We start from the raw sequence: 144,179 nt of genomic DNA on the forward strand, positions 1-144,179 counted from the left end.
GCTTCTCTGGCTGAGAAAGTGCTTTTTTGCTCCTGTTTTTGGTGTTGTGCCAAGGGAACTGTCAGACCACGAGTAATCATTGCTAACTTGCAATGGAAACCAGAGCTATTAAGAAAAATATTAAAAGCCTGTTCCAGGATCATAACATTTTAGAGGGCAAAGAAATAAGATACCTGGCTAACCTGTTTTACTAGGTCATAGATGGCAGATGTGCTGACCAGCTGAATTTTAAGCAAGAATGACAATTTTTCCATATGATTTGTTATAGGTTTTAAAAAGACAATGTGCTTAGAAAAACAAATTTGCTCTAACTTGGGTAATGGGGGAAACAAAGGAGGAAAGCTTGGATAGCTTGGATTCATGATGCAGCAGAATAATTTTGTTATCTGGCTGGGATTCCTTGGGCCTGATGTGTTTAAATTCCAGAGAGTTGCCTAGGTTGTCTTTGCAGAAAACAACCCACACTTGCGCAGGATGCAAACTGAATTCTTTTGAACTTCACTGTAAAAATCTTTATTTCTCAACATGTATTTTAGAAGATTTTGGTGAAAGATTGGCAAAAGGTACAGATACCAAAAGGTTATTTTCATCAAAATTTACAGCTAAATATTCTGAGTAACAGATGAGGATGAGTGACGGTCTCACAGAGAAAAATGATAAATATGTGAGGTGATGGATATGTTAAATAGGTTGATTTAACCATTTCACAATGCATACATAAACCAAAGCATCACATTGTACACCACAAATATAAACAATTTTTGTTTTTTGGCTATACCTTAATTTAAAAAAAAAAAAGGATGTGCAGAGGGACTTTCTCCAACAATTGAGAACATTCTCTTTCTTCCATTTTTGTTTCCCAATTAAAATATTTGAAATCCTATCTCAATGCAGGCCAAGAGGTGGGAATTTGAATTGTGAATTGGGTTGGCTGAGTTAGTTTGGTTGACTTCTGTTTGTCCCTCCAGGTTCACTGACCACCCTTTGTCCCGCACTCCCACCTGGAGGCTGACCTGACTGCACCACAGCAGATGTTCCAAGGCCTCTGGCTTCTGATTGGGGTTGGCCAATGGGGATCCCAGGCAGCTGATGGATTAGTGGGAGGAACATGAGTCAGGAAGAATTTTTACCCCCCTGGTCCTTCCCTGTGAGCCACTGGACCAAACATTACAGCTTCTTTCCAGGTGACCTTCTCCATATGACTGTTTCCTTCTGGGTTCTGGTAGCTGCTCCCTCCCCTTATCACTTCTAGCTGGGGCCTAGGGTTAGCCTTTGTGGTTCCCCTACAGCTGCCCACATCTTTATAAGCAACCCTTTGTAAATAAACCTTCTTAGGATTATTCTAAGTTAAGTGTGCCATCTGTTTCCTGCTAGTCATTCTGCAAATCTCATCACGGTCCCCTAAAGATATTCTAAGACACTGTAGGATAAGAAGCCTGAGACCAACCCAGTACTCCTTTGAATCTAGTACAATGCCCCAGCCCATTGCCAAACCCCATCTGCCAATGCCTATTGTGCAGTGCCCAGTCTCAGAGCCTTCCCCTTACCACGGTGCCCCTAGCCTGCTGGTCACCATGTCATCCATCCCACTGTGTTCCTGTGGCCACCTCTGTTCTTTTTCTTTTTTTCTTTTTTTGAAGGAAGAAAACAGATTTTTACATGAGGATTGGGAATTGCAATATTATATTATTTCTGTTAAAGGTAAGATGATTTGCTTGCCTTGTGACACTGCAATATCAATATTAAAGAAATTCAATGCTCATCAGCATTTTTTTTTAATTTCAGAATATTACAGGGGTACAAATGTTTTGATTATATGAATTGCTTTTGTACTGCTTGAGTCAAAGTTATAACTGTGCCTAATACCCAGATAGTGTACATTGTACCTGTTAGGTCTGATTTCACCCATCCCCTCGTCTCCCACCACCTGCATGATTTCTGTTGGGTTTTACTTCCATCTTATCACATGAGTGCTGTTTGGTTAGTTCCAATTTAATAATGAGTACATGTGGTGTTTGTTTTTCCATCCTAGAGATATTTCCCTTAGGAGGGTGGTCTCCAGTTCCATCCAGATTGTTGCAAAAGGTATTAATTCATTTTTTATGGCTGAGTAGTACCCCACAGTGTACATATACCACATTTCGTTACTCCACCCATGAATTGATGGGCCACTTCTATGTTGTAAACCACCACCGCCCCCCTTCTACTTCAGAAGCTGCCCGCAGTCCTGTGCACTCGCTGCTGCTCCCTCTTAGCCGCTCCCCAGACTGCAATCAAAGTACTCTTTCTAAACCACGAATCTGACCTTGTCAGGTAGATGTTGCTTAGTAAACACATGTTCAGCGAGGGAACAAACGATGTTCCTCTCAGGCTTAAAACCCCTCCGTGGCTTCCCAGTGCTCTTAGGCTAAAGCCCAACAGTCTTAAAAGGCTTTTAAGGCTTAGAAGACCCTGGAAGATCTGGCAGCTGCTAACTCACCAGCCTCCTGTCACATAACTGCGCCTCTTGCTCTCTGCTGCAGGCACACTGGCTTCCTTTTAGTTCCTAGAGTGAGCTGTGCTCTTACTGGCCTCAAATCTTCTCACCTGCATTGCTTGTGCTAGAAATTTTTCTTCTCCTCTCCCCTTCACTCAACCTTCAGGTCCCAGCTTAAATGTCATTGGCTCAGAAAAACCTCAACTGACTCCTCTCCCATCCCAGAGACCAAGCCAAGTTGCCTTATTTGTCTCTTTTGCAGCACGTATCCCAATTACAATTAATTATTTATGTATTAATAATTGTCACCTGATGATTGACTGATCTAACATGTCTTGCTGCCTGGCCTAGCGCTGGCTGTCGGCATCACTTGCCTGGATGGCTGAAATAACTTCCTAACTGGTTTCCAGGCTTCCACTCTTGCCACCTCCCCAAGTTTGGTTTTCCACATGGCTGCCAGAATGATCTTTTAAAAACATAAATGGATAGTAGACCCTCTGCCGTGCCTGCTGATCTGCTGTTTGGCCCCCTCTCTGCTTCATCCCTGAGTGCTCACCACCTCATTCATTCTGGCTTCTCTTCTGTTCCTCCAACCTCTGCCCCTCGCCATAATACCTACCATTTCCGCCTCCTTCTCTTTTTAAGTTTTGTTTCTGAAATGTCTAATGTGGTTGAAGAGTTTACGATGTGTTCGCGGGTACCATGTACACAGCTGTGGGTTTCATTTCCCTATCTCCTATTCTTTTGGTAACTGCACTCCCCTTCCTCAGCAGATCCTCTCCTGCTCCAATCATTTTTAAAAAAATTGAGATATGATTGACATACAAAAAGCTGTACATATTTAATGTATACGTCTTGATGAGTTTGAAGATAAGTCTACACCTGTCATACTGTCAGCATAACGATGCCATAAACATAACCATCACCTCTAAGTTTCCTCCTCTCTCTTCTTTTTGGGATAAGACCATTTAACCTAAGATCTACCCTCTCAGCAAATTTTTAAGTACACAACAACTGTATATTCTATACTATCTATACTATATACCCATATATACTATATATATATTTTTAACTGTATATACTATACAGTAGATCTCTAGGACCTACTCATCTTGCATATTGAAACTTTGTACCTTTTGACCAATACCTCCCTGTTTCTGTTTTCATTCCCCTCAGCCCCTGTTAACCACTATTTTACTCTTTGCCTCTGTGAGTTTGACTTTTTTATTTCCTGATATAAGTGGGTTCCACCTCCAATTTTAAGACTCTCTCCCACTCCTGCAGCAGGCACGTGACCCAAGCCTGATCAGTCTCCTCTCCCAGTCCCTGGTGCTTTATTATGTATATTGTGAGAGACTCTCACCCAGAGAGAAAGTAAACCAAGTCCTAAATTAAGTAATACATAAGTAAGGATTTCCTAAATGCTTCAGATCCACTTATTTATTCAACAGACATTATTGGGCACTTCTTATGCTACCTACTTATTGTGCCAGGAACTGGAGAAACATATAGCAATGGACAAAACAGACGAAAAATCCCTGCTCTGGCCAATTCTGTAGCTCAGTTGATATCAGCTATGTGATCACTAAAAATCTGGGTTCTAAAAAGGGATGCAGAGCATTGACTGGACCCATCAAAGATTTTTGCAAGCAATTAAGTTTTACCATAGATTTTGTGGATTCTAAGACTAATCTACTCGACAAAGCATATTAAAATTCAGGATATTAATAGAAAGAGACATTAAAATTCTATTCTTTCAAAGAGCTGAATCACTGTGCTGGTTGGAGATAATATGTAATCAGTTCTGAATCTAAAATGACTCTGGAAAGTCAAGACATGCCACAAGGTCATGCTCACATCTTTTCTCTCTCCAGAGATTTTTCAGAACATATATTAAAAAGAAAATGGTTAAAAAAGAGAAAGAGAGAGAAATTCTAGGCCTAGGAACTGAAAGTGCAGGAATGTGAGCTCGGCGTTGCAGCAGAAGGGTTAAGCTATTCCGTCAGTTTAGTGCAGTGAAAGCCTTCTCAGCAATGGTTTAATTCTTCTACCTTTACGATTAATTTGTTTTTATATTTTATTTAGTGAGGAGTAGTTAAAAATAAATAAAAGAATAAAGAGGAAAATAATCAGCCATGTTCCTACCGCTCAAAATTAATTCTTGTTAATACTTTTGCTTATTTGCTTCCAGTCCTTTTTGATGTTCATATTATATTTAAAAATATTTCTCTCTGTCTCACTGTCTCTATCTCTGTCTCTCTCTGTCTCTGTCTCTCTGTCTCTATATTTTCACACACATACATGCTTCTTTTAAAAATATTAGGACACTTAACAAATGCTAAAGTCCCTTGTAAATATCATCTGCCTTGGTTCCCGGAAGTAACCATTATTTTGAATTTGATGAGTATCAATCTATTCATGTTCTATACTTTTATGTACATATGAAATGAAATGAATCATTAGGCCACTTACCCAATGCCACTCTGGGATTTCAGTGGAGTGGCCATAGGATCCACATGCCCAGATGGATGTCTGAATTACAGTTTAGGCCAAGCTGAGAGCCCCACCAAAAAGTATATGCATACAACAATGTTTGTGCAAGAAAGTTGTTCCTATCCCATAAGATAAAATTTAAAACATTATTGGCCCACAAAGAACATCATGATTCCCCAGTATTTCACTCTGGATAAGTGTGAGGACCACGGCTCTATTAGAAGGATTGGCAAATGTTTATTAAGTATCTATCACATGACAGGTGCTGCTCCAATGTGGGGGCTCGACAGTGAACAAAGTCCTTGCCCTCATGAAGCGTGTGTCCTAATGGGAGCAAGACCATAAATATAGAAACCCATAGACATTAGGTAGTGAGAAATGTGATAAAGTAAAACAAACTCAGACATGAGAATAGAGGTGAGGATGTTTGAGTGGATGAGAGGGGTCTCTTTGAAGAGGTGACTTTCTATGTGAGTACGGTGAATACAGCGCAGGAAGGAGCCAGAAAATATCACAAGAGCAGAGCAAATTGGTGCAATATGATATTTGATAGGAGATGTCACTTAAAGGCACCATGGTTCATGTTATAATCTAATCCTCTCAGGAAGAAATACTAATGGACAAAATTGGGTACATTTCCTCTCCCAACTGCCTCAACAGCAGAAGATAAGAGGCCTCCAAGGAATCCAGCTTAGCGAGTATGTAGTTTGTCGGGTTATCAGAAGCATAAACCAGGGATGACTTGCGGGGCTATATAGGGCTGTTAGGATTTCTGGGGCCTGGAAAAATTTTGCCAGCATTAGGAGTTTGTCTTTTGTGTTGTTATTTTTTTAAGGGACAGGATTTCACTGTGTCACCCAGGCTGGAATCCAGTGGTATGATCATAGCTCACTGTAACCTTGAACTCCCAGGCGCAAGCGATCCTCCCACCTCAGCCTCCTGAGTTGCTAGGACTACAGGTACAGAGCACCACACCTGACCAACTTTTTTTTTTTTAGCTTCTTGTAGAGACAGGGGTCTCTGTGTGTTGCCCAGGCTGGTCTCAAACTCTTGGCCTCAGGCAATCCTCCTGCCTCAGCCTTCCAAAGTGCTGTGATTACAAGCATAAGCCTATCTCCAGGATTTTTTGACTTGGAATTTAGGAAAAAACTCAGTCTCCGCCTAGTGGCAAAGCGGTGAGAGTGCGGCAGGGGAGCTGCTGACAGTCCTGCGCTTGGCTGTGAAGGAAGTGAGGCTGAGAGAACAAAGACTTGTGCTGACAGGAGCAGAGAGATGAGAAAGAGCTAGTGGTATTGGAGCTCCTGCTTCTAGATACCCTGGAGTTCCAGCTATTAATACAGCTCTTTTGCAATTATGAGAGGCTGCCAAAAATTTTGCCTAATCTAGTTGCGGTTGGTTTCTGTCAGGATAAGAAGAGTCCTAATATAAATATCTTTCTCCATTTTGCCCCAAGTTCTAAATCTTTCCTCTGCTTCTTAAATAAAATTCCTCCCCAAGATGCTGGGACAAAGTAATCTGATCGGCTACCTGAAGCAATCCACACAGAGATACGAACAATGCCAAAGCTTCCCTATGTTGATAATGAGAGAGGCTATGCATGTGTGGGGGCGATGGGTATATAGGAAATCTCTGTACATTCCAAATTTTGCTGTGAATTTAAAACTGCTCTAAAAAATAAAGTCTATTTAAAAAAAAGAAAATAAAAATGTCCCTGGAACTTTGACCTCAAGATTGAACCATTTTATGACCAAGCAATTCTACTCCTGGTTATATAACCAAGAGAACTGAAAAAAAAATGTCCACACCGAAACGCGTACACAAATGTTTACAGTAGCATTATTCATAATAGCCAAAAAGTATAAACGACCCAAATGTCCATCAAATAATGAATGCATTTACAAATACAATATATCTATACAAGAAAATATGATTTGGTTATAAAAAGGAATAAAGTATGATACATGCAACAATGTGGATGACCGTTAAAAACATCATGCTCATTGAAATAAGTCAATCACAGATAACCATATATTGTATGGCTGTATTTATATGAAATGTCCAGAATAGGCAAATTCATAGAGACCTAAAGTAGATTGGGCAGGGTTGGGAAGGGAAGATGGAAAGGGACCGCCAGTGGATGCCAGGTTTCTTTTGGGGGTGATGATGTTCTGGAATTAGATAGTAGTGATGGCTGTACAGCCTTGTGAATATACTAAAAAACCACTGCACATTACATTTTTAAATGGTGAATTTTATGCTATGTGAATTATATCTAAATTTTTAAAAAAGGAAAAATGATTGAGCTGTTTGTTGACCCTCCCAGCAGGATTTAAGGGGAGGGTGTTTTTGAGCAGGGGTAGCTTCCCTGTGCTTCTAAGCTCGGTGCTCACACCTTCACTGTGCCCTTCCGCAAACCAGAACCAGAGTGACAGGACCTGGACAAGGGTTCTGACACTTGCATCAAACCCAGGGTTCTCAAAGAACTTACCTTCAAGAGCTGAAATTAAATAGAGTCCAGTTTTTCAATCACAGGTAAAAGGTTAATGGATATATTTTTTTCCCTAGTAGCTGGGACTACAGATGTGGCTTACCACACCCAGCTCATCCCATAGTATATCTTAGAAGTGACAAAGTGCCACTTCCACTTGTCTGCTAGTAAGTGCTAGCATAATGCTCAGCACACTCAGATAGAGATGAGTCTCATTAAGGCAGAACACTAGAAGGGGTACAGACATATTTGTCAAACCCCAGTTTTGAGGTTATGGGCAGACCTGCCATTAGACAAAATTAGGAGGCAGGTGAAGTTTGTCTTCAGAGCCTTCCATCTTCTCTTCTGCCTTTTCCCCTTAGGGGCTCAGTGCTGTCTCACACATCCTTCATCTCCCTAGGAATCTGAGATCCCTATCCATTGGTGAGTCATCCTTCAAATTGGTTTATTATTACCCCATTTAAAAACTTTAGTCTGTAGTAAATATTCATGTAAGTACACAAAGACCCATGTATAAGGATGTTCATGGTATCATTTTAATACTTTCTAATCAGAAACAACCTCAAGAATTGATAATAGGAGAAATATTGTGCATCCATTTAAAAAACAGATGCACTTTCCCATGGAGTATTTGCATTCAGAGTGCACTCAGGGAGAAGCCCCCTTCCAAATCAGTGTCTAATGGGTGTGGGTGGGGATTGGGATTTGGGTAGTGGTGGGGAACCCCACGTGGGGGCTGATGAAATGCAAGCTGGTTTGGTGCCCTGAGCTTTTGCTTATGCTTTTCCTGTGCCTGGAATACCACCCCCCACCACTTGCTTCCATTCTGACATTTGAAAGGATTATGCACAACTTTCAACATTATGTTGCTCAAATGCCACTTCTCCATATACTTTTCTTTTCTCTGCTCAGATAAGGGCTCTTTGGTCTCATTCATATTTGAATCTTCATCATTTAGCACACAGCCTGGCATATAGCAGAGGTGCAATAAATATTTTTTGAGCAAAATAATCAATGACTGAATCCACCCCTTCCAACAATGTTAATCATTCCATTCCCTGTGAACCCAGAACATTTTGTTTATGTCTGTCTTATGGCATTACGACTTCCTACCTTTCACTGTGATTTATTCGTGTGCATGTCTGCTTCCCCGCTGGAATGCAAGCCTTTTGTGGGAAGGAACCAGTAACACCAAGCATAGTGCTTTGTGTATAATAAGCATGCAATTAATATTTAATTCAGTTGGGCAAACAATTTTCTTGAAAAATAAAAATATTTATTATGATCTAATAAATAGGAGAAATAAATGTATGTGTGCTAACACAGATGCAGGAATATAAAAAGGACTTTATTTCCACAGTATTGTCATCCTAGAACCAACAGGGATATTCTGAGGTTTAGGCTTGCTGATTTATGCATACAGGCCTCACAGGCAGAGCAGCTCAATCAGCTTGCTTTTCCTCTCTTGTTCCCTCAGGCCTCCCCTCCAGCTAATGAGAACTTTGACTTTCACACTATAAGAAAAACTGGTACCTGGAAAAGTCAGAGGGTTATTCCAGTTCAAACAGCAAGTCAACTGCAGAATCAAGAATAGATCTGCCCTCTCAGCTGCCTCTGGCGTGGACCTTTTCCTGCACGAGCCCAAGCCTTGGGAATGATTCCCACATTTAGGGCTCAGGTGACACACATCAAGAGAGAAGATGCTGCCAATTCCCCTCCCCTCCCCACCCTCAGCATGGGAGGGAGCTTCTCTCTAAGACCTTAGAACCTCAGTGTATACCTGTTTTATACCCCAGACTCTCCTTAATGGCCATGAGCACGTCTCAGTATCTGTTAGCCTGGGGTAGGGCACAGTTACCTTTGTGCTGTGAGAGGAACTCTGAGGTATAGGCTACTTAATATTCAGACAGCAATTTGCAGGTACTCAGCTTAGTCACAAGGTCTGCTTAATGATGCAGAACACAAAAGTCTGGATTGTCTATTTCCAAGCTGTTATCCAGGCTGGCTAAACGATCCATTGTGCCTCCGGCCTGAACTCCGAGAGTAGCTGGAGTTTGGGGTCCAAACTGTATAACCACAGTCAGCTGGACTGCAGAGTCTTCACCTCAGCACTACCAACATTCTAGGCAGATAATTCTTTGTTACAGGGGCTGTCCTGTGCAAGGTAGGAGTTTTAGCAGCATCCTCTGGCCTCTCTACACACTGGATGCCCATAGCGCCCCTCTCCCAACCAGTGGTGAGAACCAAAAATGTCTCCAGATATTGCCTATGTCCCCTGAGGAGCAAAATCACCCTCAGTTGAGAATGACTGACAAAGACAAGACTCTGAACTCCTGGCTCCTTACCCTGCAGACCAGAGACGGATGTGTGAGTGGTGTCTTCCTTCTTTGAGCCTTAGCTTTGACTGTTTCTTCCTTATTCGCCTGACAATTGCTGGTCTCCTGGTTGCTTGAGCAGCTTGATCTCATTTCTTTTTGGCCTTGGATGACCTCAGTGTTATCCATTTCAGACCATGAACTTCTGGACTAATAAAAATCATGTATATCCCCCAAGCCCAAATTTGCAGCACTTATTCAATAAATATTTATTACTATATATTTGACTCTGGTGATATGCTTGGATATGCTCCAGATCGTGGGGTTTATTGGTTAGAATTATGTTCCATTGCAAGTGGCAGTGGCTTGAACAAGATAGAAGTTCATCTATGTAAAAGCCCAGAGTGAGACAGGCCAGACCTGGTGTGGTGATTTTGGTCCGTGAAGCTGCCAGGCCTGGCGTCTCTCCTAAGATCACTTCATGATCCAAGACAGCTGCCTACTCCCAGACTTCAGATCCACCGCCAAGCCAGCAGGAAGAAGGAAGGAATGCAGAAGAAAGCTAAATTAGGGAAGGTTCCTGAAGACTGCTATAAAACATGCTTACATTTCATTTGCCTGAACTTAGTGACCAGGCCACACCTATCTGTACGTCAGGGTGAGGAAATGTGGTCTCTATTCTGAGTGGCCAGGTGACCCATTAGAAACTGGGAGGTCTAGTACGGTGATCAGAGGACAATCAGAAGCCTCTGCTGCATGGAGGTGGGGCACTTGAAACACAGGCCTGGCCTCAGGGTGCTTCTGTCTAGTGGCAGGATTGGTTGTATAGTATACACAACTACCTCTAGTTTAACTTGACTAAAGTAACTTTTTTTCCTAAAACAAAAGGTATAATTACAATAATAATAAAATTATAAGGACTATAAACTCAACACTAACTAACCACATGAGGATAAGGATATATGTTTGTATTTGTGCAATTGTGGCTTTCTATAATTTCTCAGATCCTAAAATCTTATTCTACAATAAATTTGAGTTTAATTTTTCGAAGAGTTTGCATCTTAGCAAATGAATATGGGAGACTCAATTACCAGTATTTGAAATGTTGGAAATAATAATTATGAATCATTTGGTGGTTCTATTTTTGTCATCCAGTAGTAGGTGTCAAATTAACCAATGCTTTATTTTTAGCTATGTGATGTGTCACTCAGTACACGTTCCCTGGTGGAATGCATGCGCTGAAATATGAAAAAGACCTGCAGAGGCAGTACGGTTGCCAAGTCTTCATCGTACCAAACCAGTAATTTGGTTTTGAGACAAATTGACATGTCATCTTCCAGTGTCAAAATTCATAATGACTGAACAGAGTTGGAACTGAGGCAGATCTTACTTTTCCAGTTTCCATATTCTTATAGCTCTTCCCCTTAGAGAATTTATTCCATAACAGTATTGTTCTGATGGCCTCCATGCAGTGTTGGCCCCATCCCAAGGCCTCACCACATATTACAGAGTCAACATGAGGGAGAAAAGCTCAGTTTCAAACTCTCTGAGTAGGAAGTAGGCAGCCTAAATGCAGGTGAACAGAATTGCTTTGACTTTCTTTAGGAAACTTACTTTGGTCGAAGTCAAGAGAAAGTTGACCTCATGTTATTACTATCATAAAAGAAAAGCTTCGTGTCCACCCATTCTGATCCCAGTTCCTATTATTGCTCATTTCTGGAATTGTGTAGGTAAATGTGGAGTCTTAGAGGCAAGGAAGAAAATGAGGTGAGCTGGAGGCCTGATCTCTGGATAGGACAGAGGAGGCGGCCACTCCAGAAATGCAGAACTGGTAATGCTACAAAGCTTTGGGGCCTTGAGAAGAGGCATTGCAGTGAGAAAGAGCTGCAAGAGGCAGCTGCGGCCACAGTCAAAGGGCAGTCCTCCTTTACCCACGTGAGACAGTGTCTTGTCGGTCACCCCCTCACACCTGAATAGCAATCCTATCCCTTCTGTCAGCTTCCAACAGGAAGAATGGTGGAGTCCTTTTACATCTTTGCATGTATGTGTGCTACACATGCACAAGTCCAGTTCGATGAGGAAAAAATGTGTGTAAAGTGCCCAGCACTATATTTGACACATGGTAGTAGATGCTCTATAAGTGAGAGTTACTACTATTATTGGAATGAAGGGGCACCACAAATCCCCTTCCTCCTGGCCTGCAAGTCCAGCTCTGAGGTCGTGTATGCAGATCAAGAAAATGCACTTGTTATCTGGGACCTATGGCAATCTCTCTCACCTTGTAATATTTGTCGGCAGGTTCATTTCCCCCATCGCCTTTGTCCTCCTTTCCCACCTCACCCCTAAATGACTACTTTTTCTTCTAGACCCAAGGTCAAATTGTTCTAGAAAAGTAAAATCTATTTTTAAAAACTTTCAGATACATAATTATTTATTATTAAGTGACCTAAGGCAAGGAGAATTTCATTGATTTTTCCAAGTTCACAAAAATGTAAATTATTGTCAGTATAGCCTAAATATAAGGATGATCTTTATTGTGATTTGTGCTAATTTATTTAGCAAACATTTATATTATGCTTACTATCTGATAAACACTATTCTAAGTGTTTACAAGTATTAGCTCAGTTGATCCTTATCATAATGTCATGAAGAGGGTACTATCATTATTGCCATTTTACAGACAGGAAACAGGCTCAAACCGCTAGTGAGTGGCAAAGCTGGTGTTTGGATTGAGGCAGTCTAGCTCCAGAGATCATGCACTTAACCACCACATCACGCAGTCTCTTTTATTTAAAAAAATTTTGAAAAATAGGTTTTTTTTTTGTTTTGTTTTGTTTTGTTTTTACCACTTTCCTTATATGTAGAATGAAGATAAGTAGTTTCAAATTAAACTCTTCCCCACTGTTTTTGGCATCAAAAATTAGAACAGTTGAAGTGCAGACAGATAGTATTACTACAATTTGCCACTAGGGGGCGTAAAAACTCTTACAAACTCGCCTAATTACTGTATTTAAAAAGGAGTTAAGGACAGTTTCTCATCTGCATTGCTTTTAATCTGTTTCCATTTTCTAGCCCATGAAGAAACTGAAAAATACACAAATAAAATTAGTTTACATGAATGGACTGGAGGACATTATGTTAAGTGAAATAAGCCAAAGCACAGACAGACAAGTCTCACATGTTCTCACTCATATATGGGTGCTAAATATTAAAAACAATTGATCTCATGGAGACAGAGAGTAGAATGATGGTTACCAGGGGCTGGGAAGGGTAGTAAGGAGAACAGGACAAAGTGGGGATGGTTAACGGGTGCAAAAATATAGATAGATAGGATGAACAATATTTGATAACGTAACAAGTGACTATAATCAGGTAAGTTAGGGTATAGTTTAAAATAACTAGAAGAGTGGAATTGGGCTATTCCTAACAAAGAGAAATAAGTGCCTGAAGTGATGCATACCCCAGCTACCCTGATTTGGTTAGTTCACATTGTACGCCTGTATCAAAACATCACATGTACCCCATAAATATACACATTATGTATCCATAAAAATTAAAAATTTTAAAAAAGGATAAAATTAGTTCAGAGTTGTTTAAATTTCACAAAGTTATTCACTTTTCTTCTTTATTATTCATGGCCTACAAATTTTTCATGTTGTATAATTTAAAGCTTCATTATATAGTGTTTTGTTTTCAAGTTGTTTCATTTGTTTGTCTTGTGCCCACACTAAGATGCAAGCTGTCAGCAGGGAAGACAGCTTATATTGCACTTATTATTTTTAAAAATTGTACAGCACCTGGTATAGTGTTAGGTACTTCATGAACACTTGCTAATCAGTTTAAATGCATAAATATCTTAATTTACATAATAAATGTGTTCTTGTGGCTGGCATAAGCCAACTTAAAAATTCACTAGAGGTGCTAGATATTTAAGGGAATCCAATGATAAATTATTTTTAATTAAGTCAAAAAGCACTCTGTAATTTAGCCTAGTATAAATCTCTATTTTCATATGTGCTTTGACTTAAAGCAGAAAGCACCTGGGTATATATCATTGGTTGAATAAAAATCCATTTCTGCATCTTGTGCAAGGTTTAAGAAAGGCTTGCTTGTATTCAGCTTCTTCTCCTTTCTAAAGCGACAGCAACAAACTGGGGGACAAGAGAGGCTGGGTGGTCAAGTGGTCAAGATACTGCCCAAGGAGGAGGCAAGGACCTGAGATTCCAGTCCTGCCACTATCACTCACTGGCTGGGCAAACCACTGAACTTTGTGGGCTCAGGGTCCTCATCCATAAAAAGATGGAGTTTTTTGGACAATGAGATGAGTGCTTTCAAAATCAATATTCGATTTCCCAGATAATGGGGCAGGTAGGCAGTAGAAGAGCTCTTACAGACTCTCACCAGACTATGACAATTATAGTATCTGTATTCAATCTCTTTTTTTGGAGGGTGGCAGTCTCTGTTGTCCCACCTAGAGTGCAGTGGCATCATCATAGCTCACAGCAACCTCAAACTCCTGACCTCGTGCGCCCAGCCAGTACCTGTATTCATTATCTCAGATGCCATTGACATTGGGATAGTTTGTAATGATACAGTCATTGTCCACAAACTATTTAATATTTCTTTTATCTTTCCTGGTCATCCTGGACACTATATAAATATAAAGGCAGGTACCATCTTTATGTTTCAATTTCAAAGAGCAAGTAATATACATTAAGGGACTAGTAGAAGATATAACAGTTGTTGAACATTTGATCTCTCCAAAGCTAACTTAAATAAAACCCTCAGATGTTATTTTTTTCTAACAAAAAATAATAAACATTCAAAGAATATAAGATTATTCAGATATTTCATTTTCTACCAAGGGACACTAAGGTTCATTTAACTTTAGACTCTATCATAGGCAAAGAGGTTTAGGGGCCATCTGGGAGGGGTTTATGAGCTGTAAATTGAGTGCACTGAAAGCAATTAAGCATTTAAATTAGAGCGATGTGTAAATTTAACAGCTGGTAAGTGTTGTCAATTGCAAGCTACAGACCACCTGCTTGGCAAAATCTGCATACAAACTGAAGAAAATAGATGAACCGGTAGAGAGTAGAATTTGGATTTGGTAATTTGGAACATAAATTCAGATTGCACATACAGCTGAGAACCTTTAAGATTAATCTAGACATAGAGCATTTCCTCTAGGAATGCTTCACTGAATAAAGATTTGTTAAGCTATTTAAAATGTGCTTAAATTGCAATTTAATTACTCTTGCAGTCAATAGCTTGGGATTGTTACACAAGAATCTGACCTTGAAGACTGATACGTATTCGGTGCTAAAAAGAATAGCTGTAATGAAGACCTAGAAGCTTCTACTTATATACATAGTATTTATAGAAATTAGTAAAGCAGTGTTTTTTAACACGTTCCCAGGGTCCACCTAGGAGTTGACACAAGGGGGAAAGACAGGGGGCTTTTGACACATTGATCTTCCAGCCTTCTATCATTGACCAACTTTTCAGTTAAATATATATTTTAAATTCTCTGTAAAAAAAAGTATTGATAATTGTTGAAGGGAAACAGATCAAGAGATTTGGATTTATATTTGGTCTGACCTACACTCGTTGTTTCTCTTTTTCATATCAAAATTGACCCATTCTGGATCTAAGTTTTTAACAGGTTTGGTAATTTCTGGTAAACCAGGAGAAATAAATCATGGAAGGATTCTACTAATTGAAAAAGGGAATGTTTTTATTGACTGAAGCTGGGCAAAAAGAAAAAAGAAAAAAAAGGGAATGCTTTGAGAAGTTTGAAGGGTTTGTTCATTTGTTTGTTTGAAACAGAGTCTCACTCTGTTGCCCTGGGTAGTAGAGTGCAGTGGCATCATCATAGCTCACTGCAACCTCAAACTCCTGGGCTCAAGCGATCCCCCTATCTCAGCCTCTGGACCAGCTGGGACTATAGGCATGTGCCACTACACCCAGCTAATTTTTTTATTTTTTTTTTTTTGTAGAGATGGGGGTCTCGCTCTTGCTCAGGCTGGTCTTGAACTCATGAGCTCAAGCAATCCTCCCACCTCGGCCTCCCAGAGCACTAAGATCACAGGTATGAACCACCGCACCCAGCCTCAAGAGTTTTTTTTAGGGCAGCTGTTGTTTTCTTGGTCTCTTTCCTAACCTTGGCTTTAGAATTGACAAGAATTACTTTGGTCTTAGAATTGACAAGACCCTGAAACATATCCTCAGTTCCCCATGCATTTGTGATCTTATTCAACAAACATTAATGAAACAAAGATAAATAAGACTGTTCCTGCTCTTTAGGGAGCTCTCATGATCAAGTAAGAGAGATAGAAACATAGAAAAAACCACAATATAACAATAATAGCCCCAATATTTTGAGTATTAATGTCAGGCACCTTACTAGATGATTTACATATGATGTCTCATTGAATCCTACCACCAACCCTAGGGGGCAGGAAGACATCTCCCATGTGCAGATGAGGAGACAAGACGTGGGGAGTAACCTTGCCTTTCTCTTGTTCTCCTTTGTGCAGTGCATTTGTCTCTCTAAATTTTAACTTACTGTTAGTCTGAGTCCTCGGATTCAAATGCAAATCTTCTAGATTGCATTAGGATTGTAATTTTTCAGGGTGAGGACAACTTTGTCATCTTTGTATCCCTGGAACATGGCTCAGTGCCTTTCACATAATCTGTGCTCAGTAAAAGCTATTTGATTAAATAAAACATAGCAGAGTCTGGATTCGACCCTACCTGTGCCTGGCTCCAAAGCCCTGGCCCTTTCCAGTCTGTTAATTTGCTTTCCAACCTCATGAGATAAGTGCAATTGTAGGAATGTATACAAAATATGGGAGCATAGAGGAGAGACAGCCACGATATGGTTTCCAGGGAAGGGTATATTTGAGCTGGATCTTGCAGAATGCCTACTATGCCTAGTAATTTGTCAAGCTGAGAAAGCAGTGAAGGCATCTCAGCTGCAGAAACAGCTCACACAATGGCATGCGAGACAAGGCGCATTTGATTCATGAAGAGTGGTGAGTAATTCCATATTGATAAAGCACAAGATGAAAGGGGGTGAATGATAGTAGATGAAACTAGAAAGCTAGAGCACACCAGAATGTGAGGGACCTACCATTTGAAGTAGACAGTTTGGGCAGTGGAAAGCTACCGATGGTTTTCTACAGAGGAGGCCCCACTGGTGGAGAGGGGCTAGAGTCAGAATACTTGGGTTCAAGACCTAATTTTGTCACTTACTACATGATCTTAGGACAGGATTCCCATGTCCTCAATTTTCTAAATGAAAATGACAATATCCTACCAACCACCTCAGAGGGTTGTTAAAAGATTCAAATACAATGTGTGACTTAAAGTGGTTCGTAAACTGTAAAGCCAACTATAAATGCTAATTATTATTAAGTTAGCATATGTATTATATTAGTTGACTAGGGCTGCCATAAAAAAGGCTGCAGACTGGGTGGCTTAAACAACAGAAATTAATTTTCTCTGGAGGCTGGAAGTCTGAGATCAAGGTGTGGGCAGGGGATGTGAGGGTGATCTGGCTGTGACATCTGTCACCCCAGTGATTGCCAGGGTTGATTTGGCTGATCTGGCTGGCTAGGTGGGTGTTCCCTTCCTTTATCTCCATGTGCGTCCCTCCTGAAGCTGCATGCTCGGCTGAAAGAAGATGACCTCTCTTGGAGGACTGTTCTTCAGGCAAGGATAAAAGAGTGGCTGTGCTCCCCTTCTAGAACCCCCAAACAAGTTCTCAAGGTCTATGTGTAAGAGAACATTGGGTAGTCAAACTTCTAGGCCTCCAGACAGATCCAAATGAAGTGCTGCATGTGGCAGTCTGCCTTTCTTGAAAGAAGGGGGGAGGGCAGGCTGGGCATGGTGGCTTATGCCTGTAGTCCCAGCACTATGGGAGGCCCAGGTGGGAGAATCCCTTGAGGCCAGGAGTTCCAGACCATCCTGGGCAGCATAGGGACACCTTATCTGTATAAAAAATGTTTTTAAATAATGCAGCATGGTGTTATGTGTTTGTAGTCCCAGCTATTCAAGAGGCAGAGGTAGGACGAGCACTTGAGCCCAGGAGTTTGAGGTTACAGTGAACTATATTATGCTCCAGCTATTATTAATATGCTCATGCTATTATACTCCAGCCTCCAGAGTATAGAAAGGGGTTAAGGGGAACAACAGGGTTGATTTCATTCTGCAATCTTGCTCATTGGCTTGTAGATGGCCATTTGTCTTTTTGTGGTCTTTCCTGTGTATGTGTATCCCAGTCTCTCTTTTTTTTTTTTTTTTTTTTTGAGACAGAATCTCACTCTGTTGCCTGGACTAGAGTGCCATGGCATCAGTGTAGCTTACACCAACCTCAAACTCCTGGGCTCAAGCAATCCTTCTGCCTCAGCCTCCCAAGTAGCTGGGACTACAGGCATGTGCCACCATGCCCGGCTAATTTTTTCTGTATATTTTTAGTTGTCTGACTAATTTCTTTCTATTTTTCAGTAGAGATGGGGTTCTTGCTCTTGCTCAGGCTGGTCTCAACCTCCTGACCTCGAGTGATCCTCCCACCTCGGCCTCCCAGAGTGTTAGGATTACAGGCGTGAGCCACCATGCCCGGCCCAGTCTCCACTTATTATAAGGACACCAGCCTCTTGGGCACAGTGGCTCATGGCCACTTAGGAGGCTGAGGCAGAAGGATCACTTGAGGCCAAGAGTTCAAGACCAGGAGACTAGCCTGAGCAGCATAGCAACACACCATCTCAAAAAAAAAAAAAAAAAAAGACATCAATCGTATTGAATTAGGGCCCACACATATTATCTCATTTTACCTTAATTACCTCATTTTACCTTAATTACCTCTTTATAGATCCTATCTCCAAATATAGTCACATTCTGAGGTACTGGAGGTTAGGACTTCAACATTGTATTTTGGGGAGTACACAATTCAGTCTATAACAGCATATAGGAAAAACAAAATATAATAACTCCACAATGTCTACTTCGGTAATGCCAAACGAAAAATGGAAAACCTGTGTTATTTTCTGACATTCAAACAGGAAATGGAGTTATAGGCCCACTCCCACATCTCCTTTATGAAGTAGATCCCTGATCAGAGACCATGTTGGGTGGAATTCCATGTCTGTGGATCAGCCTTTCCAAAAGCCTGCAGAAAATGGTGCCAGCTGAGGCTTTGTGGACAAGAAAGGCAAACCCATATCTGGAATAAGTATCTACTGCTATGACGATGAACCACTGGCCCTCCTAGGATGGAAGGGCCCTCAAGCTGCCCTCCCGAAGGACTCCAGTGTTGGTCTACATAGCCAACAATTTGAACATTGAGAGGCAGTAATAGCTAAACTGGCTCTGGGACATGGGAGTCTGTGCTTTTGGGTCAATACGTAGCCTCTGTTTCTTCCACCATACCAATCTGCTCATGCACCCATAATGCCTGTTCCAAGGTTGACAATGGCAAAGGCTGGCTGACATCAACTAGCTGAGGAACTTTGTCTACTTTATTCATCCCTTCTTCTGTGGCAGATGCTTCTGGCAGGCATTAACACATCACAAAAATCCTCACACTTGGTGTCTACCTCTTATGTTCTTCCACATGCCTCTGCTCCTTGTCTTCAATATCTATCTATCTATCTATCTATATATATATATCTTTTGAGACAGAGTCTCATTCTGTTGCCTGGGCTTGAGTGCCGTGGTGTCAGCCTAGCTCACAAGAACCTCAAACTCCTGGGCTCAAGTGATCCTCCTGCCTCAGCCTCCAGAGTAGCTGGGACTACAGGCATGCACCAACACTCCCGGCTAATTTTTCTGTTTTTAGTAGAGAGGGGGTCTTGCTCTTGCTCAGGCTGGTCTTAAACTCCTGAGCTCAAGCAATCCTCCTGCCTGTGCCTCCCAGAATGCTAGGATTACAGGTGTGAGCCACCGTGCCCGGCCTCCTTGTCCTCAATATTCCAGTCCTTTTTTTCTCAAGCCCCTGGCCAGATGGTCAAGCCATTGGCTATTGCCAGAGTCTATATATATTCTCACCTCAGACCATTTCTCCTTCAATGGCTGATTGGTAAATTTTGAAGAAGATGAGCACATGCCTTCCTTGTTTCTCTTTGGTATCTACCCTCTTGCAAAGAATATGTACATTCTAGGCTGTCCCTTTACACTGTGAATTTTAAAGGGATGTCTCAAGGATTGCCTGGTGCTGCCTGTGAGTGGGTGGGTCAGTCTGCACAGTTCTGCTGCTAAACTACATTCTCAAACTAGCCTTTATCATAGGTAAGACGATATTTTGATCTCCAGTTGATCCTTGCATTTTTGTTTTTTTAGACAGGGTCTTGCTGATCATAGCTCACTGCAACCTCACACTCCTGGGCTCAAGTGATTCTCCTGCCTCAGCCTCCCGAGTAGCTGGGACTACAGGCGTGCACCTTGACGCATGGCTAATTTTTTCTATTTTTCTAGAGATGGTGGCGGGGGCGGGGGTCACTCTTACTCAGGCTGGCCTCGAACTCCTGAGCTGAAGCAATCCTGATCTTCTGGCCTCAGCCTCCCAGAGTGCTAGGATTATAGGCATAAGCCACTGGCACCTGGCTAATTCTCTTAATTAGTTCCATCCTCTGGAAACTTTATTGATTGTGCTAACTGAAACTCCAACAGAAAGTATCAAAGCTGGGGCTTTGGCAAGCAAATGGGCAGTGCTTCACCACTTTAGAATTTCTCCGGAGAAGCAGGCACTTCCCTGTGCCTAGAGAATTAGAGGAGTATTTGATCCCTTGGCAGACACAGGAGCATGAAGAGGCTTGAAAAAACACTCTCTCTTGACAGAAAGTTGTGAGTGACAAGCTGGAGCTAAGCGCAGTCTGGTTGCCTCATCCCCTGGGCCTCTGCAGGGCTCCTTTCTGGGAAGCTGATGGGATGACAGCCAAGATCAGCCTCCTGCAGCAACCCAGATGCTTTGAACTCTGAGTTCATTTGGACCAGATCATGGAGAGAACTTTGGAAGGGTCAGAGTGAAAATATTTTTCTAATACTCTTTGAAAGACCAAATTTTTTATATGCATTTTTGTTGAATGTTACAGAAAAAAGTTTTCTATAAACTTAATTTTACACAAATATTTAATGTGTATTGTATTTGAGGTGTTCACTATATATAGTCATTTATCTACATACATATATCTATATGCTGTGAGGGGAAGAAATAAGCAGTTAAGTTTCTCACATTTCTTACAAGTATTTTTTTATGACTACATGTCAGTATAGAATGACCAACTTTTTCTTTCAAAGCAATGTTGAAATACTTTCACTCAAGTTGGTGAATTATTAGGAAGAAAGCAGTTCACATGTAAGTGTGGGAACTAGGTGTTTTTGTTTTAAGTAAAAGAAACAGAATCCATTTGATGTTCATTCTGAATTTTCACAGTAGCAACTGTTGCCACATCTGGCATTTTGGTGGCCACACCTGGGGCATTGCAATACTGAAAACAGATGTGTAGGTTCTTTGAGAAGCAGAAGCAAGTGTCAGATCCAATCAGAGAAGCAATGGGAACATCCCAGGGTGAAACCTGTGTTTAACCACAGGTGCCAAATTTGATCAAAGGGTGCCACAGACCAATAGAAGCCACAGATCAGTAGCTGAGGAAGGGGTACTTTATATGTTTTTCCTTTGTGACAATTTTGCTTAAGAGTTATACTTAAAAAAAAAAATCTTCAAGCCTGGGCAACATAGCAAGACCCTGTCTCTGCAAAATAATCATAATAATAATAATAATAATTAGCCAGATGTGGTGCTGCACTCCTTTAGTCCTAGCTACTCGGGAGGCTGAGGCAGGAGGATCACTTGAGCCCAGGAGTTTGAGGCTGTAGTGAGCTATGATTTTGCCACTGCACTCCAGACTGTGTGACAGAGTGAGACCCTGTCTCAGAAGAAAAAAAGACAAAAAAACCAAAAACAAACAAACAAAAAACCCCCTCAAAACTATGATCTAAATCACAGATATAAATCTTAAACTGGGTAATTCCAAGTACTTGTTCAGGACTCTTTACTAGAAAATCCCGTCTAGATTGCAGATAACCTTCAGGTAGGTACACTGTCCCATCAACTATGAAGCCACTTGTGATAACATCACCCAACTTACACTTTAGTATCTTATCTGCAAGGAGGCAATGGAAATTTTTGTCCACTGCTCTGCTCTAATTGGGAAACATTGTATGCTTAGCATTTCCTATCTATCAGTTTGGTTGATAAAAAAGAAGCAATATTGTTTCTTTTTGGCTTCTTTGTTTCCAATGCAGCTTCCCAGTTCACAGATGATCAATTTATAGGTTCTTAGATTACTAACATATACTTACTTCTTTCAAATAAAGCTTGGATTAATGGCATTCATGGTAAAGCTGTTCCCTAAATACAAAGCCCAACACCATGGGAATTCAATACAATTCAAATAAAAGAAATGGGGGAATGGGTGTAGGAAAAGCTTTGATTTCTATAATTTTATGCCCAAGAAGTTTAATCAAAAAAAAAAAAGAAAGAAAGAAAGAAAGAAGTTAATGGCTCACGCCTATAATCCTAGCACTCTGGGAGGCTGAGGGGGGAGGACTGCTTGAGGCCAGGAGTTTGAGACCAACCTGAGCAAGAGACCAGCCTGAGCAAGAGCAAGACCTTGTCTACAAGAAAAAAAAAAAAAAAATTGACAAAATTAGCCAGCTGTGGTGGCACGCACCTGTAGTCCCAGGTACTTGGGAGGCTGCGGCAGGAGAATAGCCTGAGCCCAGGAGTTTGAGGTTGCAGTGGGTTATGCTGCCACCACTGCATTCTAACCAGGGTGACAGTGAGACTCTGTCTCAAAAAAAAAAAAAAAAAAAAAAAAGAAAGAAAGAAAGAAAGAGAAGTTAAAAATATTTCTTTCTGGCATTAAATAGTTAAATAGTTTTCTTAAGAAAGCAACCAAGCTGGATGAGCTATCATTTTAAAAGATTAGGTTGACGCATCTTTTCTTGCACTGAGTATTCTTAATGGAGAAGAAGATCCCATGTGGGCTCTCTGCCTGTTCTATGCTTGAACAATGCTGTGAAAATTGGTCTGGGACTGTATTTCTCATGCTTCCACCTCTCTTTGCCAGTTGGTAGTATTTATCTACCATCTGCACAGGGATAAAATTTACACTTGCATCACGCAGTTTTTAAAAGAGTACATTGTTTTGATAGCAGGGCTTGTGACACAAGAAGGCAACAAAAATGAATTTTATAATTATAAAAGGGTAGCAGTGTGGGAAAGTATTAATAAACAAAGGCATTACATTTATTTGATAATAATGAAAACAAGTTTTTTAAAAAGCAGAAATTTTTTTTGCTATATAGAAAAATTTGGAAATCTTAACTTAGAAACTAAGTAAATAAAATCTTTACTTATTAAAGTCTTTATGTTTGGTCAGAGAATATGGTATGTTGATAATCAAATAACATGTGAATACTATAAATAAACTATTCTGGAAATTAAGTCTTCAAAGCACTGAAATATAATATTAAAATAAAATTGAATATAATGTCACCATTTAAAAATTTTGAATTACTACATGGGTCCCAGGGTCATATATGAAACCCTATAATCGTGATATAGCATTGGGTTATGAAGGCAAGTGTTCAGGTAACAGGCATTTCTTACTAACAGAATGATGGACAGTCCAATTTACTTCATTCAATAGCATCTTGTGGCTCATCACCCCTGCTTAAACCGCTTTTCTTCAAAATTAGATTCTTTAATCTAATTCCACGTTCAGTAAATATTTTTGAGCTTCTATAATAGTTATAGTTTTATAATGGTTTGTAATAATTGTAAAATAACTTAGAAGTGTTCTGTGCTTTAACTACATGAACCTGATTAAAGTATTTTTCTGGTTAAATAGTATTATAAATAACTTATTTAAATATTTCTTTTAGGCGATCTGTATAGATGGCTTTTATTAAGGCCATTAAGTTAGATGTAGATAAAAAGAAAATATTATCACTTAGCATCTGCAATTTTAATTTACAAACTACCTTTCTACTCATTCATTCTGATGCTCTGCTGTGCTTCTGAGAGAGGGTTGGGAGGTTTAAGATCTTTGTATCAGACCTCTCCTGGTTTACCTGATGCACATCCAGACGAGATGCATGCCCCATTGAACCACTGCCCTGCTCCCAGCGACATCCAACTGCTCAGCCTATTCCCTCAGTCAACCACAGCCCCGCTTGGGGGTTAAAACCTTTTGAACAGGGCCATCTGTTCCCCACTTAGACGAACTGAGCAAAATGACTAAGCAATTCACTCTTCTAGGTTTTTTAGGTCAGGGCAGGGTAAGGGGGAGATGAAGATGCCCAGTTCAATTCTGAGAGCTGCTGAACAGCATATCATTTGCTCAAAGTCACTCAAGTTGGAAAAATGATTAGAATTCAAGAAATGTTATGCCTTTAGATGTGCTGCTTGTCCAAAGACATATCTAAAATGACTTAAAAACTGAGTATTTCAATCAGAGTTGGCTTCATAGGCAGGGGGGCAACCTGTGCAGTCACACAGAGTCCATGACCAGAAGAGCACGTTGTTGAATGCTCTTTTGCCTCCATCTTGAAATTCTTAATAATTCTATCTTTGAACTTGTATTTTGTGATGTCCAATGGAACGATGGAATGAGCAGAGGAGATACATGAGTGTCCTCCAGTCTTTGCTGCCAAATTTGCATACAGCTTTCTAGATTTGCTCCATGAACACAGAATCCCACTGTGGACCCACAATGCCAGGGAATTTAGCAAGACACAAAGCACAGGCCGAGCGGGTGTGGTGGCTCATGCCTATAATCCTAGCACTCTGGGAGGCTGACAGGGGAGGATTACTTGAGCTCAGGAGTTTGAGACCAGCCTGAGCAAGAGAGCAAGACCCCCATCTCTATGAAAAATAGAAAAATTAGCTGGGCGTGGTGGCACACGCCTGTAGTCCCAGTTACTCAGGAGGCTGAGGCAATAGGATCGCTGGAGCCCAGGAATTTGAGGTTACAGTAAGGTATGATGATGCTGCTGCACTCTACCCAGGGTGACAGAGCGAGACTCTGTCTCAAAAAAAAAAAAAAAAAAAAAAAAGAAGACACAAAGCACGTATAAGATTAGCATGTTATGTCCACAACTGAGTGCTGACAGCCCTGAGAGGCCATGTTTTCCATTCAAACCAGAACCTGCTTTGAATACAGAAAGAAAGCAATGATATTCTAAAAAAATGACCAAAGGAATTTTGTCATATTCTTTACTTGTGTTGCTTCCCTGAAGTAGCCAACCATGTATGCTGAAAATGATGTCATATAAGGAAAGGGAAAGATAACCACTCATAGTTCCTTTCCCTTTCTGTTCTTCCTTACTCATCAGTAAGCTAAAGATAGTGCTGGTAGAATGTATGCATATCAAGAAGTGAAATAAAAATAATTGAGTTACCTTTGTGCAGTGTTTCTACTTTTCTACTGTAGCATGTAACAGTACTTCTTTCCCTTTTATAACTAAATAATATGCCATCGTATGGATATACTGTATTTTATTTATCCATTTGTCAATTGATAGACATTTGGATTGTTTCCATATTTTGGATATTGTGAATAATGCTATAAAGATTATATTTTAATATAGTACTTTTTTTTTTTTTTAGAGATGAGGTCTTGCTGTGTTGCCCAGCCTGGAGTGCAGTGGCTAATCACAGGCATGATCATGGCACATTACAGCCTCAAACTTCTAGCTTTAAGCAATCCTCCTCCCTCAGCCCCCCAGTAGGTGGGCCTATAGGTGTGAGTCACCACACCCAGATATTACTATACTTTTAACAGCACTTTCCCCCTGTGTTTTGAACAAGGGGCCCTGTATTTCATTTTTTCCCATTATGTAGTAAGTCCTAATTTCAATTCATTTAATTCAAGAAATATTTGTTATCAATAGATGTCTACTCTGCCCAAGGTATTATAGTAGACACAAAGATTCTGGAGACACTGAGGCAGGAGGACCACTTGAGGTCAGGAGTTCAAGACCAGAGTGAGCAAGAGCAAGACCCCATCTCAACAAAAAGCCAGAAAAATTAGCCAGGCATGGTGGCACGCACCTGTAGTCCCAGCTACTCGGGAGACTGAGGCAGAAAAATCACTTCAGCCCAGGAGTTTGAGGTTGCAGTGAATTATGATGACATCACTACACTCTAGCCTGGGCAACAAAGCAAGACCCTATCTCTCTCTCTCTCTCTCTCACACACACACACGCGCACACACACACACACACACACACACACACAAACATTATGGAGACAGTGCCTGCCCTTAAGTGGTCTACAGTGTGGTAAGTAAGTATATGTCAAATACATATCATACTTGAATGGCTAATTTTTTAAAAATTTTGTTTTTAGAGACGAGGTCTCACTATGTTGCCCAGGCTGGCCTTGAACTCCTGAGCTCAAGTGATCCTTCTGCCTCAGCCTCCAAGTAGCTGGGACTATAGATGTACACCACCATGCCTGGTACTTGGATTGTTAAATTTGAAGAAATCAGAATATTAAAAATCATACTTAGCACTAAAGCACTTCAATACATAGAGTACAGTTAAACCTGGACAGGGAGTTGCCCAGGGAAGAATATGATCCAACTTCTGGGATCAGCACTGGTCAATTTCACTGAAATACTGACTCCTGAGGGCTGATGAAATAAGTGCCTTTTCCCTGAAGTAAGCAGAAAACAGCAGACATGCTGATAAGGACCAGGGAAAATCAGATTCTGAAGCTGGCAGGTGCCTCAGCTCATTGAAGATAGGGGAGAAAGGATTTCATTTTTGGTAAAATGCATTATAGTGACTATTTGATTTTGTCTTTCTGTTATGACTAATGTTTGCCATTAAAATAAATCATAGTTGACTAGTGAATGGTCAAAATGAAAAGAAAACTAGGACATCAGTCTGCATAAAAAGTACCTCTATGACTTAGAAGTGAGGACAAGCCTGAAGGACCCTTTAATATTTCAGAATTGGATAGAGAGGGGACTGAGGAAGTATGGTCTCCAGGACAAATGCAAGCTGAAATGAGTATAATTCCTGGGTTCCCTGGCCAGGGAACTTATAGAAGTGAGAAATAAAAAAAAAAACTTATGAGAAAGAAACACATAACAAATAATGCATGTTGGGGTTTTTTAAAAACTCTTTTATGAGTACATGTAGATTAACTCTAATGAAAAAAACATAGACAAAAAGAAATGCTATTAAAAAAATGAAATGTTCATCTAATTGTTGATTCATCACCTATTTATGTTGTGAAGCTGCTCTATGACAGCATATACAGGAAGAAGACATAGTCCTTTGTTTTCAAGGAGCTCAGACTAAAAGGAAAAAACAGATAAGTCAGTATCTAAATAAATCACGGTGTGAACAAGTGAAACATGGAAATAGGAACAAAGTGAAGCACAGAGGAAGGAACTTCTAATTTGGGCACTAATGGGACTTAAGTCTAGAACATTTGAATTGGTCTTTGATGGATGAGGATGGGGTCAGGGTCACCACATGAACAAGGAAAGGAAGTTCATTTAGACAGAGGGACTATCGTGGCAGAAGATCCAGGGCTATGAAAGAGCAAGTTTTTGTGGGGAATGTGACCGGACTAGTGGGCTGGAGAGTGAGGTGTATGGCAGACAGGTGCAGGAGAGAGTAGCCCAGGAGAGGTGGGTTCCAACCTCAGGCTTTGTCCTGTGGAATTGGGGATGTTTAAGAGAGGAATGATATGATAAGATACATATTTTAGAATGACAACTCTGGGATGAAGAGAGGAAGAATCTCTGAAGGGAGAAGAAGAGAACTGAGGCTCCGAGACCAGTTAGGAGACAGACAAGAAATGATGTGAGCTGTGTTAGGGTACTGACAATGGGAAGGGAAAAGAAGAAAGTGATCTGAGAGATATTTCAAGGTAGAATAAGAAAGATTTAGGAATCAGCTGAATATAAGTCAAATGGAAGCTGAAAGCTCTACTGTAAGACCTTACCTAAAAGAAATTCTTACCTGTAAGAGAAGTTTACAATCAAGTTGAGAAGGTAAAACAATTATACACACACACCTCACATGCCTGATGAATGAATGAATGAGTAGTACAGTTGACAAATGCTGTAAGAGTTCAGAGTATCACAATGGCAAACCATTAGGTACAGTGCCTATGTGTAAGCTTTGGAATCAGGCCTTTTTTCAAATTTTAGTACAATCACTTAGCAATAGGGAGATCTTGGGCCAGTTATTTGACCTCACTAAGCTTCATTTTCCTCGATTATAAAATGGGCACAATAACCACTCCCTCAAAGTGTTTATGTGAATATAAAAAAAGCATTACATAAATTAGGTCTAGCACATAACATATGATCAACAAATGATAAGTATTACATTTATGATGGCTTGGGGATGGTCCAGGAAGACTTCTCTAAGGAGGTAGAATCTTGTAGAACCTAAATAGGATTCTGCAGGAAGGATAGATTTTCTTGTAGGTAATGAAAGTGCAAGACATTCACTATAGTGTTGAGGAATGGTATGAGCAAAATTGAAAATAAAACAAGGCAAATTTGTAAACTAATTCTCCTGTGCTTGTTCTCTGTACTTCCAGGACATTCTGTACATAGGAGGTTTTTAAGGTCTAATTCCCTCACTTCTTGAAAGCAAGAAATGTGTCATTCATGACTGGGGCTGTATTCTCAGTGCCTAACAAAATGCCTAGTGCACAGTATGCACTTAAACATGATATTTAATGAGTGGAGAAATAAACATATCTCCAGGGAGTGCAGGTTTAGCTGCAGGATTAATCAGAGATATATTTCATGTGACAGTGTCACTGATATACATTATCAGCAGGGTATCTTTTTTTTTCTCCTATGAAGTAGCTATTTTTATTTGAGTCACAACTGGAGGATGGTTTTAGATCCTTGGCAGCATAAAGGCAGCAGCTTGATTTTTTTCTGGCTTAGGACTTGAAAGAATAAAGTATCTTCAAAAGGGAATTAAAATGCATTGAAAAAATATAACTTATAACTTCCATAACTAGTTACTAATAGATTCTAGAAGAGATCTCTGAGCAATTCTTTACAGTAGCACAAAAGCCTAAGTTAAAAGCAAGTTCAATCAATCTTCCAACACTTTCTGGAAGTAGAAACTTTAATTTATATGAGAAATATTGTTATAAAATTATCTTTTGCCCTCTCTTTCATAGCTTCACTATTTATCTTGAATAGTCTTGATAAAAATTGTAGCCTTACTTTTCACACAGCTAAAAATTTAAGTTATCTAAAATATACTTTTAAATGTTCTAAGCTACTCAGGAGGCTGAGGTGGGAGGATCGCTTGAGCCTAGAAGCTCAAGGCTACAGTGAGCTATGATGGTACCACTGCACTCCAGCCTGGACAACAGAGTGAGACCTCATCTCTAAAATAAATATATAAATTAATTAATTAAAAGCATTATGGATAATGGAAATATAGGCTCCTCTCTCACCCTTCTCAGAATCCTTATAATCATCAAAACAGTAGCTTCTGGCTGGGTAATCCTAACACTTTGGGAGGCTGAGGCGGGAGGATTGCTTGAGGTCAGGAGCTCGAGAGCAGCCTGAGCAAGAGTGAGACCCCAACTCTACAAAAATAAACAAAAATTAGGCCAGCGTAGTGGTGCACTCCTGTAGTCCCAGCCACTTGGGAGGCTGAAGCAGGAGGATCACTTGAGCCCAGGAGTTTGAGGTTGCTGTGAGCTATGATGACGCCATTACACTCTAGCTCAGGTGACAGAGTGAAACCTTGTCTCAAAAAACAAAAAACAAAAAAAGCCCCAGTAGATTTCTTTCTTTTCTTGTTTCTATCTTTTTTATTATCCAATGAATATCTGTATTAGTACATTGAACACTCCTCATTGTTTTTATAGCTTCATGGTATTCCACTTGTGAATATACCATTGTTTATTTAACACATTCTTTATATATCAGTGGTCATCAATGAGAGAACCTGGGAGATTTTGTCCCCAACAGGGGACATTTGGCAATGTCTGCAATCATTTTGGTCTTGAGGGGAGAGTGCTACTGACATGTAGTGGGTAGAGGCCAGGGATGCTGCTACACATCCTACAATGCACAGGACAGCCCACAACAAAGAATTATCTGGCCCAAAATGTCAATTAGTGCTGAGATTGAGAACCATGGTATGGATGGACATTTGGGCTATTTCCAATCTTAGTGGCTATAATAAGCAATGTTTCAACAAATAACCTTGTAAATTTGTCATTTTGTGTAAATGCAAATATATTTTAGGATGACTTGCCAGAAGTGAGATTGCTGGGTCAAAGAATAAGTGCAATTGAAATGCCCTCCAAATGCCCTACAAAGGGGTGTGGATTTTGCACTCCCAACAGCAGTTTTTTTATTTCTATAATCCTGTCGACCAAATGTGTTGTCACACTTTTGTTTTTTGCAATCTGAGAAATGAAGGATGTTATTTCAGTTAGTTTTAATTTGCTATCTTATGTTATCCTATGATAATATCTTTTTATATGGTTAAGGGCCATTTGGATTTCATTTTCTATTGCCTTAGTGTAAGGGTATGAGATGGAGACAGTTGTCTGAACACTGGGTGGGGTTTTCAGAGGAAGGTCAGTAGCTACAGCTAGGGTCTAAGCAGAGTGAAGGAATGTGCATCTGAAGATTCAAAACTCAAGAAGTCTAGACCAAGTCAATGTCTTAGAAAGAGAAGAATCAAATGGCAGGGAGACAGAGCAAGCCCCAGGTCCAAAAGGTCCAGAAGAAGGTAAGAGTAAGAAGTTAAGAGTCTAGAATCTGTTGAGGAGTCAAGGTTGGAATAAAAATATGTTGAGACAAAAGTGAATAGTGTGTGAGATAACTAACATATTGGCAGCTAGCTTAGGAGGAACAAAGGCCAGATAGACACCTGGGCTAAACTGGTTACTTCTTTTTACAGAATTTTGTTCTTATTTCTATTATAGCATCGAACTTGTATTGCAATTGTTTATTTACTTTTTCTTTCATTTAACTATGATGGTAGGATCCATAAAGGCTTTTTGATTTCCATATCTCCAGCTTCCAGCCCAGTACCTAGCACAAAATGAACCTTTATTAGAGGAAGGAAGGAGGAAGGGAGGGACGGAATTGTGTTTGCTCCTGATCATATTCTGTATCTTCATTTCTCTGTATCTGGTGCTGATCTTGAAGTTTTGCTTCTATATCCCTCCATTAATGTCTATTTTCGTTTTAAGTAATTGGTTTTTTACTCTGTGGAACATTCTCCATCATCACCTCCAAATATGCTAATTAACTCTGATCATTAAGGTGTTTGTATTCTTTTATTCTAATTTTTTTTTTTTTTGAGTCGGAGTGTTGTTCTGTCGCCCATGCTAGAGTAGTACACTGGCGTCATCACGGCTCACAGCAACTTCAAACTCCTAGGCTCAGGTTATCCTCCTGCTTAAGCCTCCTGAGTAGCTGGGACTACCAGCATACACCACCATACTGGGCCAATTTTTCTATATTTTGTAGAGACTACAGGATTACAGGCGTGAGCCACTTTGCCCAGCCCTCTTCTAGTCTAAATTATACTTGGCTGATAGTGAGTGTAACATATGCAGTTTTATTTGTGTGTCTTAGTGATCAGAGGCTCAGGGTATGATAAAAGTTCTGCTCTTGTAAAAAGCAAAAACCAAAACCACCCATGTTATGATATCCCTTTCATAGTCTTTGAAAATACTGGACGTTTCACATGAAACTGGCTCTCATGTCAAGTGAAATACTTAAATCCAGGTGTTCAGATACCTTTGTCTTGAAAAGTTCTAGAAAACACTATTGAAATAGTAGCCTCCAACTTTACTCTTTCTAGATTATAGGAGACAATCCCTTTTGATGGTATTTTAAAAATTATGTTGCCAGGCTTTGTTCAACAAGCTTTTATAATTCTCTATTTTATAAATTATAATTTTTATTAATTTTTTTTTGAAGATAAATTCTCACTCTGTTGCCTGGGCTAAACTGTAGTGGTGTCATCATAGCTCACTGCAGCCTTGTACTCCTGGGCTCAAGCGAGCCTCCTGCCTTGGCCTTAGAGCTACATCTTGATAAAGAGTTTGTTCATTTCTTATCCTTCTTTATGGTGATGCTTTATAATTAGTAATATTAAAAAGATTTTTTTAATTAATAGGTCTTTTCTAGAGAATTCCCTTTTGTCTTCATTTCTGGTTTCATGGATCTATTTAACAATAGTCTCCAAAATAGATATTAAAAAATAAAATATTCACAAATATATTTGATCCCATTCCTAGTATTTTTCTACTTCCAACGTAAATGAACCATGCATGTCACATTTCTTTCTTCCTTTTAAAAGAAATAGAAGTCAAGCACAGTGACTCACACCTGTAGTCCCATCTACTTGGGAGGCTGAGCTGGGAGAATCACTTGAGGCCAGGAGTTGGAGACCAGCCTGGGTAATATAGGGAGACCCTGTCTCAAGTACAATCATGCACCAAATAACAATCTTTTGGTTAATGACGGACCACTGTAATACCATATTTTTACTGTACCTTTTCTTTTCTTTCCTTCTTTCTTTCTTTTTTTTTTTTTTTTTTTTTGAGATAGAGCCTGGCTCTGTCACCCCAGCCATAGTACAGTGGCATCATCATAGCTCACTGCAACCTCCAACTCCTGGGCTCAAGCGATCCTACTTCCTCAGCCTCCCAAGTAGCTGGGACTATAGCCTGAACCACAATGCCTGGCTAATTTTTTCTATTTTTAGTAGAGACGGGGTCTGGCTCTTGCTTAGTCTGATCTCAAACTCCTGACCTCAAGCGATACTCCTGCCTCGGCCTCCCAGAGTGCTAGGATTGCAAGCATGAGCCACCACACCCGGCCTACTGTACCTTTTTTTGTATGTTTAGATACACAAATACTTGCCATTGTGTTATAATTGCCTGCAGTATTCAGTACAGTAATATGCTGTAAAAGTTTGTAGTATAGGAGCAATAGGCTAAACCATATAGGGTAGGTGTGTAGTAGGCTATACCATTTAGGTTTGTGTAAGTACGCCTTTTGATGTTGACACAACGACAAAATTGCCTAATGACACATTTCTCAGACTGTATTCCTGTCATTAAGCAATGCATGACTGTATTTTATATAGGAATATGGACACCAAAATGTTAATCTCTATGTGTAGTAATTTTTTGCTTTATATTCTTTACTATTTTTCCAGAAATAACATCAATACTTTATAATCAGAAAAAATATATTTCACAGACAACTTGTACAAAAAATTGTTTTGCTTTTGTGAAAATATGGAGGGAAAACTAATGTTATCTTATAATGAAAATGGTATATGTTAACAAAGGAATCCTTTTACAGAAGCTCCTTAGAAATAAAAGGGAAAATCAAGACCAAAGCAAAAGTCATGTCATGACTTAAAGCACTTTGCCAGCTAGAATACAAAATTCTATTAATGTAAACAGTGGAGCTATTGTTTGTAAGAGTACCAAATATTCTGAATGGGTAGAAGCTGTCAGCTGTAAAATGATGAACTTTTGTGGTCTAAAAGCAGTTGAGGGTTTCTACTCTTAAAAAAAATTTCTCATGTTACAGCAATTGAGATTGTGAGAAATGTATAGAACAGATTGTGTTTCACTCTCTTTATTTGCACAGCTTATTGAAGGTAGGCTGATACTGTGGGAATCCTTATTCCATTCACAACTCTGAATACATACTTATGGTATTTATATATCTAGAGTTTAAATGATCACTTTTGCTACCATCTGTATGTGGATAATTTTTACCCTAAGAGTTACTGGTTCCAATGTATTGTTTTGACATTATACACCATAGTTGATTAAAACAGAAGTAAATAACGTAACAGTTGGTGCTCTGAAACAAAATTCAAACCAATAATTTTCACATTATTGTGAAATCTAATATACTCATCACCCACACTGAGTTCACTACAGAGTAAAAGTGAGCTCTTGGGAAAGTAAGAATGAGATCTATGAAGAAATTATCATCACTTACTTGACAAAAAATCCTCAGTGAAGTCAACTGAGACTACAGAGTTCAACTCAGGAAAGTTACATAGACCTAGAGTTCCCCAAATTTGTCAACTGTGGTTGTTGACTGATATTTATGGCCTCCCTTTCCATTTCTATTCTATTTCTTTTCAATCACAGTAGAGTATAACTTGTTTAAAATTTTTTCAAGGGCTGAAGACTCAAAAACAAAACTCAACAATTTAAAAGCAAAACCTGGCCAGGCGCAGTGGCTCACGTCTGTGTAATCCTAGCACTCTGGGAGGCCGAGGCAGGAGTATTGCTTGAGCTCAGGAGTTTGAGACCAGCCTGAGCAAGAGCAAGATCTCGTCTCTACTAAAAATAGAAAAATTAGCTGGGTGTGGTGGCTTGCGCCTGTAGTCCCAGTTACCTAGGAAGGAGGCTGAGGCAAGAGGTTTGCTTGAGCCCAGGAGTTTGGGGTTGCTGTGAGCTATGCTGACGCCACTGCCACAGCACTCTAGCCAGGGCAACGGAGTGAGACTCTCTCTAAAAAAAGTAAATAAATAAATAAATTAAATTAAAGCAAAACCTTCCTAGGAGTAGATATAACCTAAAAAGTACAGGAATAGCATGTGGGAAATCCTTATGGATTATAACCTTTTAGAAATTTTAATAGTAGCCAAGGCATAATAGGTGCACAGCAAATTCCAGCTACAAAGGATTGTTAGAAAACTCATTTCAAGAAGTTTGAATAGCCTATCCATAATCATAACACTTCCTACCAGTTTTAAAAAAGAAAAAAGCAGGGCAAGCACGTGGATTATACAAAAGGACTATTTTTAAACATAATTAATGTTACTTACTTATAAGTAAATAATTTTTTTATGAATTTCTAAATTTCAATATAATTGAAATTTTGTGTTGAGCAGTTTAATCAAAACCTGACTAAAATTGAAGAGAGGGTTGAGCTTGGTTGCTAAGGCATGTAATCCCAGCACTTTTGGAAGCAGAGACAGGAGGATAGCTTGAGACCAGGAGTTTAAAACCAGCCTGGACAACATAGTGAGACACCACCTCTACAAAAAAATTAAAAAATTAACCAAGCATTGTGGCATGGTGGTGCACACTTGTAGTCCTGGCTTCTTGGGAAGCTGAGGCAGGAGGATCACTTGAGCCTTGGAGTTCGAAGCTGCAGTGAGCCATGATCACACCATTGTACTCCAGCCTGGGTGACAGAGTAATATCTTGTCTCTTAATAATAATAACAACAATAAAATTGAAGAAAGAAAAGATCCTGATAAGTTGCTGTATTGATTAATTCCTAACTTTAGCTGTAATGTACATTGCCCCTACTCTACTATTATCTGAAACTCTTAGGTCAATGTTACTGTGATGATCTAATTCCGAATGTTCATACGCATATGGTTGGCTCTGATAACCCTGGAATGTGCCTGCAGTTCATCAAGGAGTTTTGACTTGTTCTAACAAAAAACAAAACAAAACAACAAAAGAAAAGAAAAGAAAACAGTGGAAGTGCTCAATTGTCAAGGAACCCGATAAGAGAAGGAAAAGTAATTTACATTTCTTGAATGCCACTATGTGTCAGACATCATGCTAGGTATTTTACATGGATTTCTTATTTAATCTTATGGGTAATGTGTTATTATCCTATTTTACAGATGAAGAAAATGAGACTTGAAGGGGGAAAGTGACATGTGGTTGACACTCGTTCTTCTTTTTGATGACCAAACCCATGAGGATAAATTAGAGGAAGCTGTTATAAGACAGTGAGGTTGAGCAAAAATGTGTAAGATGAATTTCAGCATGAACAAATGCAGGTGGCATTTCTTTAAAATGTATTTGGAGGATAATGGTAAGTCATTATTAACTACTCCTCTAAGATAGTAATCCTCACACTGTTACAGCCAACACACTAATAAAAGATTGAGTATTACCAAAAATTTAATGGAAAACTAAATTTTAAACATTGTCTTTGCCTTGAACAAACTATGATACAGCACATCTAAAATATTCTGGCCTATTCTGTTTGCTTTATCTCTAGAAATAAACAGTGGAAACAAGGAAGGCACAGATTACATTGATTGAGTTGTTTATGGGAAAGAGGCACTTGAAGTTTTTTAGGCTGAAGATATGCTCTTCCATCCTCAGATCACTTTTTGTGAAATGCTGGTCTGGACCCTGGAGTATGATGGCAAGAAGGATGAACATGCTTACTCAGACACTTAATTCAATCATTCATGTAACAAATATTAGATTCTGTATAGAGATTAGAAATAAAAAATGACAAAGGTAACTTTTACACACCTCCTGTCTAGACATCCATGCCATTTTACTCTAACCTGGGATATAAACACAACTTGCATCAGGCTCTACCTGTCCCCTTGGGCTTGAAGAAACAGTTCCTTATTGTTGCAATGGTCTTTTTCAACCCCATCCCACATCAACCCTGGTCCTAGATCATTATCCTGTGCCTAAGAGGAAGGCTGGTTATGAAAGTTTTATTGTTCCTATTCCTTACCCCAGCTGGTCTGGGCTTTGTATATTAAATGTCTGATCTATGTTGAACCCTGAGATCAAAGTCCCCATGTCAGCTTCAAAACCTTGCAGAAATGAAAGTTGCAAAACCTATCACCGTCCCTAGCCCTTGCTTTTTATGTAGAGTGAAATATTTTAATCAGGCTTTACTGCAGATGATAGCATACGAAGACAGAAATCTACAGTACAATTTCTAAAATATTTATTTGATAAAGTATGGTCAATTTCATGAATGTTAACGAGTTCCTAATGAGAAATACATGGATTTTTAGAAATAACAATCAGTAACTACAATGGAAGAGCTAGCCTAGTATTGGTGGAGAACCCCAGAGGGCTAGACCTCTCTTCCCCAAGGACAGCCCTGCACTGGGCACAGGGGGAGACTGATAGCAGAAACACCATGCATTTTCTGACCCTGGCTGAGATGAGCTCACTGAGCTGGAGTCCTTGGTTGGACATCTTTTTATCCCCACAGTTATCATCATCTATTTTTCTGGCCCAGAGTACCTCTCATACTGGCAGCTGGGTACAACTGCCACTACTAGGGGCTTGAACTTTTGCTGAAGGTTCAGTTCTCTGGGAAGAAGACCCTGAGATGCAAATTAGCATGCAAGAAGTTTATTTTGGAGTCTTTTGGGATCCACACCTGTGGGGGAAGGGAAGAAAGCAAGATTGGGCAGAGGGAGAATTTGGCTGCAGTGTAGTTACCTGGCTTCAGCAACTCCATGGGGAGCTCTGAAGTTAGAGAGCTGTCTCCAGTTGAAGTAAAGGGGGGCCTGATGGCTGGTAATGTCAAGGATTTTTTGATGTGCTTATTGGACCTGTGTATACCTTCTTTGGAGAAAAGTCTATTCAGATCCATTGCCCATTTGGGTTATTTGTATTTTTATTATTGAGTTATAGGAGTTCTTTATATATTCTGGATAAAAGTTCTTTATCAGAATATGATTTGCAAATATTTTCTCCCATTCTATGGTTTATCTTTTCACTTTCTTGATAGTGTACTTTGAAGTACATATTTTTCCATTTTGATGAAGTCCAATTTATTTTTTCTTTGGTTGCTCATACTTTTGGTGTCATATCTAAGAAACCATTGTCTAATCCAAGGTCCCAGCTATATTTTCTTCTAAGAGGTTTCCAGTTTTAGCTCTTACATTTAAGATTTTGATTAATTTTGAGTTCTCTTTTGTACATGATATGCAAGTAACAACTCAACACAGTCAACAGCCTGTGTACTATAATGCTTGACCAAATCCCAGAGCAATCCAGGGAGGTCCCCTGAAGGTGTAAAGTAAAGAGGGAGGTTCTCTATCAGAACCCCTGGTTGTGTGCACTGGCAAGAAAGGCCAGCACACAAGCACTGTAGTTCTTGGCAGGTTGCCATAGTCTATTCAATACCCGAATACCGTCTGCAGATATATGTGGTGATCCTGCATGCACATTACGCCCTCCTGTACATGAGGACCCACACCAACAGCCTGGATCAAAGAGGTCTTTTAGGCTCAAGGGATGGCTGTGCCCACTCCTCAATATTTGCACAGGCAGGTGGCTGGTAAGCCTGTCCTTAAGGCTCTAGATATGTAAACCACTGCAGGTAAAATGGGGCAGAAGAAATGGAGAAACCTTTTAAAAAGATTAGATCAGAGGCTGAGGTGGGAAGATCCCCTGAGCTGAGGAGTTCGAGTCCAGCCTGGGCAACATATTAGCAAGACCCTGACTCTTAAATAAATAAATTAATTAAATTAAATATGAGAATTTCCATTATTTCTTTTGTAATAGTTGGAAATTTATGCACAACATTCATTTATTCATTCAACAAATATTTATTGAACATGTATATGACAGATGTTCTAGGTACTAGGGATATCACAGAAAATGAAACAAAGTTTTGACAGTCATGGAACATATGTTCTAGTAAGAAAGGCAGATAATAAAAAATATTTTTTTCAAGTGGTGATAAGTGCTATGAAGCAAAAAAGGGAGCAGAGTGAGCGAGAGGTTCTGTTAAAGATAGGGCAGCTGAGAAGGTGACAACTGGTCTGGTCCAATTAATTAATCAATATTGTTAAATAAAATTATCAGTCATCAAGCACTTCTTTGGTGCCTACCAGAATAATAATAGCAATATTTTAGTACTTCTGGTTTCAGGCATTATTTAATTTATCCTTACAACAAATCTGAGGTAAGTATTACTATTATTTCTAACTTACAGTAGGTGAAACTGAGCCTTAGAGAGGCTGTTTTAGTTATCTGTTGCTATGTAACAAAACATCTCACAACTTACTGGTGTATAACAACAACTATCACGTATTTGTTGATAATTCTGCAATTTGATCAGGCTTGGTGACCAAACACTTGGTGATGAGCTGACAGCTTGTCAGCTCCATATGGTGTCAGCTAGAGTTGCTTGGTGGGGCTGGAAGATCTACAACCATGATGCCCTCACTAACACAGTTGACAAGTTGGTTCTGGCTGTCAGCTGAAATCTCAGCTGGGGATGTTGGAAAAGAGCCTCGGTTATCTACTTCAAGGCCTCTCCAAATAGCAAGGTAAGATGTCTCACAGCATGGCAGTCCCAGGGTGCTTTAGACTTCTTAGATGGCTGATGGCTTCCACAGAGCATAAAAGTGAGGCCTTCTTAATACCTGGGCTCAGAAGTCCCATAAGGTCACTCTGCCACATTCTATTGGTTGAGAGTCACACAGAATCAGCCCTGATTCAATCAGAGGGACTACACAGGGGCATGAATACCAGGAGGGATGGTTCACTGGGGGCCACCAATATAATTGACTACCAAAGTCTGCCTTTCGCTTCTAATGATTTATGTTCCTCAACATGCAAACTATTCTCCCAATACCTTCAAAAATCTCATTCCATTTTGGCACTGGCCCCAAATCTAGGATCTACCTGGGATCCCTACTGCATGAGGGATCATCCACCCAGATGCGTAAGCCAGAAACTTATTCTCCTTAATTCCTCCCACTCTCTCCTTCCATTTCAATCTAGCACCCTATATTGTTGACTTTACTTCCTAAACACCTCCCTAACCAGGTCACTTTCTTCCTTTTCCACCTCCTCGAGTCTAAGCTACCATAATCTGTCACCTGGACTGCTGTAAAAACAAAAACCTCCAAATGATCCCTGTCACCTCTTCTTGCTCTTCTTCTAATTTGGTCGTTCTCAGTTACATATGATTTTGCTCCTTGAGGACATTTGTCAATGTCTGGAGACATTTTTGGTTGTTTTTACTTGGGGGAGGGGTACTATTAGTATTTAATGTGGAGAAGCCTGGGATGCTGCTAAACAGTCTATGAAGCACAGAGCAAGCCCCTACAACAAAATAAGTTATCTATCCCAAAATGTCAATAGTACTGTGGTCAAGAAACTTTGCAATCTTTTTTCCACCAAATAGCCAGAGAAGTGTTTTTTAAATGCAATCATGACAACACCCTGCTGAAAATTCTTCAAGCTCTTCCTACTGATTTTAGGTTAAAGATATGAATCTTCTTTATGGCCCATAGTGTTCTCTGCTCTGTAGCCCCTACCAGTCTCTTTAGGCTCAGCTCTTGCACACTTCCTCTTGCTTTTTGTGCTCTAGCCACATGGGTCTTCCTTAAGCTGTCCTCTACGCACTGCATCTTACCATAGGGCTTTACTTGCCCTTTGTCAGTAATGCTCCCCCTCCTAATGCCCCGCCCATCTTGTTAACTCCCGTTCATCCTTCAGAGCACACTTCAAATATCTCTTTCTTAGGGGAAGATTTCCCCAACCCTCCAGGCTAGGTATGAGGTGTCACAGCCCTATGAAGCTTTCATTCACAGCAGTATATAATTATACACTTATTTGTGTCATTTGATTGATGTCTGGCTCCTCTCACACCCTTACACACTAGACTGTAAACACCAGGAGGGCCAGGTCATGTCCACTGGGTTCATGATGTAATCCCAGTTCTTAGTGCAATGGGTGATATACAATAGACACTCAGTAATATTTTAAAGACTCATATCCTTTAATTTTTAGAACAGTTTTAGGTTCACAGAAAAACTGAGCAGATAGTACAGAGTTCCCATAAAATCCTCTTCTCCTGCTCTCTAGTTTCCTCCATTATTTTTTTATTTTATTTTTTTTTTTTGAGACAGAGTCTCACTCTGTTGCCCGGGCTAGAGTGAGTGCCGTGGCGTCAGTCTAGCTCACAGCAACCTCAAACTCCTGGGCTTAAGCGATCCTACTGCCTCAGCCTCCCGAGTAGCTGGGACTACAGGCATGCGCCACCATGCCCGGCTAATTTTTTGTATATATATATTTTAGTTGTCCATATAATTTCTTTCTATTTTTAGTAGAGACGGGGTCTCGCTCTTGCTCAGGCTGGTCTTGAACTCCTGACCTCGAGCGATCCACCCGCCTCGGCCTCCCAGAGTGCTAGGATTACAGGCGTGAGCCACCGCGCCCGGCCTAGTTTCCTCCATTATTAACCTGTTGCATTAGTGTGATACATTTGTTATAATTAATGAGCCAATGCTAACACATCATTATTAACTGAAGTCTACGGTTTACATTAAAGTTTATTCTTTATGTTGTACAGTTCTGTGAGTTTTGACAAATGAATAATGTCATGTATCCACCATCATTGTATCATACAGAATTGTTTCACTGCCCTGAAAACCCCCCATGCTCCACCTATCTATCCCTCTTCCCTCCCCTACCACCAGCCCCTGGCAACCACTGATTTTTTTTTTCTGTCTACAGTTTTTTCTTTTCCAGAATCTTATATTAGTTGGAATCATACAATATGTAGCCTTTTCAGACTGGCTCCTTTCACTTAGCAATATGTGTTTTAAGTTTCCTCCATGGAAACTTTCCTATCATGGCTTCATAGCTCATTTCTCTTTACCATTGAATAGTAGTCTACTGCATAAAAATACCAGTTTTTTTAATCTATTAAAGGACATCTTGATTGCTTCCAGTTTTTGGCAATTATAAAAAAAAAAGCTGCTATAAACATTTGTGTGAATGTACTCATTTAGATAAATACCTAAGTGATTGCAGGATCATATGGTAAGATTATGCTTAATTTTGTAAGAAACTGCCAAACTATCTTCTAAAGTGATTGTACCTTTCTCCAGCAATGATGAGAGTTCCTAGTGCTTCTCATCACTGCCAGCATTTGTTCTTATCAGTTTTTTGGATTTTGGCCATTCTAATAGGTGTGTTGTGGTACCTCATTTTTTAAATTTGCATTTTCCTGATGACATATGATGTTGAGCATCTTTTCATATGCTTATTTGCCATATGCATATCTTCTTTGGTGAGGTGTCTGTTCAGTGCTTTTGCTCATTTTTTAAGTGGGTTGTTTGTTTTCTTATTGTTGCACTTTAAGCATTCTTTGTATATTATGTATACAAGTTCTTTACTAGACATATGTTTTGAAAATATTTTCTCTAAGTTCATGTTTTCTCTTTTAATCCTCTTAACAGCATCTTTAGAAGAGTAGACATTTTAAATTTTCATGAACTTAAACATCAATTTTTAAATTCATAGATTGTGGTTTTTTTTTTTTTTTTTTTTTTTTGAGACAGAGTCTCACTCTGTTGCCCAGGCTAGAGTGAGTGCCGTGGCGTCAGCCTAGCTCACAGCAACCTCAAACTCCTGAGCTCAAGCGATCCTCCTGTCTCAGCCTCCCGAGTAGCTGGGACTACAGGCATGTGCCACCATGCCCGGCTAATTTTTTCTATATATATTTTTAGCTGTCCATATAATTTCTTTCTATTTTTAGTAGAGATGGGGTCTCGCTCTTGCTCAGGCTGGTCTCGAACTGAGCTCAAACGATCCGCCCACCTCGGCCTCCCAGAGTGCTAGGATTACAGGTGTGAGCCACCGCGCCCGGCCAGATTGTGGTTTTGATGTTGCATCTAAAACCTCATTACTAACCAAAGTCACATAGATTTTTCTCCTTTGTTATCTCTGTCTGTAAGTTTTATAGTTTTGAATTTTATATATCTGTCTACTATCAATAGTATTTGCTAAAGAAATTAAAGAAGGCTAATGGCAATAGAAATGAAACAGAAAAGCTTGGGTGAGAAGAAAATTACTGGTTCAACAGATTTTTAAGGCATGTGCATAAAGTTAATAGTTAAAGCCTGTTGAGAACTAATCCAGGGAACTAAGTTGCTTTAAGACATAGTTGATACCGGTAGTTGATCAGAGGGCAAGATTCAGGGTAGACCAATAGATCAGAAGAGAAACACAAGGGTCTGATTCACTGTCAGAGTTTCAGGATAGCCAATCCAGTCCAGTACCCTGGAGAGCTCCCCAAAGAGTCCATGTTTTGACAACATGAGAGCTTTCAAATGCCCCTAGCTGACAGCATCTACATTCTCTCATGGTCTTGCAAGACCCAACACCTACATAGCAGTACTGCATGAGTTTCAAATAACACTTCTTAAATATTACAACAGTATAAAAATTAGGAAATAAGAACACAAAGAAGAAAATAAAATCCCACCACACATAGAGATAACCATCAACTACATTCATTATTGATTGATAACAATAGTGAAATGAGATCCATAAAGGAACCACATTTATTCATTCCTATCTTCCTTTGTCAGCAATCCTTCAAATGCTCCAGTTTAATGTATAAATATGTGGAATTAAATTTGAACACCTAAGATTATACAATTTAATATATTCTGCTTCAGTTACAATTACTGTTAATATTCATGCAAGCCCTTGTTCCTAGCATGAGAGAGACAGGCGAGAGCAGTAGTCACTCAAACTGGATTGGGTGCCAAGGCTTGGTTAGGTGTGTAGTTTTCCATCTAATACAAGCCCTCTTCTTGCTTAAGCTCCAGATGCATTTGGTCACAGCAGCCTCTTTATCTGCAGTTTATTTCCCTTCTTGAATCCAATTTCTGCACATTGCCAGAGAGATATTTTTATTTTATTTTTATTTTTTATTTTATTTTATTTTTTTCCCCCTTGCTCCTCCCGAGAGATATTTTTAAAGGATGGATTTATTTTAAAGCTTCTGATGTTTCTTCTATTTCTGTATAAGATAGTGGTTATAGTCAAATAAGATTGGATTCAAATCTGTACTTTAATTGTGTGACCCTGGAAAATTTGCTTATCTTCTCTGTACCTCAGTTGGAAAATTTGCTTATCTTCTCTGTACCTCAGTTGCTTTACTTGTAAAATAGGAATTAATAATATCTTCTTCGTAGGGTTGTTGGAAAAATTAATGTATATGAAGGACTTTTCACATTCCATAAATGTTACCATTGTTATTTTTATTTCTGTAATTGTTATTATCATTACAGAAGTTCAAATTTAGTTAGCATGTTAGTAGACTCAAAGTATTTTGTCAGCTCAGAATAGCAACTCAGAAATACTTTCTCCCCAACTCTAATTATGTGCACTTAATAAAAGACTCCACTTCTCTGGCTACAAGGATGGGTATTAATATCTTTCATTGAACATAATATCATATCCTCTGGGCTATAGCATCTGGTCCAGGTTAGGCATGTGAGCCAAGCCTAGCCCATCAGAATACTTCCCTGGGATATTTTTGGCCAGAACTGTAAGGGTGAGGGATGGGGACAGAAGTGGTGGAAGGAGGTGGAGAGGGAAAATTTCCTTTTCTTAACTGATTTCTATATTAAAGTGTAACCTTGCTAGAAGCTGTGTTTCCCACTAAATAGAGAAGCTATCTGCAGGAAAGAATGAAAACGTCATTCAGAGAGGAGGAGAAATGAAAGGGGGGGTGGTGGTGGATCTCAACATCTTTCTAGTCTCTGTGTCCAGGCAACATCAAGGGTTGCTTCACTTCTGTGACTTGTTCAAGTTGCAATTATGGCCTTTGTAATAAAAATATGTCTTGAACAATACCACTTTTCTTATGAGTCTCTCACAATGAGACCCAACCACCTTTCTATCTTTGTTTTTATCCTTCACACTAGGTTCCATTGAATTTTTTCTCATTCCTACAATGTATCCTACTCTTCATCTCTCTATACATTTGTATTGCATCTTAGTTACTTATTAATGTTATTGTCTCCAGTCTCTAAGCCCTCCAGTCCACCTTGTGGACATGTATTTTTAATGCTTGTATCCTGTCTTAACAGTGTATAGCACAGTTCTTCACATATAGAAGAACATATTTAACATTGTTAAACAAATGAATATCCATTTTAAAATGTATGTGAGGGCTGCTCTATGATCATGCTCTGTGCCAGGTGAGTTTCTAAGAGTAGGGATATAAAGAATATTGCCCTCTTATCCTCAAGGAGATCACAGTTGAATCAGAGAAGTCAGATATGTAGTAAGTACTGCAAGAGAAAAAATTTAAGCACATATGTATGTGTGTATAAAATATCATTTAGTCTGTACAATAAAGCATTAATGTTGGTATTCTTATCCACCCCATAGAGCCCATAAAGAAGCCCAGGCTGTGAGAGTTCAGGAAACTTGTCTACGATAACTCAGCGAATAAAGTGACAGAGGCTAGCTAGCAACTGAGGTCCTCTCTCCTCCAGGGTTCCTGCCTATTACTCTGCCTCTTACCACACATTGTCTCTCTCACCTTGCCCACTTCTTGGAATTCTCAGTGGACAAATTAGCAGTATGAAGCACAAAAAGGCAGGTTTATCTTTCTTACCACTGGATAATTTATTTTCTCTCTCTCCCTCTTATCCCTCCACCCAAATTTTAATATATAAAACCCTGTTTTATGAGCAGGGTATGTAGAGATGGGAATTGGAACCTAGCCCTGTGATGATTAATTGAGTGATTTGTTTTGACTGCACACACACTTTTCAATCACTCACCTTACATTTTCAACTGCAAAGACAGCACTAATATCATATGATGGCAACACATGCAAATTCTTGTAGGGTTGGGTAGGGGGAAGATGACTTGACAAGCCCCAAATTATTAGGTAACAATAAAAGTCACAATTTAATTTTTCTATGCTCCTAAAAGTTTACATCATGCAACTGTACTTGGAAACAATGATATGATACCTAATTTTAGATTCATTCATATAGTTTCAATGGATTTTATAGTTAAAACCTATACGGTAAAGACATAAGAATTAAGACAGAGGTTCAGACAATTTATTCTAAAATAAAAATATTAATGATGCCTTTCTGACTAACTTCCCGAGGGTACAATATGACAGCCCCTGGCCTATGTCCACAATGTGCACTCTTGCCTCCTACCAAGAGGTTTCACTGTTGACCTTGAGGCATGAGACACCATAAAACCCACAGTACCTATACAGACAACTCGGAAGTGCCAAGGCAGGGGACTTAATACCCTGTGCAGAGAACTACTGACCAATGGGAGATGGGAGCTGGTGGGTAAATTCTTCCCCCTTCCCACCTTCCCCCAGTGGACCTTCCTTCATCTCCATGCCACTGCCTTTGCTTCTGCTTTCAATATCTTTATTCTCTATCTTCACCACTTTTTCAGATGGGACAGAAGCCTCCTCTGCCATCATCTCTTAAGCCACAGCATTCACCTCTTTCCCTGCTGCTGCTGCCCCTGCCTTCTCCTTATTTACTATCTTGCATCCCATCCTTCTCCTGTCCTTGCTGTGGCACTCAGAAAACTATCACATTCTCTTTTACCACAACCTCAATGTCCTCACTGTGCTCAGGAGCCCCGATATGCTTAGATCTGCTTAGATGATAAAATAATTGTTTTTTCTTTAAACATAGCAGACTCCATATAAAAGTGCTTTAGGTTCCAGATGAGTCACTAAACAAGGAATAGAGTCATGGTTATTTAGAGTGAGAAAAAACTTAGAATGAGAAAAAACTTAGAGATTAAACTCTCTTGGTTTATAGATGAAGAAATAGAGATTCAAGGGAGAACTGATGCCAGGCACGGTGGCTCACACCTGTAATCCTAGCACTCTGGGAGGCCATGACTCTATTCCTTGTTTAGTGACTCATCTGGAACCTAAAGCACTTTTATATGGAGTCTGCTATGTTTAAAGGCAGGAGGATCGCTTGAGCTTGGGAGTTCGAGACCAGCCTGAGCAAGAATGAGACCCTGTCTCTACTAAAATATAGAAAAATTAGCCGGGCATGGTGGTGCATGCCTGTAGTCCCAGCTACTCGGGTGGCTGAGGCAGGAGGATCGCTTGAGCCCAGGAGTTTGAGGTTGTTGTGATGACGCCACTGCACTCTACGCAGGGTAACAGAGTGAGACTGTCTCTAAATACAAAAATAAATAGAAATTAAGAAAAAAAAGAAAATTTTAACAAATTGAGTTTCAAAGATCTAATTGGGTTTTTTATTAGTGATTCATGAACTGGGCAGCATCTAGTCTACAAAGTAGAAAGGAGTTCCAATGAGCTCAATGCAGTGGGTGTATTTTATAGACAGAAAAAAATAGAGACAACGGGAACTAGAAACAAATAGCAGATTGGTCATTTCAAAGTTAATTCCTTATAGGAATGTAAGTGAAATCTTGCTGGCTTAATGGAATTTAGCTATCATCTCTCTCCTGATTTCTTGGAAGGTCAGATATTACAAGTAAACAAGTTAGGTTTAGGTTTGCTGATGTGGAATTTTAGCATAAGTGATTCCATTTTGGACCTGCTGTCTCTTCTTTAAAATGTTCAAAAAATTAGTGTTGAGAGAATAAAGGCTTTCCTGGCTATTCCAACCCTAACCAATATTCTCTCCTTTGAATGCATATAATTATAATATTCATCACACAATCCAGCATTTAATTTTTTAATGTCTCTTATTACTTCATGCACTTTATATCCTCAATTAGATTAGGTATTCCTTGAGAGTATATAGTAATCTAATAAACACCTGTTAAATGATAGAAAAATCATTAGGCACTTAACAAATTATTGTTAAATGAATGAGTGAAACACTTAATTTCTTACCTTTCTATTACTGACTTGCCCATAGATATTTTTAGAATCTTAGTAGTTAGAAGGAAAATAGGGAAGGATAAGTTGACTTTTGCCCCGCTGGGTGGTGATATGTAAGTACTCTCTGTGACAAATTCACTTGCTTACTTTGAAAAAGTTATTTATAAATTCATAGGAACCATAATCACTTTTATAATGCTTGGCATTACCACTTGGCAACCAGCCGCAATAACTTTCTGTGTTTTTTTTTTTTATATTATCTCTAATCTCTTTTATAGTAATTGCAGGACACACTTAAAGAGCAAGCACATTTATTTTATTTATTTTGAGACAGAGTCTCGTTCTGTTGCCTGGGCTAGAGTGCTGTGGCATCAGCCTAGTTCACAGCAAGAGCAACCAGATTTAAAGTAGCAAGAAGGTATTCTTTCCTTTTTTCCTTTTTTTTAAGACAGAGTCTCACTCTGTCGCCCTTGGTAGAGTGCAATGGTGTCATCATAGCTTATTGCAACCTCAAACTCCTGGGCCCAAGGGATCCTCCTACTTTAGCCCCCCAAGTAATTGGGACTACAGGTGCTTGCCACCATGCCCGACAGATTTTCAGATGGGATCTTGCTTTTGCACAGGCTGGTCTTGAACTCCTGACCTCAAGCAATCCTCCCACCTCGGCCTCCCAGAGCACTAGAATTAGAGGCGTGAGCCTCCACGCCAAGCCAGCATTCACCCATTTTAACAAAGCAAAAATATTTATCATGACTGAAAATACAGTAAGATATATTTTTATAGGCTGAGATAATATCATTGATAAAAATTTTGCTTTATCTTGTTATGAGGATTTTCTATGATAAATGCTCCAAAATTTGTATATATTGCTAATTTTGGAATTTCCACATATGAGTAATTCTGCCAAGATTACAAGGCTGTTTGACTTTTTAAAAAAAATAGACTGCTTTTTAAAACAATTTTAGGTTCACAGCAAAATTGAGTGGAGAATTCTTATATATAGGTGTATCTCATTTTATTATGCTTCCCTTCATTATGCTTTGCAGATATTGCATTTTTTAAAAATTGAAAGTTTGTGGCCTGTGTTAAGCAATTCTGTTGGCACTATTTTTCCAATAGCACATGCTTGTGTCTCTGTGTCACATTTTGATAATTCTCACAATATTTCAATCTTTTGCATTATTATTATATCTGTTATGGTGATCTGTGATCAGTGATCTTTGATGTTACTATTGTAGTTGTTTTGAGATGTTACATATGAACCTCACCCATATAAGATGGCAAACTTAACTGATAAATGTTGTGTGTATTCTGACTATTCTACCAACTAGCTGTTCCCAAATCTCTTTCCCTCTCTTTGGGCCTCCCCAGTCCCTGAGAGACAACAATATTGAAATTAGGCTGATTAATAACTCTACAATGGCTTCTAAGTGTTCAAGTGAAAGGAAGACTTACAGGTCTCTCACTTCAGATCTAAAGCAGGAGCCTGGGCATAGTGGCTCACATCTCAGGAGGTTGAGGTGGAGGATTGCTTAAATCCAGGAGTTTGAGGTTGCAGTGAGCTCTGATCACACCACTGAACTCTAGCCCAGGCAACAGAGCAAGATCCTGCCTTAAAACAACAACAATAGAAACAAACAAACAAAATCCTGGAAATGATTACACTTAGTGAGGAAGGAATGTCAAAATCTAAGAAAAGCCAAAAGCTAGGCTTCTTGTGCCAAACAATCAAGTTGTGGATGCAAAGAAAAAGTTCTGGAAAGAAATTAAAAGTGCTACTCCTGTGAACACATGAATGATAAGAAAGCAAAAGAGCATTATTGCTGATACAGAGAAAGTTTGAGTGGTCTAGATAGAAGATTAAACCAGTCACAGCATTCCCTTAAGCCAAAGCCTAATCCAGCAGAAGGTCCTAACTCTCTATAATTCTATGAAGGCTGAGAGAGGTAAGTAAGCTACAAAAGAAAAGCTTGAAGCTAGAAGAGGTTGGTTCATGAGGTTTAAGGAAAGAAGCTGTCTCCATAACATAAAAGTACAAGGCAAAGCAGCAAGTGCTGGTATAGAAGCTGCAGCAAGTTATCCAGAAGATCTAGCTAAGATAATTAAGGAAGGTAACTACAATAAACAATAGATTTTCAATGTAGATAAAACAGCTTTCTATAGGAAGAAGATTCCATATAGGACTTTCATAGCTAGAGAAGTCAATACCTTGCTTTAAATCTTCAAAGGAGAGCTTAACTCTCTTGTTAGAGGCTAACAAAGCTGGTGACTTTAAGTTGAAGCCAATGCTCATTTACCATTCCAAAAATCCTATAGTCTTTAAGAATTATGCTATATCTATTCTGCCTGTGCTCTATAAATGGAACAACAAAGCTTCGATGACAGCACATCTGTTTGTAGCTTGGTTTACTGAATATTTTAAGCCCATTGTTGAGACCTACTGCTCTGCTCAGAAAAAAAGATTCCTTTTAAAACATTACTGCTGGTTGACAATGTACCTGGTCACCCAACAGCTCTGCTGGAGATGTATAAGGATATTAATGTTTTCATGCCTGCTAACACAACATCCATTTTTCAGGAGTAATTTTAACTTTCATGTCATATTATTTAAGAAACATATTTTATGAGGCTATAGCTGCCATAGATAGTGAATCCTCTGGTGGATGTGGACATAATAAATTGAAAACCTTTTGGAAAGGATTCACCATTCTGTATTTTATTTTACTTAATTCATTTTTTTTAGTTTCCCCAATCTAAAAAGATCCCAGGATTCACCATTCTATTTTTTATTTTTTTTTTATTTTTATTTTTATTTTTATTTTTTTTGAGACAGAGTCTCACTCTGTTGCCCAGGCTAGAGTGAGTGCCGTGGCGTTAGCCTAGCTCACAGCAACCTCAAACTCCTGAGCTCAAGCGATCCTCCTGTCTCAGCCTCCCGAGTAGCTGGGACTACAGGCATGCACCACCATGCCCGGCTAATTTTTTCTATATATATATTTTTAGCTGTCCATATAATTTCTTTCTATTTTTAGTAGAGATGGGGTCTCGCTCTTGCTCAGGCTGGTCTCGAACTCCTGAGCTCAAACGATCCGCCCACCTCGGCCTCCCAGAGTGCTAGGATTACAGGCGTGAGCCACCGCACCCGGCCAGATTCACCATTCTAGATGCCATTCAGTACATTCGTGATTCATGGGAGTAGGTCAAAATATTAACATTAACAAGAGTTTGGAAGAAATTGATTTCAACTTTCATGGATAATTTTGAGGGGTTCAAGACATCAGTATAGGAGGTCATTGCAGATGTGGTGGAAATAGAAGAGAACTAAAATTAGCAATGGAGCCTAAAAGTGGGACTGAATTGCTTCAATCTCATAAAACTTGAATGGATGAGGAGTTGCTTCTTAAGCATGAGTAAAGAAAGCAGTTTTTTTAAAGTTGTTTTTTAAAATTGAGATAAAAGTCACATAACATAGAATTAATAATTTTAAGGTGAACAGCTCAGTGGTATTTAGTTACATTTACAATATTTTGCAACCATCACCTCTGTCTAGTTCCAAAACATTTTCATCACCTCAAAGGGACACTTTGTTACATGTTAAGCAGTTACTCCTTATCCTCCCATCTCCTTAGACCCTGGCAATCACTGTTCTAAGTAACGTGGTTTCTTGAGATGGAATCTACTCCTGGTAGATGCTGTGAACACTGCTGAAATGATGACAAAGTATTTAGAATGTTATGTAAACATAAACACCAGCAGGGCTTAAGAGGATTGACTTCAATTTTGAAAGAAGTTCTGCACTGGGTAAAATGATATCAAACATCATCACATGCTACAGAGACATCTTTTGTGAAAGGAAGAGTCAATCGATGTGGCAAACTTCATTGTTGTCTTATTTTAAGGAATTGCCACAGCCACCTGAACCTTCAGTAACCACCACCCTGATTAGTCAGCAACCATCAATATGGAAATAAGACCTCCCATCAGCAAAAAGATTACAACTCAATGAAGGCTCAGATGATCATTAGCATTTTTTAGCAATTAAGTTTTTTTTTTTTTTTTTTTTGAGACAGGATCTTCCTCTGTCACCGGGGCTACAGTGCAGTGGCGTCATTGTAGCTCACTGCAACCTCAAACTCCTTGGCTCAAGTGATCCTCCTGCCTCAGCCTCCTGAGTAGCTGGGACTACAGGTGTGAGCCACCATGCCTGGCTAATTTTTCTATTTTTTATAGAGATGGAGTCTCACTGTGCTGCTCAGGCTGGTTTCAACCTCCTGGTCTCAATTGATCCTTTGATCCTCTGGCCTCAGCCTCCCTAAGTGCTGGGATTATAGCTGTGAGCCACTGAGCCTGGCTAGCAATTAAGTATTTTTTAATTAATGTATATACTTTTTAAAAATTAATGCTACTGCACACTTAATAGATACACTATAGTGTAAACATAACTTTTATATGCATTGGGAAACCAAAAAAATTCGTGTGACTTGCTTTATTGTGCTATTTGTCTATTTCAGTGGTTTGGCACCAAACCTGTAGGTACCTTACTAACTGATACCTAGATTGTATCAGTCAGAATACACTAAAATATGCTGGGTGGCAGACAACTCCAAATTACAGTAGCCCAACACATCAAACCTTTTTCTCCATTGAATATTCATATGCACAAAGATTAATATAGACCCATATCTCACACTGTACACAAAAATTAACTTAAAATGGTTCATAGACCTATATGTAAGTGCTAATCCTATACAACTTCTAGAAGAAAACTTAATAGAAAATGGACTTTGGGTTAGGCAAAGAGTTCTTAGAGATAAAACTAAAAGCAGGTGGCATTAAAAAAGACGTAAACTGGACTTTATTGAAATGAAAAAACATGTGCACTTCAAAATACATCATTAAGAAAATGAAAAGACAAGACATAGAGTGGGAGAAAATATTTGCAAATTGTGCATCTCATAAAGGATCTGAATCTAAAATATGTAAAGAACTCTTACAATATGATATAAGAAGACAAACAGCCGCTTCTTAAAAAATGGGCAAAAGATTTGCTTAGACACTTCATCAAAAAAGATATAAGAATGGCTAATAGCCCATGAAAAGATGCTCAACATCATTAACCATTAGGGCAATACAAATTGAAACCACAGTGAGAAACTACTTCACCCCCACTGTAATAAGTAAAATCAGAAAGATAGACAATAACAAGTATTGGTGAGCATGCAGAAAAATTGGAACCCTCACACATTGCTCTCACTTTGGAAAATAGTTTGGCAATGTCTTAAATAGTTAAACATAATATTATACAACTCAGCAATTCTACTCCTAGGAATCTACTCAAGAAAAATAAAAACACATGTCCACACAAAGACTTGTACACAAATGTTCATAGAAGCTTTATTCTTCATGACAGTGCAAAATTGGAACAACCCAAATGTCCTTCAACTGGTGAATGTATACACCAAATGTGGTACATTCATTAAACGAAGTTCTATTCAGCAATAAAAACGAAAGAACTACCAACTGGTACAACGTGGATGAAGCTCAAAAACATTATTCTGAGTGAAAGAAGCCAGATGCAAAAGACTACTTATTGTATACATCCATTTGTATGACATTGTCAGAAAAGGCAATCTATAGAGAGCAGATTTTGTAGGGTTGTGTGGGAAGGAGGATTGACTGCAAATAAGCATAATGAATTTTTGAAGGGTGATGAAAGTGTTTTAAAACTGGATTGTGGTTATGACTGCACAACTCTAGTCACTGCTTATTGTAGTCATTTAGGGATCGAAAGTGACAGATATTCTATCTCAACACAAGCTTCCATGATTACCACAGCAGGGGGAGAGAGATGTGCCTCTGATTCTTAACAATTCTCCTAGGAAGTGAGACACATCACTTCCCCTCCCATTTTATTGGTCAAAGCAAGTTACATAGCCAGGACTAACTTCAAGGGTGCATGAAAGTGCAATTTTACTATGTTTCTAGAAAAGATCCTCTTCTCTGAACCAGAATATTTGTGAACAACTCTAATGATGATCACAGAAATAAATAACAATAAAGGGTACAATTTACTCTGGAGTTTACACTTCTGAGGGCCTTGTTGACATTTGTTTTTTAAAGCATTTTGCTTAGATAACAAATTTCTAAGACTACAATTACAGGTATTTTTTATATTTTACTGTCATTCCCTGAGTGTCCTTGAACCTCTCGGTACTTGGTTTCCTTAAACTAAATATTTGCTTACATCTTTGCACTCATATGTTTGCACAGAAAAATAGCAAACTTTTTTTTTTAATAGAGACTTCATTGCCTTCTCTAATGTGTATGGGATTAGAAAACTTTTGTGTGGCTAAAGAGACCAAAAAGTTAGATCAGTCAGCGACAATCATAGGAAGGCAGATTGTACACTTATATGAAGAAGGATTTTCTAATAATAACAGTTTCTGAAATGACTGCCTCTGAAATATCGAATCACTGAAGATGTTGAAGTTGTGGCTTGATTAACCACTTAAAGGGCATTTAAGACGAATTTATGAGAAACTATGTTAGAATACAGATAACGTGAAACTTGAACGGTAGTAGATACAGTGAGGGTGTAGTAAGAAGACAGACAAAAGATTAGGATTGCTACTCAAGAGAAGCAGAGGAGTGGAAAGGTATGACCAAAATATTTAAAATATTGAATGGTATTGTTTAAAATGAATTATGCTTTTTTTACCAATGCTGAGGGAACCCCTTTTGAAGTGTGAGCAAAGTGAGTTTAGACAAGAGGTACTTGTTTATAGAGAGAAAAAACATGGCATTTATTATCCCTGTGACATAATATGTGACAAAAATATAAAAAGATTTAAAAAATATTTTGAAAAAGTTATAAAGGTACTACACGTGGCTACTAAGAAGAGCTGGGTTGTATTTGGGTGTAAGTTAAAGAGGCAAGCATGCACTCTCACAGTTTGTCAGTTGGGACTCCTATAAGCAGCAGAAATCTTGGGTAGGGTAAGGATCTGCCTTAGCAAGAAAAAGTCCTATATTCACCAAATAAACCACTTTCCACGGAATTATTTTCAGATTTCAATACAATAAGGAATGACTGTGAAACAGGTAAACAGAAAACCTTTCATCGTGAGGAAAAGTCTGAAAATCTTTCATATAAGCAGCTCCTCATAAGGAGTTTGGTACTGGATAGGAATCGCTGAACAAAATTTAATTCTGACATACTGGACCTCCTTCCGGCTGAAGGAAATTCTAACAGCAGGCCTCAGAGTGAAGGTAAAAGAAACGTGCTTTAGCTAAGGTTTTCTCCACAGAAAGGAAATCTGCTCCACAAGATGTACAGACCACCGCTCTATTCCTAAGTAAAAGAACATGCACAACGAAGGTCTAACACTGCCCTTTCCTACATAAGAGACACAACATCGCACAGCCCACCGTCAAAAGCCCAGCGCTCACTATTGTGTTAGCACCGGCGGCGGAAGCACTGATCCCCCACCGCAACGTTAAAGAGTCCTTCTTTGTTCAGCTTCGGCCCGTACTCAGAGCGCGGTGTTCTTCCGCGCTCGCCGGGAAGTCCCCGCCCCCCCCGCGGCCTTGGAGAGCTGCCATTCGGCACCGGAGTTGCTCCGCGCTCCCAGAATGCACCGGCAGTCCGCGGGAAACCAAAATGGCGAAGGGCTGTAGCGAAGTGGGCTGTGTTTGAGACCGGTGTAATAACGCTCTCTCTACCCCCAACCCTCGTCCCCAAGGACCTCGGTTTGTGCGTGCGTATGTGCGGGTTGCCCGGTGGGGCGGGTGCCCAGTAAGTGCTTGGACTCGCAGGGGAAGCGCCCACGGAGACGTGATTGGTTGTTTTTTCCTGTATGAAGCGGTTGGCACCACTGAAGTGACCGAATGAGGTGAGAGACCTTGGCCTGGGAACCGACTCTTCCGGAGGCGGTGGGGGCGGGGGTAAGGAGGAAGAAAGGAAACAAGTATAAAAGGGAAAGATGGAGGATCGAGGTGGGGGTGGGGGCTCCCGTATGTGGGTGCCTTTGCATTTGTGTGTATGTTGAAAAGAATGGATGGAAAGGAGTAGTCATTTGAGTGCTGGAGAAAATAGGGACGAAATGAGCGAGCAGGGCGTTGGGGGAATCCGTTGGAGGAACAAGATAAAAACATTGAGACGGGGAAGCTGCATTTGGAGGGCAGGAAGGAACCTGGGGGCGGGAGACGTTTGGAGGGGTAGGATGAACCTGGTGACGAGGGGGTGGGGAACCTAGGGGAGGAGCCGTTGGGAAATGGGCAGAGGGAGATGTGGGGAGTAAAGTGGAGGGTCTGCCTAGGATCTTAGGGGGCGCAAAGGGAAGCAACAGCTTGGTACCGGAGGTTGGTGGAATTGTGTGGAATTGGAGTAAGGAGGTCTAATATAAGTGCTGGATGGAGTACGAGGATAAGGGAAACACTGAAGTGGAACCTGGAAGCAAATCCTTTAAGCTTAAAGGGAAGAGGTGGGAGGAAAAGTGAGATGAGGGAGAGGTACCTTATGTTTGGAGTGCACCGAGACTCTCAGGCATTTCTTCTGTTTAATTAAATCTAACTCATATCCCTACTCGGATGTAGATTTGTATTCATTTTTACAACTGAGGTAATTACGGTTTAAGGAATTTTAACTAATTTGCCAAGAGTTCTTAATATATTTTGGTAGTGCCAGAAGTGTAACTGACTGTTTTACAATCTGGTGTCCTTGGTTGCTAGAATTTTTCTTTGGAAGCAATTAGAGGGAACAGATGGATTTATGGTAGTGATTTGACGAACAGTAAGGGTTCATGAACAATGGGAAAAGGGTTATGGAATGTTAGTCTGTTCTTTAAAACATTTAACTTTGGTTAAAGATAGAAACCAGCTAATACTAATTCAAATATGAAAACCTAGGTAAGGCCTGTGTATAACTTATGGGAAAGAACCATGTGAGGTCAGTACAGAGCTAGAAATATGTAAATAGTGCCTGATTTAATTTGACTCCAGATGCTCCAGTGGTAATGGTAGTAACTTTCTCCTTCAGATCAATCGCATGTGACCCTGCCATATACCTACAGGCTGCCTACAGGCTGGTTTCAATTCCCAAGTTCTCATTCTCTCTTGGGAATTCCATTTCTTGGCAGTAAATTTCAAAGACAGTTGAATAAAAGTATTTAATGTGGATAAAAGAAAATACTTAAATTCTTACGTGACCTTTTCAAAGGTTTGAAAATGCTTTAAATGGAGCCATTTTGACTAACGGCTTTAGATGCCAGGTAGTTTAGGCAAGGAAGAATTGATTTACAGTTTCTTAATATAAAATACTCTATTTTCTGTTTCAAATGTTATTTACACTGCAGGTATTTGCACTGGTAGCTTGGGAGGGAATACAGGCTGATATTTTTGTTTCTAAATATAAAAATGTATTTGAATTCACATTTTAAAGTTTGTTCATCTTCAGTTTTTTTAAGAGTGCTAAAAATGTTCTAAATATTTGAATTGAGAATGCACCTGTTTCCTGATACTGCATATTTATGTTAATGGGCATTAACGAAATACAACTATAGGGATTAAATGCACACACAATTTTAGAACTAGATATATAGAAATCATCTGGTTAGACCTTTTTTCTTAGGTGAAACAAGTGTATTTAATAGTTCTTTAAAATATGCCTATTGCCTCAAAGTTCTGTTAGGAAGGAAATTTTATTCTGTATTTTGCTGTGGTTGTAAACTCTTTGATGTCATGCATTATAAATATACCATTTCATTAGCTCTTTGACTGAAAGGATAAATTGCTTTATTCATATTTCAGCATAATCTGTATATCTGACTTGAGGAAACTGGCAGTATAGTGGTAATCTGTTTTAACAGATGGGTAAATTTGCCTGTGAAGAGTTGCCATGGCCAACATCTGTAGGTTGGTGATTCTGAAAGTAAAACTTAACTGCTGTTTTAGTCTATATTTCTGTGAATGATATTCCTAGGTTGATATTTTTATGCTTTGTTTTCACTGTGCTCCAGGAAAAGTTGTTTATTGCCATGAAATCCAATATAATAACCCTAAATTGGAATGTAGAAGTTTCCTTGTGGATGTTTCTTATGTATTAGGGAAGTGCTATCCAATACAACTTTATGCAGTGGTGGCAGTGTTCTGTATCTGCTGTATCCAGTATGTTAGCCACGAGCCACATGTGATTATTGAACACTAGAAATATCACTAGTGAGACTGAGAATTGAATTTATAATTTAATTCATTAAAGCTAAAATCTAAATGGCCATATGTAGCAGTGGCTAATGTATTGGACAGCACAGTATTAGGGGTTATTGCAGCCATGGATTAGGAATAGTAGCATTCATTAACTGTGGAAACCACAGGAACCCAAGGGTGAGGAACTGCCTTAGAACTAAGGAAGTCCAAATTGTCTTTGTACATTTTAAGATGAAATATTCTTCATTTTTGCCACATACCATGTCTTTATATTTCTGTTTTTATAATATATAACATTGTAAAAGAATAATGAAGGTAGCGACCCCTCTGGTCTTTTTAAGATGTAAGAGTCTGCTTCCTGTGTCAAAAAACAACAAAAAATGAATGTTAGTTTACTTTGTTATTTTTAAAAAATTTACTTTGTTGTTTTTATACTTCAGTTAAAAAAAACTTTTTAAGGAAAATTCCAAACATATACAAAGTGAACATAATAGTGTAATGAACTTTTATGTATCTATTCTTGTTTCATCTATCTACCCACTCCCTATTCCACTCCATTGTTTTAAAAAAATTTTTAAGGTAAAATTTACATATTGAAATTCACAAATCTTAACTGTTACTTAAATGACAGTTTTATGGAGATATAATTCACATAACCATATTTATATGTACATAATTCACATGTACCCTTTAAGGTGTACAATTCAGTGATTTTTTAGTGTATTCACAGAGTTGTGCAGCCATACCACTATCTAATTTCAGAACATTTTTATCACCCCAAAAAGAAAATCTGTGTCCATTAGCAGCCCCTTCCCTCTCCCCTGCTCCCTAACCTCTGGCAACCACTAATCTACTTTCTGTGTCTATGGCTTTTACTATTCTGGACATTTCGTGTAAATGGAATTATACATTCTGTGGCCTTTTGTGTCTGTCTTCTTTCACTGAGTGTAATGTTTTCAAGGCGCATCCGTGTTGTAGCATGTATAGGCACTTCATTTCTTTTCATGGCTAAATATTTCATTGTATGAATATACTGCATTTTGTTCATAAGTTGATGGACTTTTGGGTTGTTTTCCACTTTTTAGCTATTATAAGTAATGCTATTATGACCATTCATGTACAGGATTTGTGTGAACATGTTTTTATTTCTCATGGGTATACGTCTAGGAGTAGAATTGCTGGGTCAGATGGTAACCATGTGTTTAACATTTTGAGGAACTGCCAAACTGTGAGAGACAATGCACCATTCTACATTCTCACTGGCAATTATGGGGATTTCAATTTCTCATGTCTTCACTGATACTTGTTATTGTCTGTCTTTTTTAATAACTATCTTAGTGGGTATGACGTGGCATTTCATTGTGGGTTTGATTTGCATTTCCCTTATGGCTAATGATGTTGAGCATCTTTCTGTGTACTTATTGGCCATTTGTATACTTTCTTTAGATAACTATTTAGTCCTTTGCCCATTTAAAAATTGTGTTGCCTTTTTATTGGTGAGTTGTAAGAGTTCCCTGTATATTTTGGATACAAGTTCCTTATCCAGATATATGACTTGTAAACATTTTTTTTCCATTCTGTGGATTGTCTTTTTATTTTCTTGATGGTGTCCTTTGAAGCATGAAAGCTTTTAATTTTGATGAAGTTCAATTTAACTCTTTTTGGTTTTTTTACTTGTGCTTTTGATGTCACATCTAAGAAACCATTGCCTATCAAGGTCATAAAGATTTACTCCTCTGCTTTCTTCTAAGAGTTTTATAGTTTTAGCTCTTACATTTATGTCTGTGATCCATTTTGAGTTAATTTTATATATGGTGCGAGGTAGGGGTTCAACTTCAGTCTTTTCCATGTGGATTCTCCATGTGGTACTTATTTTCCAATACCGTTTTTTTTTTTTCTATTCAAAGAGGGGTAACTCAATCTAGTACCATTTGTTAAGAAGACTGTTTTTTTCCTTGTTTTGACAATCTTGTCAAAATTCAATTGACCATACATGTAAGGATTTATTTCTGGATTCTCAGTTTTATTCCATTGATTTCTGTGTCTGTATTTATGACTGTACTATAAGATCTTAATTACTGTTTCTTTTGTAGTAAGTTTTGAAATCGGAAGTGAGTCCTCAGGTTTTGTTTTTCTTTTTTAAGATTGGCTATTCTGGGTTCTTTGCTTTTTTCCATATGAATTTTAGGATCTGTCAGTCTCTGCAAAAAAGGGCAACTGGAATTTTGGGAGATATTGTATTGAATCTATAGATCAGTTTGGGGAGAATTGCCATTTTAATATTGTAATCATCTGTGAATACGGAATACCTTTCATTTGTGTAGGTCTTATTTATTTTTTTTAAATTTTTACTTTTTAGAGACAGAGTCTCACTGTCACCCAAGATGGAGTACAGTGGTGCAGTCATAGCTCACTGCAGCCTCAAACTCCTGGGTTCAAGCAGTCCTCCCACCTCAGCCTCCTGAGTAGCTGGGACTATAGACATCTGTCCCCATGACCAGCTAAGTGTTTTTTGTTTGTTTTTTTTTTGGTAGAGATGGGGGTCTCACTTTGTTGCCCAGGCTGGCCTCAAACTCTGGGCTCAGGTGATCCTCCTGCCTTGGCCTCCCAAAATGCTGGGATTATTGTAGTGAGCCACTGCGCCTGGCCTGTGTAGGTCTTATTTAATATTTTTCTCTGATGGTATGTGTTTTCATTGTACAAGTCTTATATTTTTTCTGCTAAATTTCTTCCTAAATATTTTGTTCTTTTGGCACTATTATAAATGGAATTTTGAAAATTTCATTTTCAAATTGTTCATTGCTAGTATGTAGAAATATATTTGATTTTTGTATATTCATCTTGTATCCTGCAACCTTGCTTAATTCATTTATTCTAATAGTTTTGGTTGGGGGAGTGGTGGAGGTTCTTAATCACTTTTTGAGTTTTATGGGGGAGTTTTTCCTCACAGTATCAATTTTTGTAACTTCATATATATTGATGAAATGCTATTGATGACAGTACTTTAAAGGATAATCTAGATAAGAATTAATTATATAAAAGTTGGTGTTGGGCTCTAATGTAGGTTTATATTTAGGTAGAGCAAGTCTATTCTTGATTCTCACTTTAGGAAATGAGCTGAATATGTCTGATTTTCTATGTACCGTACCCTCTCCCATGGCCATTTAGTGTGTGTGTGTGTGTAGAGGGGGCCAAAAGATGCCTCAGTATTTTCTCTAGCATACTCTCAGGTTTATGCGTATACCTTGGCAATGAGGAGTGCTTTGCTATTCTCAGTTGGTGATTATAAGATATCATCATTTATAAGACAGATCTACATTTCATAAATATAATAAAATGTGAAAATTATATGTCCTTTAGTTACTTCTCTAGGCGTTAGGATCCATTGTATGTCTTTTTTTTTTTTTTTTTTTTTTTTAAAGATAGGAATTTTGCTATGTTGCCCAGTCTGGTCTCAAACTCCTGGCCTGAAGCAGTTTTCCTGTCCTGGCCTCCCAAAGTGCTGGGATTACAGGCGTGAGCTGCTATGCTCAGTCCATCGTACATCTTTAGGCACAGGAGTGAGTGATTAAAACTGGTTCTCCTTACTGCAAGTTGAAAGTGCATTATATAGGCCATGAGGCTAGTGGCAGGAAGATCAGTTGGGAGTCAATGATAATAATGCAAGTGAGAGCTGAAAATGACCTGAAATAAGGCAGTGGTTGTAGGATATATCTGGGAGGTGGTCTTTAAGGAAGAATCGGCAGGATTTGGTGAATATTTATTCGGAGAATAAGGGAAAAGGGAGAAATCAAGGATGACAGATTTTTAGTTTGAGAGATAGTCAGGTAGTAATGGCATTGACTGAGATAGGGAATACTGGAGGAAGGAAAGGAGTTTGAAGAAAATGATGTGAGTTTTGTTAAGTCGAAGGTGCTGGGAGAATCCAGATAGAAATGTCTAGTGGACAATTGGAAATAAGGGTCTGAAGCTTTTGAGATAGAATGGGGCAGAAAATAAAAGATTCAGAAATTGTCCACAGATAAAAATTAGGTGAAGCGTTAGGCGAACATGTCTACTCAGGATAAGTAAAACATGTAGGACAAGAGAAGGGAACTCTAGGCAACTCCAGCCTTTTAAAGGGTTGGTAGAGGAGGAAGAATCAGTACAGGAAACAGGAATAGTTAGAGAGGTGGGAGAAAAGTCACACACACACTATGGGTGGCAGACATCTCAGAAACTAAGAGAAGAAAATTTCAAGAAATAGGCCATGATCATCAGTTATTATACAAAGGTTGAATACAATGAGAACTGAAATTAGAACATTGGTATTTGGTCATTTGGAGGTCTTTGATGCAGTTGTTAACAATGATTAAGATAGAGGTCAGCCTGCAATAGACTGAGTAAGTGAAAGTGCTTTTCAAAGTTTATTTGTGAAAAAAGAATGAGTAATTTGTAAGGATTTTTGTTTTTGCTTGTTTTTAATTTGATTTTGATTCTGGCAGATTTGCACCAAGGAGAGTTGGTGAGGATTTAAAATAAAGGAAAGGAGATTATTGATGAACTGAGATTCTTGAGGATATGAGATCTCTCCATAATACTGGAGAGAAGAGGCTTGTCCTTCTTAGAGAAATGGGCTAGGTAAGTGCTTTTGTGGATGGGTTTAGGGGAAAAGGGGTGGGGAGAAAGTTGAGGAATTTGGTATTTTGTAGCTTCTGTTTTTTTTTTCTGAACTGCCCCAACAGATCTTTTACCAGTTTCCTCTTTCTGAAGGTGTGTACATAGCAGAAATGATTATATCTTAGAAAAGTTATTTCTTTGTACATTAATACTTTGCATTTATGTCTAGTTATAGCACCTAAACTTTTTGAAAAATACCTTATTAGTTTCCTCCTGATCTCAAGTTCCCTGACAACAGGAGACTAGGTCTTAATCATCTTGAACTTTCAGCTCATTGAGGAGTATCTGGCACATGAACCACTTTCTTAGTCCTAGGAGAGTTTTTTGTTTTTTTAGAATTACTGTTTTATAATATTAAGATGCTTTAAACGTATGGAGATATAGAGACAATATAAACCAATTTTCATTGAGAAGAGAAAGCATCACTTCCTTTTGTTCTCACATTAGTTTAAGGTTCTTATGGGTACTTGAACCCCTCTGTTGAATCTCGTTCTGATCTTTTGATAGCCGTTCCATGATTAAATAGATGGAGAGGTATATAGAGAGATAGTTTGTGTAGCCCTGGTTAAAAGCACTTACCTAGTACTAAAAATACATTTATAATTTCAAAATATTCTAACATAATATGGTTTTGGATACTAGTGATACTACGTTAAACATGAGTTAACATCAACAAATATCTTTTGGGTGCCCATCTTGAAGACGTACTGTACTTTGGTATATTGTATGTTACGGAGAACTCTTCTTATTTGTTCAACATATATATTGAGGACCTTCTATGTGGTATATAGTTATAGGTGCTAGAGATAACATTGTTGAACAACATAGACATTTTCCCTGTCCTCGTGGAGTATGCTGTATGGTTGGGGGTGGTGGAGAAGGGAGGGAGACACATATATCAAACGAGTAAGCACACAGCATCATCTACGTATTATTTTTGCTAAATCTGTTTAACTTTGACTTTAGTCATGAGGAAACAATAAGACATCTAGAATATGGGGGATGCTACCAGACAGCTGACTGCAAAAATGTCAAATGTTAGAAAAAAACAAAAACTAAAAACAAGGGTACAGTTGAGATTAAAAGAGACAAAAGAGTTATAACAATCAAGTGCAATGTGCCAACATTGTTTGAATCCTGGATGTTGAAAAAAGATATAAAGGACATTTTTGTGTTTTTGAATGTGGACTGTACATTGGGACAGTGGTCCCCAACCTTTTTGGCACCAGGGACTGTTTTTATGGAAGACAGTTTTTCCACGGATGAGGGGGTGATGGTTTCCGGATGGTTCAAGCACATTACGTTTATTGTGCACTTTATTTTTATTATTATTACATTGTAATGATATATAATAAAATAATTATACAACTCACCATAGGTTGGGGACCCCTGCATTGGGCAATAATCAATCAGTGAAGCCAGGTATGGTGGCACACACCTATAATCCCAGCTACTCAGGAGACTAAGGCAGAAGGATCACTGGAGTTTAAGAATTCAAGTCCAGCCTGGGCAATATATTGAGACCCCATATCTAAAAAAAAAATTTGGTGTGATAATGGTCTTGAGGCTATGTAGGAGGAAAGTCATTGTTTTAAGAGGATACATGGCTAATATTTAAGGGTGAATTGTCATGATGTCTACAACTTTCAAATGGATTAGCAAAAAAATTGTGTGTGGGGAGAGAGAGAAGGAAAGAAAACAAATGTGAAATATTAATTGGTGAATCTAGGTGAAGGATTTGCTGGTGATTATTGTGTAGTCATGCTTTGGTATCCATGGGGGATTGGTTCTAGGACCCCTCTCCACCATGGATACCAAAATCTATGGATATTCAAGTCCCTTATATAAAATGGTGTAGTATTTGCATATAACCTAACCACATTTTCCTGTATACTTAAATCATCTCTACGTTACTTATAAATCTATTACAATGTAAATGTAATGGAAATAGTTGTTATGGTATATTTTAAAAATTTGTATTATTATGTATGTATTTTTAGAGACAGAGTCTTGCTCTGTTGCCCAGTTTGGAGTGCAGTGACACAATCATAGCTCTCTGTAACCTTGAATTCCTGGGCTCCAACAATCCTGCCTCAGCTCCCCAAGTAGCTGGGACTACAGGTACAAGCCCAGCTGATTTTTTTTTTTCTTTGAGACAGTCTCACCCTGTTGCCCTGAGTAGAGTGTGCTGGCGTCAGCTTAGCTCACAGCAACCTCAAACTTCTGGGCTCAAGCAATCCTCCTGCCTGAGCCTCCCAAATAGCTGGGACTACAGGCACACACCACCATGCCCGGCTAAGTTTTGTATTTTTAGTAGAGATGGGGTCTCGCTCTTGCTCTGGCTAGTCTTGAACTCCTGAGCTCAAGCAATCCTCCTGCCTCGGCCTCCCAGAGTGCTAGGATTACAGGCATGAGCTACCACGCCTGGCCTGATTTTTTAAAATTATTTGTAGAGATGGAGTCTTGCTGTGTTGTGCAGGGTGGTCTCAAACTCCTGGGCTTAAGCATTCTCATCTCAGCTTCCCAAAGTGCTGGGATTACAGGCATGAGCCACCGTTCCTGGCCTAAAATTTGTATTATTTTTATTGTTGTACTGTTATTTTTTATTATTTTTTTTGAATATGTTTGATTCACGGTTGAATCCATGGATGCGGAACTGACAGACATGGAGGGCTGACTGTATTCTTTAGAATATTTTTATTTTCCAGTTTTCAAAATAAGGAACTAGGAAAATGGAATATAATTATCATAGGTTATAATAAGTGTTTTAAAAAACAAGGTTGTCTGACAGAATATTGGAGAGTACATTTTGGTAGAAGTTGCAGTCATGCGTTGCTAATGACAGGGATATGTTTTGAGAAATGTGTTCTTAGGTGATTTTGTCATTATGCAGACTTCAGAGTATACTTACAAAAATCTAAATGGTATAGCCTACTACACATCTAGCTGTATGGTATAGGTTATTTCTCTGAGGCTACAAACCTGTGGCAGTTGTAACAATGCTATTTGTATATCTAAACATATCCAAATACAAAAGGTACAGTAAAAATATAAAATGGTACACCTGTATAGGGTACTTCTTATGAATGGAGCCTGCAGAAAGTGCTCTGGGTGAGCCAGTGAGTGGTGAGTGAATGTGAAGGCCTGCATTATCGTACACTACGTAGACTTTATCAACACTGTACACTAAGGCTCCCCAAAATTTATTAAATTTTTCTTCAATAATAAATTTATTGTAAATATTTTGCTTTATAAATGTGTAAATTTTTTTAAACTTTTTGATTTTTTTGTAATAACACTTAGCGTAAAATATACATTGTACAGCTATACAAAGATTTTCTTTCTTTATATTCTTCTACAAGCTTTTTTCGTCTTTAAAATTTTTTATTTTTGCTTTTTAAACTTTTTGTTAAACTTGAAGGCACATATTAGCCTAGGCCTACACAGGATCAGAATCATCCATGTCATTGTCTTCCACCTCCACACCTTATCTCACTGGAAGGTCTTCAGGGGCATTAACATTCATGCAGCTGTTATCTCCTATGAGAACAAGGCCTTCTGGAATACCTCCTGAAGGACCTGCCTGAGGCTGTCTTACAGTAAATTTTTTTATGAATAGAAAGTATATATTCTAAAATAATGATAAAAAGTATAGTATAGTTGGCCCTGTGTATCTGTGGGTTTTACATCCATGGGTTCAACCAACCAAGGATCAAAAAATAACAGTATTTGAGCCAGGCATGGTAGCTTGCACCCGTAATCCGAGCTACTCAGGAGGCTGAGGCAGGAAGATCGCTTGAGCCCAGTAGTTTTGAGGCTGTAGTGAGCTGTGATTGTTCCATTGCACTCCAGCCTGGGCTGCAGAGTGAGACCTCATCTCTTAAAAAAAAAAAAAAAATTAAAAAACAGAAAGAAAATAAAATATTTGCAGGATTTGGAACCCTTGGGAATGTGCAGATATGGAGGACCAACTTCTTGTATCTGCAGGTTGTGCAGGGCAGACTGTGGGACTTGAGCATCTATGGATTCTGGTATTCTTGGGAGGTTCTGGGACCAATACCCTGCAGATACCAAAGGATGACTATAGTAAATACACAAACCAGTAACATAGTCATTTATTATCATTATTATTATGTATTGTCCATAATTGTATATGCTAGACTTTTATATGACTGGCAGTGCAGTAGATTTTTTTATACCACCAGCACCACAAACATGAGCAATGTATTTTGCTATGACATCACTATGGCTACGATGTTACTAGGTGATAGGAATTTTTCAGCTCCATTAATAATTTTATGGAACCACTGTCATATATGCAGTCCATCATTGACTGAAATGTTATTATGCGGCACATGACTACTTAGAAGGATCAGCTATGTAAAAAATGGAGGAGGTGGGAGGGCGGTTTTTGGTAGTAAGTACAATACCATGAATGCCTTGGGTGGGAAAGATCTTGGTTTTGTTTGTTTGGTTTTTTTTTTTTTTTTTTGAGACAGAGTCTCACTCTGTTGCCCAGGCTAGAGTGAGTGCCCTGGCGTCAGCCTAGCTCACAGCAACCTCAAACTCCTGAGCTCAAGAGATCCTCCTGTCTCAGCCTCCCGAGTAGCTGGGACTACAGGCATGCACCACCATGCCCGGCTAATTTTTTCTATATATATTTTTAGCTGTCCATATAATTTCTTTCTATTTTTTTTTTAGTAGAGATGGGGTCTCGCTCTTGCTCAGGCTAGTCTCGAACTCCTGAGCTCAAACGATCCGCCCACCTCGGCCTCCCAGAGTGCTAGGATTACAGGCGTGAGCCACCACGCCCGGCCAGATCTTGGTTTTTGAAGAATTGATAGGCAGCCTGTGTGACTGAATCTTGAGATGCAAAGACATATTTCTCTATCTTTGAAAGTAATGTGAGATATTTGATTTGTAGCATTTTCAGCCTGATATTTTGATGTTCCAGTTTTGTTAGTGTTTGAAGAACTATTTATAAAGTCTTTTTGTATTTATCTATGATTCTCTTAAATGCAGACCTTCTAAAGTATACTAAAAACGGTTGTCTTTTAGCTTTTTATTGTGTCAAAATCAGGGGCAGCCAGCTGCAGGTTGAGTATCCCTTATTGAAATGCTTGGAACCAGAAGTGTGTTGGATTTTGATTTTTTTCAGATTTTGGAATATTTGCATATATATAATGAGATCTTGGGGATGAGACCAAAGTTTAAATGTGAAATTTGTTTTTCTTTCTTTCCTTCTTTCCTCTTTTCCTTCTTCCCTTCCTCCCTTCTTCCCTTCCTCCCTTCTTCCCTTCCTCCCTCTCTCTAATTTTTTAGAGACAAGGTCTCACTTTGTGGGCCAGGTTGGGGAGTGCATTGGCATGATTACAGCTCACTGCAATGTCAAACTCCTGTGCTCAAGCAAGCCTCCTGCCTCAGCCTCCCAAGTAGTTGAGATTACAGGCGTGCACTGCCATGCCTGGATAATTTTTTAATGTTTTGTAGAGACAGAGACTCAGTATGTTGCCCAGGTTGATCTCTAACTCTTAACCTCAAGCATTCCTCCCACTTTGGTATCCCAAAGTGCCGTGATTACAGGAGTGAGCCACTGCACCTGGCCAGTTTGTGTTTCATATATATCTTGTACACATAGCCTGATGGTAATTTTATTTTTCCCTTGGGGACACTGATTAAACTGTGTGTGCACCTGCATTTTGACTACAACCTGTTGTCACATGAGGTCAACTGTGGAATTTTCTACTTGAGGCATCATGTCAGTGCTCTCAAATTTCAGAGTTTGGAGCATTTCAGATTTTGGATTTTCAGAGTAGGGGTGCTCAACCTGTATTACTATCTCAGGAAACTTAACAACCAACTTGAGCCATCTCTAAAATTGTATCATTTCATCACTGGTAGATGACTTCCGTTAGACCTATAAAAAAGCCTTTTGTTTAAATATTCTGTGGATAGGAGGCTTGATAGTGGCAATGAATGACCTGATTTCACTTGTTAAATCTGAAAATATTCTTGGCTTTCCCACTGTATATGACCTTGGTTCATAATTGGGATCCAACATGACAAATATCTAGAATAATTTAGTCTGTCTCAGAAACAATGTGACCTACTAGAGTTTACTGTATTAGAGCAAAAAGTTTGGGATTTAATGGACTGTTACTTGACTTCTTTAAAACTTCAAGGAAGTGATTTTGAGTTACAGATTTCTTATTTGTTAAACAGTGGTCTCCCCTTCCTATTTTATGGCATTGTTTTGAGGAGAAAATGAGATGTGAATGCTCTTGAGTAAGTTAAAAACTATAGTAAGGTGAAGGTGTTTTCAAGACCTTTTGATCTCTCTGCCTTACTACCAGAGATCCAGTTCATACTTTCTTTTTAGTAATTGGAACTTTTTAACTCTAGGATAGAGTTAGTGGCTTCCAACAAGGACACCTCAATTTATTTCTTCCTTCTTGGTCTAAGGACAAAAGTCTGCAGGATTATAATGAAAATTCTGGATTGTTAGTGGAGGCTCATTTAGGTAGTGTAATCAATTTTACCAATTCTGGACTTGAATGTGAATATATGTGTGTCCTCAATTCACAGTTATCTATGGGTTTTATGTGTATTATTGGGCTTGTTGGTTTTGGCGTTTTAAGCCTATAGTTAACCTTTCTCTGCTATCTGTTGTATATGTGACATAGCTAATCATCTCACAACTAATAAGCATCAATGATCTGTAAGCTAATATTGTTATTATCCTATATTAAAATATCATTGTGGAGGCATTCTGTTTTCCATTGGCACAAATAGTTTTGATGGCTGTGGCTATTGTGATGAAAAGATTTAACCTACTGTCATATATATATTTTAATCTGAGATATTCTTGAAATCTCATACTGTTTCTAAATGTGTGCTATTTCTTTGTCATTCAGAAAACACTTGATGTTATATTTAAGTGTCATCCATGATTTTTTAAAAGAGTTAAGATCTATATTTTTATAGGCTATAAAAATCTTTTTGTGGTCACAAAAATATATGCTTGTTATAGAAACCCAAGCATACAAAAATGTTCTATAAAACTGATTTTATACTATTAAGTTATTTAAAAATATTTTCTGTAATTTCATGAAGAGTACCAAAGCCATACTCAATTGAAACTGTAAACACCTCTTGTCATTGCCTGACCTGTTAGATGGCTAAGCTATTTTTAATTCTGAACCTGAGGTCCAGGAGGAGAATTTACCTCTGCTTTTAGTTTCAATCTTTAAGTGAAGTGAAATTAAAATTAAGTACAATTTTAGAAGAGTTTTTGGCTTTTTAATACATAAATAAATTTGGAGCTGTGTGTAGTAGAATATGTGTTTTCATAGGATAGTGATATTTGCTTGATAGATGAAGGATTTATTTACCAGGATGTGGATTGATAAATTCAGGCTTTCATTAGTTTATTTGAGAGATATTTTTGAGCACCTACTTTATGCTAGACACTATGAAAAGTTTTAGATATCTAGTGATGAGCAAAACGTATCCTTTCAGTTGTAATTTAAAATTCTATTTGCATGGAGTTATTAGGTTGTAAATTTCTAGAAAATTGTTTGATTCTGCTTTTTTTTGTTTTGGGAGACAGAGTGTTGCTCTGTTGCCCTGGCTAGAGTGCAGTGCCATCATCATAGCTCACTGCAGCCTGGAATTCCTGGGCTCAAGGGATCCTCTTCTCCAGTAGCTTGAACTACAGGTGTGCACCACCAAGCCCAACTAATTTTTTTATTTTTGTTTTTTGTAGAGAAGGGGTCTTGGTATGTTGCCCAGGCTGCTCTTGAACTCCTGGCCTCAAGGGATCCTCCCACCTCAGCCTCCCAAGGTGCTGGGATTATAGGTGTGAGCCATTTCACCCAGCCCAGAACAGTCTTTTTAAGTTGATTAACTTAATTTAATACTGAAAACACTGTTTTTGCTTCTCACACACTTTGCTGTAGATCAGTACTGGTTTATGGACCTGAGCTGAGAACCATTGCCTTAAAACAGCTATTTCAAGGGGAGAGATTGGGGAGTTCTGTGGTCTAATGTTAGGGAAAATTATAAAGTATGTCTTTTTTTTTTTTTTTTTTTTTTTTGAGACAGAGTGTCGCTTTGTTGCCCAGGCTAGAGTGAGTGCCGTGGCGTCAGCCTAGCTCACAGCAACCTCAAACGCCTGGGCTTAAGCAATCCTACTGCCTCAGCCTCCCGAGTAGCTGGGACTACAGGCATGCGCCACCATGCCCGGCTATTTTTTTTTTCTATATATATTTTAGTTGGCCAGATAATTTCTTTCTATATTTAGTAGAGACGAGGTCTCGCTCATTGCTCAGGCTGGTCTCGAACTCCTGACCTTGAGCGATCCACCCGCCTCGGCCTCCCAGAGTGCTAGGATTACAGGCGTGAGCCACCGCGCCCGGCCTAAAGTATGTCTTAACATATTAAAGGCTTCAAAGAGGTTCTTCTGTGAAAAGACCCATAGTTTACTTGGTTATCGGAACTCTTTCTCATACCAGTTATTGACATTCTTTAGAACTGGTATTCCAGAGAATACCCTTTTGAAATACTGCCATGATGTTGATGTTGATGTTGATGCTTGGTAACATCAACATCCGCCCACCTCAGCCTCCCAGAGTGCTAGGATTACAGGCGTGAGCCACCGCGCCCGGCCTGCCAGTTTTTTTAGTCTTTTCAGAAGACCATCTTTTGGTGCTATTGGCTCTATCTGTTGTGTTTTTTTCCTTATGTTAATTACTGTTTTTTTTTTCTTTTCTTGGGCTTATTTTCATTTTTTCCCCTTTCAACATGAGATGCATACTTAATTCATTAACTTTCAAGTCTTTTTCCCTTTCTAATGTATGTATTTTGAGACTTCTGTCTCTAGGTTCTGCTTTAGCTGCATCCCACAAGTTTTAATGTTTGGTTTTTGTTATTCAATTCAGAATCCTTGCTAATTTCCATCATGATTTCTTCTTTGACCCATGGATTATTTCGAAGCATATGTCTTGATTTTCAGACTTTTGTTATCTTTTTATTGATTTTGACTCTTATATAGCATTGTAGTCATAGAACATACACCATGTGATTTTTATAGCTTGAACTTTGTTGAGACTTGCTTTGTGGATTGGTATATGGTCAGTTTTTATAAATATTTTGTCTGGATGATATCCTTTCTTGGATGAAGTATTGATGATTTAATTTTGCTAAATTTCCCCTATAGCATCCTCCCAATTTTTCAAGTTAAAAACCTGGGAATTATGGCGAATTTCTCCTTTGTTTTCAATACCACATAAAGTCAATTCTTCATGCCTATCCATTCTACTTTTTAATTATTTCATGTTATAAGAGTAATACCATGATTATTTTTAAAAACCTGGAAAATGTAAAGTAAATAAAATAAGTTACACAAAGGCCTGCTACCCAGGGATTTTTTTTTTCTTTTCCAGCTTCTTCATGGCCCTAATTCAGGTCTGTCTGTTCTTCATAGACTATTATAGATTTATTAGGGTTCCCATCTTTTCTCTTTTGTATAACATTTATTTGTTTATTCATTCAGCCTACGTATAGGGCATATATAACAGTAAATAAGGCAGAGAGGCAAGGACCTTACTTTAATGGCACTTTTATAGCTTGGGCTTTTTTATTTGTTCAGTGTTATCTTTGTCATTTTCTCTTTGTTATAATTTGAGCTATAGCTATAAATGAATTTTGTTCTTAGAAAAGTGTGTGATGTCTCCTGACTTTGTGTCTTTCTATATGTTCCCTAGGCTTATGAAGCAAGCCCTCTCTAAGGTAAACTCATCCTTTAAGTCTTGAGTTAAAGCTGAGTCTTAATGAAATTTTGTCTGACCCTGCCTCTTAACTTCTGGTTAGATTAGATGTTATTCTTGTGTCTGTTCGTTATAGGAATTACATATAGTTTTTTGGTGTGCATGTGTTTCTTTACTTAGGCTGTAATTCCTTGGTGGTATGTGCGGTATCTTTCCATAGGTGTTTTTCTTAACACCCAGCATAGTACCTGGCACATAGGTATTCTACAAATATTTGTTGAATAACCACAGCCATACAATTAAATAAAATAACCGTGTTTTCCTTAACTTCCATTGGACTCTTATTATGAAATAGCTTGGGGAATGGACTGTTTTGGTTGGTTAAAATGTTCTGGTTAATTAAAAAGTACATTGTGAGATAATAGTTTTCAAATATAAGCTGACTGCTAGGGAGATAAAATACATTGGTTGTTTATAATGAGGCTACATTTTTGCATATAAATCATTATAAATGGGAATTGAGATTGTAAGTCAGCTGATGTATAATTTGTAATATAGTTAATTTGCAGCGTTTCTGATACTTACTATCTACTGTAATGGTTTCAAAATTTAACCTTATGCTCTAATAAATACGTTTTTTCTCAGTGTTGCCCAGCTGTGAGACTAGGGTATCTGCTGATTCTGAACTACTAGTAGCAACCCTGACCAAGGGTCCCAGCAAGGTGAGGGATGAGAGGATAACATCTACAGATGGTAAGAGTGAGATATTTGTTTATGTCTTAAACAGATGGACACTACCTACCTGTACCCAGTTGTTTAGCCTGTCAGATAAAGAATGTGGAGGAGGTTTTTACATCTGTAGGTTCCTGAAGAAAGACTTCCTGTTTTGGCATTCAGAGGCTTTTTAGCCTAAGTGTTGCCTCCCCATCTGATCCCCCTAAGGCACTGCTTACCACTCTGTAAGTCCTTTATCACATAGAAAGAGATCCCATGCACATTTTTATTATATAGAGTCAATCTTAAATGTCAGTGGACAACTAAGGATTACTAAGTAGTTGAGGAAAGCCTGCTGCATGAAAGGACAGCCTAAGATAAGTGGGAAAAAAAAATCTGTAAAGAAATAGATAATGGAAAGGGTTTTTTGAAGGCTGAACAGTATGATCGAAAGAAGACCTCATGTCTAGACATATTCTTGTGAAATTTCAAGACATCAAGGATAAAGGAAGATCCTAAAAACTTCCTGAGGTGGGGAAAATGGCAACCCATAAAGGAGTAAAAATCAGAGTGGCATCAGATTTTTCATCACCAGAGCTGAGTGTAGTAGAGGAATACCATCAAACTTCTGAGGGGAAATTATTTTCAACATTAAATTCTATATCCAGGAAACTGGTAGTAAGTTGTGAGGGTAGGATTGAGATATTTTAGATACAGAAGTTTAAATGTATACATCTTTTTATTGCAAGCCACTGCTCTAGCAAAAAAATATATGATCTAGAAAGCAGAGTGATAGGGGAACTTCCAAGATGATAAGGATAAGGCCTAGAGGGTAATCATTCTAGATTGGTGCAGGAATGTGGAGAGCTCTAGAAGCAAGAGGTACCTGTGGGAAAAAGATAGGTTTGAAATTATCTTAGACAATTTGAAAGAGGAAGCAAGAAAGGGATATAGAAAGGAATTCTGGGAAAAATTAAAAGTGAATAAGAAAGATATTTAATAAGGAAATAACTGCTTATCTTTGCAGTGACTAATATTTATACATTTTACGGTAGGTAAAACTTACTGATTTAATGAAAACAGGCCTATAAGATTTGTAGAGGATGGGAGGCAGGAAGTGGGAGTTGGTGTAAGATGTGGATCACCAACTTTGGTAAGAAGTCAGATCTGAAACTGATGAATTTTGAAAGAGAAGTATAAGCACATTATTTGGAAATATGGAAGTGTCTCCCAGAAGAAATAGCTGAAACAGTTAACAAAAAAAAAAAAAAAAAAGCAGCACCCACCTGTGAGAGCAGGGGTGGGATATGGGAAGGGATGGATTGAGAAACTTTTCCTTTTCATTTTAAATTTTTTTGTACTATATGATTTGAAAAAACCCCACTGCATGTGTATATAGAGTAGAGCCAGCCTTAAATCTGCTTGCTTTATGCTTTTCGTCCTCTAGGTTCAACATTGGTTCTCTTTGAAGTTTTACTTTCAAGGAATCCTCAACCAGAACGGAGGCAACCAGTCTCAGGCTTCATTTTACTATACCTGTCTCAAGAGACAAAGAATTCCTTCCCCATAGCTTTAGTGTTTAAGTAGATTGCCTGCTGCTTCCCTTGTACCTGAGCCTTTGGTCCTGCTTGGCCTCATGGATTTGACCATATCTGTGTGAAAGTTTCCACCAAAATTGGCACTTTTGTTAGGTTATATTATATCCTTCACATGTGATTAACCCACATATTTGGTACTTTTCCCAGGGAAGGGAAGAAATTGTGGGAAGGAGCATGGGAAAGATAGCAGCTTTGTGCTCTTTAAGAGATGAGACCTGTGACTCTTGGGATAGGATAACAGCAGAATAGGTTTTTTCTTCCCTTCTCTTTCAACATAGCTGTTTTTTCCCCCCTGTTACTGCAAAATCATATGGCTTTGTGGATTGATGAGTCAGGGGGAGGAGGGTGCTCCAGTGGAAGGTACACTGTGAAGTGGGACTTGGTTTTCCTTCCCTTTCTCCCTTAGCTGCTAAGTGGTACTCCATGGGCTGAAGAGTAGTGGCAGGGCTACTGGAGACATGGTTGTGGTGCATCTGTCAAGGCTGATTGGGGTTACCAGAGAAGACGAGGGAAAAAAATCTCAGCAGCACAGTAGTGGGATGAAAGTTCCTACTGGGGAGGTGAGTCCTCTGTTGGAGTAGTGGCATTTGCTCTTAGAAATTGCCTTTAATTAAATTACTAGTTACTGCTGGTAATTTACTGATTACTTATTGTACTCCTACTACTTTTTGGGCACTGTGCTAGGGACTGGGGAAGTAATGGTAAATAGGATGGAATAATTCTTTCCCCTCTCAGAATACAGACTATTTAGGTAGTGGGGAGTGGATAAAGACAAGAAAGTAGGCAAATTAAGTACAGCGTGAGAAGTGTAAATAATGATGGAGAAAATGTAGTGTACTAAGAGGGCGTCTAACCTGAACTTGATGGATGGGCTTGAATAGGGAAAGGAGCCTTGAAGAAGGAAGGTCTATTTGAGTTTTTCCTACCAGAATGTTGGGCCCTTAGGGTAGGGGACCCTGACTGTCTTATTTACCTTTGTATCCCTGGGGCCTAGCACAGGTATTCATTAAATATTTATTGAAAGAAACATAATTAACCTGAAAACGCGTTAGATTTCCTGATGTTTCTTTTGTCATTTATTGAGAAATTATATTATGGCAGGTCCTTAACCTATTTTTTTTTTTTTTTTGAGACAGAGTCTCACTCTGTTGCCCAGGCTAGAGTGAGTGCCGTGGCGTCAGCCTAGCTCACAGCAACCTCAGACTCCTGAGCTCAAGCGATCCTTCTGTCTCAGCCTCCCGAGTAGCTGGGACTACAGGCATGCACCACCATGCCCGGCTAATTTTTTCTATATATATTTTTAGCTGTCCATATAATTTCTTTCTATTTTTAGTAGAGATGGGGTCTCGCTTTTGCTCAGGCTGGTCTCGAACTCCTGAGCTCAAACGATCCACCCACCTCGGCCTCCCAGAGTGCTAGGATTACAGGCGTGAGCCACCGCGCCCGGCCCTATGTTTTTAACTGTTAACCTCACAGTAGTCTTGAGAGGTTATCTTAGACAAATTAGACTGTCCAGGGTCTTACAACTAATAATTCAAATAGTCCTTCAGTTAGTTGGAGGAATAAATTAAGGAATGGGTCAAGAAGAATTAATTCCTCTCTTCCCTAAGCCATACTCTTTCTTGAATTATACATCCAATTTTCAAGTTCTTTAGTCAGGGTCTTATATATTGTGGGGGTAGTAAACCAAGAAAGAAGTACTGGCTTGAGTCCTTGATCTCTAGTTGTCTCAAGGGAGGAAACGTCTTTGTCCAGGCAATCTCTTTCAAGATGTTTAGCGGTGATGCAGTGGCAGTGATTGACCTCCTTCCATTGTTTTATTGTGGTAAAATACATACAACATAACATTTATCATCTTAACTTTATTTTTTTATTTTTTATTTTTTGGGTCTCTGTTGCCTGGGCTAGAGTGCAGTGATGTGATTATAGCTCACTGCAAACTCAAACTCCCAGGCTCAAGCTATCCTCCTGCCTCCGCCTCCTGAGTAGCTGGGACTATAGGCGTGTGCCACTGCGCCTGGCTAAATTTTTTCTAATTTTTTGTAGAGACAGGGTCTCCCTGTTTGCTTGGGATGGCCTTGAACTCTTGGCCTCAAGCAATCCTCCCACCTCAACCTCCCAAAGCACTAGGATTACAGGTGTGAGTCTCGGAGCCTGGCCTATCTTAACTATTTTTGAGTATACGGTTTAGTGGTATTAGATACATTCATAACATTGTGTAATTACTATCAACATCCATCTCCATAACTCCTTCATCTTCTGAAACTGAAACTCTGTATCCATTAAACAATAACTTTTTATTCCCCCCTCCCCTCAGCCCCTAGATTCTTATACAGAGACAGCCTGAATCTAAGATACGGTGAGATGAGGGATACAGCTTTGTAGCTACTGAACAGAGTCAACTGGGCACGCAAAAGGAGTACTAATTCCTCAATTTCAAAAAGCCTGTTTATCATGGCACTTTACAATGTGTGAACTGAGAAAAATGTTTGCAACATGTATAACAAGGGTTATTACTTATGTAAGATGCTTTTAAAAATTTTATTATGAAAAAGATTAGCATTTCAGTTTAAAAATGGGCAAAGAACATCCACTGCAGTTTCTAGAAGTCATACAAATTGTCAACAAACCTATGGAAAAAATACCACTTTATTAGTAATAATAGAAATATAGATAGAAATGGAGTGTGTGTGTGTGTGTGTGTGTGTGTTGTCATCAAATAGCAAAAGAATGATAATACTCTTCGTTGGTGAAGGTGTGGGCCTTCACGTACTTCCATCAAGTACCACTCTAATAGTGTCAGTGAGAGTGTTAATTGGTACCTCTTGGGAGAATAATTTGATAATATCTGTGACATTAAAAAATACATAATATGAGGATGAGGGGAAATGGGTGTATAAATGAAACAGTATTGGCCATGAGATGAGAATTAAAACTGGGTGGTAAGTACTTGATGGTTCATTGTGCTTGTTTTGTCTACTTTTGTGTATATTTGTAAATTTTCTATTATAAAGAGGAAAAATGTACACAGTCTGATTACAGTAATTATCTTTATGATTTTATCCTATACAATAGTTGGGAATGTAAAAGAATGAGCTTTATATTATTGCTTATGATAATAAAACATTGAAAATGTGTTCCTCATTTGGGTAATGGTCAGAAAGCTTAGCAGCTGATGAAAGATTGTCATATGTGCTTTTGTTTTATATTTATTGGATAGAAGTTACATTGTCCAAGATGTATTTTTATATGAGGAAAGTTATAGAACAGTATATAGAATACTCTACATTTTGTTAAAAACATTTATATTAATTATATCTATATATTTAGTGCATATATAAGAAAAATCAGATGAACAGTTTTCTTCTGTTGGTGGAGATAGCATGGGGAATTTTCACTTTTAACTCTGTTTCTATGTCATTTTACCATCGGCATGTTTACCTTTGTAATCAGAAAAGAAATAATAAATTCTAAAATTAGAAAAATTAATTTGGCTTCTAATAAAGGTCATATTCTACAAAAGAGGGAAGTAATTAGTGACAATAATGGGGAGAAAACTACATGGTGGGGGAAGCCTTAGTGGGGAAAGTGTTCTTTTCTTTTCTTTCCTTTATTTTTTTTATTTTTTAAAGACAGGGTCTTGCTTTGTTGCCTGGGTTAGAGTGCAGTGATGGGATCATAGCTTTCTACAACCTCAAGCTTTTAGTCTTAAATGACTCCTGCCTCAGCCTTCCAAGTAGCTGGGACTACAGGTGCGGTGCACACCACCATGCCCTGTTAATTTTTCTGTTTTCTTGTAGAGATGGGGTCTCACTCTTGCTCAGGCTGGCCTTGAACTTTTGGCCTCAAGCAGTTTTCCCCAGTGATCTGACAAAGTGCTAGGATTATAGGCGTGAGACATCATGCCCAGCCTCTTGATATGTCTTCTATAAGGTTTCTTTGGGCAGAGAAATTTTGAAAGAAGACTGCTTTTACAAATGATTTTGTTTATTAATGCAGTTTTATATATGATTTATATTCTTCATGTTTATGTGGGTAAAAGGTTGTATATATTTGCCTTAAATGTGAATGCTAGACTATTGTTTACTTAGAGTAAAACTGAGATTATTTGTGCTAACAGTCATTGTTAGAAAAAAATTTAACTCATTAAACATAGATTTTTCTTGACTTAAACTTTATAAATCCCACATAACGTTTCTGCCTTTTGTGTACCATGTCCTGTGCAAAGCATTGTGGATATAGCTGTAAATAAGAGTGAGACAGACACACCCTGTTTTGCGTGGAGGTGGGGAATGGGGAGGCATTGCAGTGGGCAGAAGACTAAATGGGGAGGACTGTAGGAGTGGAGACAGTATATATAACTTTTCCCCAGAGGTTTGGCTGTGAATGGTAGGAAAGAAATAGGAGTAAGTGGTGGGAGCACAAAGAATCAAGAGAATTTTAGTTGTTCCCTTCATCCCTTTTTTTTTTTTTTTTTTGAGATAGAATGTTGTTCTGTTGCCCTGGGTAGAGTGCAGTGGCATCATCACAGCTCACTGTAATGTCAAACTCCTGGACTCCAGTGATCCTTCTGCCTCAGCTTCCCAAGTAGCTGGGACTACAGGTGTGCACCACCACACCTGGCTAGTTTTTCTGTTTTTAGTAGATACCGGGTCTTGCTCTTGTTCAGTCTGGTCCTCCCACCCTTGCATCTTTTTTATAAGTTTTTAAGCATAGTTGAATGCTAATGGGAAGGTACCAGTAGAGAGATATGCTAACTTTGGTTTGTAATTCTGTAACTGTTGTCAGGTAATAATGTTTAATCTGTCTTGCAGTTATATTTCTTGCTTGTAAAAGGGGATCTATAAAATCCTCATCTGCAAAAATGTCTCCATGACATTACTTCTGTATATCTAGCACCTGTCATAGTAAGTGCCTCATAATAGGGGCTCAAAGAATGATTTGTAAATGATTATACTGAATGTTTAATGTCGGTTCAGACACAGTAATCTCAATAACTTTTCCTCAGAGGTTTGTCTGTGAATGGGAGGAAAAAATAAGGAGGTGGTAGGAGGGGGGCATAAGGAATCAAGGGTAACTATTGTTAGGTTAGGTCTCATTGATACACAGCACACTAGAAATATTAGAAGCAGGGCAAAAACACCAGGAGATGGAAAAGTCAAAAAAAGTTTGCTATCTTATGATCTAAGGATGTGCTGTGCAATGAGAATAGTACAGCGGAGAGTACTACAGACTTTGCCATCATGATAAGGGAGAGAATTTATTGAAGCAATAGCAGAGCATATGAAACTGGGAATCTTTGCAATTTTGATTTTTATACATTTTGCACTGTAGAATTGGAAGATTCTAGGTCCTAGTCCTCTGTTGGCATTCTATTGAGATCATTTCTCACCCATAATCATTGCTCAGGCTTTGGTTAGTTTCTTTAACTTAAAGATGCAAAATTCCTCAAGTGAACTCTGAACTTTTAAAAAACTTGCTTGCTAATAGAGTCATTTTCATACTGTGATTTAAGGCATTGTTTCAGTGTCTGGAGAAAGAAGGTTCTCAGCCTGGCCTTGAGCATCCCTACTAATAGAATTCATTGTGGGCCGGGCGCGGTGGCTCACGCCTGTAATCCTAGCACTCTGGGATGCCGAGGCGGGTGGATCGCTCGAGGTCAGGAGTTCGAGACCAGCCTGAGCAAGAGCGAGACCCCGTCTCTACTAAAAATAGAAAGACATTATATGAACAACTAAAAATCTATATAGAAAAAATTAGCCGGGCATAGTGGCGCATGCCTGTAGTCCCAGCTACTCGGGAGGCTGAGGCAGTAGGATCGCTTAAGCCGAGGAGTCTGAGGTTGCTGTGAGCTAAGCTGACTCCACGGCACTCACCCTAGCCTGGGCAACAAAGTGAGACTCTGTCTCAACAACAACAACAAAAAAAAAAAAAAAAAAAGAATTCATTGTGATTCATCCTCCAGTTTTACTTCTGCTCTCTAGCACTCATCCTGTCAAATGTTTAAACTTTTTAACCCCTCTAATTCTGGTACTAAAGTACCTTTTCTTCACAATTAGCTATGGCAATGTTATATGGTAATATATATTGCTTTAGAACAGTGTAAGGTTGCAACTATTTTTATAATAATACTAAGATTTTTTTTTGCCTTTTCCATTGTGTTGACATTCATACAGTTGGTACAAAAGCAATGTTAGGTAAAACTGCTTTGTGCCTTAACATGAATGAAATCAAGGCAGTGACTTCAAACAGTACTAGTATTCTTCATTGTTGTGTACTCACAACAAAAAACACAAAATACACACATATGCACGTACCCCAAATCTTACTTCACTTAACATTCTCAGTGAAACAGTAAAAATTGATAATTAAATCTTTATCTTGAGTTTAGGGTTTTAGAGTCATGTGTGATGAAGTGTACCTAAAGCTTTTGTGCCATTGTTTGAGGTGCTAGCTGAATTAGCAGTTTTTTCATGGAACATCATTTTTTACTTGAAACAGTGATTGAGTTGTGGATATGGCAGATATTTTCTCAAAGTGACGAACTTCATTTGTATTTGCCTTATTTACTGCCATTTTTTGATTTTCTTCATTTGTTCCTGTGGGTTCAAGTTAACATTTTGTGTCATTTTTTTTTTTTTTTTTTTTTTTGTGAGACAGAGTCTCACTCTGTTGCCCAGGCTAGAGTGAGTGCCGTGGCGTCAGCCTAGCTCACAGCAACCTCAAACTCCTGAGCTCAAGCGATCCTCCTGTCTCAGCCTCCCGAGTAGCTGGGACTACAGGCATGTGCCACCATGCCCGGCTAATTTTTTCTATATATATTTTTAGCTGTCCATATAATTTCTTTCTATTTTTAGTAGAGGTGGGGTCTCGCTCTTGCTCAGGCTGATCTCGAACTCCTGAGCTCAAACGATCCGCCCACCTCGGCCTCCCAGAGTGCTAGGATTACAGGCGTGAGCCACCGCGCCCGGCCTGTGTCATTTCTTTAAAACAAGTTTGCTCCCACACATCTCCTTTGTGCTGTTATTGTCAAATATGTTACATTTCTATATGTTATAGGTTTAGCAATACAATTATGCACATTGTTTTGTATGCTTGCTTTAGAGGACATATGCAATTTATACTGTGTTTTATAATTACTTAATTGCCTTTATTGGTGGTGTTTTTTTTTTGGCATATGGATTTGAATTTCTTTCTGGGTTTACTTGCTTTCAACCATAAGAACTTCTTTTACTATTTCTTGTAAGGTGGTCCTGCTAATAAAAATTTCATTTTTGTTTATCTGGAAGTATCTATTTCACCTCCTGGCGCCCCAGACGGAGTCTCACTCTGTTGCCCCAGGTAGAGTGCAGTGGCATGATCATAGCTCACTGCAACCTCAAACTCCTGGGCTCAAGCAATCCTCCTGCCTCAGCCTCCCTAGTAGCTGGACTACAGGCGTGTGCCACCACACCAGGCTAATTTTTTCTACTTTTGTTAGAAACAGGGTCTTGACCTCATGTGATCCTCCTGCCTCGGCCTCCCAGAGTGTTAGGACTATAGATGTGATCCACTGCGCCTGCCCTTCACTTTCATTTTTGAAAAATGGTTTTGCTGGATGTAAGATTCTTGCTTGACAGGTGAACAGGTCCCCCCCCACCGTCACCTTCAGCACTTTGGATACATCATCTCATTGCCTTCTGGCCTTCATTGTTTCTGATGTGAAGTTAAGTGGTAATCTTACTGTGGTTTCCTTGTACATTTTGAGTTCTGTTTCTCTTGTTGCTTTCAAGATTTTCTCTTTATCTTTTAGCATTTTTGCTATGATTTGGCGGGGTGTAGATCTCTTTGAATTTAATCTATAATACTTGGAGTTTGTTAAGCTTCTTAGGTGTGTAGATTAATGTTTTTCAGCAAATTTGGTAGGGTACCACTTGTTATTTCTTTGGATATCTTTAAAATGTATTTTTTTCAAACTGAAACTTTGTACTCACTAATCACTAACTCCCCACTCCTCCTTCTTCCTAGCCTTTGGCTGCCACCATTCTACTTTCCATCTCTATGAAGTTGAGTACTCTAGGCACTCATATTAGTGGAATTATACTATAATTGTCCTTTTTGTCTGGCTTATTTCATTTAGTGGAATGTCTTCAGGATTCTTCCATGTTGTAGCTGTAGGATTTCCCAGAATTTCTATATTTTTAGGTATTGAAATTAGTATTCCTAATTCTTAGGTATTGAAACTTTTTTTTTTACTTTTTGCTTGCTTTATTTTTACTAAACTTGTATGCTATTTTAGAATTATTGTCTATCTAGTTTTGCGTGTCATTGTATGTTTAGTTAGTGATTGGAAAAGTGAAACCAAACAGTTGATTTACTGGTATGCTGTGCTATTTATGAGATGACTAATATGTAAGTTAAAATGTAATTTTGTAGTATATAATGTTGGCATTTTTTCTTTAAAAAAAGTAAATGCGGCCGGGCGCGGTGGCTCACGCCTGTAATCCTAGCACTCTGGGAGGCCGAGGTGGGCGGATCGTTTGAGCTCAGGAGTTCGAGACCAGCCTGAGCAAGAGCGAGACCCCATCTCTACTAAAAATAGAAAGAAATTATATGGACAGCTAAAAATATATATATAGAAAAAAATTAGCCGGGCATGGTGGTGCATGCCTGTAGTCCCAGCTACTCGGGAGGCTGAGACAGGAGGATTGCTTGAGCCCAGGAGTTTGAGGTTGCTGTGAGCTAGGCTGACGCCACGGCACTCACTCTAGCCTGGGCAACAGAGTGAGACTCTGTCTCAAAAAAAAAAAAAAAAAAAAAAAAGTAAATGCTCTCATAATACACTTTCCATTTGAATGTGGTTTTATGAAATTGGTGATTTTCAATTTTTTTTAACTCCCAGTCTGCATATTTTATTGACTATGATATACTCCCAACAATAAAAAGATTCAATTTAGTAATGATTCCCTGTAGGGAGAGGGTCATAACTACCCTTCCAATGAGTGTGAATATACCCAACTGCCCACCAAAGTCACTGGTTGGTGTGTCTTAACTGCATGTGGCATAATTAAGAGATTATAATTTAATTCACTTTTATTCTTATCTAAACTTAGTCATGAGATTCAAGGCATTCTTTGCTTATGACCATGGCCTGTCCACCTCAACTTAAAGCTGTTATTTTGGTGATGACTGTCCTGAATATGTTGTCTTAGAGTATTTGCTAAATCCTTCTCACTTGGAGGTAGGCAGTGAATGAATATTGAGAATTGCTATCATTTATTTTTAAACTTGTTTGGAGAGTATTTGTGATTTGAGCTATTTTTTGTATTTTCCTTCAATTTAAGGTTTTTAACAAATGAAAATTTTTGACTAACATATGAAATATCTCATTGGTAAAGTAAGTTCTGCAAGTAACTCTTATATATGGTCTTTTATTCCCTAAACAGAGACTCTACAGGGGCAGGTAATTCACTGGTCCACAAGCGGTCTCCTTTACGTCGAAACCAAAAGACCCCAACATCCTTGACCAAGCTGTCTTTACAGGATGGACAAAAAGCCAAAAAGCCAGCATGTAAATTTGAAGAGGGTCAGGATGTCCTAGCTAGATGGTCAGATGGCTTGTTTTATCTTGGAACTATCAAAAAGGCAAGTTACCTTAATGTATCTTTTCCTGCTTTTCAGTAAACTTTTGATAACCTTAAATTTAACTTTATGTTTTTAATTTTAAGAGATCACTGTTAAGTATTTCTCTGTATTGCAGATAAACATATTGAAACAGAGCTGCTTCATCATATTTGAAGACAGTTCTAAATCCTGGGTTCTCTGGAAGGACATTCAAACAGGCAGGTGCTACTATTTCTCGTGAACATGATTTATACAGAAATTTAATTTTCTTCAATTTGTCACATTCTGGTGGTGTCTCCTGAGTACAGTGTATTAAAATAATTCGTTATTACTTTTGAGGAGAGGTTGAAAACCTCAACATAAACTGGATGTGGTGGCTCATGCATGTAATCCCAATGACTTGGGAGGCTGAGGTGGGAGGATCATTTGAAGGCAGGAGTTCCAGACCAGCTTGGGCAACATAGCCTTACCCCATCTTGAAAAAAAAGAAAAGAAAAAATGCAGTCTTTAAGGTGCTGTAATCTATATTATGGACATAAGAAGAACAAGAATACTCTTAGAGTAAAGGTAGATTAAAGGACAGATAGATCACTGATTCAAACTTACAAACTATTATTGTTACGACCCTTCTAAGAACTTTGAAGAAAAATTTTTAGCCACTAATATGAATAGACCTTTGGGATTCAGTTTAACTGTTACTTGCCTATATTTGTACAAAGCAATATAGAAAGCAAATACTTATAGGAAACATAATATTTACCAGATGATTTGGGAAATTAGGATGTACCAAACTATTTTAGAGTAATAGAAATATTCATTAATAAAAATGGTTTAAAATTATCATTTAATTATGGTTTTTTTATGTTTGGATGGGAAAATGAGGCTATATTTGGGTGCAAGTAAAAATGAATACAGGTATCCCTTGGTTTGGTTATAAGTATGTTTCTTGTGATAATTTTCATTATTACAAACTATAATTGCTGTATGCCCTTTGAATCTACTAGATATAGGTGTTTTCCCAGGTATTTCTTTCATGCAGATTACTTCATTTATAAAAAGTATGAATATTACAAATCTGAGTATTTTAGCTGCTCATTAAGGACCCACTTTTCGTTTTCCTTTTCCTGGGTTAATAGGCCTGTGCTAAGACCTGTGTTTTATATCTCCTCTTACACATTTTCTCCTTAAGGGTAGACACATTTCTAAAGTATTTAGTGATTGAGTTTTATATTTAAATCTCAAGTACAACTTTATGGTAGGTTACCGCTGTTTTCTATTTCTTGATTTTACTCCTTATATTTCTCAAAGTATAAGAAAAGTTTTGGTAAAGGAATTGGAATGTTCTACTTACCATCTATATAGTTAGTACTCAGGGTTTAAGTAGGGCACTCAGTAGCTATTACTCCAATAAAATGTTTTTCTAGAGAAACTTTTTACAATTCTTGGGAGTTAAGAGTTTAAAGGACTGAAATTACGTTTTGATTCTGAAATTGAGGGGTCAGTAAGAAAAGTGTGACTCATAAAATGTAAAGAGATAGGTGATCTTTAACATTAGTAATATTGAAGAGATCTTATTACCTTGTATACAGAGTTCTTCCTTTTTATTATTATGTAGACATGGGTCTCTCTGTAGTGGAACTGAAACCATTTAACATGCTTTTTATTCGTCTTCCATTGGCTGTGTGTTTCTTTGGCTTTTTAATCTTTTGGAAGTGCCTGTGGGTTTAATACAGTAGGTATTTTTATTTTTTTGTCCCCTCTTTCTCATCTCCTTTCCTTTAAAAGTGGCAGAAAAGAAGACAACCAATGGTATATAGAGATAGAAAGTTGTTGTGTGAGGGGTGTTGTCCAACAAGTACTCCACCTAATATGTTAGTTTAGTGGCCTGTGGTTGTTACGTCTTCACTGGTTCCTTATATTGTCTCCAGAATTGCAAAGGAATGCTCCTTGGTCATTTAACTTTTTGTAGCACACATGAAAGAAACGCACATGAAATTTGTAGTTGCTGTAGAAATGAACAAATCAATCTGAAAACTGCATTATGGCAATTTCAGTGTTGGAGTAGCTTTAGTAGTTTTCTTCCCTTTAAGATACCTACTAATAGATATATATCAAAATAAGTTAATAAATTAGAATAATATTATTTATCTAATAACATTCTTTTAAAAAGTTTGCACGAATAAGGAAAATATATAATCATGTTAGTAGTCAAAGAAATGTACATTACAGTAGATATATTAGTGTATCATGTTAAGAGATAAGTTTAAAGGGGTTTTCAGTTTTAACACCTAATGCTGTTTTGGTTTCTGTGAAATGATAAACACTCCTGCATTGCTGGTGGCAGTGTATGTTTCTATTTTGGTTATTACTTTAGCACTTGCATTAAATGCATAAAAATATTCATATTCTTTAATCTGTCCAACGAACTTACTTCTAGCAGTTTATTCATAAGAAATAATTTAAAATTGAAAACCTAAATGAGAAATGTTTGCTGAGCTTTATTTTAATGATAACAAAAAATCATAGCAAAAAATTTGGTATTTCTTTTTTTTTTTTTTTTGAGACAGCGTCTCACTCTGTTGCCCAGGCTAGAGTGCCGTGGCATCAGCCTTGCTCACAGCAACCTCAAACTCCTGGGCTCAAGTGATCCTCCTTCCTCAGCCTCCCGAGTAGCTGGGACTACAGGCATGCGCCACCATGCCCGGCTAATTTTTTCTGTATATATTTTTAGTTGTCCATATAATTTCTTTCTATTTTTAGTAGAGATGGGGTCTCGCTCTTGCTCAGGCTGGTCTTGAACTCCTGAGCTCAAACGATCCACCCGCCTCGGCCTCCCAGAGTGCTAGGATTACAGGCGTGAGCCACCGCGCCCGGCCAAAATTTGGTATTTCTAAGATGAAATGGCCAAGACTTCATAGTCAATTGGATTTTGAATAAGGGAGACTATAGAAGGCCACTAAGCTATATAGGAAGGTTCTTGTAAACTTGATGGTAAAAAAGATATACTTTGATCTCACAAGTAAAGGTTATCTGGCTGGGCGTGGTGGCTCAAGCCTGTAATCCTACCACTTTGGGAGGCCTAGGTAGAAGGATTGCTTGAGGCCAGGAGTGTTATTGTTGGTATGTGAATAAAGTTTGTGCATTGTGGTGTGGATTGTATTGAAATAGGTAACACAGGAACATTGGAAATGACACTTGTGTTAGGGTGATAAAATTCTAAGTTTTGTGTGATGGGTTTTTTTAGAATAAAAATGTTTAAGGAAGAAATGATTTACTTGTTCAGGTAAAAAATATAATTAATATTTGTGGAATCCTCAACTTTTGTTACAGACAGTAGGATTTTGTGAGGGTACATTTTTTGACACCATTATTTCCAGATTTGAGAAGCTGGAGATTAAATAATTGGTGTTCAGCCTCTTTCATAAATTAGTAAATAAGAAGAAACGCTCTGAATCTAGACAGAAAGGGGTAATTTCCATGTCTTCCTTGCTTTTTTCCTTTAGTCTCATGATATTAGTGGTGTAGGATGAGTGAATGCATGTACATGAGTAGGTGTGTATTCTGGAAAGTAGCTCTAGTATTTACAAAACTCCCCCCAGCCCCCTAAATCTCCTGCTCCCTCCCTTGAGAGTGGGAATACTAGAAATGAGTAATAAAGGAAGCTACCTGAGCAATTTAAATTGTGTCCTCTGCCAAAAAGTAGATTAAATTATGAATGTAAACATTTCAGGCATCTTAAGTTCTTAAGTTAAAGGTGGGAAGAACACAGATAGGTAGCAGAGAGATAGCGTTTTGTGTACAGTACTTTGTCTTGTGAAGCTTTATGGTCTACTTAACAAATGTCCATATGTGCTACACACTGAGTACAAAAGTAGTTTTGTTATATGAGATTCTTTATGACTCTTTTAAATGTATGTTTTAAATATTTTAGGAGCCACTGGAAGTGGGGAAATGGTCTGTACAATATGTCAAGAAGAGTATTCAGAAGCTCCCAATGAAATGGTTATATGTGATAAATGTGGCCAAGGTAAACACTGATTTCTTTTAATCTTATGGAAATGTTTTGTTACATACTGAGTGTCCCTGTTGAAGATTTTACATTGGTATTTTGAAGCTATTATCCTAAGTTTATTCATCAGTTATAAATATATTAATGTAGGAAATGATAGTATTAAAATGCCTTCTTGAAATTGTGGTAGAGTATTAATAAAATAGAATTTGCTTTATGCTTTTTTGATATTAAGGATATCATCAGTTGTGTCACACACCTCATATTGATTCCACTGTGATTGATTCAGATGAAAAATGGCTCTGTCGACAGTGTGTTTTTGCAACAACAACAAAGGTATTTTTTAAGTGTTTTGGGCTAAAGCCCTAATTGGAATTTGTAAGGCACTATCAACGTAATGATTGTGTACATTGAAAGTTTATTTGAATGAAATGAGCGCTAGGTTGAAAGAGGTGCTGTTTATTGTTTGACTAATGATGCTTAAGTGACTTGCAACTCTTCTTATACTTATTTTATGATAGTGTATGGAAATTGGGGCAATAATTTGAAGGAAGAACACAAAATGAATAGCTATTATTAATTTTGACTGTTTTGTGATATGGTAGAAATTTGGAATGGAAATTTCTTCAGAAGTGTCAGAGATATTTTTAAAGTATAAAATTGCATTTAAAATTTTAGTCTTCACTCTTCTAAATAATTTTTTTTCTGTATAATATAGAGGGGTGGTGCGCTTAAGAAAGGACCAAATGCCAAAGCATTGCAAGTCATGAAGCAGACATTACCCTATAGTGTGGCAGACCTTGAATGGGATGCAGGTCATAAAACCAATGTCCAGCAGTGTTACTGCTATTGTGGAGGCCCTGGAGAGTAAGTAAATACAGTTATTTAGTGCCCTTTAAGTAATGTTTAATTGCTTACATTGTTTTCTTACTGATTGTGGCATAGGAGTGATAGTGAACTGTAAATGCATGAAAGCTTCAATAAAGAAAATTAGGGGGGAAAATCTACCATTATTTTCATCGAAAAATAAATCTTGTCTAATTTTTGAACATGTCCATATATTTTAAAAATCTTGTTATAAGTCTGATTATTTTGGAAATTTAAAGTGAATTGTAGGCCGGGTACAGTGGCTCACGCCTGTATTCCCAGCACTTTGAGAGGATGAGAAAGGAGGGAGCGCTTGAGGCAAGGAGTTTGAGACTAGCCAACATAGCAAGATGCTGTCTCTACAAAAAATAAAACAATAAATTAGCTGGGCATGGTGGTGCGCGCCTGTAGTCCCAGCCACTGGGGAGGCTGAGGCAGGAGGATTGCTTGAGCCCAGGAGTTTGAGGTTGTGATGAGCTATGATTGTACTACTGCATTCCGTGATTGGGAAATGCAGTGTTGCCAGAAATAATCCGACAGAATATTATGAGCTACTAGAGTAAAGCTTATAAATAATGGGCTACTAGAGTCCTGGGTATTAGCTTCTGTTGTTGCAAAGAGATTGTATTAACTCTTTTTGGGTGACCCATCATATTTTCTTAGATCGTTTTGGGTTTATGGGTTGAAGGTCAGCTAATAACTAGTTCTTTTTTTCATACAAGCTGATACTAAGCCAAATTGTGCATCATGTATTTGTACTACATTGTTTCTTTTTAAAACATTAGTGAATAACTTTATTCTTAATCCTATTTAAATTTTACTTATTGGTTTCTTGTATCTTTCTTCCTTATCAGACTCTGTACTTCTTATAAAATGGTGTGCCGTATAGGAGAATGCTGGGACATATAAAGTGTTCATTAATGAAAACGAATGTATAAATGAATGAAGTTTTGGTTCTTCATTCTGCTTCATCTCTGATCTTATGGAATTTTTACTTGTGACATGACATTTTTGTAACCCTTCTTAATTTTTGATCACCTGCAGAATTAAGAAACATCCTGTTTAGTTTTTAAAAATCACTTATAAAAGAGGCACAATGAACAGTACCCTAGGGATTGATCTTTCCCTTCTGCTCATTTAAGTCTATTTAGGTTAAAACATTATTTGAGGCTGGATGTGGTGGCTCATGGCTATAATCCCAGCATTTTGGAAGGCCAAGGCATGAGGATTGCTCTGGGCCAGGAGTTCGAGACCAGTCTGGGCAACATAGCAAGACCCCATCTCTGTAAAAAATAATAGCTGTGCATATTGGTACACACCTGAAGTCCTAGCATCTTGTAAGGCTGAGGTGGGAGGATTGTTTCTCTTGAGCCTAGGAGTTTTGAGGATACAGTGAGCTATGATTGTTCCACTGTTCTCTATTTTGGGTTATAGAGCCAGATCCTGTCTCTTTAAAAAAAGAAACAACCAAACAGCATTATTTGAAATAGGTAGAAATCATTATATACATTATTTTTATCAAGCAGATTATTCTTATTCTTTATCAAAAGCACAAGAACTGTGTCTGATATTGCTAACCACTCTAGCTTTAGCACCTAGCAGAGTATTAGTATTCTCTAGTCATTTGATGAACGAATGACCTGGCTTAGAAGCAGTCTTCTTACCTTGCCTATGTATGGCTTACATTTAGTGTGAGACTCAGTTGGTGGAAGAAAATACATTATAGGCAGACCTTGAAGATATTGTGAGTTCAGTTCCAGACCACCACAATAAAGCGAATTGCAATAAAGTGAGTCACACAATTTTTTTGGTTTCCCAGTGCATATAAAAATTGTTTACACTATACTACAGTGTATTAAGTATACAGTAGCAATGTGTCTAAAAAAAAGTGCATACCTTAATTAAAAAACACCTTATTGTTAAAATATTCTAACGATCATCTGAGCCTTCAGTGACTTATAATTTTTGCTATAAATCTTGCCTCCATGATGGTTGCTGAGTGATCTGGGTGATAGTTGCTCAGTGTTGGAGTGGCTGTGGCAATTTTTTAAAACAACAATGAGGTTTGCCACGTCGATTGACTCTTTTCTTTCACGAAAGATTTCTCTGTGTAGTATGTGATGTTGCTTGATGGCAGTTTATCCACAGTAGAACTTCTGTCAAAATTGGAGTCAAACCTCTCAACCACTGCTGCTGCTTTATCAACTGAGTTTATGTAATATTTTAAATCCTTTGTTATCCTTTCAACAGTGTTCACAGCATCTTCACCAAGGGTAGATTACATCTCAAGAAACCGGTTTCATTGCTCATCTATAAGAAGCACCTCCTCATCTGTTAAAGTTTTATCATGAGATTGCAGGAATTCAGTCACATCTTCAAGGTCCACTTCTAATTCTAGTTATCGTTCCATTATCTTCACATCTTCCACTGGAGTCTTGACCCCCTCAGAGTCATCCATGAGAGTTGCAATCAGTGTCTTCTAAATTACTGTTTTTTTTTTTTTTTTGGAGACAGAGTCTCACTTTGTTGCCCAGGCTAGAGTGAGTGCCGTGGCGTCAGCCTAGCTCACAGCAACCTCAAACTCCTGGGCTCAAGCAATCCTCCTGTCTCAGCCTCCCGAGTAGCTGGGACTACAGGCATGCGCCACCATGCCCGGCTAATTTTTTCTATATATATATTTTTAGCTGTCCATATAATTTCTTTCAAATTTTGGTAGAGATGGGGTCTCGCTCTTGCTCAGGCTGGTCTCGAACTCCTGAGCTCAAATGATCCGCCCACCTCGGCCTCCCAGAGTGCTAGGATTACAGGCGTGAGCCACCGCGCCCGGCCTAAATTACTGTTGATGTTGATATTTTGACCTCCTCTCATGAATCACAAATGTTGTTAATAACATCTAGCATGGTAAATCCTTTCTAGAAGGTTGTTAACTTACTGTGCCTGGATCCTTCAGAGGAATCACTATTTATGGCAGCTGTAGTGTTACAGAATGTATTTCTTAAATAAGAAGACTTGAAAGTCAGAATGACTCCCTGATTCATGGGCTGCAGAATATATGTTGTGTTAGCAGGCATGAAAACATTAATCTCCTTGTATGTCTCAATTAGAACTCTTGGGTGACCAAGTGTATTGTCTGTCAGTGGTAATACTTTGAAAGGAATCTTCTTTTTCTGAGCAGTAGGTCTCAACAGTGGGCTTAAAATATTCAGTAAGCTACGTTGTAAATAGATGAGCTGTCATCCAGGCCTGTTGTTCCATTGATAGGGCACAGGCGGAGTACATGTGCCATAATTCAGATTTTTAGAATGGTAAAATAAAAGCATTAGCTTCAACTTAAAGTCACCAACTGCATTAGCCCCTAACAAGGGAGTCAGGCTGTCTTTTGAAGCTAGGCATTGATTTCTCCTCTCTAGTCATTAAAGTCCTAGATGGCATCTTCTTCCAATAGAAGTCTACTTGGTCTACATTGAAAACCAGTTGTTTAGTAAAACCACCTTCATCAGTTATCTTCGCTGGATCTTTTGGATGACTTGCTGCAGGTTCTACACCAGCACTTGAGGCTTTACCTTTTATGCTATGGAGATGGCTTCTTTCCTTAGACCTCATGAACCAACTTGTGCTAGTTTCCAACTTTCTTCTGCATCTTTCTTATCTCTCTCAGCCTTCATAGAATTAGAGAGAGTTAGGGCCTTGCTCTGGATTAGGCTTTGGCTTAAGGGAATGTTGTGGCTGGTTTGATCTTCTATCCAGACCACTCAAACTTTATTCTCCATATCAGCAGTAATGCTGTTTTGCTTTCTCATCATTCATGTATTCACTGGAGCAGCACTTTTAATTTCCTTCAAAAACTTTTCCTTTGCAATTACAATTTGGCCAATTGTTTTATGCAAAAGGCCTAGCTTTTAGCCTGTCTCAACTTTTAGCATGCCTTTCTCACTAAGCTCAATTGTTTCTAGCTTTTGATTTAAATTGAGAGGCATGGGACTCTTCCTTTCACTTGAACACTTAGAGTCCATTGTAGGGTTGTTAATTGGCCGAATTTCAATATTGTTGTGTCTCAGGGAATAGGGAGGCTGGAGGGGAGGAAGAGTGATGGGGGAATGGCTGATCAGTGAACAGTCAGAAGTCACATAACATTTGTTGATTAAGTTAGCCATTTTTCATGGGTCTAGTTCATGGCGCCTCAAAACAATTGTAGTAGTAATATCAAAGATCACTGATCACAGATCTCCATGATAGATATAATAATAACGAAAAGGTTGAAGTATTGCAAGAATTACCACAATATGACACAAACAGAAGGTGAGCACATGCTTTTGAAAAAAGGGTGCTGATAGACTTGCTCGATTCAAGGGTGCCACCAACCTCATTTTATAAAAACAAAGTATCTGCGAATTGTAATAAAATGAAGTGTGTTTTTCCTTAGAAATAATGTCTTTTATTATTTTCAAATAAGGATATCATCGTATCAAAACCATATACTAGTCAGGTGCGATGACGCATGCCTGCCCTCCCAGCTACTTGGGACTGAGGCCAGAGGATCCTTTAACCCAGGAGTTTGAGTCCAGTCTGGACAACACAAGACCCTGTCTCTTAAAAACAAAAACCGTAAACTTACTGAAAAAAGAGGATATCCTTCTTAGATGATTCAGTTTTAGCATCTTTAGCTGTCTGAAACAATTCTGTGGACCCATACACTGAAACATAAACTTGTCACAAAGCATTTTTTTCTGGTGGAGTCTTAGATGAGATTTATAATTATGTTACTAAGTTTATTAAGGCCAGGGACGGTGGCACACACCTGTAATCCTAGCACTCTGGGAGGCTGAAGCAGGAAGATCTCTTTAGCTCAGTTCAAGACAGCCTGAGCAAGAGTGAGAACTCGTCTCAGGAGGATTGCGTGAGCCCAAGAGTTCAGTGTTGCAGTGAGCTATAAGGATGCTGCTGCATGTCTCCTCCCCTGTCCCCCCTCCCAAAAAATTGCTACACTCCTCTTGTTTTTATTTTAATGGACGAGACTAATAGAGTAACAGTGGAGATATAAATGGAATGTTCATAATCCGAAAGCTGCCTAAAGCTATTTGATATTTGGAGCAAACAGCAGTACCTCTGAGTCGGATCTTTCCTAGGATTTAGAGATTTGATGTGGAAAGAAGCCCAGGCTTGTGCTTTGAGAGAGATACTTTACTAGTATAGAAGCCAGGCATTGTTAACTAGAAATAGTAGATGAATCTTTCAAGAGTTTATAGATTCTCATAAATAAAAGAGAGAAGAGGGTTGAAATTACAAACTTTTTGGTAAAAAAAATTAGCACAGTATAGCAGAAATGTAATAGTTTAATCAGAACAGTATTCTGGATTATGCCACTTGGTTATTTTTTAAAAAAATGAAAAAAAGTACTTCATCAAAACAGTAATTTTAGTCTTAACTTTTTTTTTTTTTTTTATAGCTGGTATTTAAAGATGCTACAGTGCTGCAAATGTAAGCAGTGGTTTCATGAGGCTTGTGTGCAATGCCTTCAAAAGCCAATGCTATTTGGAGACAGGTGAGAAAGGCATCTGACCTTTACTGACTGCCTGATTTTTGTGGCTTTTTAATTGTGGTTATGTTTGTAGTTTCAGATGTCTAAAAATAGTTTTAACAGTGATTTAGAAAGGAGTCACTTCAGAGGGAAAATATTGAATAATGTACTTTAAATATACATAATATTTGTGCTCTTTGATATTATTTGAGGAAGCTTTTGAGTACTTTCAATGATTACATTTGCTCTTACTGCCCCACAGTGCTCTAAGCTATTCTTATCGGTACCTTTCCTTTAAAGAACTTCACAGGGATCCTATGACAGAGAATTGGAAAATGCTATAGGACCTTGTTATAGACACAATTATGCCCTAGAGACAAAGAATTTCTAAAAGCAGTCTTAATGTGCTTTCTGTATTAGGATAATGTGGAATAGCAGAGTGAGCTCCAGAAATAAAAATTAATGATAGATTACTAAATTTGGCATTAAAAAACCTGGGTTTATATCTTGGCTTATGCCACTTAATTTTCTCTCTGACTTTAGGAAGGTCCTTTGCTTGTATATTTTTGGGCTTGTCTTACTACCCGTTATTTTGAACATTGAATGAAGTGATGTATATGGGGTCAGCCATCACAATTCCTAACATACCCAAGCCATTAGTAAACTATGGGTGCATATAAATCCTCCTGTGAACTTTGCAGGTCTCTAATGGTTCAAAAAGTTTTCTCTTCCCTTCAGGCATAAACAATTTCATTTATTATTAGAAAAGAAATTCATTAAATAACAGTTTTATAATTCAAATTATATTTTGATTTGAATATCAGTCCTTACATCAACTGTAGGATATTGACTTGTTCAGTACGAGCTATTACTGTTAAATAATTTATCCTTAATTACTCAGTATAAAACTTTCCCCCTTTTCCTTAGGTTTTATACATTTATTTGCTCTGTCTGCAGTTCTGGACCAGAATACCTCAAACGTCTACCATTACAGTGGTAAGCATGGAAATTTGTCTTTTTTAAAAAAAGAAGGCATATTTTTAAACCTACAAGATGAAACTTTCTATATACAATTCCATGGCTTAAATAAAAATTTGATCTTTATACCTGCCTTTATTTCTTTTATTTATCCTAAAGCCTGATGTCACCTTCACCAAGGATTGTCTACCTTTCTTGCTAAATTAATAAGGCTACTCATTGTGGAGTGGCATAAATGTAGCTTTCAAGACTACTTTTAGATCTTTAGAATTCTTATTCTTGTTTCTGATTCTTTGGACCTTCAGAATAGCATATAGCAGAAGAGAGATAGGTATAACAAACATGCCAATTTCAGCTTCACAGTGTAGTAATTCTTGTGCTACGCTGTGCTACACTTGTGCTACAGTGGAAGGTGTTGAATTTTGGAGATTTACTAATAAAATGCTTATAAGTATTTAAAACTTTTTGCTGTGTTTTACATATTTTAAGAACATAAGAGTTAACTCATGAATCAGGTAAAATAAAGTCTGGTAAAGTCTCATCTATTCTGTAGCTTATATGTATTAATGGTAATGAAAACACCAAACTTTTGATCATAGCTTATATTTTCTTAAAGTCAGATTTTTGAATGCATTTGAAGAAGTAATTCGAGTACGTTTAAGTTTGTAGTTACTATTCAGGACAAGTAAATATTTAGTCAGTGTTTTCCAATTATTTTCATATATAATGATTTTTTGTTTTGTGACTATGACTTGTGATATTGATCGTTCTATCTACCTGAATACTTCACTTTTGGTTTTTAATTACTGGTTTTATAAAGAAACTGTATGATTTTCTTAATAGTAACTAAAAACCATTGTTTTCATATATTTTGATTATTTTTGGATTCCAGGGTAGATATAGCACACCTTTGCCTTTACAACCTAAGTGTTATTCACAAGAAGAAATACTTTGATTCTGAACTTGAGCTTATGACATACATTAATGAAAACTGGGATAGATTGCACCCCGGAGAGGTAGGTGGTCTTAGAGCTAATTTCATTAGCTACTTGATGTCTTTTTTGTTTTGTTTTTTTGTTAAAAACAACTAAGACACATGTATAAGTCAGCAACTAAAGTAGAATTTTATTTTTAGTTCTGGGGAGAAATAACTTTGGTAAAGATATCAGGACCAGCCTTTTCATTCTCCTGTGTTTGTTGCCTGTTGAGTCTGGAAAATTGTAGAAGGAGGAAATAAATTATTTGATTCTTCCACTTTCTGAAGTAAGAATTATTGTAGTTAAAGATACAAGGGAGGGAGAAATTCTTAGTATTGCATATCTTACTCATGATTCTGCCTCCTTTTCCTCTAAGTTTTCTACAAACTTAGAGTTGTAACCAACATTCTTTCTTACTCTCTTTTTGGTACTCCCTTAAATATCTCTCCTTCCAGGAAAGGTGGGATCCATTGATAGTGTTAGAATAATGAGTTATAGAGTGAAGCTATTTGAGTTGAAGATTATATCCCTTCATTCTGACATCCCGTTTTGTTTCTTATTTGTGAAGTATAACTACCTATGTTGATTTACAAAGAGTCTTTTTTTAAAGGAATATAAAAGTAGTACATGTTCATTGAAGATTTTGAAACTATAGAATAGCAAGCACAAAAAGGAAAATAACTAGAAGTAAGTTTAATAGTTCCCTTATTTTTAGCATTTATTTAGAATTATTGAAATGCAAATATTAACTATGCTTAGGTTAAAACTCACAAATTTTATAATAGGTGGAATTTGATGTGTGCATTTTAGTCATGCATTCTTTTTTGAGGTAAAAATTGTGCAAACTGCTGAGTAATTTAGTTTACTTTCTTTCTTCTTTTTTTTTTTTTTTAAAAGACAGAGTCTCACTCTGTTCCCTGGGCTAGAGTGCTGTGGCATCGGCCTAACTCACAGCAACCTCAAACTCCTGGGCTCAAGCAATTCTACTGCCTCAGCCTCCCGAGTAGCTGGGACTACAGGCATGTGCCACCATGCCCGGCTAATTTTTTATATATATTTTTAGTTGTCCAGCTAATTTCTTTCTATTTTTTTAGTAGAGATGGGGTCTCGCACTTGCTCAGGCTGGTCTCGAACTGCTGAGCTCAAACAATCTGCCTGCCTCTGCCTCCCAGAGTGCTAGGATTACAGGCGTGAGCCACTGCACCCGGCCCTGATGAGTAATTTAGGAAGAATTTCTGCACTTGCAGCTTTTAGACATGAAGGAATTTGTAAGGTTCATATCTAATAGGATAACAAAGGGTTTTTTGGGAGTTTCATGGGGCACCTGGGAAAATATAATGCATGTTTTTTCAGTTGGTAGATTAGCTCCATAAAATAAATACCTGCAGGATACTTAAGTTTAATATATAGGATATTGAAATTCAATTGACATGTTTTGAGTGTTAGATAATGGACTAAAATACTAATTTTTCTTAAGTTCACTGTTAAATGCTTCTTTTTGTAGATGAAGTTTGAGAGAAAGTGAGTGACTTATAAATTTGAAAAATTTTAATAAACTAATAAGAGAAAAAAGTAAGAGATAAGGCACTAGTAGTGACTCTAGTGCCTTATGCCTTAGTCATCTTTATAGTCATCTTACTATTTGATGCTCTAATGTATTTATTTAAAAATTCTTTCTAGCTATGACTCTTTTAGCACTTCATATGCAGATACGTCTGTATACCTGTTAGTACATTTTATGTTTCATATCATGAAATTCTACAGTAGTTACTTGATGTAGATAGTGGGTATACATGTAAAAACTCAAGTTGTATTTATTTCAAATGCTATAATTTTTTGCTAAGATTTAAATTTTCATGTTTAGATTTTATTTTTGAGGCTGAAAATATAAAACAAAAGTGACAGTCTATTTTTCAAGAAAAGAGTTCAATTTATGAATTTCAGGTGTCTTGGCTCCAGTTGAACTTCTGATACATATTAGAAAAAATTTACTTCAGCAATAGATACGTTTTTCTTTTTGTAGCCTATGAGGTAATGTCTTAGAAATAAAAAAAAGTTTTGCTTTTTAAAAGAGTACTTCCATTTTTTTAGCCATCAAATTTGTTATCAAAACAAGTGACTAATGATCATTTCCCATTGCTCTTTCTCTTAACTAAAGTAAGAAAATATCCAGACTTCTTAATGTAAATGTCTCATTTGCAGATTCTGGTTATTGACAGACTGAAGCTCAGGTTTTTAATTCTCTATATTAATCTTTTACATCTTTATACTATAATTATAATTAGATTTTAGGGTGAGATCTTAATAATAAAGAGATCATAAAATTTATGTGGGTCAGTGATATTTATTCAGTGTTTTTAATTTAGTCTACTTTTATTTTATTTTACTTTTTTGAGACAGGGTCTTGCTTTGTTGCCCCAGCTAGAGTGCAGTGGTGTCATCATAGCTCACTGCAACCCGAAACTCCTGGGCTCAAGGGATCCTTCTGCGTCAGCCTCCCAAGGAGCTGGGACTACAGGAGTGTGCCATCATGCCTGGCTGATTGTTCTGTTTTTTTGTAGAGACTCTTGCTCAGGCTGGTCTCCAATTGCTAGCCTTAAGTGATCCTCCTGCCTCAGCTTCCCAAAGTGTTGGGTTAACAGGTGTGAGCTGCTGAACCCGACCACTAATTGAGTTTACTTTTGTTTTCAGTGACATATACCAGCAAAGATAAGAAACAAAGGTAATGCAAATAATGAATTATTCCAAATTGAACAGGGAATCTTTGGTTAATTGAAATTGAGCTGCAAATTGGATTTTGTCACTAATCCAAATTTAGTTAACCAAAATTTATTTTTGTTTATATTCTTGTTCAAAATCTATTTTATTTACATTTCATAATCGAGTACCTTGAAGTATTTGAGTCATTTTTAGCATCTATTCTTATTATACATAATATAGAATATATAAACACTTTCCCTAGAAATTTCTCTTCAAAAATAAAACAAAGCACAACAGGAGTTGTGATTTTACTTTCTTTAAAATGTGGTTTCCTCCCTCTCCCCACCCAGGTAAAAGAAAAAAAATCTCGTGATGATGTGAGAAATTGATTTTTCTTTAAATGGCATTTTGCTTAGGAATATATATTGCACACCTAGTCACAGGGGGGCACTTATCCCTATTTACCGTTCCTGAACTTTGATTTTATATTTGATGATAATGGCTGAACTTTAATGGTATTTTTATATTATTTTGGAAACCTGGTAAATATTTACATTTGTAATTAGTTGGCTGTAATTACATATTGAGTCAGTGGTATTCTTTTAAGTGTATTATGCTTTTATTTTTTTCTGATTGTCATATAGGAAATACTGTGACCTGTTTGTTTTAAAGACTGTTTTCTAGAGCAGATTGAGGTTGTCCCTTTCCATCACATGTGTTGGTGTTGCCTCCTCCGTTATCACCATCCCCACTGGAGTGGTACATTAGTTACAGTTTATTGAACCTACATTGACACATCATTATCATCTAAAGCTGTGTCTTCTTTTAGTACCAAAAAGAAGTTTCAAAAATCTTAAACTTCTTTTGAAGTTAAGATCCTTTTCATATTGAAAGGCAAATTTAACATTGATTTATTTTATATGTGTATATATATATTTTTTTTTAGTTGACTGTTGTGTAGGATTGTTGGGAAGAAAAGCTAAAATTTTTGAACCATATTAGAAGATGATGATAGTTTTATACCATGTTGCCTTATGTGGTTTTTGTATGTCTTTACAACTTGGTGCCTTAATGATTATCATGTAGACTGAGTATAGCTGTTTGAGGAACTATATATAATATATTTTGAAATATTTTCTTTGAGATAGTAAAAATACTTTATAACATTTGAAGCCCCAATAAAGTTTTCCTGAAGTTTTTATTAAAGTGAAGTCTCACATTGTTGTATCAGATTGTTTTGAGGAGTTTAAAATGAGGTATTAATACATTTTGGAATCTGCATATTGTCATTTGTCTTTGATTCCTAATGTGAATTGAAATCCTAGCTATAACACCCTACTTTTCTGTTATCTGTGGTCTTAAATTTTAAAAACTCTAAAGTTGATAGCAGAGGAATGTATTGAGTGCTACCTTACTTTTGAGGGAGATAGGGAGCAAAGCTTAGATGAACTCAATGAAGTATTATAGTTGGAAATGATATTAAAGGAAAGAGGTAGTATAGTACTTTTAAGTAAAAATTTAAGAAATCTGATTAACAATAATACTTGGGGACTTGATTGTTATACACTAAGCACGTATAGTGTATAGGTTGGCAACAAATTACTTAAGCTGTTAGCTTAAGGCTAGGTGGTGTGAAACTCAATATTGGTAATAGAAGGGAAGAGTTATACTATAAATAATAGCATTTATGTCTGTGTAGAAATATACAAACCTGAAAGTCAAAGGGCAGTATGAGATTAGTATCTGGAGAGAGGAGCAAAAGGGATTAATCTGTTGAAGATTATATTGTAAACCTCATGGTCAGATGGAAGGCATATGATATGATGCTCTTCAATGCAGATATCTGATTTACACGATAATAGTTGTACTTTCAGTTTGCAGAACGCAGAAAAGGAGCCCTTGGCCCCTTTATATAGTTAAAATATATAGTTCTGTGCAAAATAGTCTGTGGAGTGCTGAAGGACTTTACAGATAAAATTTCAGAGAAACCATAGAGAAAAAGTACCAAAAGAAAGTAGGGTTAAGGCTGAGTGTGGTAGCTGATGCCTGTAATCCCAGCACTTTGGGAGACTGTGGCGGGAGAATTGCTAGAGGCCAGTAATTCAAGATCAGCCTGATCAACATAGTGAGACCCCTTCTTTACAGAAAATAGAAAAATTAGCCAAGCATGCTGGGAGGTGCCTGTAGTCCCAGTTACTTGGGAGGCTGAGGCAGGAAGATTGCTGGAGCCCAGGAGTTTGAGGGTGCAGTGAGCTGTTATGACACAACTGCACTCTAGCTGGCCAACACAATAAGAGCCTGTCTCAAAAAAAAAAAAGGTAGAGTTCATTGTCCACTGTGGTTTTGAAAAGTAAAAAGGAGTAGGTTTCAGAAATTAGGAAGTGAGTTTTATTGTTGATTGTTGAAAAAATTGTAGAGCAGATTTTTCAGATATATAGTTCATGAAGATTTAAAAAAACAGTAAGGGAAAGCTTATTAAAATAAGTCATGTTAAATATCCTGATTTCTTTTTTGATATGCTTAGCAACACTGGTTTGTCACATACCCAGGGCATGGTGTAGGCATAGTACAACTTAATTTCAGGTAAGATTAAAATGTGAACTGGTTACAGTAAAAATTAAATGAAAAATAGTAATAAAATCAATGCGTTGGAGACATTTTTGAGGGAGACTCTAATGGAAGGCCACAGGGTTCTGTCTTTGTCTCTGCCCTCACAAGAAGGATGACACAATTAAGAGAAAAGATTATCTGGAATAGTGAGCTGCAAACAAAATGAAATTAACAATAGTTACAAATTTTGCTTTTAGGGTAAACACAAACGACAGTACCTATGTATGATAGAGGATACTTGATTTGATAGCAGTTCGTCTGGTAAGATTTCCGAGTTGTGTGTTGAGGGAGGAGTAGGAAGAGGATACTATTAGCCAAAAGCTTAACATGAAATAATCATGTGATGTGATTGTTAAAAATTTTAACCTAATCTTATACTTAGACATGGTGGCTGCTTTCAAATATTTGAAGAGCTGTCTTGTAAAAGAGCTCCAGGGAGGAAGGTTTTGCCCTATGGAATGGGCTTCCTCGGTAGGTGCCTCATCAGCTTTTATCAATGGTAATAATTAAGTCACAGTTGAATGACTATCTCTACTGCAAAAGAGATTGCAATATTGCTGGAAGGGTGTATTAGATCTAGGATCTTATTTGGGCTTTAAAGTCTGATTCTGTCATTCCTCCTTTAATAGAAATTATCATTGGACACTTCAAAAAATTACAATAGGAGGAGATTGTATAATATACAGGTGTAATATAAATGAATGAGGACCTAATTGTCCTATTACATATATATATATATATATTTTTAGCACTGAACACGTTGGCACAGAGTAGGCTGTCAGTGAATGTTGGATAAGTGGACTTACTATCAGTAGGGTTTAGGTTCCAGCTCTCTCACCAACTTACCAGGTGAATTTGAGCAGTTCATTTAATCTTCATATTTGTTAATTTATCTGTGAAATAAAGTTGGAGTAGATGACTTTTAACTTTCTTCTAGCTTCAACATTCTATTTGGGAGATTTGTTTGCTCTTTCACTTAAAACAGTTCTGAGGTTTGGTAGTTTCAACTGGTAAAGAATATACTGGCTGTAATTTTAAAAGTCAAGTGTGATGTTATATTTTGGAAGTTTTTTTCTTTTTTAAGTTTTTGTGGCTTTAATTTAGGATGGTCCTTTTATAATTTATAATTTTTTGCTAATGGGCCCCAGTCTTTAACACTTTGAACAAGAGGCAAAAAGGTCTTTGAGGGAAAGCCCTATTGAAACAAAACAGAATATTTTCTAGAATTGAATATTTAGATTTTAAAATGGTTTTTGATGATGAAAAATTACTGAGCCATTTAGGGCTAACTAAAGTCTGTAATTGTTATGAAAGTAAAATTGTCCATGTTCACAGTACTTTTAAAAATTTTAGAGATTATTAGTTTATGCTAATATTAGAGGTATTGGGAAATTAATTGGTATGTTTCTCATTACTACTTATACTCTTTCCTGTTGATATCTATTAGAAGCTTTTATGGTAAATATTAAAGTAATTTTAATGTATTATTTCCCCAGGTTCTAGAATTTTAAAAAATTTAATAACTAATAATAAAGTCCCACTTTTGTAGTGGTCTACAGTGTGCAGTTCTTTCACATATTGTTTGATTCATATAATCAACGAATAAAGCAATTAGTGCAGGATTTATACTGCCCCTTTTATTGGTGAGAAAGTAAGCCTTGAGAGGTTAAATGACTGTAGGTCACATAGCCAATAAGGATTTGGCATTAGAACTTAGGTCTTCTGACTACCAGTCAGAACACTTTTTTTCCCTCTACATCACATTGCCTCTATCTAGCACTTGTGTATTACTAACTGATGAAATTATAGTGCGTTAAATTGTTTCTTGATACTTCACAGCTGGCAGACACACCAAAATCTGAAAGATATGAGCATGTTCTGGAGGCATTAAATGATTACAAGACCATGTAAGTTGATTTATTTTATGTATCCCTATGAGGGAGACATTAGTAAGTATAAGGAATAATAGCATTGTTTAAGAATTGTGGGATTGGTATATAGAACAAGTACATACCATTTTAATTTTTTAATGTCCTGTTCTCATTCAGTCAGAGTGAGACAGTGATTCTGAGGGGTTAGAGAAGGGAAGAGTAGTCCTTCTCCTGAGAATGGTGGGTGGTAGGCATATTAGTATCTCCAGGGGGAATTTAGCCTGTTCCATTGAAAAAGCATATTCAGCAGTAACTTACTTCTATAATGTAATCTACTGAAAGTAAAATAAAATCTTGTTAGCTGGTGGGAATGAGCAAAAGATGGGAAAATATTGTAGAGAGTACGGTTTTTTTTTAAAAGATTGAGATTTCTATGGTTTTAAGATTAGTTATTGCCATCACTTATGGAAAAGTAATATTACTAGTTTGAGTGGTCTAAGATAATTGACATTTGATATGTTCTTGTATAAATCTTCTCCCCTCCTTTTTTAACTAGTGTATCTATATTTCTTGAAAATATTTTTAAAATGCAGAAATTTTATAAATGCGTGTGTTGACTCCAATAAACTTTTGAATTATATTATAAAATTTGTTTGCAAAAAGTTGCTATTTTAATTTGACAGCATTTTCTATTTACATAATATTATGATAACTATTGGCTAGATCTTTAGATCACTTCAAAAAGCCATAATGTACCTGAACAATTATTGTACTGGTAAAAATATTTTACAGGACAATGAATTCTGAATTTCAACTTAGGATGCCAGAAATACATTTGTTCCTGTTATGGTAGAAATGGAGGCTCCCCTTTTATTAAACCTGCAATAAGTGGAAGAACATTCCAAACAATTGGTAGAAGTTCTTGTGCCCAGGCAGGCTTCAGTAGAGCTAACATAGATGGAGATGTTTGGGGATAAGGTCCCTAAGAACTAAAGGAAGGGGCTAAGGAGCATATTTTTCAGAGGCCCAAATCCATACTCCACTGAAATAGTACTTCTTTGCCCCAGGTTATTTCCAAATTCAGATCTGGCACACCAGACACTCATTTTACTTCCTGGGCCTATAGGATTGAGTTCTATAATACTTCATTTTCCAGTGCCATTACCTGTTATTTTTGACCAGGGTTTCTCTACTCACAGATCCAATCTGAAACAGAATTCTTCCTTTCCTAAAACTTTTTTGAGATATTTCTAACAGTTGACGTGCATATATGGAAAAACATATTGGGACTAAATGATACCATTCTTTGCTCTTTATTCCTTTAAAAAGTTAGTTGTCATGTTTAAAAAGACAAGTAGACATGTGCTCTTCTCCCTTCTTGTCCTGTCCCTTCCCCCTGTCATATTCTACTGTGGACTGTGTCTGGGCCACATAAAAATCAAGGAAAGCAAGGGGAAAGGAGTTTTTGTAGTACCGGGTGAGCTTTCATGTATAAGGAACTTATATCTGAAAGTTATGAGTTAGGGTCTGCCATGTATATGTGTTCAGTTTTTAAAATTTTAGTTAATTTCTTTAAAAATTTAGGTTTATGTCTGGGAAAGAAATAAAGAAGAAGAAGCATTTGTTTGGGTTGCGCATTCGTGTTCCTCCTGTGCCACCAAATGTGGCTTTCAAAGCAGAGAAAGAACCTGAAGGAACATCCCATGAATTTAAAATTAAAGGCAGAAAGGCATCCAAACCTATATCTGATTCAAGGTAAAAGTTGATCTGTGACTTAGTTTTTCTCTTTAGCTTATTTGTAACTAAATATGTATATTATTTAGTGTCATTAATATATTTGAAAGTACAAGTGGCAGTTACCCAGATTTTTTTCCTATCAATAATTTCTTGCTTAGACAAGGTACAAAGAGTTGATGTTAGATGCTTATTTATTTATTTAGATCTTTGGCCTTCCAGGAATAGACCCTATTGTGTTTTTTTTGTTTTTTTTTTTTTTTGCCTTTGAAATTCTGTGTCAGAAACCCTGTTGATTTTGTTAGCAAACAGCTTAAGTATGGCCTATTCGTTTGTTCACTTATTTTTCATTTATTCATTTAGTACATTTATCAAGTGCTTTATTATCTAACTGCTGGGGATACAGTGACAAGGTAGAGTTTCCTTCTGCCTCAAGGAATTTACATTATAGTGTGGAACAAAGGTGACAAATAAAATAATTACAGATCATGCTAGTGCCATTTAGGAAATAGCATGCTATTTTATTTTAGACTTCGCCGGAATGGATAGCAATGGGCTCATGGTACTTTAAAAAGGCATAAGGAAGGACTATTTAAGATAATGTTTAATGATCTGTCATGAGATTAGTTTAAAAATAAAACAAATTTTTGAAAAAGATACTATTTAGGCCAGGTGTGGTGGCTCATGCCTTGTAATCCTAGCACTCTGGGAAACTGAGGCGGGAGGATCACTTGAACTTTGGAGTTTGAGACCAGCCTGAGCCACACTGAGACCCTGTCTCTACAAAAAATAGAAAACTTCACTGGGCATGGTGGTGCGCACCTGTAGTCCCAGCTACTTGGGAGGCTGAGGCAGGAGGATTGCTTGAGCCCAGGAGTTTGAGGTTGTAGTGAGCTATGATGAGGCTACTGCGCTCTAGCCAGGGCGACAGAGTGTGACTGTGTCTAAAAGAAAAAAAAAAAATGTTAAACTGCAACTTAAAGAATGAGAATGATCTAACAATGTGAAAAACAAAGGGAAAATACTCCAGATAGCAGAAATAACAAGTGCAAAGGCCATGAGACACGTTCTAGGAACTCAGAGCAGACTAGTACGGTATGAATGAGGACTAGAGAGGTGTTGGAAAGGTAAAGTGAGGCTTCATCATGTAGAGTTTTGTAGGTTTCATAAGGAGTTTGGGTTATTTTCTAAGAATAATGAGCCACTGAAGGGATTTAATTGTCTTTTAAAAGTACTTAAGGATGCTATTTTGAGAATGGATAGTATAGAGGCAAGAATAGAAGCATGAAAAAATTAAGACTCTTGCATTTGTCTAGGTGAGAGATAGATGATGGGTGCTTGTGCAGGAGTAGGTGGAGAGAAAATAGATTTCAGATCTCTGTTGGAGGCAGAATTAATTGGACTTGCTAATGAGTTCAATTTATGAAAGAAAGGGAAGAATCAATTAAATGATACCCAGGTTTCTGGCTTGAGCAACTGGTGGGGGGTGGTGTCTGCTGCCAAGATCTAGAAGAACAGATTTTGGCACAATGAGTGAAGCATTCTTCAGTTTCATCCTCAGTGAGTTTGAGGTTCTTAGGGAGGGGTATCTAAGGGATGATCTGAGATATAGAAAATTATATATGTAAGTCAGGAGCTCATAGCAGAAGTTAGGTCAGATGATAGAAATTTGGAAGCTAATTTATAAAGCCATGAAAATGAATGAAATTACCTAGTAATCAAATAGAGAGAAAAGAGAATGTGGCCCAGAATAATGTCCTGATACCATTTATAAATTTGGAGCAGGTGAAATAAGCAAAGGAGACTTAAAATAAGTGATCAGCGAGATAGGAGGAAAGTACGAAAGTTTGGTGTCATGAAAACCAAAAGAAAGAGAGTATTTCAAGAAACATGAGTATATGAAATTGTATTGAATGCTAGTGAGAGGTGGATTAAGATGAGAGAAAAATGTTTATTGGATAAGCTAACATTTTGTTTTTAGTGACCTTGAGAAAGCAATTTCTTTGAACTAGTAAAGATGGAAGCCAGATTGCAGTGGGTTGAAGAATGATTGGATCCAGCACTGCCCAATTTATATGTAAAAACTGGGCTTCTCTTACATATGAGGGACATAGGCAGATTCAACAGAACAATAATAATAGCATAAAGGAAAGGGGGAAAATAGGAAACTATTTTTAAGAATTCTGAATGAAAAGGAAAAGTGGGAAGGAATGTGTTAACACTCAGAAGTTTTCCTGTGCAGGGAAGCAAACAAATGGAATGGCAGCTGAAGAGGGGGATGGGACTAGTCAAGTGATGATTTTTTTTAAAAATAGATGAGAGATAATTGGAACCTGTTTTTGTGTACTAGTAGGAGTGATCCAGTGGAGAAGAAGAGATTGGTGTAGGAGAGAGAGGAGCTAATTGAAGATATTGTAAAGTCTTTGAGAAGCCAAATGAGAAGGGATCTAGAGCCTAAATGTGGGAATGGCCTTTTATAGGAGGAGAAACATCCTTCTGATGAAATGAGGTGAATAAAGAGAAAATGGGTACAGATGCTGGTTCTGTTATAGCGGACAGTTGGAAGATGATTAAAGTTCTTGCCTGGTAGCATCTCTTTTGTCAATGAAATATGAGGCAAAGATAGCTGAGAGGGTTGTACGGAGAGGGAAATTTAAGGTAAATTAAAGGTATGAAATAGTAATCTTGGAGTAAGAAAATGTAATAATTACATTGTGTTTACAATGTATCATAGTCATTTGAAGAGTGTAGTAAAGTAGATGCTATTTAAGTTTTCTGAAGGAAAGAATGCTTATTACTCCTATCACTTTTACATTTTATCACTCTGATCCTTTGCCAGCAATTGCCCATATTATAAATTAGAAAAAAGAATTCCACAAACTTTTTCATTCCTATTATGATTTTGACAGGATGCTCTATGTATCTGTGGTAGCTATCCGATCATCTGATGCCACCATATAAGGGTTCAGCTTTCTTTAAAGGCATCCTCGGTTCCTTCTGGGCCCTGTGTATGGATTGGTCCTTTTAGTCTTAAAGTATTTTCTTTAGTCCAGGGGTCCTTTATAAATGTTATGTTGATCATCTTTCCAAAAAATGTACATTCCCTCCATCTTATCCTTGAGATTTTTGATTGTAGGTCTAGTTCTGCTTTGTTTTTCTAGCTCCCCTACTTTTTCCTGCCTCATACTTCTACCTTTTCCCCCTGACCTTACTTTGGCATCCGGAGGGGTAGAGTTTTTTCTGTTTTTTTCCTCCATTCATTTCTTTTTAGCCTATTTTATAGTATTGTCCTTTTTCTCTGTTTTTCTTAATTGAATTTTCCTGGATTACTTTCTCAATAGCACTTACCCTATTTTATTTGCTTGCTTGTATACACATTTGTTACTTTCTAACTATATTGTGAACCCCTTGGCACAGGGAACATCTTTGTATCCCTATTATCTAACAGGCCCTTTTTGCGATAGCTATTGTTGAGTAACTGAAATAGGTGTTCTGTATATTGCTTTTTTTTCTTTTTCTTCTTCTTTTTCTTCCTATTAATTAGAGATGTCTTTGATTATTGTACTTTTTTCCTTCCTATTGCTTGGTACTTGGCTTTATGTTTCAGAAATAGTTTTCTAGCTCTTAATAATTTTTCCCTTTGGATGACTCCCTGCCAATATGAAGGATTCCTTACTCTTTTCTTCTTACATTCTGCCACTCTAGGCTTCATTCGCTTTCTGATAATGTCATTCAAGAATCCATGTATATTTATCTTTAAAGGTGACCTTTCTTGGTAGCTACTATAATTTGAACAAAGATACTTCCTGGCTCCATGGGGTTAACTGTTAAATTCATAGTCATTTTTAATAGTAAATTCTTGAAACATCCCCCAAGTAGTGACAACCTAACTAAATAGTTGAACTTTTATGAGGAGTTTTGAAATTTTCTATGCAATATAGTTGTCTGGTTTTTCTTGTTGCTTTCTAAAATCTTTAGGTAGTATATATTTTTCATAATTATATTAAAGAGAACATTTTTTCCTAAAACTTTTCATAATGTAGATATCTCTTAAGTTAAGACATATTTATTTAAATTAGAATGTATTATCTATGCACTTGACTGAACTTGTGGATTCAATTTATAGTTAATACAGTTTTTGTTACCATTAATATAAAATAAAAAAACATATATCTAATTATATACACAGAGCCATTGTCTTTTTGTTTTCTCTATGCAGAGATTAAATACATAATGGTTTTCTGTTTCAGGGAAGTAAGCAATGGCATAGATAAAAAAGGAAAGAAAAAATCTGTAGGTCGTCCACCTGGCCCATATACAAGAAAAATGATTCAGAAAACTGCTGAGCCACCTTTGGTAAGAGGATATGTTGGTATTTGTTCTCAGAGAAGAAGAATGTGTGAAATTACTGAGAAACTAATTTTTTTTTCAGCTACCTTTAGAACCATGCTTTAAGTATATTTTTTTGTTTTCCAGGATAAGGAATCAGTTTCAGAGAATCCTACCTTGGATTTATCTTGTTCTATAGGGTAAATAGAGAGTTATTTTCTCCTTTGCTAGGTATTTTCTTTTGGGGGGAAATTAGTATTTCTATTTGTTATGTAATATAGTTGTTATACCATTTAAATTCTTTTATCTCAGGAGAACTGAGGGAACTGCACATTCATCGAATACCTCAGATGTGGATTTCACGGGTGCTTCCAGTGCAAAAGAAACTACCTCGTCTAGCATTTCCAGGCATTATGGGTAGATATTTTATGTTCTTATTCTTTACTAATTTTCTTCTAGATTCTTTTTCTTTGAAAGTTGATGATTGAATAATTTTGTAGTAATTGAAAGTGATACAAGTGTGTCAGTTTTTTGATTCCGTAAATTGTTAATATTCATTTGAATACATTTGCTTTTTAGAACACAAACATTAGATTTTTTAAATCTGTTAGGAAATTTGCTGTGTGAACAGAGAAGAGGTAGACCAGTGTTGAGGCTCTGTTTTTTTCTGTTATGCCTTATAATGCATCTGCTATACAAGTGTGCCTTGCTTAAGGATGATTTGATTTTTTTTAAAATACATCAGAATCAGGCCCATAAATCCTTTTGTCAGTGAAAGCATTTTAAACTCAGGATTTTTTTTTTTCCCCATCATTAGCAGACTCTCTTCTAATATTTTGTTCAACTCAACTCTTCAGGACAGCTTTTTCCTAAAAGCACATCATGTCAGGTATAAAAAGTTTAGTTTACTTTGAGGTCAGAGGTACTATTTTTAAATTTTATACTTTCATCTGTTTAATTCTTGTTCACAGTTCAAAAACTGTTCTTATAAATTATGTAAAATTCTAAGTAAAAAACGTAAAATGTAACCCATTTATTAATGAATGTTGAATAATGTGAGATTTTTTTGGCCTCCTGCTAGGGATTCTGCTAAACTTTTTACATACATTGTCTTACTTAACTCTGAAAACAATTTTTGGGGTTGTAAGTCCTGTTAATCCCATTTTACAAATGACGAAACCGAGACTTAGAGGATTTTAAGTAACTGCTTAACATTGCATGTTTAGCAAGTGTAACAGTTGTGTTAACTCAGGCAGTATGGTTTTAAAGTCCTTGAATTTAGCTATCATGCTGTATTCTCCTTTTATTACAAGATCATAAATCATTGAATTTCTGTGCTGAAAAGGATCTCAAAGATTATCTAGTTCAACTCCTTCACTTAATAAGTGAACACAGAGGATTAGAGATTTGAATTTGGCTAAGTAGAGTTAGATATAGACCCAGCATAGCCTGACTTCTAGTTTGTACTTATTCCAGTTCATTACATCACTAGGCCTAGAAATGGTAATAAAGAACCTTTATTCTAATTTGTTATACTATTGAAGCACATGAAACTGTGTCTTATCTATGACTGGTGCTTATTAAATATTTGTTTGAACGAATGAATGTACTATTCTTCTTTTTAATGCTGAAACCAGTGGCAATACCTGACTTATGAGTAGGATCTCGTGGGAAGAATTTACCTTGTTTGGCCTCCTAAGTAAAAAATTTGCTCTGATTCTTTTAAGCTTCTTATTAGTAGTACATTGTTAAGGAGGGAAAGCTCTACAAAGTTCAGCTCCAAGATGGTGTGATGGAATCTAAAGTAACGAAGACATGTGATAGTCCATTTATATAGCATTTATTGTTTTGGTTTGACATTTTTATGTCAACAAGGGTGTATAGTATAGTAGAGTGATACAAAAAAAAAAAAAATCAGAAAACATATTGTGTGGGCATAGGATGCTTTGAAAGCTTAGTAGACAATTTAGGCCTTTTCTGTTCCATAGATTATCTGACTCCAGAAAAAGAACACGTACTGGAAGGTCTTGGCCTGCTGCAATACCACATTTGCGGAGAAGAAGAGGTCGTCTTCCAAGAAGAGCACTCCAAACTCAGAACTCAGAAATTGTAAAAGATGATGAAGGCAAAGAAGATTATCAATTTGATGAACTCAACACAGAGATTCTGAATAACTTAGCAGATCAGGAGTTACAACTCAATCATCTAAAGAACTCCATTACCAGTTATTTTGGTGCTGCAGGTAGAATAGCATGTGGCGAAAAATACCGAGTTTTGGCTCGTCGGGTGACACTTGACGGAAAGGTGCAGTATCTTGTGGAATGGGAAGGAGCGACTGCATCCTGACTGTAGGACTGAACATTATGTTCACTGCACTCTCATTTTCTGTAGGTACAGTTCAAAGCCCTAAAGGAGTCTGGCTTTTACTATCTTTCTTAAAAAAAAAAAAAAAAAAAAAAAGTTAAAAAATTTCAAAAAAGGGGATGATACTAGCCTTAACATGTACCTGTCAATGTTATGGATATTGTCATAAAAAAGATATCTTTTAAAAACCAGAACAGAGACTTAATTTTTTAAATCTTAAGATTTGTAGAATGTTTCTAGGGTAGGATATTAAAAATGATTCAAACCCCATGCATGGTGTTAGATAATTTTTCTAATTACTCCATTGAGTCAGTTTTTGTGATTAGTGGGTATCAGAGCAAACAGATCATGTAGATAGCACAAATATTTGGAGAAACATTGTCTGTTTTGTTACCAAAATGTTGGAAAAAATTCATTTCAATACCTTTTAGGTTTCATAAAGTGCAGTGTATATAATGCCTACTGAAAGACTGTAAAATACTGAAATTTTCTTTCAAAGTGTAAAAAATATATTGAGCCTGTAAATTGCTCTGTGACTAGACTTCATTGTCGTCTTAATATATTCTTTGCATGTGCATATATATACACACATGTGTATATATATGTGTGTGATTATGTGACCTATGCAATACAAATTATGGGAATGGGCAGCTTTGGAGTATATATCCCATAATTCTTTTTTCAGGAATAGTTGCAGTATTTACACAGCAGCATTTCTTCTCAGGCTTTTATTGGGTGCTGTTGCTTGCTATGTATGAAGAGAAATGTGTCAGACAAGTTTAGTGTGTTCTGAAGAAGGGTGTGAACAACAGTGTTCATGGGCTTTTAGAATGCTTTTCACTTTCAGTCCTTGTAACTCAGCTGTTCAGTACCTAAAGCAAATTCAAATAATATGAACATTATCTCCTACTAGAAATAACGTTTTCAAGTTTTCATGGCACATTATGATTGTAAATGTCTCTCAGTTTTAACAGTAAGTCTGTAGGAGTCCCGTGAAGATTCCTGAAATGTCTGTAGTAACTGTTAGTCATGTTTGATCAAGTGTAGTATGAACAAAGTATTTTATTGCACAGGGTTAACAAACAGTATGTTGCCAACTGAGGCTACTGCTGTTTTATTACAACATTACCTCTTGTTTTTATAAAATGTACCAAGATTTAAATTGATAACTTTATTTTACATGTAAAAAAAACCAGTTTCTTTTATCGCAGTGTTAGCGTTGTCTTCTGTTTCTTTTTGTTTTGTTTTGTTTTGTTTGTTTTCTTTTTTAGCCAAAGAGTAAACAGAAGAATTTTCTTATTTTGGTGGCTATTCATTTTACTTTTAAAAGTGATTGGTGGATTATTAGACTAAACATGGGGGAATTTGCCACCAAAATGAAAAATATGTAAAGTATAGTGATTGCAGAGTGATAAAAATGTGGGTTAGTACTTATTTATTCCATTAATTGATTATTTGACTGTTTATAAAGAAAGTTGCTTTATTTCTTTAAACATCTTCAAAAGATGATCTTTTCTTGTCACATTATAGCCAAAAGAAGCAGAGAACTTCATTGTCCTGCATTTGGTTCCTGGTTGGCCAGGTATAAATGAGCTTTACAAAAGTGCAAATTAAAAACTGTCACTTCTGTTTACCTCCACCAAAACTTGATTTTCCCCTAGCTATTAATTTAAAGTTGCCTTTCCTGCAGCTGCAATATTTTGAATAACACACAGAGTTTGTGTTGATTTTTGAATGTTTGTTTATATCTAGGGGTAATGAAAAATGTAAATCCCGTGTAACCGTATTCACTCCACCTGTATCATATTATTTCATTTTCCCCTAAGTCCTTTAATTCTAACTGAACACCAGCAGTATTTTTAGAAACTTTCTTTAACATACTTGGAAGACGATCTATCAAGCTGAACTGTCTTTAGACGTAATTATTGTGAATGTCTGTTTTATTTTATCTTGGTGGTTCACATGGCTCTGATGTTCAGTTTGTATTTTTGGAATTGCTTTACTTAGAATTAAAACAGACCAACATTAAATGTGTGTATTTTTAAAAGAGCTAATGAGTTTTGCTTCTGTATTTGCTTGAAAATACACACTAGTGCAGTAGTTTTACTGCTTTTATTTAGCTAGGGAGGTAAGGATTTTCTAGTTCCTCTGCTAATATGTTCATCTGAATTAATCTTTATAAAACTTTGCTTTCATTTTCCTCTTATTCCCCTATAATATTAATAGTTGTTGCATGTTCACCTTGAACGGTCTTTAAAAAAAAGTAAACTACAATTAGCCAGCTTGTATACTATATATTTGAAAGACAGCATATTTGTATCTTACCTTGTTCCCAAACTTCAAAAGAAATTCAGACTTTCCAAACTTTCTTTTTACTTACATAGAAGGTGTTAGGGTTTACACAAAAGGATTTTCTACTTTTTCTTAAAAAAAAAAAAAAGTAAGAAAAAGAAACAAAAACCTTTGCTCCAGCATACAGAATTAAAAGATATAGAAATAATATACTGTACTCGTTTTAATTTCATTTTTATTTAAAACAAATACATTTTTATAGATACTCTGGTACTAAATGATAAACATGGACTTAGACCCTTAGACCATGAAACTAAGGCAGCATATGAGCTATATGAGTTATTCTATAAATCCTAATATAGGGGTAAAGAAGCCACATCTTGTAAGTTATATTTGGTTACTAATGTTTAACAGAAGTGAATGTTCATTGATATGTGACAGTTGAGGGTGTCCTCCCCACCCCGTTTTTTCCAAGTATGCATGTTTGGTTTCTATCATTTATATGTTCAGAAGATTTCTGTTACCAATGTTGAGGGTAGAACTACCTCTGTGTTTTGGGCTACTTACTCTCTACTAGGTACTATTAAATTTTCATTGGAATATGGTCTGACTTACATAGTTCTACCAGACCATTATATAATGTGATCTCTAGAGTTCAATGAGGATGTGATGGCAAAGGAGATGGCCATGCGATATTGGGAAATAATTTTTTTAAAAAATGCCCTGTTTGTGTGGGGAAATTTTCCTTCTTAACTATATTTGAATACCTAAGTGAATGCACATTCCCACAGTTTCCTTTGGTTTCTTCTGTGACAGTTGATCAGTCATGTTCTTTCCTCAGGAAAATAAAAACTTGACGGTGAAATGTAAAATAAGAACTCCATCTGATCATGGGTGCTTTTCTAATTGATCACAGTTAGGAAACCAGATGTCTGTCTGATGTAAATTTGGAGATGGGAGAAGCTGTGGAAGCAAACTGGTTAGCAGGTATAATATTTGTAACTTTTAAGTTATTATAATATCAAAATGTCTTTCAGTAATAGCTGGATCAAAATATTATGCTGTCTTTATGTTTAAAATTAGAAAAAGATTACAAATGAACTAGCTCTATCTTTTTTTCTCTCACCCCCCTCATTTTTACCCTAGCTAGCTCCTCTTGCATTCTCTTTGTTGGAGAGGAAGAGTATAGAAACTGGGTATGTAGTAACTTCTCATTTGTCTAGCATTTACAGGGAATGTGATTTGTCATTCAGGATACCTTTCCACTGGATTTAAGCAAGCAAACAAATGAACAAACAAAACCTTCACAGACGATAAGATGTATTTTTAGATAAAACAAAAATATATCCTGTTCAAAATCATTATTCTACTTTCTGTACCTTGTATATACTAAAAGGTTTCCAATCCCTTTTTTCCCTACCCTATGACATGCATTGCCAGAGTGTGTGTTAATGTCCTTAAATGTGCAAAATTGGTTTGGGGGCATGGGTGGCAAAGAAACTTTAGACAATGGTTTGTATCCCTCCAAAGTTCAACCCTACTTTACAAAAATCGTTATTCCTTAGTATTTAATTACTCTCATTGAGTTTTCTTAAGTATCGCACAAGCAGCTTTGACATTGAGTTCATGGAATTTATACAAAATATGTGTAAGATCAGTGCTATGAAACTATGCAAATGGTTGGCTATGTTTTGGAGGACTCATAGCTTGATCTTAAAAAACATATTGGTGGCGTGGTGGCTTATGCCTGTAATCCTAGCACTCTGGGAGGCTGAAGGCAGGAGGATCATTTGAGGCCAAAAGTTTGAGACCAGGCTGAGCAAGGGTGAGACCCTGTTTCTACAAAAAAATAGAAAAATTAGCCAGGTATGGTGGCGCATGCCTGTAAGTCTCAGTTACTCGGGAGGCTGAGGCAAGAGGGTGGCTTGAGTCCAGGAGTTTGAGGTTGCAGTGAACCATGATGATGCCACTGCAGTCTAGCCTGGGCACGGGATGAGACCCTGTCTCAAAACACACAGAAAACAACAATAAAAACAACAACAACAAAAAACATGCTGGCAGAGGTAGTCTGTACTGCCTGTTGGCTGCCATTGGCACCCTTGTGAATGATGTTTGTTTGATCTTCAGTGCTTTTGTGTATGGCCTGGCTTAGACAATTAAATAAAACCATTTTATATTTTGTTATTTAATTCTACCAAGGTTATTCATCCCATTGTTAATTATGTCAAATGCTAAAAAGAAAAAATGTTGACAATATCTGAAAGAATCTCTAGCAGTTAGTTAAAAGTAATTTTTTCTTATCAAGCACAAGTTAAAAGTAAGCTCACCAAAGACAGATTTTTTTAAAAATGGTTTTTTTAAGAAATTAATTTTTTCGGCCTGGTGCAGTGGCTCATGCCCGTAATCCTAGCACGTTAGGAGGATGAGGCAGGAGGATTGCTTGAGGTCTGGAGTTCAAGACCAACCTGGGCAACATAGTGAGACCCCCATCTCTACAGAAAATACAAAAATTAGCCGGACATGGTAGCGTGCACCTGTAGTCCCAGCTACTCAGAAGGCTGAGGCAGAAGGATTGCTTGGGCCCAGGAGTTTGACACCACTGCAGTGTAGCATAAGTGGCAGAGTGAGATCCTGTCTCAAAACAAAAACCAAAAAAAACCCCAAATAAAACAAAGGAAAAAATTAATATTTTCTAATGTTTTACCTTTGCTGGAAAATATTTTGTTTTCTTTAATTTTTTTAAGAGACAGGGTCTCTGCCACCCAGGCTAGAGTACAGTGCCACGATCGTAGCTCACTGCAACCTCAAACTTCTGGACTCAAGCAGTCTTCCAGCCTCAGCCTCCAGAGTAACTAGGCATGCGCCCCCACACCTAGCTAATTTTCTTTTTTGTTATTTGTAGAGACTGGGTCTCCAGTGTTGCCCAGGCTGGTGTGGAATTCCTGGGCTCAAGTGATCCTCCCACCTCAGTCTCCCAGAGTGCTGCAATTATAGGCATGAGCCACTGTGCCCAGCCTGGAAAATTTTTGAATGAATTTTGAAAATTTGATTACATTGCTATTACGTATTTATATAAATCGCTAATTTGCATATATAGGTTGATACATTATAACTTAAGTAAATACATACAATTACTTAAATGTGTAGATGTAATGTTAAGTTAAATAAGTTAATAGCATCCATGATTAGTAATATATACTTAGTGATGGATTATAATCAATGTTGTTTTAATCAATAATTGGCAAAATGCAAATATTTTCTATTACCATTAGTGTAATGTAAGGTAATTTTTTGTATACAGAATTTGAGACAGTCACAAGCAGAGAAGAGATTTTGTGAGAGGTAGCCCTAAAGATAAACTTTTTTCCTCAAGGAGATATGGAAAGTTAGGGAAATGAAGCTTGTTGAATAGGGTTTGGGGAGGGGAAGCCTATTGGTTCATCTAAGTCTATGGAAGCATCGTTCTGGTTTTTGTATCCCTTTGTTACCAAGTCCCTTCCAGAACCGAAGAGCATGTTCTATATCCAGTCCATTGATTAAAAGAAATTTTTAAGTAATTTTGCATAACCTTATGTCTTAGATATTCTGGTTTATTTGAAGTTGATATAAATTTTCCAATGAAGAATTAATGTCATTAAGACCCATCTTGATACTTCTGTAAACCATAGTTTGATCAGTAAGCAACTTTTAAACCATTTGAAGACTAGAAACATTAAAAATGCCTTTTTACTGAAGGATTTTCTAAAATGTATTAAATATTGCATGCTTTTAAAAACACCATTTTTCACATGTTAACCTTTCCTATCTACTGAGAGATTATAAACATTAATTATTATGTGTTGCTATAATATGGTAGTACTCATGAGAATCTGGGTTTGGGTAGGAAAGTCTTGTCCTTACTCTAGGTCATTACCTAGGCTACGTGGTGCTTTTATATTTGTCTGATTTTCATGTATCTTCTATGGGAGTCCCCATTGTTAAGCAATGTTTGTTCACAGTGCATTGAATGGCTTTCTCCCTTTCTCTTCTCTCCCACCTAGCTTCTGAACGTTATTAATTTGCTATAGAGTGGAAAGAATTAAAGCAAGGCTTTCTGGAACAAATAGATAATCACGTAAATAAAAGTTTGAACCTTGTTTTGCCCACAATTCTGATTTTTAGACTACCAGGGTTTGAGAGTGATTTACTTCTCACAAAAAGTAAATGACTTTTTCAATATTGTTCACTAGAAAAAAGATGTTTTTCTTGCTTTCTATCTTGTGAAGTATAAATGGTTGAGATTTTTAGAAATCTAGTAACTGGATATTATAATTGAGATGTAACTGTAATGTAGGCTATAGTAAGTTGATTGTTCTGTAGCTCTCTAATTGTCTTTACATTTCCTTAACACATTTCCAGGCACAAATTGCCTGGTAAAACATAGTAGTATGGTCTTCTGTTAACTAATAGGTAGAGTGAGGCTACTGCTAGAGTTGGCTCATGTATTGTGTGTCTTATGAGAAAGAAGAAATAGTGTTTTTTGCCTAGTATGGACTTGTCGTGTAAGAATAGTACCCTTTTAGAGAAATAGCAAACTGATATGACATGGTTTTATTACCTCCATATATTTAGTAGACATAAAAGAAGCCCTAGAACAGAAAGATGTTATTCTAGTAGTAATTCAATATTCCCATTACTTTATAGGTTAAATGAATACAAGAATTGTTATAGTAATTTGATTAACTTGTTCGTACCTTAAGTGCTGAAATTGTTTATATGTGATTAAAATGTCAAGCTTCAAAGGATCATAATTAATTTCTAAGATAATAGTTGTTTTACCAAATTTATGTAATAATGTTAGTTAAATTTGGTCTGTTTCATGATTTTGGCTAAATAGTCAGGAAAATGTATAAAATTAAGATACTGGTACTGGTTATTGCCTTCATACGAAAGGTATAATATAATTTTTCTCAGTAGGGTCAATCTCTTGACATTTTTGAAATTTTCAAAAATTTAAAAATATTTTAAAACCAAGTACTTAAATAGTACTTAATAACGCTAAAGTGCATTAAATTATAATTTACATTTATTTTGGGACACTTTCTAAAGGACATACCTGTTCTTATTCAAATTCATATTGAAGTTATTTTTGTATTCCTTCAGCATACTGTGAATTTATAAAAGCACACAGTTGAATAACTTTAGAAACACAGCGTAAAAGGAAGCACTGGATTAAAATTCTTTATAGAGAATTTTTTAAATTCTCTCTAAAATTCTTTATAGAGAATCTCTAACAAAATAGAGAGCTATATCTAATATTAAGTTAGGTCCAAAATGTGAAACTTCACCATTAAGAGCAACATTAAGAATTTTATTTTAGTGAAAAAGCATAAAATAGAACTTTATTCACCATGATTATTTTTAGAAGTAGCATGAATTTTTTTTATTATAGTCTATAAGGGAAAACCTTTGCTCTTACATCTTCTAAAATTGTATACTTTTAACATAAGACATTTTATATTGAGAGATTCATCATAAGTATAGGCAAAATACAGTTTTAGTTAAATAAAATTTAGATTTGTTATTTCTTAAGAATCTTGTTATTGCTATTATTTCTAAAAATAATTTTCTGTGGCTTTACAATTGAGGTATTTGTATTGGTTCCCTAGAACTGCAGTAACAAGTTGTCATAAATTCAGTGGCATAAAACAACAATCTCTCACAAAAATTGAGGTGATGGCAAGGTGGTTCCTTTTAGAGGCTCTGAGGGAAAGTCCATTCCATGCCTCTCTTATAGCTTCTCTTTGCAGCCAGCAATCCTTGGACACATCACTCCAATTTCTGCTTTCACCTTTATGCAGATTTTCCCTATTTCAAATCTCCCTCTCCTTTCTCTTATAAGGGCAGTAGTTATTGGGTTTGAGGCCCTCCCTAAATCCAGGACGATCTCATTTAGAGATCTTTAAGTACATCTGCAAAGACCCTGTTTCTAAATAAGGCTACACTGAACAGGTATCAAGGGATAGGACTTGGACATATCTTTTTGGGGGGACACAAGTCAATCCACTGCAGTATTGTTACTGGATTTTTTTTGTGTTTCAGTTCTTCTGAAAATGGTTTAGATTTAAAATTCTGTGTGGTTGTATTAAGTGTTTATTCAAATTCAGCAATCATGTGTCGAATGCCTGTAAGTTGTGAAGAGAGAGATGAATGATTAGGAGCCTTGCTCTGAATTCTTAAAGATGCAGGCATAAATACAACTAAATTTGAGTTGAAATGTGATAATGACTATCGTACAAAGTTCCATAGGAAGGACTTATTGAGGGAAATTATATTTGATTTTTGGTTTTGAAGTATGATAGGATTTTGACTGGCAAAAATAGGATAGTATAAGAAACAGCATAAATAAATTCAAAAAGGTAGAATTGTGGGGGGTGAAGTTGAAGGTATTGTTTATAGAATGGTACAGTCTTGGGGAGCTAGGATGTAAGCATGAAAATTAAGTGACATTTGAAAGTATATAAGTATCCAAATATGTGTTATGTTGCCGGAGAAATGAGATTGATTTGTACTGCAGTGTTTGTTAGGCTATGCCTTGAAGGGTGGGGTTAGCTTGAATAGAGGCTAAGGGAGAGAAAATCTCAGCTCAACATGAAGGAGCAGAATAAGAAAAGTCCTGGAATTGAGAATGAATATCTTACTCAGTATTTGAGTGCTTAGTGTTTTCTAAGATACTTTAGTAGTCCCTCTTAATCCACGGTTTCAGTTACCTACAGAACAAAAATAGTAAATGGAAAATTTCAGAAATAATTCATTATGTCTTAAATTGCATGCCATTCTGAGCATTGTAATGAAATCTCACACCATCTCATTCTGTTCTGCCCTGGACAAGAATCATCTCTTTGCTGTGTGTGCTACCAGATCATTAGTAACTTTAACCTATGATCAAGTTTAATTTATAAATTAGGCACATCAAGAGATTAACAATAATAAAATAGAACAATTATAACAATATACTGTAATAAAATTTATGTGAATGTGATCTCTCTCTAGTTCTCAAAATATCTTATTGTACTATACTCACCCTTCTTGTGAGGATGTGAGATGATACGATACAATGCCTAAATGGTGAGATGAAGTAAGGTAACTGCAGAAGGTCAGTAGTTTGCTTTGTGTCATCCTGAATCATCAAGCCATGATGATGTCAATGGTTAGATGTTGGGAGAAGACAATGTCGATAGTTGGGGATCCTCAATAGTTGAAGTTTGTTTGCTGAAACCTTTTCGAAGAACATTTTAATCAGAAGTTGTGTCTGTCTTTTTAACTCATCAAAGGATTGCTGCAGAGATTGTGATCCTTCATGTGGGTGACTTTAATGCTGCATTCCATCCAAGGAATGCATTCCATACCTTTGTCCTTTAATTTTTGTGAAATTCAAAACATTTCAGTAAATTTCGGTAACATCCACATTGCTGGTTCTGCTTCAATTTCTTCTTCATCTTTATCTTCCTCTCCCTTTGGTAGGTCACTCAGCCAGTTTTTCCAATTCTTCATTTGTTAACACTTCTTTATGGCCTTCAATGTGTTCTTCCACTTCTTCATCAAGCATATCATAGGTATGTAGGCCTAGGAAAAAACATAGTATACTATATGTAAAGTTTGGTACTATCTGTAGTTTTAAGAATCATTGTGGGTCTTCGAACGTATTCCTCAAGGATAAGGGGGTCTGCTGTATTGGGGGAAAATGTGAAATAGGTAAGGTTACCCCCACCGTTACTATTCTCATTGCAGGGAAGATAAGAATGTATACATTTAGCTATTTAAAGGGGTCAGAGTGGCCAAGACATTTTAAGGGAAGTGAGAGATTACTGTTGCCTTGCTGTAGAGGACATTTGGAAAAAAGGAATTATTAGGGAAGACTTAATATAGGTAGAATTTAGATTATAGCATGAATAAGGACTTTCAGAGAAGTGAGCACATTAAGGCATTCCAGGGTACAGGAAGAATAAGTAATGTTAAGTGCACACACAGAAAAGGATGGTTGAGTTTGGATAGTGTGTAGCAAGGATGAGGCTGGAAATGATCTGGATTCTGATCAGCATGACTGCTATGCTAAAGTATGTTTTGGGAAGATTAATTTGGCATCAGTATGTAGGAAGGACTAGAGAGAGAAAAAATGTGAGGTGCAAAAGCCAGTTAGGCCTAATCTAAATCTAGGTAAATCTCAAGTAGTAGAAGCAACAGGAATGTTGAGAATATGTAAGAAAGTGTGACCAGGGAGATGAGTTGACAGTACTGAGCAGGTAAGGGGTCTTTAAAGTTGATGGATATGGGAGGCTTATGATGTCACTAAATAGGAGGAACAGGAGAGGAATAGGCTTGTTCAGAGAACAGTAAGGAAGAAAAATGGGTTTGGCTAGATTAAAAGGTTGATGCTTGAAAGTAATGGAAGAAATAGTTACAGAAGTAGAGTACAACTGGATTATGGAAAGTCTTGAACACTCTAGTTATTAATAGATGTGATTTCTGCCAGGCATTTTCTAAAAGCTTATAAAACTTGCTCTTCACCTTTTGTAGTATTCCATGATATGAATATACTAAAGTTAACCATTCACTCTAGTTGAGGCCTTTTGTGTTGTTTCCAGTTTTTGGCTCTTACAAATGAAACTGCTATGTACATTTGTGTTTAAGTTATTATTTGAACATAAGTTTTCATTTCTCAGGGATAAATGTCCAAGACCATAAATACTGGATTGTATATTCCATGCCTGTTTATTTTTATGAAAAAACTGCCAAGAGTATTTCACAGAGTGGCTCTATTTTATTTAATATATCTTAACAGTAATGTATGAGTGATCTACTTATCCAGTTTCTCTTCCATCCTGGCAAAAATAGCTCTAAAATTTTTTTTGAAGCTATGGTCTTTTCTTTTAGCTTTCTCCTACAAATGGCATTAACTTGCTTTTAATGAAAGTTATTGAAATCAAGGGTAGAAAGGTTAGGTTTAGTCCAGACTTCCATTGGATATTGGATGTAAAAGCAATCCCTTTTCCAACTTTTGATCATTATTGCCACTTAACACTTCCAGGATTGGGGAGTAGTATCTTTCTTTATGAAGGAGTTCATATCAGTTTGGATAACTGATTCTTATTGCTCATTTTACTGCTTCTCTATTTCCTCCCAGTCTGCTAAAGAAGGTGCATTAATAACTCTAAGCCTGTTAAAACAGAAACAAAAACAATTCAATAGCTGAAATGACAGGATTCTTGTTTTTAATGTCATCATATTATTGGGCTGTTAATTCATGGTCAGTGAAAACCTCCAGGTTTTATCCCTACCCTGCATTTTCTTGTGTTTTCTTTCAGATGCAGGGATCCAGAATCATCTCCATGTGCCTTCTTATTTATTTATTTATTTATTTGACATGGTCTTGCTCTGTTGTCCAGGATTACAGGCGTGAGCCACTGCACCTGGTCACCTTCTCTCATATAACCTCATCCTTGGTCTGAATTATTTATTCTTTGCCCTTCCCTTAGACATACATTAGGTATAGTATGGCTGTAGTCTGTGACAAAAGCCTTCCAGAAGTCCAGACACCTGAATGTGATGGTAGTGCAAAAGCAGGTACCTAAGAATTTCTGCCTGCTTGTGGGGGAAGAGTTACTTGTCTAGATGGTACAAAGGAAATGACTAATAATATAACCAACCTATACCAAGGATTGTAGTTTCTTATATGCTATTTTAAGATGTTACTTAAAATATTTTTAAAATAAATATAAAATGAAATAGGCTCAAGGAGTTAGTTTTGATTTCCCAAGAACTAGCTAGAAAATGGTGCAAGGATAACTGACAGAATTTCGTATTCTGTTGGTTAAACATTAAGATTCCTGAGCCATACATATTCCAGACCTGAAGAATCATTTTCTGGGGTGGGTCAAAGAGTGGAACAAGTGCTTATTTAGCTTTCCAAACTTTGAGAATTTATGATCTCTGCTTCTGTACATTTTAAGCACCTTTTAGGTACAATGCATGTTTAGGCAACACATGAATAAGTACATATATAAACAGAATCCAGTGCAAAGTAGAATGATGTATAGTGCAGAGCTATGGGTTTTCAAAATGGGAGAGGAGAGCACTTTTTAATTTTTTTTTTTTTTTGAGAATTTGCTAAATTTATTTGTCAATTCCAGGAGTCTCCTGGCAGAATCTTTTGGGTTTTCTAGATAGAAGATCACATCATCAGCAAAGACCAATAATTTGACCTCTTCTTTCCCCATTTGGATACCCTTGATTTCCTTTTCTTGCTTGATTGCTCTGGCAAGGACTTCCAGCACTATATTGAATAAAAGTGGTGACAGTGGGTAACCTTGTCTGGTTCCATTTCTAAGCAGGAATGCTCTCAATTTTTTCCTGTTCAGTGTGATGTTGGCTGTGGGTTTGTCATATATGGCTTTTATGATTTTGAGGTATTAGGTTGGTGCAAAAGTAATTGCAGTTTTAGCATTGTTGAAATTTGCTGTTTGATATTGAAATACATTCTTAAATGTGGTTATGTTATACATCATTTTAATTTACATTTCTGACTTTATGTTTTTTGCCTGATGACTTATTACTTTCAGTTTATTTTATATTTATTTTATACTATGGAAATGATGTTAGAAAAAAACAAATTCCAGCAATTTTCTTATTCGAGTTCAAAATGGACATAAAGCAGCGGAGACAACTCTCGCAACATCAAAAACGCATTTGGCCCAGGAACTGCTAACAAATGTACAGTGCAGTGGCGTTTCAAAAAGTTTTGCAAAGGAGACTAGAGCCTTGAAAATGAGGAGTGCAGTGGCGGTTCAAAAAGTTTTGCAAAGGAGACTAGAGCCTTGAAAATGAGGAGTGCAGTGGCCAGCCATCAGAAGTTGATGACCAATTGACAGCAATCATCAAAGCTGATCCTCTCATAGGTACCTGAAAAGTTGCTGAAGAATTCAACGTCGACCATTAGTTTGGCATTTCAAGCAAATTGGAAAGGTGAAAAAGCTCGATGAGTGGGTGCCTCATGAGCTGACTGAAAATCGAAAAAATCGTTGTTTTGAAGTGTCATCTTCTCGTAGGCAACAACAGCAAACTCTCTCTCAATCGGATTGTGATGTGCGATGAAAAGTGGATTATATATGACAACTGGCGATGACCAGTGGCTAGACCAAGAAGAAGCTCCAAAGCACTTCCCAAAGCCAAACTTGCACCAAAAAAAGGTCGTAGTCACTCTTTGGTGGTCTGCTCCTGGTCTGATCCATTACAGCTTTCTGAATGCTGGCGAAACCATTCCATCTGAGAAGTATGCTCAGCAAATCTATGAGATGCACAGAAAACTGCAACATCTGCAGCCGGCATTGGTCAATAGAAAGGGCCCAATTCTTCTCCACGACAATGCCTGACTGCATGTTGCACAACCAGCGCTTCAAAAGTTGAACGAATTGCGCTTCGAAGTTTTGCCTTCTCTGCCATATTCACCTGACCTCTCACCAACTGACTACCACTTCAAGCATTTTGACAACTTTTTGTAGGGAAAAAGCTTCCACAACCAGCAGGATGCAGAAAATGCTTTCCAAGAGTCTGTCGAATCCCGAAGCACAGATTTTTATGCCACGGGAATAAACAAACTTATTTCTTGTTGGCAAAAATGTATTGATTGTAATGGTTCCTATTTTCATTAATAAAGATATGTTTGAGCCTAGTTACAATGATTTAAAATTCACAGTCAGAAACTGTAATTACTTTTGCACCAACCTAATATGTTCCATCTATACCTATTTTATTAAGAGTTCTTATAAAAGGGTGCTAAATTTTGTCAACCTCTTTTTCCGAGTCTATTTAGAGGATCATATGGTCTTTGTTTTTGCTTGTATTTATGTGGTGAATCACATTTATAAATTTGAGTGATTTTGAACCATCCTTGTACCTCTGGGATAAAGCCCACCTGGTTGTGGTGGATTATTTTTTTGATGTGCAGCTGAATTCAGTTTTCTAGGATTTTATTGAGAATTTTTACATCTATATTCATAAAGGATATTGGTCTGTAGTTTTTTTGTTGTTGTGTCCTTTCCTGGCTTTGGTATCAAGGTGACATTGGCTTCATAGAATGAGTTGGGGAGGATTCCTTCTTTCTCAGTGTTACAAAATACTTTCTGCAGTATAGGTACCAGTTCTTTTTAACTCTAGTGAAATTAGGCTGTGAAAGCATCTGGTCTGGGACTATTTTGTTGGAAGAATTTTTATTTTATTTTATTTTATTTTATTTTTTTATTTCATCTTATTGTTACGGGGGATACAGAATTGCAGGTTACATATGTTGCCCATGTACCGCCTTTCCACCCAAGTCAGAGCTCCAGGAGTGTCTGTTCCCCAGGTAGTGTGCGTTGCACCCATCATGTAGGTATATGTCCCTCCCCCCCCCTTCCCGAGTCAGCACCTTCAAGTGTTACCATTCCCCAAACGGTGTGCAATGCACTCATTGTATAGGCATACCCCCATCCCCTCCCCCACCCCCCACCTCAGTCTGATATCCTATTGGTGTCGTTCCTAGATGTGTATTTAGGTGATGTTCAGGGAAACCAATTTTCTGGTGAGTACATGTGATGCTTGTTTTTCCATTCTTGGGATACTTCACTTAATATAATGGGTTCCAACTCTCTCCAGGAGAACCATAGAGATGTCGTATCTTCATTATTCCTTATAGCTGAGTAATATTCCATGGCATACATATACCACAGCTTACTAATCCAATCATGTATTGATGGGCATTTGGGTTGTTTCCACATCTTTGCTATTGTGAATTGTGCTGCTATAAACATTCGGGTACATGTGTCTTTGTTGCAGAATGACCTTTTTTCCTTTGGGTATATGCCCAATAATGGGATTGCTGGGTCAAATGGCAGGTCTACTTGAATCTGTTTAAGATACCTCCATAATGCTTTCCACAGGGGTTGCACTAGTTTGCAGTCCCACCAGCAGTGTATGAGTGTTCCTGTCTCTCCACACCCACGCCAGCATGTGTTGTTTTGGGTTTTTTTGATAAAGGCCATTCTCATTGGAGTTAAGTGATATCTCATTGTGGTTTTGATTTGCATTTCTCTGATGATTAGGGATGTTGAGCATTTTTTCATATGTTTGTTAGCCATTCTTATATCTTCTTTCGAGAAGTTTCTATTCATGTCGTTTGCCCACTTTTTGATAGGGTTGGTTGATTTTTTCTTGCTGATTTTCCTGAGTTCTAAATAGATTCTTGTTATCAGTCCTTTATCTGATGTGAAGTATGCAAAAATTTTTTCCCATTCTGTAGGTGGTCTGTTTATTCTCTTGACTGTTTCTTTGGCTGTGCAGAAGCTTTTTAATTTAATCATGTCCCATTCATTTATTTTTGTTGCTGCTGTGATGGCCTTAGGGGTCTTCTTCATAAATTCTTTGCCTAGGCTAATGTCCGTAAGAGTCTTTCCTACATTTTCTTCTAGAATTCTGATTGTATCACGCCTAAGGTTTAAGTCTGTTATCCATCGTGATTTGATTTTTGTGAGAGGTGAAAGCTGTGAGTCCTGTTTCAGTCTTCTACAAGTGGCTAACCAATTCTCCCAGCACCATTTATTGAATAGGGATTCTTGTCCCCAGAGTATATTCTTTCCCGCTTTGTCAAAAATTAGGTGACTATATGAGGATGGTTCTATATTTGGATTTTCTGTTGTGTTCCACTGGTCTGTGTCCCTGCACTTGTGCCAGTACCAGACTGTTTTAAGAACCACGGCCTTGTAGTATAGTTTGAGGTCTGGCAAATTAATACCTCCCATTTTGTTTTTGTTGCTTAAAATTGCTTTTGCTATACGGGGTTTTCTTTGATTCCATACAAAGTGTATAATTATTTTCTCTACATCTGTAAAGAATGATGTTGGTAATTTAATAGGGATTGCATTGAATCTGTAGATCACTTTGGGTAGTATAGACATTTTAACAATGTTGATTCTTCCGATCCACGAGCATGGTATATTTTTCCATCTATTTGCAAGTTCTGCTATTTCTTTTCTCAGTGTTTCATAGTTTTCCTTATAGAGGTCCTTTACCTCTTTAGTTAGGTATATACCTAGATATTTTATTTTCTTTGTTGCTATTTTGAAGGGTATTGAGTCTTTAATTTGGTTTTCCGATTGACTGTTATTGGCATATATAAATGCCTCTGATTTGTGTATATTAATTTTGTAGCCTGAGACTTTGCTATATTCGTTAATCAATTCCAGGAGTCTCATGGTTGAATCCTGGGGGTTTTCCAGATATAACATCATATCATCAGCAAAAAGTGAGAGTTTGATCTCTTCCTTCCCTATTTGGACTCCCTTGATTCTGCTCTCTTGCCTGATAGCTCTCGCAAGGACTTCCAATACTATGTTGAAAAGTAATGGAGACAGTGGGCAGCCCTGTCTGGTTCCAGTTCTAAGTGGGAGTGCTTTCAGTTTTTCCCCATTCAGAATGATATTGGCTGTGGGTTTGTCATATATGGCTCGTATCATTTTTAGGTAGGTTCCATCAATGCCTATTTTGTTAAGCGTTTTTATCATAAAAGGGTGTTGAATTTTGTTAAATGCTTTTTCTGCATCTAATGAGAGTATCATATGGTTTTTGTTTTTGCTTCTATTTATGTGGTGAATTACATTTATAGATTTCTGTATGTTGAACCACCCCTGCATCTCTGGGATGAAGCCCACTTGGTCGTGGTGGATTATTTTTTTGATAAGTACTTGGATTCGATTTGCTAGTATTTTATTGAAAATTTTTGCATCTATATTCATGAGAGAAATTGTTCTGTAGTTCTCTATTTTTGTTGCGTCCTTTCCAGGTTTTGGTATCAATGTTATATTGGCTTCGTAGAATGTGTTGGGGAGAATTCCATCCTTCTCAATATTGGAGAATAGTTTATGTAGGATGGGCACCAGTTCTTTGTATGTATGGTAAAATTCAGGTGTGAACCCATCTGGACCAGGGCTTTTCTTTTTGGGAAGGTTTTTTATTGCTGTTTCGATATCAGTTCTTGATATTGGTCTGTTCAGGTACTCTATTTCTTCCTGGTTGAGCCTGGGAAGACTATGTGTTTCTAAAAATTTGTCCATTTCCTCCACATTCTCCAGTTGGTGTGCATAAAGATTTTTGTAGAATTCATAGATGATATCTTGTATCTCTGTAGCATTGGTTGTGATTTCTCCTTTCATGTTCCTAATGGAGGTTATTAGAGATTTTAGTTTTGTGTTCTTGGTTAGTCTAGCCAGGGGTGTGTCTATTTTGTTTATCTTTTCAAAGAACCAACTTTTTGTTTTATTAATTTCCCTTATAGTTTCTTTGTTGTCTTTTTCATTTAATTCTGATTTGATCTTAGTAATTTCTTGCCTTCTGCTGGGTTTGGGATCGTTCTGTTCTTCTTTCTCCAGCTCTTTGAGTCTATTCGTTAGGTTGTCTATTTGCATATTTTCTGTCTTTTTGGTATAGGCATTTATGGATATGAATTTTCCTCTCAGGACTGCTTTAGCTGCGTCCCATAGATTTTGATAAGTTGTATCTCCATTGTCATTTAATTCAAAGAAATTTTTGATTTCCATCTTGATTTCTGTTGGAAGAATTTTTATTGCAGCTTCAATTTTTTTACTTGATACTGGTCTGTTTAGGAGTTTTGTTTCTTCCTGATTAAGCCTAGGGAGGTTGTGTGTTTCCAAGAATTTGTCCATTTCCGCAACATTTTCAAGTTTATGTGCATATTGATTTTTATAGTATTCAAAATAATATTTTGTATTTCTGTGGTATCAGTTGTAATATCTCCTTTTTCATTTCTGATTGAGGATATTAGGGTCCTTTCTTTTCTGTTTCTGGTTAATCTAGCAAGAGGCCTGTGTATCTTTTCAAAGAACCAACTTTTTGTTTTATTAATCTTCTGTATAACTCTTTTGGAATCGATTTCATTTAGTTCTGCTCTGACCTTAGTTATTTCTTTTCTTCTGCTTGGTTTGGGATTGGTTTGCTCTTCCTTTTCCAATTCATTAAGACGATTTATTAGATTGTCAATTTGTGATATTTCTGTCTTTAGGATGTACGCATTTAAGGCTATTAATTTTCCTCCTTAGGACTGCTTTTGCAGTATCTCATAGATTTTAGTGACTTTTGTCCCCTTTATCATTTAGTTTAAAGGATCTTTTGATTTCCATCTTAATTTCCTCTTTGACTGAATAATCATTCAGCAGTAGGTTGCTTAATTTCCATAACTTTGTGTAGAGTTGAGTGTTTCTATTGGAATTGATTTCTAACACATTTATTCCACTGTGGTTTAAGAAGATACATGGTATAATTTCTGTTTTTTAAAATTTGTTGAGACATGTTTTGTGGCTTAGGTTGTGATTGATCTTAGAGAATGTTCTGTGAGCTGATGAGAAGAAAGTATATTCAGTAGTTTTGGGGTAGAATGTTCTGTAAATGTCTCTTAGGCCCATTTATTCTAGAGTCCTGTTTAAGTCCATTATTTCTTTATTTTCTGCTTGGAGAATCTGTCCTGTTCTGTGATAGTGGTGAAGTCCCTGGCTATTACAATGCTGTTGTTTATCATTTTGTTCAGATCAAGTAGGATTTGCTTTATGAATCTGGGTACACCTGTGTTAGGTGCATAGATATTTAGAATTGTTATGTCTTGTTGTTGAATTATTCCCTTCACCATTATATAATAATGGTCTTTGTCTTTCTTTACTTTTGTTGATTTGAAGTTTATGTTATCTTATAGGAGAATGGCTATACCAGCTTTGTTTTGGTTTCCATTTGCATGGAATATTGTTTTCCATTTTTTTTTTTTTTTGAGACAGAGTCTTGCTCTTTTGCCTTGGCTAGAGTGCCGTGGCATCAGCCTAGCTCACAGCAACCTCAAACTCTTGAGCTCAAGCAATTCTTCTGCCTCAGCCTCCCGAGTAGCTGGGACTACAGGCATGCACCACCATGCCCAGCTAATTTTTTCTATATATTTTTAGTTGTCCAGATAATTTTTTTCTGTTTTTTAGTAGAGATGGGTCTCGCTCTTTCTCAGGCTGGTCTCGAACTCCTGACCTCGAGTGATCCTCCTGCCTCGGCCTCCCAGAGTGCTAGGATTATAGGCGTGAGCCACTGCGCCCGGCCCATCCCTTCATCTTGAGTCTGAATGAGTCCTTGTAGGTTAGATAGGTTTCCTGGAGACAGTAGATACTTGGATTGTATTTATTTGTCCATTAAGCCAGGCTGTGCCTCTTCAGTGGGGCATTCAAGCCATTCACATTTATTGAAAGAATTGATAAGTGGGGTTGATTTCTGTTCATCCTGTTGCATAGAACTTTATTGCTTTGTTTTACCTCTGGAGCTATTGCGGTAACTGGGTTCTGAACATTAGCATTTGGATGGTTTTACACTGGTGGGTGTCTGTTGTGCTGATCAGTGTATCATGCAGATCTGAGTACTTCCTGCAGGGCAGATCTGATCTTCACAAATTCCTCAGTATTTGCTTGTCTGAGAAAGTCTTCATTTCTCCCTCATATAAGAACCTTAGTTTTGCAGGATACAAAATTGTAAGCTCGCCATTATTCTGTTTGAGAATACTGAGAATGGGGCTCCAGTCCCTTCAGTCTTGTAAGGTCTCAGTTGAGAAGTCTGCAGTTAGTCTGATGGGTTTTCCTTTGTAAGTTACCTGATACTTTTGCCTTAAAGTTTGTAGGAGTTCCTCTTTCATGTTAACTTTGGCCAGTCTGATGACTGCATGTCATGGTGATTGCCTCTTGGCGATGAATCTCCCAGGAGTCCGTTGTGCTTCTAGTACTTGGATGTCCAGGTTTCTAGCAAGACCTGGGAAATTTTCCTCAAGTATTCCCTCAAATAGGTTTTTTAGCCCTTGTGTATTTTCTTCTTCACCCTCAGGGATGTCTATGATTCTTGTTAGGCCTCTTTACATAATCCCATCTTTCTTGTAGGCTTTTTTTGTTTCTCTTAATTCTCTGTTCTTTCTCTTTGACTGACTTGTTTAATTCAAAGGTGGTGTCTTCTAGCTCTGAGAGTCTTTCTTCTGCCTAATCTGGCCTATTTTTAAGGCTTTCCACTGTGTTTTGTAATTCCTTGAATGAATTTTTCATTTCCAGTAGCTCTCATTTTTTTAAATAATTCAATGTCTTTAGTGAATTTTTTTTTTTTGAGACAGAGTTTCACTCTGTTGCTGTTGCTAGAGTGCTGTGGTGTCAGCCCAGCTCAGAGCAATCTCAAACTCCTGGGCTCAAGCAATCCTCCTGCATCAGCCTCTGGAGTAGCTGGGACCACAGGCATGTGCCACCAAGCCCCGCTAATTTTTTTGATATATATTTTTAGTTGTCCAGCTAATTTCTTTTGATTTTCTTTTTTTTTTTTTTTTAAGTAGAGATGAGGTCTCGCTTTTGCTCAGGCTGGTCTCAACTCCTGAGCTCAAACAACCCACCCGCCTCGGCCTCCCAGAGTGCTAGGATTACAGGTGTGTTTTTGGTGAATTTTTCATTTGTTTCCTGCGTTGTTTTTGTGCTTTCTTTGTGTTGGTTTTCTATTTTCTCTTGTATTTCATTGAGCTTCCTTACAATCCGTATTTGAAATTCTTTATTGGTCATTTCAATATTCTTGGTTGGTTTCCATTGGTACAGAGTTATTGTTTTCTTTTGGGTGTGTCCTTTTCTCTGAGGTTTCATGTATCTGGAGATCTTTTGCTGATTTCTTCTCATCTGGAGCAGCTTTTGCTTCTTATTTTTGGATTTTCTTTTGATTAGATAATGGTACACCCAATTTAATATCTGAGACAGTGGGTGGTGGTTGTGGGTAAGACTCAATTACACCCTATATGATTGAGTCAATATATGTTGCAAAGGGCATGCAAATTAAAATCCCTCAGTAAAGTGGTGCTTGTCAGGAAGGAACAAGCTGCAATGTTGTTTTTGGGTCCTGTGACCAGTTCTTCATCCCTCAGGAGAAGCACTTGATTGCCCCAGGGGGTAGGTGTGGTCCTGGAACTTCAGGTGAGTCCTTTTTCTCCACCATGGCAGAGGTGGGTAGGGGAGTGAGGCTGGGTGGGGCTGGGTGGGTGAGCTTGCCGGTCTGTTTCAGCAGGGGCCAAAGGTCTGCTCCCAGCTTCCAGGCAAAGCCACCAGGGAGGGGCTGCAGTAGCCTCACCGAATCACAAATCACTCCTTGCCCCCAAGCAATGTGACCGAGACCTGGGGGTACAGTATCTCCTGGGGGTACAGTATCTCTTCTGTGGGCCTGTCTCTGGGTCTCCAAAGACCAATCCCTTAATACGCCAGGGAGAAGCACACTGGTCCCGAGTTGCCCAGGGGGTGCCCAAGCAGGTTCAATGTCTCTCTGCCTTGGGGTGTGCTGTGCCCTGCCCTAATGGAGTCACCTGGGAAGCGGCACCAGGGAGGGCTGGCCGGTAGGGAGCTCACAGTCTGATTACCCCTCAATCTGCTGCAGGACCCCCAGAGGAAAAGCCTGAGCCCCACACTCTGTGGGAGCACCAGTGTGGTAGATGCACCGAGAGGAAAAACAGTTCCTGCGAGCCTGGGCGGGGCCGGGGAGGGGAGAAAAAGGGTCTGAATGGAAGAAAGCTAGCACTCTGGTCACATCTGTTCACCTCACTAGAAGGCAGACCATCCAGAATGTCCAGACGGCGGGGTCACAGAGATCCCCCCACACTCACCAGCTTCCTGTGGCTCCCGCAGTCTGGGCCAGAGTTGGGAACAGTTTCTGTGGGAACGTTGCAGACGAAAACTGAGGGGCTGAAGCTCCCTGTGGAGGACAAAGGTGCATGGTGGGTAGAGAAGCAATATGGTGCCTGCCTTTTCAGCTTGGGCCTGCGGTGTCAGGGAGTGACCCCAAGGGCGCCAGCTGACTGGTGTTTCATCTTCATTAAGCTCCCAGTTCACTGGTGGCAACAGCTGTTGGGCTTGTGGGGGTAGAGAAGCTCTCCAAGCAGCTCAGGAGCCCACTGACTGCCAGAGGTGTGGAGGAGTGAGAAATAAACTGCTCCACCTACCCTTCTCGCTGGACTCCAAGCCTCTTGGGGGTTGATCTCTGCTGATATCCTGCTTTGTGTTCCTATCCACAACTCCTCTATTTCTTTTTCTTATCCTATTTTCAAAAGGCTTTGTGCTTAGCTCCTTAACACACACAGCTTCAGAATTTAGCATAAGTCTTGAGGTGCAAACTAGCAGTGTGACAGACACCTGTCCTCCTTCCAGATTTAAACTAGAGTGTGCTCCCTTGAGAGAGAGCAAAGGAACCTTGATGGACTGTCCGACATTTGCTCCTAAGATCAATTTGGTAATTCTTAGAGTGAGATTCTAAGATTTCACAAGAATCACGAGGATGTGTGAATTTCCTGGGTCTGCCCTAACAAAGGACTACAAACTAAATAGCTTAAAATGACAGAAATGTTTCCTCTCACAGGGGTGGGAGCCAGAATTCTGAGATGAAGGTGTCAGTGGGGCTGGTGCCTTCTGATGGCGCTGAGGGAAAATCTGCTCCTTGCTCTCTCCTGGTGGTTGGTGCCATTAGGAAAGCGTATTGAATTAAGACTGAAATCAAGAAAGGCTTTAACGAGTAGACAGCATTTACAATCTTTGATAGTAATTTTTATTATATATACTTAGTTCAGTACTCATAATACATTGCTCATTTAAGATGGCTGTCTGTTTATAAGTATACAGCAATTTCAGCAACACTGATTGTGAATTATTATGCTCCAGATGAAAAATCATTACATGATGAATCAATTTATTTTAAAATTTTAGGGAAATAATTTTTATTTGAGGCATATAATTATAAGTACTCATTTTTGACATGATGATGTTTAAGAATAAATATGTTTACCATAAAATTACATTTCAATTTGTAATTTATTTAAATGCTATCTTTCAAACATTTATCTTGCATGTCTTGACATTCACATGAAAGAATCATTCATTAATCATTTATTAATCATCATTAATCATCCAAATGTGAACTGGAGCAAGCTCTAGATCTTGGTTAATTATTGTAGTATTTTAAAATTCCATATAATTAAAAACCAAAGATAAAATCAGCTGTAAAGTGGCAAGTAGCTTACTGAATTTTAGCATAATTTTAATTTAGAAATGGAATAGCAACTTTAAAAAAAACATATGAAGCAGATAAACAATATGCCTTTAGAAATATTAAAGAGTCTTGTTCTTTACAAATTTTACATTTTTTAGTTAATACAGGTAACATGCTTAAGTATCTTTTTACTTTGTGTCTATAAAAATAAAATTATCCTTAATATTCCTAAATTGTTTTCCAAATAAAGCCAATATTATTTTTATATGGTAAGAAGTTACAGAATCATAGGTTTGAAATCAGTGGCGCAAATCATAATATGTAGATAATGATGTAACAACTTCAGTGTTGGCTAAGAAGTCAGAGTATAGTACAGTAACAGTTGTATATAAGAGGTAGAATTCTTAATCACAGTTTTATAGAAAAGATGCAGTAGTTTATATTTGTATTCTGCCTTATTAGTTACGGTAAGTTTGCGTCTCATAATGAACTTAATAGAGGGCAAAAGGGACAGCTCTTCATAGGCAATGATCTTACTGACCCTTGTTCTGCAAGTGTTACAGGGACTACTCCTAGACACCTGAAGCACTTTCTTGGCCAATTAAGGTAATTGATCATATATGGCATTTACTCATTTTTAAAAAAGTCTCCAAGTAGAGAAATCTAAGCTTCTATTCTCCCAAGAGCTTAATTAAGAAGGAGGGAAATGTCTCTTTCTGTACTACTCTGAGTGTAGATTGTAAATGAAATCACTATCTCTCGGATCTCATTATTGCTTATCAAGAATTCCATCAGTGTTAACCTATAGATGGGCTCTATACTCAAATTTTTAACTTGATTGTTTGTAACTCACAATATACTTGTTGTAAACAATATTACAAATGGGTATTAAATATTCTATTTCATTCATTATGAAATTAAATTACTAGTACTAGGATAGCAGAGACTTTTTATGTATGTATGAGTTATTCACATTTGGGTGTTTCGAATCCTTACTTCCATGTCAATAAATATTTATCAGAAAGGCCATTTTATAAAAGTTATAATAAAAATTGTAATAAGTATGTACACCCAATGCTAAAACTTACAGTAGGGCTTATGTTTCATAAAATGTACCTGAATACTATAAAAGATAATTCAAAACAGAATACTTCTAGAAAATAAAACTGACAGCCAAATATAGTTTCTTCCAGTTAACTGGAAATTAGTCTATGATTTATATTAAGATTGGGATGTCACGATGAGCCCATCAGATTCCAGGTATTTATTTAAATTTCCATGCAAGTGAACTTTATGTTGGATCAGGTATTCTCAAGCTTACCTAAATTCCTTTTTATTGTTTATAATTTTTAGAACTCAGAAAAGGAGACATTTATTTATGTTAGGCCCAGATCTGTTTAGCAACATCTCCCTCAAAACTGCTGATAATAATGTATTATTCAAGTCAGTAATCATGTTACAGTTAACATAACTGTTGACAGGTAATATAAAAATAAACTTAACTCACATTTAATTTAAAAATCCTATACCTTACTTAAGGGTTAGACAGAATGGGTCCTTATGGAGACCAAGCAAGCTTTATATATTCTTCACTTCAGAGAGAAAACCTGACCTAATTTTAATCAGGAAAGTATAACTTCTTTGTATTTTTAAGAATTATCAAAATGTCAACTTTTGGGATGTAGGCTAGGTATATAAAACTAATACTTTTTGCTGTATTTTACATTGAAAGATATTTGGATATAAAAATCTCCAAAATCTAATTGTATTTCAAAGCTATGCATCTATTTACATTACAGGAGAGATGCATATGTAAATAGAGAAAAGTTGAACCTTTGTCTTCTAAAGATTATGTTTAATCCATCATTAATTTTCAGATGATTTATAACTTAATATATTGAATACTTCTACAATTAATTTGTAATTGCCACATTTACAAAGAAAGTTCCGGGTAAGAGAACGTTTGAAAAACAGACTGGTGTTGCACTTAGGCCCACTGTTCATTTAAATCACCTATGACATTTGTAAAATTTAGGAAAATTTAGTTATTAATATGGCTTCATTCAATTAAACCTATTTTGCAAAATGTTCAAGTTACACACTTAAGTACAACTGGACCAGTAAGATTATTTGCACAGAAAGTGAAGGCTTTCCTTTCACATTAAAATTATACTCATGATGCCTGAAAACAATTTGGAAAAGACTATCAATGATCTTGACTGTAATAGTTTACTGCCTTTTTATGCCTTTCTTTTAAATGTTAAGTACTTTAGTTTTGGAGTTTTAAGTTCTGCTTTTCCTCTTGTCTTCAAATAGACTCTTCAGCATATAAACCTGAATGGCTGACACCACCACCATGACCACTAAATTAACCATAGACCAGAAGTTGACTCTATCAAAGTTGCTTTCTTGTATGTTTCGATCACGAGCTTCAAATGCTCTAAGCAGAGTTTGTATGTGACCACTTTTGCTTAGTCTGGACTTGATGCTGTTGATGGATTCCTGGAGATAAATAGAATAATTTAAATATTAAAGAATGCTCAGAAATTTTAAGTTAATTTTAAAATGAGCTTCACGTTAGTTTTTTATCCAAACCCAATTTTACGATAGAGGGGTACACAATTCAATTAAGGGACAGGTACTACTTATATTACCTAAAGATCCTCTGTAAGGTTATGTAATAGTTCTCCTGATATATTTAAATTATTTATAAACAGTTATTTAACAAGGGAACAAAGCTATTGTGAATTGCAAATAGATAATATGAAACTATGTGAGTGGCACAGCACCAAGAATTTTACATACATTATTTCTTTCTTAGTACTTACACAATCATAAGAAAATGATTATTTTTAGAGATGGAGTCTTGCTCTGTTGTCCAGGCTGGAATGCAGTGGCTACTCACAGGTGCCATCATAGCACACTGCAGCCTCAAATTCCTGACCTCAAGCAATCCTCCTACGTAGTTGGGACTGCAGGTACATGCCACTGCGCCTGGCAAATGATTTAGTTTTTAAAACCCAATTAATGATAACCTTTAGGTATTTACCTATTATATAACACCTTGTGTTTATATTTTCTTCTTTGAATATTAGTCTGGCCACTTTAGTGTCTAGCAAAATACCCAATGTTTTAATCTCACAAAGTAGTGAAATTAGAAAATATTTCATTTTAGACGTATATACTATATAATCAAAAGTATAATCTATTTATAATATAAAAATGTTCCAATATCACATTTATAAAACAAGCTTACCAAGATGCATTCTAAGTTGCATATCTTCTAAAAAAAGCTATTTTTATAATAGAGTCCTGGTGAGATAAGTGATTTGAAAAAGCTATATGAATATAAGATAAAATTGAGATTTGAAATGATGTCCAAGTATTTATGGCAAAATAGGAAAATACTAGAAACAGATTTTCCTGGATAACGCAGATAAAATGCTTCATTTAGTGCCTATCACCGTACTAAGGCCTCTGGATGTTAATAATTTTTATTTTATTAAAAAACCATACTGACCAGTATGTCTTCCAGTTTCATATCCAACATATCTGTGCCAGTAATATATTTCTTCCAATCTTCTTGTTCTTGTGCCTGTTCTCCCATATTATCCAGGATTAATTCAAAGAAAATCACCTTCTCAGAAATGGTGCTGAATGTATTGTCAAAGCAGAACATGTAGTCACCAATTTCAGTTTCTACACTGTATAAAAAAAAGTACATGTCTTTAGTTATCTTCACTTCTATTTGGGATCAAAGGAAAAACAACTAAAGGTAAAAAAGAAATAACATGCTTTCTAATTGGACAGCTTACCTATAAATTTCCTTTGTATGAAAGAAAAATTAAAATTTCTTGGGAAAGAGGTAACCTGGAAATACATACATTTACGTACTTGCAGCTTAGACATGCTTGCCATTTACTCAGTAGTAAACTATGGTAAATGACCTAATTTTTGGAAAAGGATAAGATTAAAAACCTAGATACATGATAACCTGTAATAAACTTTAATATTTATACATTATTAAAAGTAGTTTTATTGTGAGTTTGATTCATATGCAAATGCTACCAACCTGCCCTTCAACTGAGATTAATCTGTAAACTGAGTTTTGTTTTGTTTTTGAAAGCAGTGATGGACTGTCCTAAGTGTTTTCTTCCAGGCCTCCTACTGATTAAGTATATTTCTGTCATACAGTGTACAAAGGTTAGAGATGAAGTCTGTGGCCAGCACAATTTACTCTCAGTGGCTTTTCCTTTATTGAATAAATGCCATTCACATCTCAACTGAACTTATTATGATTTTGGTCTCATTACTTCCACATTCAAGATAATTGGCCTGGGCAGAGTTAATTTAGCGAAGTGGTTTTCTAATGACTTTTTGTGGAGAGAAACTTTAAGAAGCAAAATATTCCACAGGCTAATGACATTTACTACTACAAACACCATTTCCTTGAATGAATAGCAAAAGTGGTTTACAGGCCGGGCGCAGTGGCTCATGCCTGTAATCCTAGCACTCTGGGAGGCCAAGGTGGGAGGATCGCTCAAGGTCAGGAGTTCGAGACCAGCCTGAGCAAGAGGGAGACCCTGTCTCTACTAAAAATAGAAAGAAATGATTTGGACAGCTAAAAATATATCTAGATAAAATTAGCCAGGCATGGTGGTGCATGCCTGTAGTTCCAGCTACTCGGGAGGCTGAGGCAGAAGGATTGCTTGAGCCCAGGAGTTTGAGGTTGCTGTGAGCTGGGCTGACGCCATGGCACTCTAGCCCAGGCAACAGAGCAAGACTCTGTCTCAAAAAAAAAAAAAAAAAAATTAAAAAAGTGGTTTACATTTTTATAATATATCAGCAAAGTGTCTGTTGTTCAGTTAATCATTTCACAAGAGACTATTGCTAACACTTTAAAAAACTGGTTAAAAGCCAACTCAAAGTCAGGCACAGTGGTGCATGCCTATAGTCCCAGCTACTTGGGAGGCTGGTGGATTGCTTGGAGCCTAGAAGTTTAAGACCAGTCTGGGGAATACAGCAAGACCCTGTCTAAAAAGAGAAAAAAGCAACAACAAAAAACCCCAACTTAAATACTCTTTTAAGTTTATGTAAATCTGAGTTTATAAAATTATCCTGTGAGAACTACTGTTTCAGATGACAGATACATATATGGTTTTTTATTTAGTCACAGAGCAGTTGTAAATTACAAAGGGCCTTTTATAAAAATTCAGTATACCTAATGTGCACACATTAAATGAATTAATCTTGTCAGTTTTCTCTATCCTAATGATATTTCTAATAAAGGCTTTGATATGTCTAGCAATGTTTTCAGTTTACTTAGATGAACTTCTAAGTAAATGCACCTTTCCAGCTGCATTTTAAACTGCTTATCACCTGATTTTATTCAATTTCTTAAAGTGGCTTCAGTTAGAATTGCAGTGGGGATTTGGAGTGAGAGCTGCCCTGGATTACTTATCCTTTGTGGTCCAGCGTTAGGTTCTGTTGTAGCACTCTAATATCCTGAATTTCTTCATCTTTATTAAACTGCACATTAACTTGTACTTCCTTTTGTCTTAAAATATCTTGCCTATACGTCCCTTTGGTTGACATGCAGCATTATGCGATCATGGTTGACATAAGCAGGACCCAAGCTATACTACTCATATTAAGATCTTCAATGAAACTCTATTTGGAAACAGATCCATTTGGAAACCTGTCAGTTTTGAGGTGTCATAAATCAAAGGATGTTAGAGCTTAAAGGCAACTTAAAGGCCTAAAACTGAGCAAACTTCCTTCCTTATAATTTTCCAGATTATGCCCTCAGTGCTACCTTGTATGTGAGAGAGTGAGATGGGGAGGAGGTTCAAGAAACCAGGAAGGGAGTGTAAAATGTTGAATTAAAAGAAAGGCATATATTTATACATGTACTCCAGGCAGATTTCTATATTCTCTCATGTGATTTGAGGACTCAAGGGCCAGGCTACTAAAAACTGGGGAGGGGAGCAAAGGGATGACACGAGGATAGGGGCTGACATCACAAAAACAAATCTTCCTTAAACGTGCTGTTCTTAAATGTCCTGCCAATGCCACATGCTCACTGTAGCAAAGAAAACCTGAATTGTTCTTTTGCTCTACCTAAGATCATTGTTTTCTTTTTGGGCATGCCCTCTTAGACTCACTACATCTATCAAGACTCTGTCCATTTGAAAATTTTCAGACTCTACTATTTTGCTTCTCTCCAATCACTGGTTTTTCCACCAATTCACTTTTATCTCTTTATGATGTATTACTATGTAATGACTACTGATGTGACTTTCCACATTTTTTTAAAGTTCACACTAGAAAAACGCAGTTCAAATTGTGTTTTAGTCTGTTGTGACTATTCATGGAAGGTTGATATAAATGATTTTGAAGTTTTCTTATTGCCAGTGCACTGGATCACTTAAGTCTTTAGGAGGCTTGTATTATTTTCTATGGCCCTCTGAATACATCATGTGATTCTGATCTTTTAAGCCAATTTTCATCTTTTTTGCTATTTCCAACGTATTATTTTTGTTTAATCATAAGCAAAATACTCAGCAATGTGAACAGATTTTAACATATATACTACAAATACTAATAGCAAATACTTGTATACCTGTTCATAATTTACACTCTGCTTTCACATATTTTTCTCTCTCATAATCCTTACCATCACATTTAGAAGTAGGCACAATTAACCTTTTCAAAGTTAAGTTAAATGAGGTTCAAACAGGTTAAGATACTTGTATGATCATGCAGCCTGTTATGGACATAGATGAAGCTTGGTTATCTGACTCTCAAGTTAATTGATCTTTCTATAATATGGCTCAGAACCTGTCTGCATTCTTTGTAATCCCCTCAATTATTTCAAACTTTTGTCTTTTGAGGATGTATTTAACCTTTGGACAGAGCCTGAACAAACTCTGGTGAACACAGTGGAGAGCAATTTTAAAAGGAAAAAACAGTGGGTGCACTGGCTCAGGCCTGTAATTCCAGCAACTCAGCAGGAGGATCTCTTGAGGCCAGGCATTTGAGACCAGCCTGGGCAACACAGGTAGACCCTCTCTGTAAAAAAATAAAAAAATTAGCTAGGCCTGTTGGTGCACACCTATAGGCCCAGTTACTTGGGAGGCTGTGGCAGGAGGATTGCTTGAGCCCAGGAATTTGAGGCTGCAGAGGCTGCAGTGAGCTATGATTACGCCACTGCACTCTGGCCTGGGCAACAGAGCCAGACTCCCATCTCAAAAAATAAAAATACATAAAAGTAAGAAAAAAATTTTTTTAAAAACAGGAAAAAAACAAAGTAATACGATCCAAATGTGGGGCTTTTCCTAAGGAAAATTTTACATCATATTCTGATTAATGTATTCACTATTACAGTAACTATATAACCAGTAAACATGACTGTTCTGAAGGACAGCATTCACTTAGACCACGCATTCTCAACAGGGGTGATATTGCTCGGAAAGGGGCAAAATATTCTTAGATAATAATTGTCTGTGACAATCCTACCTGACAAAATCTTATTCCCTAGAATTCAGTTTTCTCTCATTGGGTTTTCCTGGGTATCTCACAAGCAGCATGAATTCATCGAGGATAACACAAAATTTATGTAAGAACAATGCTACAAAACTACGGTGAATAAACAGCTGCGATTTAGAGGACTTTTGATTGATCGATCTTGAAGTCATATTGCAAGAAGTGGCCTGCAACATGACTAGTGACTGCTGTTGGCTCCCTTATGTTTGATCCTCAATGCTTTTTTTGAGAATTAAATAAAACTAGTTTATATTTTATTATTTTAATTCTACAAGGGTAATTAGCCTGTCGTAAGTTATGCCAAGTGCTGGAAAAAAATTTCAATAATATCTGAATGACTAGTACCTACTTAAAATTAGTTTCCCATATCAAGTTAAAAGTTAATTTCACTAAAAATAATTTTTAAGAAGTTAATATAATTTTTCAAGCATTTTATTAATACTTTTGCTGAAAAAATGTTTTGAATGATTTTTAAAACTTTACATTGCTATTATGTATTTATATAAATTGCTACTTTGCATATATAACTGATATTACTAATATAAGCAAAGAAATTGCATTAACAGTTTAGAAGATAGTTATAAAGTTAAATTTTAAGCTTTTTAATTTTTAACTTTAGTCTTAATTTTATTTAACTCAACTGTATTTAGTAATTCTTAACCCTGCATTGAATAAAAAGAGTAAGCTTTGTACCTATTCTTTTTATGTATAAAGCACAGATATACATACAGTACATAACACATATGCAGTATATCTGTGGTATTAAAATTCCATAGGGGAATGACTAGGAAAAAGAATGTCTACAAAGGCTCCTAGAGGAGGAAGAGAGTAAAAATAAAAAATGGTTGAGAAACACTGCCTCAGATGTATGAGCTTCAGCATGTGTACAACAAACAAAAATGCCTCAATTCTTTACAGTCATTCCTACATCAATCTCTTTCTATTAATAAATCTGTGTTGACTGCTTTTGGTAGAAAGGAGTTTTATTGCTACAAATGATACAAAATATCATTCAAAGAAAAATGCATAAGAGAAAATTTTCCTTTTAAGTAGAACAAAAAGCATACATAAATAGTTCAAAATGTGTAAATTCTGGTAGGTAATATTAATCCAATAGTCTAGAAAAGTGCATTTATATGTAACTCCTCATTCCAGGTAGTGCTAGACAAATAGATATTACTTAAGCTGTTTAGTTCTCTGTTTGGAGACGTTTTTACTAATCCTGACTACTAGAAGGATAATGTCTGTTTCAAAGATTTACTTAAGAAAAACCAGTGTCATACTGAGATTTTAGTTGCCTTTACAAACTAATATAGCTAAAGTAAAAGTTTTGTTTAAATCTAATTTTTAGAAAGTAGATTTGTAAATTTGGTATAGTTAGTAAGAGTGAGTTGGACTGCCTGGGTTTAGATTCCCTGGCTTTGCTGTTCACTACCTGTGTAACCTTCAGCAACTTACTTAACTGTTCTATGCCTCAATTTCCTCATCA

General features: G+C 37.4%; 2 protein-coding genes across 6 annotated transcripts in view; one reads left to right on the forward strand and one right to left on the reverse strand.

The window, feature by feature from the left end:
• Positions 1-54,901: 54,901 nt before the first annotated feature.
• MTF2 (metal response element binding transcription factor 2) lies at positions 54,902-113,809 on the forward strand. Of its 4 annotated transcripts, XM_069478218.1 has the most exons (16): positions 54,902-55,151; positions 83,626-83,642; positions 83,723-83,824; positions 83,940-84,021; positions 87,735-87,830; positions 88,048-88,148; positions 88,531-88,679; positions 94,126-94,221; positions 95,125-95,193; positions 96,068-96,191; positions 103,302-103,369; positions 104,918-105,088; positions 109,318-109,423; positions 109,544-109,596; positions 109,709-109,813; positions 111,385-113,809. In XM_069478218.1, exons 5-16 carry the CDS (start codon positions 87,755-87,757, stop codon positions 111,740-111,742), a joined length of 1,476 nt encoding a protein of 491 aa, XP_069334319.1. In that variant the 5' UTR covers positions 54,902-55,151; positions 83,626-83,642; positions 83,723-83,824; positions 83,940-84,021; positions 87,735-87,754; the 3' UTR covers positions 111,743-113,809. The 4 variants fall into 4 exon arrangements, with proteins under 4 accessions (XP_069334319.1, XP_069334317.1, XP_069334318.1 ...); XM_069478216.1 differs by having other exon boundaries at positions 83,626-83,824; XM_069478217.1 differs by lacking the exon at positions 104,918-105,088 and having other exon boundaries at positions 83,626-83,824.
• A 21,303-nt stretch (positions 113,810-135,112) lies between these two features.
• The window catches only part of TMED5 (transmembrane p24 trafficking protein 5), a 24,260-nt gene continuing 15,193 nt past the window's right edge, over positions 135,113-144,179 (reverse strand). The window contains exons 3-4 of one of the 2 annotated variants that reach the window (XM_069478223.1): positions 138,666-138,849; positions 135,113-137,647 (exon numbers count right to left, since the gene is read on the reverse strand). In XM_069478223.1, the coding sequence (XP_069334324.1) occupies positions 137,429-137,647; positions 138,666-138,849 (403 nt within the window). In that variant the 3' untranslated portion in view covers positions 135,113-137,428. Of the gene's footprint in view, positions 137,648-138,412; positions 138,458-138,665; positions 138,850-144,179 lie in introns of those variants that run through there. The other variant, XM_069478225.1, reaches the window with a different exon arrangement.

The sequence above is a fragment of the Eulemur rufifrons genome, chromosome 8 (genome assembly GCF_041146395.1).
Source record: "Eulemur rufifrons isolate Redbay chromosome 8, OSU_ERuf_1, whole genome shotgun sequence".
NCBI lineage: Eukaryota > Metazoa > Chordata > Mammalia > Primates > Lemuridae > Eulemur > Eulemur rufifrons.

What these genes read in the sequence shown, in the direction of transcription:
- MTF2 (XM_069478216.1), top strand. An exon ending in CCAATGCTATTTGGAGACAG is followed by an intron (nt 94,222 to 95,124) that starts GTGAGAAAGGCA and finishes CCTTTTCCTTAG; the next exon opens with GTTTTATACATTTATTTGCT. An exon ending in ATAGATTGCACCCCGGAGAG is followed by an intron (nt 96,192 to 103,301) that starts GTAGGTGGTCTT and finishes GATACTTCACAG; the next exon opens with CTGGCAGACACACCAAAATC.